Source organism: Pholcus phalangioides, unplaced genomic scaffold (genome assembly GCF_987345545.1).
Source record: "Pholcus phalangioides strain wild (caught in Gottingen) unplaced genomic scaffold, Ppha-v1.0 ptg000015l_1, whole genome shotgun sequence".
In the NCBI taxonomy this organism is placed as follows: domain Eukaryota; kingdom Metazoa; phylum Arthropoda; class Arachnida; order Araneae; family Pholcidae; genus Pholcus; species Pholcus phalangioides.
In genome coordinates, this window is record NW_028301608.1 from 96,296,318 (window position 1) to 96,421,758 (window position 125,441).

The 125,441-nt window shown below is 36.0% G+C and overlaps 1 protein-coding gene across 1 annotated transcript; it reads left to right on the top strand.

The window, feature by feature from the left end:
• Positions 1–19,654: 19,654 nt before the first annotated feature.
• Positions 19,655–102,537, top strand: Nup214 (nuclear pore complex protein Nup214). Its single transcript, XM_089244839.1, has 33 exons — positions 19,655–19,715; positions 23,006–23,067; positions 27,917–28,046; positions 34,116–34,333; positions 38,280–38,475; positions 38,618–38,746; positions 39,313–39,407; positions 42,683–42,780; positions 44,127–44,196; positions 47,937–48,060; positions 55,533–55,688; positions 56,872–56,962; positions 57,407–57,588; positions 59,188–59,498; positions 60,857–60,910; positions 62,575–62,724; positions 63,010–63,275; positions 63,659–63,829; positions 66,958–67,142; positions 67,403–67,542; positions 74,208–74,351; positions 77,178–77,361; positions 77,776–77,880; positions 78,630–78,710; positions 82,627–82,841; positions 85,178–86,883; positions 87,101–87,154; positions 89,810–89,952; positions 90,080–90,220; positions 91,367–91,520; positions 95,663–95,808; positions 95,937–95,991; positions 102,366–102,537. Exons 2-33 carry the CDS (start codon positions 23,032–23,034, stop codon positions 102,406–102,408), a joined length of 5,973 nt encoding a protein of 1,990 aa, XP_089100965.1. The 5' UTR covers positions 19,655–19,715; positions 23,006–23,031; the 3' UTR covers positions 102,409–102,537.
• Positions 102,538–125,441: the final 22,904 nt, after the last annotated feature.

The following is a 125,441-nucleotide window of genomic DNA, read 5'->3' on the forward strand; positions in this document are numbered from 1 at the left end:
GCAACTCGCTTGCGGTTTTACTTTATTATATAATAAGCGTTGTCTTTCTTTCTTTCTTTCAAACCGAGCACAACTCAGGTCTATCACCATCTATGGGCGATAAACTACCTAGTAAGTTGTGCCGGAAGTGTAACTCTGTGTGTGTACCTAACAGTCTGAGTGCATATGTAGTGTTGTGTTGTGTTTGATTTTTCAGTGCTGCCATCTATATTCCAGAAAGGAAGTGAGTGATGTGTTATGATTGAATTACATTCATACTGTTTGTTGTTGCTCTCTGTGGCGAGACTTTTAATAAGGGGAGATCAGCTCGCATTCTCGCCTTTAAGTTGGGAACCACAGAAAATCAACTTCAGCCGACCACCCACACTATGGCGATGGTGGGGTTCGCACCCGGGTTCTCGCGATGCGAGTCCGTCACTATGACAACTCGACCACCATACCGGCCGTCACTGAAATGTCCATCTCACCCATAGTCATACACTGCAAAAAAAGAAAAGAAAGCTTTTTCGCATATGCCAGATTGCTATATCCAATGGCTACAGGTGAAATAGACGACTTTAGTGACGTCAAAGCTTCCCACGGAAGTTTTCTGCTATAGAAGGTGTTGGCTATGGTTCACCTCCTATAAAAACGTATATTAAGTTGTTTTTTTACAAATACGGATTTAATTGGTGAAACAATACGTACATCAACACATCAATTTAATTAGTTAGAGGGTATTTTTTGATCGCTTTCAATTAAAGGTTTATTTTGTTGTAATCTATAAACAGATAAATTTTTGATTGGCATAGTTGAATAGTTGTTTCATTTTATTTCCAATAGCTTCAATTTGATGAGATTTTATAAATGTCTGAACACGTAAAATTTCAGCAGCTCTCAAACAATGGCACTGACGAGGTATAGATTCGTTCTAGATAAAGAAAGGATTATATATAATTAGCTGTATTTTGTGTACACAAATGAAACTGGAAAAGATGTGTGTACTTTCTGTAATACCAAAAAAATTTGGAAGAGAAATTCGTAAATTGTACCTGCAATTCAAGGTTTCAGTTTTCAAGTCAATAATGGATCATTATCGTGGTTTTTTTCACCATCTTCCATCGGTTCAGAACCTGAGAGAGAGCAGGCAGGTCGTCAACACGATATTACATGACACTAAAATTCGGGTATCGGTCAATTTCACCTCCAATATTAGCAGTACCGTTACACGCATAATCCTGACAACATAAATACATTGGGGCCATACATTATGAGAAAAACTCTCGTTTGCAATCATCTTTATTTTTTAAACAAAAGTTTTAATCAACAATCACACAGACTGGAAAAGAATCTTCCCCCCTTTTGTGTTGTTTTCCTTCACAAGGGAGTAGAGGGTGAGAGCAGCAGGTGACGCGAGAGAGATAGAGAGAGAGAGAAAGAAAGAAAACAGGTTTTTGTAGATATACGTCACAGCATACGCACACGCAACACGGTCCAGCATGCACCGAATCGTTAGAAGTTCCTCAGAGGGATGTTTACGATGTGCATGTACGGTTGAATAAAAATAGTTCAAAAACCTGTGATAAGATATTCTGAAGATGCCAACCGGAGCGTTGAGAACAGAATAACTGGAACAGAAGATCTCGCTTTTCAGTAGTAAAATGAAAAAAAAAAATTCATAAACTAGTTACGGTAATTTCTATAGTTGAAAACACTTTCATACGAACCGTGCGCTCAAGCTACAAAGTTGCAAATTCGTAGTGAACTTGCAGTTCCTACTAAAACACAAAAACCTATAATATTCTTGGTATACAACAATCTTTCCAGCTCCGAATAATGTCGCATGGAGGTAAATTGAAATTTCAACAGTGTTATTGTATGAAAGTAAGAATACACTTAAGAAACATGAAAAAAGTATTGAAAATACCTATGAGAGAGAAAGTTCTAAGATTATGCAATACTATATAAAATTTCTAAGTGTAAGAAGAATAAAGTTGGCAAAATATTCGCATTTGTAGAGCTTAAGTTTTGTTATTGTTTTTTTCCATCGTGAAGTAGAATGAAAAAAGTGAAGAAAGAATGAAAGCTGGGAAAGAAAAGAGGGCGGAAAAAAGATTAAATTGAGCTAAAACAGGAACGTGATCCGGAATGCAAAAACCAAGAAACGTGCACTGAATCTCGAAACGCACTGGGAACACTCCAGCCAATAAATTCTTACCTGAAACATGTCGTTAAGATGAATAGTATGGAATTCCTCCTTTTCCGAAGATGCTGCATAAAAATATTTGTACGCGGTATAAAAAAAAAACGTACAAAAACATCAACTGATCATAGGTTTACTATAAATGATGTACTAGCTCCAAAAATTTCAGAACCTGAAAAGAAAAAATTCCCAAGAACCATTAATGCATTACAAAAACAAATACAAAGGATTTGAAAGAGAGAGAAATACGTAATTATTTTGTATTTTTTCGATTTCCAACTCTAAATTTCCGAAATACGGCTGCATAATACGTTTTGAGAGAAACGAAGAGAACAGAAGATTTCTTCTGAGAATTGAAGAGATTCTTTTTAACATTATATTTTTGTTTTGATTCACATTATTCAATCCATCTTATATTTGTTTTTAATTATTTCTAACATTTATTTGCATTTCCCTTTTTCCATGTGAGTGATATCCAGGATTGCAAGCACAGTGACATTGTGTTAAAAATCAATCAGTACATTTAATGTACTGAAACTTTAAATGTGTGGCACGTTCGTAAAAACTGTTGTGACGCATTTCCGAGATGATATTTGCCTTCTTTTTTTGTTGTGTTTCAGGAACAAATATTTCTTAGAGAACAATGTTCATTATATGTTCACAATTAAATCCAAATAGGTGAAATAAATGGTATTTGAAATGCCATTTATTTTGCATCGAAATACCTCGTATCGCATATAAATCCAATGAGAGATTTTTCTTTGCTATTTCCTGCCTTTTTTTTATTAAATTTCTTTTTAAATAACTTGCATCAATGTATGCCATGGATATACATAACCTGGCCTGGGTCATTTCAAACTTTTATGCAGCTCAAAAATCAATTTAAAAAGATATTTGTTATTAATCATACAAAATTTTAAATACGAGATAAATTCAGTTGAAACTATGTATCTCACTGTCAAAGCCCGAAGTTGGCCAATTCCCGAACTGGCCACACGAACTGGATTTCAGGCTTCGGCCAGCCATTGGGCATTATGTATAATTGACGGTAAAAGTGATAAATTCAGGGAAATTTATAAAACTTACCAAAATGGTCGGCGATTATGCATAATAACCGGTGATTTTGCATAACCCTCAAGATTTATATACTTACAGAAAGTATGTAAAGTACGAGTACAGTGGAAAAAATTCATCCATGAAATTAATAAAACATTTCCCAGTGTGAATATCACTTAGGCCGGGATTACACTATAAAAGTTTTATAAAAGTTCGTTTATAAAACTTAAAAAATGCAACCAATAGGCGGATCAGTTACGTTCACCCGAATGTAACAGATGTGTTTACTGGTTACATTTCTCAAGTTTTATAAAATAATTTTTATCAAAATTTTATAGTGTAATACCAGCCTTAAGCCGGTATTACACTGTAATAGTTTGATGAAAGATCTTTTACATAACTTGGAAAAAACAACCAACCAATATGCCTATTGGTTGCATTCGCTCGAATGTAACTGATACGCTTATTGGTTGCATGTTTCTACGCTTTTTGATTGCAACTTTTCATAGGTCGGGGTACACTATAAAGGTTTGATAAAATCCCTTTTATAAAACTTGAAAAATACAGCGAATAAAGTTAATAAGTTACGTTCGAGCAAATGAAACCCATAATCTTACTGGTTGAAATTTTCAAATTTTATTAAGGAACTTTTAGTAAACTTTTATAGTGTAATCCCGGCCATACGCTTATTAGTTCCGAACGTTTATATACAGTGTGTAAATTTAAATAGTGTATATCTATCCTAAGGCTGGGATTACGCTATTGCATTCGCTGGAATATAACCAATTTGTTGTTTTTTCTTTGAAGTTTTATGAAAGGACTTTTAAAAGACTTTTCTACTGTAATCAAAGCCTTAAAGACAGACGTACACAAACGTCTATGTGCGTACACTTTAAGTGGCTTCTTTCATTCTAACATTCTGAATAGCATGTAAAATAATATCAAAATACGGTTGAGAGAGATCGCAAACGTTTTACGAAATTTATTGGGCATTTTTTCGCATTCGAAAATTCCGTGGAAAATCATCTTCATTCACTTTGAATGCGGGTTCCGTCCGATATGTTTCGCAGGCTAACTGTAAATTCGTGGTTGAAGCCATAAAAGCTTGAATTTATGATCTCATTATAAAGCATTTTGACAGCGGCATTAATAACTGAATAGCAAAATGTATCGGGATGAGAGGGAAAATTTATTTATAGCATAATAAAACAATTCGTTTCCCTCTCACATATTACCCGCTTTGTGAACCGATGTTACTGATTCCCAAATTTTAATAGCCGGTTTTATGTAAGGGAAGGGAGGTGGAGAGAGAGAGAATAGCGTATATAGATATATGCATATTTTCAATATGCGAGTGACGTTGCCGCGATAACGTACCAACAAATTTAATACGTTGTGAGCGCTCGTTGCTAATATCAAGCAATTTTTACGTGATTTGTTGGTATCATTCAAAGCCTTTAATGAAAACGGAACTTATAAATGTATATAGCGTATGTGCGATTTGAAATTTGCGTAACTTGATTTCTATATCAAAATATGTTCTCGATTCTCTCGTTACACGTACAGTCAAACTCGGTTATAACACATTGAAGATTTCGTTATATTTTGTCGTTATAATCACAGGCGTATTTACGGTTTCGCCGCTTGTGGGGCCACACGAATTTTTTCCTGCCCTTTTTCTCATTCTAGTTTAATTTTCTTGGCCACTCATTCCTCGAATGCGCCGCCTTGTGCTACAACCCGCTTGCCCCCCCCCCCCATAAATATGTCTGTGTCTCTAAGCCCTTCTTTGGTCACTCACGCGATCACACGATTGCGTACTGTTTTGCTCACTCACGTGCTTGCGGATTTTTTTGGTCACTTACATGCTCACACACTCTCAATGTCACTCTTTGGTCATTCACATGCTTGAACCGTTTTGGTATCTCACATGTTTACACACTGTTTTGGTCATTCACCTGCTTGCAAACACTCTAGGTCACTGTTTCATACATTCCCATGCTTGCACACGCTTTGCGTCACTGTTTCATACATTCCCATGCTTGCACACGCTTTGCGTCACTCTTTCCGCCATTCACATGCTTGCACACACGCTCTACGTTATTTCACTCTTTTTGTCATTCACGTGCTTAGGCACGCTCTAGGTCAATCTTTTGCACACTGAAGTGCTTGCACACTTTTCTGTTTACTCACATGCTTGCAAACTCTCTAAGTCATTCACCGATCTGCTGTCTGAGCAGAAGCGGATTTGTGGTTATAAAATTTTGCCACCCTTCTCCCACATTATGTACTAATTTTTCTTGGTCACTTATGCCTAAAACTTGCTGTACCACCAAATTGCCTACCCGAGTGCAGCAAGTAGTATTAATATATAGTTGCCGGTAAATACGCCTCTGGTTTTACTCGAGGGGTTGTTACGAGACACAACAACCAACGTTGTCGATCACGACCGTTACGTACAAAGACCTTTTGAGCATGAAAAACGCAATCAAATATAACCAAATAGTATTGATGAAGTTGTTGTTTCATTTAACTAGGAAAAATGTGGGAAATCTTGTTTATAAATACGCAACATCGCCAATTTTCGCTAAAAATGTTGCCAATTGTTAGCCAAATCACCAGTTATACACCATGAATAACTCTTGGCAAGAAATGCAGTCTAAAATTTATTTCAAGGGAAAAAAAAGGTTGAACATATCCAGGGCTAGAAACCACAGGCCTTTTAGGGGGGGGGGGGGGCTACCAGGCTAGAAATACCCGCTACTTAAGTTACATACTCATAGAAAATTTGACAAGATCTCATTTTTATGAGGCCCTTCCTGCACTTAGAACCCCCGGGTGGGCTCATGCGTCAAATCGGATTTGAAACACGGCAAATATGTGAGATTAATATTGATACTTATAGTCATAATACCATAATATAATCTATAAACTATATGAAATATCTTCATCTCCGATTTTAGCAATTCTTATGAATTAAAGTAAGGAGCACTATAGCAAAGACACCTACGAAACAAGGAGCACTTATAAATATTTAAAAAAAGGGAAGGGAAAAAATTACGAAATGTTCTGTATACATATATCATAGTCTACTTGGCGTACCTGGTAAATTTGATAAATACAGATATATTATCGCCCTATTTATGATGAATAATATGGCCTAACGACGAAAATGTGTCGTTGCGTTTTCATTGACGTTATAAGCAAGATTGGTGAACATCTTTTTCTACGGGAATTAGAACCAATTATTGACGTTATAATTGACGAATTATTGACGTTATAATTGACGAATTATTGACGTTATAATTGACGAATTATTGACGTTATAATTGACGAATTATTGACGTTATAATTGACGAATTATTGACGTTATAATTGACGAATTATTGACGTTATAATTGACGTTATAATTGACGTTATAATTGACGTTATAATTGACGTTATAATTGACGTTATAATTGACGTTATAATTGACGTTATAATTGACGAATTATTGACGTTATAATTGACGAATTATTGACGTTATAATTGACGAATTATTGACGTTATACCATGGTGTCGTTATGACTGTGGTCGTTATAACCGAGCTCAACTAAATGTGTTACGGTAAATGAGATAAATTGGTTATTGTGCATAATAACCTGTCATTATTATTTTCACATGAGCATTTTTTTTGTGTGACTCGTAGGGCATTTTGCCTGTTGTGGTCTTGCATTTGTATTATGCATAACAGGAAATCGTCTCAGTCGGTAAGTGTTAAAAATATATCACTTTTACTGGAGGTTTTACGTAACACCCAAGCATCATTGGTAAATTTGATAAATACTGAAAAAATTATCACTTTTACGCATAATACCCAAGCGTACCTGGTAAATTAGATAAATACAGAGTGGTTATAAATAAACTTACACTACTCAGAAGTATGTAGAGCCCATTCGAATGAAGGTATTCTGATAAAACTTGGTATATACGTCATTTCGTGTACGAGGTGCATGTACGATTGGGGAGGAAGGGGTTTATACGTCATTTGGATCATGGGGGGGAAAAGAAAGTTTCAACAGAAAAAGTTAGATTTCTGACCACCAGGTTAAAAACCAGCGCTTTTTTATCGCAGTTATGCCTTTTCTTCATGGTCCAAATAACGTATATACCAAGTTTCGATGAAATACGTCCACCACAAGGGTTGCTACATGTTTCAGAGTAGTGTAAGTAAAATTACGAATGGCGATTTGAATTCAAACCGTCTACTACTTACCGCTCATCAGCTCTGGCCATATATCGCCATACGGCAATTTTCAACCAGTGGAGTTGGGTGGAAAATAAAGGTTCCATCTATATCGGTGGTCGCCCTAGGTTCGGTACGTAAAGTAGTCGTTTCTGATGATTTTGCTTGGATTCGAACCCGTAGACCTTGACGATGACCTTCATAGTGGAAGAACATCTTACCATTGTACCACTCGGGAGAATTCAAACTGTCTGCGCCATTTATCAATCAAGAAGATGATTCTCGTTGACGATCGATATTGAATTTTAAAAACGTTTCCTTTTTTCCATCCACAAACCAGAGGGATGTGAAGTCACAGCATGTAACTGAATGGGTGAAATTTTACAAGAACTCACGGATGATCTAAAATTCCATTTAATATACTGCTCAACAAAAAAAATTCTGTACTCAAGGAAATTTTAACTGTTTTAGGGTATATTGAGGCTGCTGATTTCAAAACTGGTGTTGGTTTTTGCTGAATTATCTCTAATTTTTCAGATAATGCATACTCTCAATAATGTGATTTGCATGCTGCTTATGTATTGCCATTGAAATTTAATTTTCACTTTATCTTAAAAACTAGAGCCAATCTAACAAAACCGATATCAGATTCGGAATCAGCGTCCCAAAATCATTTTATAATCACTGGAATATATCTTTAATAGCAAAATCAGTGTTGAGCAGTGTCATCGGTCTGACATTTTAAATACTGTGCCTGTAATCCTACGTTTTACGGCATTCCTCAGTGTGAATCCTCTTGCAGATTAAAATATTTTCTAACCACAACATTCGATCATTTTATTCCGCTTCTCATTTTATAAATATTCAATTTCCCCTTCAGATTTTTCCGTTGTTAAGTGTTCCCTCCCCCCCCCCCCCTCATGTGATTTTCACCTTGTGGATTTTGATTTCATCTCGAATTGGATCTCAGGCGTTCCAAGCTGGATCAGTTTTCGTTCTAATTTTTTCACGAATACGTGCGGAAATCCACTTAAATACCAAGAATGCGCGACAAATTATTTAAATATTCAATTTACTTTCTTTACGCCGCTTCTAGAAAAGTAAAAATACATGAGTTGAAGTTTTCCCAGTTTTACTTTTCCTATTAGAGGAAACCTTGATACTCTTTCTGGAATTATCTTGAATGACTATCTGAATACCAAATAGGAATATTTTGAAAATTAACGGTAAAGAGATGCCATACAATATTTCCAGCTAGAGCTCATCTCAGGGCTCGGAATATCTTTTAAAAGTAGCAATTACCCGATACGCATATTGTCATAAGTTCCAGTGTTTTCGGTCGTATCCTAAGCTTCTGGTACTTTAAAATAATTATCTATTAACTTGTTGTTGTATTTTACCTAATTACTGATATGAAAATTCCATTCCACATAGCCTTATATATATTCACGTAATCATCTCTTTCAAAACTTCCTCATAAAGTTACCGCGTCTAAAAGTATAATTTAATACCGCGTCTAATGTTAATTTTACTGTTTCTTTTCATCGACTACATGCAGCTAATCGAGTTTTGTTAATTAATTCGAAAAACCGCCTCTTACAGTCTTGTCTTCCTCTTACCTTCATAGCTCCATGCACACGATGACATCGTTCCCTCCGTTGAAAAGCCATTCCCTGCACGTGCTTTCGCTTAATTCGTGTGGGATAAAAGATGAAAGACGCGTTTAATTGAATTAATTAGAATCGACCATATTATGGTATTGAATTCTCCCCCGCACACCCTTCCATCGAAAGAACTAGAAACTGTGTGATCACCGTTGACACGTTGAGACACTCTGCGGGGATGTTTTCGAATGCAAACGATTGGCCGTGTATTTCGAGTGCATCTCTCTCCAAGGGATTAGAAGGAACGAAACGAATACGTTTATGTCTAACGATTTGAACAGCTAAGAAAACTTCGTGTTGGTGTTGTGGTAGAATATAATAGTTCTTATTGATTGACTCCAAAGAGAGGTCTTTTTCCCCCTAAAAGAGATGTGATAAAATGTTTAATACATGGATAGTATATTTCTATTTTATTATTTCATCGTTTTGTGCAGAGCCGGTCCGAAAGAAAATATTTTCACTCGTGAGAGAAACATCTTTTAATATCCCTTCGGTTCCCAGCCCTACTACACACGAATCAGTCAGTTTCCTTTAAGTAGAAAATCTCTCCTTCCCATATAAAATGCCTTGTCTACTGCCACAGCTTCAACTAATGCCAATGATCTTTCAACCAATAATCTCAATGACATTCAAAGATTTTAATGGGCCAATTAACACCCATGGACTCTAATTGGCTATAAATGTTAATTGCCCTATTAATGTCTCAACATATATCAGATTCTTAAATAGAAATACCCTTCTTTCTTCCCATGTAAAGATAATGCCAAATCTATAGTAATGAATAGGATTTAGTTAAGCATAAGAAAAGGCGTGAAGCAAAAGGATTTCCGGAAATTCGATATTCGGCTTCAGGAAATCAAGTCTAAGCTGTTGTCTTCTTGGGAGAATAAAAGCGTAACCGTTTCAGGCTATTCTCCGAATATACTTACAGACAAAGCGCTAGAAGAAACTTTAAGTGCGTTTGCTTACAGATAAGAGAAGAAATAACACAAAACAATAACATTCTTTTAGCCTAAAAAACCGATAGGCAATTGCTTTGCCTCAACTTTCATCTCAATTGCACCAATCATGAATAAATTTGGCTTAAAGTCACGCTTATATTAGCCGCATGTGTCCTTCCTTGAATAATTGAAAATATAGTGAACTTAAGGTTTGAAGAAATGGTACATGCGATGGAGGAAAATGAAAATTCATGGAATATAGTCGGTATTTTGACATGATCATCTGCGAATGATTTCAGCATGGACAAGTGGAACAGTTGCTCAAGCTTTCCACTAAATAGAGCCCCCCACCCCCGCCCCGCCCAGACAAGAACGTACGCAGGTTCGTCTTTTCGGGAGAGGGCAAAAGAAATTTTTTCCACAGACATTTTGAGTTACCAAATTTCAAAAGCATTAAAGTTAAGAAAAATTATTGCCCAGGCTATCCACCGAATTGGACCCCCCCCCCTTCCAAAGACAAGGCTGTACGCCTGGTTCTTCCTTTGGGGAGGGGCACAAAATACGTGGGGTTCAAGGAACATTTTTCACCTTGATGAAACGGGATGCTTTTCCCAGGACCTTATCCAGTCAAAATTGGGCCCCTGATGGTCTCTGTCTAGGTAATAATAAAGTTCTAATGCAGTAATATCTAGGTTATAAGCTTGTTGAATGAAATCGATCACAGTTGCAAATTGACAAGATGGAGTCCAGTTCAAAATTTTTACATCATCTCATTTATGTCATGAGTGTGTGTATATGAAACAATATTCAAAACCATATTTAAAAGAACAAACAGTAAAGAGATGTCTCATTTTTGAACATTGAGGGCCAGGGAAGAAGAGCAGGACTTTTTGGGGAAAAAAATTAAGAAATTAAATATAAGAGCATCTCAATGAGTGCCTACGACGTTCGTCTCTGCTAAGAGAGGCCCGGGGCAACCACTCCCTTCTAAATACTTCCCCGAATGAAAATTTATTTGAAAAACTAACCAAGTTCTATACGAATCAGTAGACTGGAATATATTTCAAAGTCGTCAAAGTCATTTTTCTAAAAAGGTAAAGTAAATTTATTGAATGAAAAATCTCCATTGTAACACGTGGAATTATGTATGAAAATGTGACTGGATTATAGAAGACTGTATACTGAATAAATAGAGAAAATCTGAAACCATACACACTAATTATTTTGAATATGGCAATTCATAAGATAATTATTTTGATTAAAAGTTTCTGGCTAAATCGTTGTTATTATTTTACTGTTTTCACCAGTCACCTTCTTGTCAAGCTATCATATTTTCATCAGTCATTGAAGATTTTTATGCGTAACAGTTTCGATGAAATTTTAAAATAACTAAAATTTTATTGCCCTGTTTTTTTTTTAACCAACATGTGATCTTATTCGAAACGCATAGTAAAAAAAAAGAAAACGATCGCACAGTAAACACTATGCACTGTATGCACTATCCCTCAAAAGATTTCCTTTAACAATAAAGGAGAGAAAATTACCTCTTTCGGCAAAAACATGTTGATTTTGGGAAAAAAAAAATTTCATTTGTCCAATACTTTCTAAATCTGGAGATAAATTTGACAATTTTGGCAATATGGTGGGCGGATATGTGACGTAATAACAAGGATACACGTCTTTCAACACGAAGAGGAAATCGCCAACCATGTAAAAAGATAATCAAACTTGGCTCTTTTCTGATGGGATCGGATTTTTCAATTCATTTTCGAAAGGCGGCAATCCGCCTTCTGGGAAAAAAATATACTTTCGTTAGGTGGGTACTTGGAGCGTAACTAAGACCGTTACAAAACTGACACGTCACAAAAATCCAAAACATTACAACTCCCTATAAATATTCGTTCGATCCTAAAACGGCAAACACTTTTCGGTATTAGTTTTTCGCAAGGAATCACGTGCGTAGTTATTAAGCGATCGATAGTATCCACCTTGTATATGTAATTAATGTATAGGCATATTAGTATTTATTTTATCCACAAGAAATGAACCGTCGAAAGCAAAAATCCCTCCCAAGCTGCTGATTCATTACGCCCTCATCTAGGGAGCGTCTCGCTGCAGTGTTGTGCAGGATGAGCATTGTAAGAACGCGCATGCGCGTGATTGGCGCGTGCTTCTCTGGCGACTGTTGATTGACGCCAACATATTTCCTGCGACGTTTAATATAATGTACATACCTAATTTTACAATTGCTCCGCATCCGCTATTGATACAGTGGTCAGAACAAGCGGCGTACATGGCGATGGTTGTGGGTTCGAGTCCCACAAACTCAGCTGATGTTTTTCTTTTCCTCATTACCATCTTCATTTCTTAATGTGTGATCTTAAATTCATTTTGTATTTCAATAAAATTTAGTTTTTAAAACTGTTGGACAGGTTAGATGTGACTCATTTACATCACCAATCGCCACATGCATTCTGGTTGTGGTGAAAACGGAGTTGATATTTTCAGTCCGGGGCAAAGCTGGTTAGACTCTTTAACCAGCTTACTGGCGACGTTTAACAAGAGATACGTTAAACTGTGCTTGAATCCGACATCCACCGTTGGAGTCATGGTTATAGTACGAGCCTCGAGTACCGAAGGTTGTATGTTTGATTCCCTCTAAAACCCATTCAACGTTTTTCCCATCTTTGCTGTTATTTACTGATTTACTAAAAAAAATTTCTATTTTTGTTTCTGATTTAATCAAATACGGTTCACGTGCATCAAGAAGTCAATAATAACGACTCGCAAAGCGAGCGTACAGCAAAGCTGGGCCCAGCTATCATTTACTGATTCAATAAAAAATGCTTTCATATTTCGTTAATAAACTTTGAAATTCAGTTTCGCCCAAAACTCCGCCTCTCGTGACGTCTTACTAGTTTTTTTACTCGCAGTAGCCAATCACCGGCGTGCTAATACTTCCTGTGTAACTAAGAAAGTAGGGATTGTTATTACGCCCACCTGAGAGACCGGGTGTGTAGTGGTTTGCCGAAATGTGCATTTATAGTGCGTGTGACGCAGCGTCTTGTCTCTACCTTGAATAACGTCAACGTGTGAGTCTCGCAGCTCCGTACAAATCGCCAGAGGGCACTCATATCTTACCGAGAGAGATGGGACGTCTTCCTTCCTACATATATGTACCAGTTTTGTGGTAACGTATTGGCAACAACGAACTAGTGCGGACTCGGAAATTCGCGTGCTGCTCGCTTTCAGTCGATTCTGTTTCCGGTGGTCATTAAAGTCGGTTGTATTTCTCTATCGCTGTATTGTTTAATATAGTTCCGGAATAAAGCTCATAATGATAATTGGTGTGAGTTCCGGTTCTCCTTCAGTCCGACTTGTATAAATGTCCAGAAACATATCAATCGTCATTTAATATATGAATATAGTGTATCCATTTAAAGATCCTTGGGTACTGATATGCCATATTTTGATGTTTCTGTTTCTTCGTTGATAAGAATGAATCTTAATAAGATATACATACAACGCTCAGTGCAATTTTTTTAATTAATTGATCAGCCATATCTTAAATCTCTTCCAAAGCTCTCAATAAGTATTAATGGAGTTTCTTTCGTTAATATCTTCGTTTCTTGCGGTTCACTCTTGTCCGTTTTATTAATCACGTTACATTAATCCGTTATGCGGTTGCTCTTCAAGCAAAAGCCATAGGAAAAATTCAATACTTCGACAGAAATTTTATTTTTACGGGGGTTCTTATACTCCTCTTATTCGAGAAAAGAGATTCAGGAAACACAAATCGCTCGAAGTAATAACCATAACGCTCGAGTGCTCGAAAGCTGCGTGATTGCCAGAGGATTAATATTGTTATTATTTTTATCATACGCAGATAGGCTTTCCGAGAGCTGCAGGTGAGATCATTTCTCCTTCTTACTCCTATAAGAAATTACCAAGAAGTATAGGAAAGAGGAGGAAATCTTCAATAGCATCAATCAATTCTCAACTACCTCGTACCCCGCTTAAGAGCACAACCGAAATCTTGAATAATGCTACTAATTGGAGCATGAGGAAATGAGCATCCATCGGTAATGGAAGGCTGAAAGAAGTAGATCATTTCTTTCTTCAAAGAAAACTCAAATAAGCTAGAAAAAAAAAGGTCTTTATTTTCGGTTATAATCAGTGTGACCATATCATATACATTACGGGACATTCTCGTATTTTCTTCTTTTTTTTGTGGTGCTCCTCCCTTGACTAATTCAGATCTTTCACTTTTGTGGACTGGAATTATTATATTTTGTTTCCACAAATATAGATCTGATATCTGCATGTATCGGCAAAAAATTAGTCTTTGCGTAAAATAAGCTACAATTTAAAAAAATTGTTTATTACAAATTGTTTCCCAGGGGGTTCGAAAAACGTTTCGAAAAAAAGTTTTACTTTTTTATTTTGTACTCTGAATTTGTGAAAAAAATAAATTTGTTCCTCAAATTGGAATCTATTACAGAGCCTCGCTTATTTAACTTCAGTAAAATATAGAGAATTGTTAGAACTTCAACCAATTCATTGAGTGAGAGTAAAAACAGTTGAAATACTTGCACCAGTAATTTTAAAAAAGAGGGTCCGTGGACTCCCCGCCCCACAAAAAAGATGATGATGATGATGAAGTGAATAGTATGACCAGGTCCAAAACTAGAAACAACTACCCCTGAGGCAAGCATCCATTCTTATGCGCCCACCTTTTCCGTAATTTTTTATGAACCAAAAGTCAATTTCGTGCCCTCTGACCAAGTGCCTGGGGCAGCAGATATGCTTGCCCTCTTCTGTTTGCGTCTCTGGACTTAGCGCAGGGGACCCTTGCGTTCGAACAAACCGATCCTCGGATGAATGCTATTTTGGAAATACAGTAGACTTCCCTCCCCCTGCCCCCCCCCTAAATGACCACAAAAAATGGTATATATATATATATATATACACAAATATATACATACATTGAGTACATGCGCTTTGCCCCCCCCCCCACAGGAAAAAGTTGAAATGACGGCCCTGCACGCAGGGTCGTAGCCAGAAATTTCGTTCACGGGGGGGGGGGGTGGCACTTTCATTTCGGAGGGACACCAAAGTGATAGAACAATAGATTTGGCAATCTTTTTCCTTTTTTTCGGTCCTTTTCTCACATTTCGGTGGGGACCAGCCCCCCTCAAGTCCCCCCCCCCCGAGCTACGCCATTGGGCTCACGTAAAATGTAGTAATGTTGCAGTTAACATTGCAAATTCATGTGAGCTTCTTTTGGAAACACGGGACTAATGTGAAACACTTTTATGAAAGATGATGGGATGGCCAAAAATCAGGTAGAAATGAAGTATATACTCTATCCCTTTTAATTCCATGACCAAGAATGAAGAAAAATTCCATTCTTACAACCATGTTAATTATCCAGGGGAGGGGTAATACATGCATTTATCTGCCAACGACTACTTTGAGAAGTGACAGAGTTGTCAGATTGGCGGTATTCCCGCAGATTGGGCTAGTTTGCAAAAGTTTCGGCGGAATTTTTTTTTCCTTGGCGGATAGCGGTATTCGCCAACAGTCTTGGTGGCGAATTTTTCGCTATCTTTTACTTTTTTTTCTTTGTTTGAGATCAAAAAAAATTTTTTTTTCATTCTCTTCAGTCCTCACCTGTTTGATATTTTCAAGAGTCCTCACCTGTTTGATTTTTGACAAGAACTGTGAAAGAAACCATAGGTCTACCACAAGGGTGATGCTTCCGAAACAAGTCCCCCCCCCCACCACAAGGTGTTAGTCTCCATAGGGCTACTACTACTACTACTACTAAACCACACATGTACATCGTCCATATTCCTGACTTACCTAAATTCCTATACTTCTCCGTAGGGCTGCGACCCAAGATAATTTTTATCTTTTTTCGTTTATAACTATAATTCAAAGGACCAAGCTTTAAACTCGGCTACAACGATATGTGTTATATTTTGCTTGGTCCGCTTCCTTTTTCAACTAGTCACATATTTTTGTTCTTCCCAGGACGTCTAATAATATCGGTATTTGCAGAGACGAATCTAACGGAGGGAGCGCGCCCTGGGCCCTAACTTCTAAAGGGGCCTCCACAAAACCATAACTTTTTACTTTTTTTTAATTTCAGGAACCCAATATTTTCTTCTCTACACGAGGCCTCAACCAACCTTAATCCTGCTCTGACTCTGGAGTGTTTTGTACCACTGGTCACCGTTTGTGCTGATGATGCTTTTTTTGTATGATACGCAAAAAGCATGGTCCCACGGATGCCAGAACCTTGGGGCTGAGACCATTTGAGTCTCCCTCCTTCATACATTTCGCAAGGGAACTGAGCACTACACCCAATGATTTCTGAAAAAAACAATGCAATGCAACCCCCCCCCCCACCTGCATACGCACTTGAGTCGTGTACATACGGGACGACCAACAACTTTCAGCCCCCGTGTTTTCTTCATGTCGGCACCTCTGCATGCCCCCCCCCCCCCACATCGGATAGATTGACTCCAGCTCGGGACGATTCTTGTCTTTTTTCTTTTTTTTTTCATTTTTCACGTTGTAAATTTACTATGTAGGGGGCCCGAGAAAAGGCCCGCCCGCGGATATCCTAACCTAGGTTGCCTGCTGCAGGATGTGGCATCCAGCGCACCACAGGGTATTGCGATTAACCTATTTACAGGGGCAATGCATCAACTGAATTTTATTAATTAATTAAAATTTTTTGCGGTGAATAAATACTCAAAAGGCATGTGATCATAATGTTGCCTCTCGATATAACGATATAATCTCTCTAGTCTCTACACAACGATATTTTTTCTTGGTCCGCAATCGTTACATCAAAGTTTCGTTGTATTTCATTTACAGTGATTGAATTTTCATATTGTTTATTTGTTTCAGTGTTATTAGTCATATAGTATTTGGTCAAAAATGTTTCGGACCCGAACTCAATAAAGTAAATATGGCTCACAGTTTGCTTATTTCTGTTTCAATCACTACTATGTTTTAACCTTTTTTTTCCCTTCTGCATGGTCTGGGCGCCTCCTTCCCCAAGTGTCAGGTTCGAACAAAAGAAGAGATACTTTTGAGTTTTCTGACAGCGCCAACAAGAAAGGACCTCCACCCCAAGGTTTCTAGCATATTATAGCCTAGCTATAGGATGGGCAATCCACCCCATATCGTCTCCAGGTCCAGGTGTCACCCAGAGATGCCTTCGGGCAGCAACGATTTGCACCGAGGCAGAATGAAATTGGAGATCGAGCGTTGGGATTGATCGTGAAAAAAATACTACTAATTGTCCCTAAAAAAGAAAGCCAAGAAGAAGTTTATTGCGATTTGGAAAACAAAAAGTATTGAAATTAAAATTTTTAGGATTGTTTTTACTAAGCTATTTTTTGGGGCAATTTTTTTTTATCATAAAAATTGTTTTCCCGAGCCAAATATGCGAAATGTATCCCGATCATTTTTCAGGGGGGGGGGGGCTGAACGGGCTCTTCAAAATCATTGAGGCTTTTTGGATTTCCCTCTTTCTTGAGGGACATACATGGTGACCAATATGCCAACTTCCTGCTCGACTCATGACAGAAACAAATATAAATTAAAGAAACATAAAAATGAATCGTTTTTGTCTTCTTTTTAATGGGAGCTAGAAATTTCGAATTTTTTTTTTTTAAATCAAGTTATCGATCTTTCTGTTTTTGCTTAAAAAAAATGCTTGATTAAAGCTGCGGAATTTCTTCAATGTAATTTATATTGGCCCATTATTAATTTCAAAACATCCTAAACTATATGGATTGGTGCAATTGGATATTATAAGACAATAGGGAGACATTAATTTTGATTTTCGTGCCTGAGAAGATATAAATAAAAAGTTTTGAAATCAACGTTATTGCATGGATATCCACCTCAAAAGTGGGTCTGACTCATTATTTTATATTTAATTTTCTGGGCTTCCTATCTCTAAACCAACTTAATGTTTCGAAAATCAAAAATTCAATCCAATTTCTAAAATTATTGATGTGGTGGGAAAACTCCACTAAATTTCCACATTTCTATAGTACAACCGGCAATTTTAACACTGATCTCTATGGGGAATCATCCCGTGTTTGTCCCTCAGAGTGATGCTGATCATGATTATGACGTCCATTCGAAAAAGTCTCATTTGGGATTTGGGGGGGGGGGGACTCGTGCCCATAGGCTGGATATAAGTTTACGCCTATGAGGGTCAGGTGTTCCGGGCGCCGTGCGTAAGTTCGCCTTTAAACCTCTCCTTCAAAATCACAAGGGAGTGTCGAAATGTGTGTTTGCTCTCATCAGTTGCTGACCAATCATCTAGTTGGGTCAAGTGTAAAATGACCTTTAAGGCCAATGAAAATATTTTTTCCGCAAAGAAAGCATATGAGGCCCCCTTCCGTGTGATCAGAGGGAAGGCATGGAGTGGGAGTATCCCCCGACAGACCAGACACGACCCAGGCTCTGTCCCTCCCGGGATATAAGCCTTTTACCCTTGCGGGTTGGGTCGCGCTGGGGAGGGAGTATCCCCCGGCACAAAAGATATGTACGATTACTCAATATATATAATATACATATGAATCGACATCATCATCCCCCAGACTCTCAAGCTTGTTTCCGCTTTTTACCTCTAACTCTATAAAATGTAAGATGCTTATTTATTTTCCCTTGAAATTTTTGCTGTTCAAATTTGAGGACATTACATTTTGGGGGCTCTACACCAATAGTTTCTTTCCACTCATTTTTTGAACGTGAGTAACGTAGTAAGGACGTTTGGTGCCATCTATCGCCAGACAGTAAAACGCCATCAGAATAATAAAACCGATTATGCAACAGGCTGCTGTCATCTGATATTTATGAAAGAGAAAATAAAACTTGCATTTAGTGTCATCCTTAAAAACTAGATGGCGGTGAATAACTCTTTATCGAAGAAATGTTTTTTTGATACTATGAAATCATGTAGTACAGAGCCGTACATCTTTCCGGTAAACCCCGGGTCAGAACTTATCATATTTACATCGGTAATATATGTTGTTTATAGATTACGTTTTATTTGGGTGGGTTAGTTGGACAACCATTGGCGCATTTTTTTTCTTCTTCATCCAGCTTTCGTTAGGGAGAATTTGTTACATCGGTAATAGCCTGTATCAGCAATATCGTCAAAACATTCCATTTGGGCATGGCTGAGAATTCAAAAGCGGGCCGCCATGTTTGTTGACATAAATATCCGGACGGCTTTGACTTATCATGGAAAAAATTCATAATTGGCTGCCATCTATAATTTAAAAACAATACTACTGGGCTATTTTTCTGTTTACTTTTCGAATAATAGATAGCAGAACGAGTCCTATTTCTTTTCCGCTGGTGATTCATCAATGGAGTTCTTAATTTACTAAATAGATAGCAGCAAAACTGTTCTTGGCTTTCAAATTCATTAGTACATAACTGACAATATTAAATTCCAATCTTTCGGGCTACTTCTTCCTCACTTTTGAAAATGATTTTTGACTGGACATTTTTTAAGGATCTGGCAACTCTAATGTGGGATCTGATTCAGTCAAGTCAAGCCAAGCATCCAATCCATGATATAAACATTGAAGCTGTGAATTCTCAACGTTCGTATGACACAATAATTATAATTATTTGATTTGTTTATTTACTTTTCTGAATTTATATGCGAGTGAGGAGAGCGATGCGTGTTTGAATAATTAAAACTCAATTTTTTACTTAACTAATGTTATATCTTTGACGTTGAGTTTGAATTCAAGAATCAACACAGCCATGGAAAATAATAATATATCCGCAATTTAATTTTGATTTATTTTTTGTCATTGTTATTTATTTACTTTAAGCGTCATGCAAATTTCTTTCAAAATAACCTTTGTTTATAATCATTATTTGATGTTATTGGTTATAATCGAATGGTCTTCACATTGTTAGAAGAATTGGTTTGAATTTTATGGCCTAGTATCCCATGATACCTATAATATGTTTGGTTGGAGCCCTCCCCACCTCAATGTTTCCAACTTTAGGGCTATGGATATGGCTTGAAAAAGTTTTGCTAATCAAGAATAGTTTGGCCGCCGAATTTCTAAGTATGATCAAACCCTGCTATAGCGCCCCCTCCCATTGAAATGCTTACCTCACTTAACGCCACAAATCTTCCATATAATACAAATACAACGGCACAACAGGCAAAATGTCCAATGAGGTGGCTGATAAAAAGATGCCCATAAAAATATGGATGTCATATATTTAAAAAATACAGCAACCCAATTAAAAATGCAATTAACACAAATTATAAACAATATATACACATGATAAAATATTATGCCGCTGTGGTGGTCGAGTGGTTATAGTGACGAACTCGCGATGCGAGGATCCGGGTTCGAACACCACAGTGGTGGTCGGCTGAAGTTGGTTTTCTGTGGTTCCCAACTTCAAGGCGCAAATGCGAGCCGATCTCCCCGTTAAAAGTCTCACCACAGAGAGCAACAGTCCTACAACGATAAATCATTCAATCATAACACTTCACTCATAGTTAGAAAAACTGGTGGCAGATGGCAGCACTACACATAACAAGCATTACAGAGAAACAAAAAACTTCACGTCAGGTTTCACTACACGTACACGCACATTCCCGCATGTACCGAATCGTTGGGGGGTTCCGAGGGTGTGTGTGGTGTAGCAGTAGTAGGTAGGGCCTCCAAAAAATGACTCGGGGATCCATGATGTTCTTAAGTCAGCCACCTCGTTGGGCAATTTGCCTGTTGTGGCGTTGTATTTGTATTGTATTGTATTGTATTGTATTATACAACGCCCATAAAGAATACTTATGGTTTTCTTATTCTAAGAATGGATAGCTTCTCGATTTACCCCAACATGTCTATTGTATTTCTTTTTGAACGTGTCAATTGTGTTACAATTTACTACCTACGGAGGTAAGCTATTCCATTTATTAACAACTCTTTTAGAGAAAAATTCCCTGCGACACCATAACCTTGCATTGTCCCTCACCAATCGATACTGGTGTCCCCTTGTAAAAGCAGTCGATTGGCGGTGTACTAAAGGTTCATGGTCCATCCCATTGAAAATTTTGAACACTTCGATCATATCTCCTCGACACCTGCGTTCATCCAATGTAAACATATTCAAAAAATGAAGTCTCTCTTCCTAACTCAAGCCCTGTGTGCCAATAAGGACACGCGTAGCTCTTCTCTGCAACCCTTCAACTAAGTCTATGTAATGTAAAAACCCATGTAAATGGGTATAATGTAAAAACTCATTTTAGCGCAAACTATTGTTTGGGTGTGAGCAAAGTCTACGTGCAGGGTTGGGAACTCTGCGCCAAAATTGACATCTCGTGCTATCCTGCTCCAATAGCTTATTTTCGTATTTTTCTGTGCCAAACAGCGAATTTTGTGTCAGTATGCCCAGAATTTTGGAAAGGACAGCAAAAAATTTTTGTTCCTGTGTGCCGTGAAACAATTCTTTCTGAGAAGAGCATGTTTTATGCCACTGTACTTACCTATCTGCCCCTCATCTGGCTTTTCATTGGGAAACCCTGATAGTATCTGTGATCGGGCAACTGAAGATGGTTTGCAATGGTCTTTTAGCTTTAATGTGCAAATGTGAATCAGTTTCCGTTTAAAAAAAAAAAGAAAGTTGTCACTAGAAGCAGCAGAAATTACTGTAGTTGATCATCATTGCGTCAAATCTCAATGTTTCGTGAAAAAATTTTACAACAATTTTTTAAAAAAATTGAAAACTTATAGGAAATTTTTAGTTCAGAATTTGAAGTGCTGCTATTCTAAACAGCAAATAGTGCTCTCAAAAATCATCTTAAATAGACGTGTGAAAAATTTTATGACAGCTGCTCTTTCAAACAAGGTGTCAAAAGCCTGAAACACCAAAAACAATATGAAAAGATGCTCGATAACAAAAGACAATGTAGTTTTATTTTAAAAAGAGATGAGGATTTACAAAAAATATTAAAGTTAATTTTGCTGCTTCAATTTATAAATATCTGCTCAGAATCCTGAATTTGCTGCTCTGAAATGGACTTCGGTGTTGCAGAGTGGCGCCAATGTTGCCGAATAACGAGCGTTAAATCGCCAATCTCGCCAGATAATGAGTGCTGAATTGCCAAACATTGAGTTGATTCTTCCGAAATTCTCTCCCATTTTGTAGCAATTTCTTTCCAAGTATAAAAAATTAAAAACTTATAAAAATTTTTAGCTCATTTGAAGTGCTGCTGTTCAAGGCAGCAAATAGTGCCCTTAGTAAGTAAAAATCATCTTAAATAGACGGGTGCCAAAAATTTTATGACAGCCGCTCTTTCAAACAAGGTGTCAAAAGCCTAAAACACCAAAAACAAAAATCAAGCTAACGAAAAGATGTTTGATACCAAAAGACAGTGCAGTTTTATTTTGAAAAGGGTTGAGGGTTAATGAAAATATTCTCGTTAATTTCACTGCTCCAATTTATAAATATCTGCTCCGAATCCCATATTTTGCTGCTCCAAAATTGCTCCAAATCCCGAATTTGCTGCTCCAAATCCCGAATTTGCTGCTCCAAGTCCTGAATTTTGCTGCTCCGAAATGGACTTAGTCACTTCCCACCCCTGATATATATAAAATTGATTTTCTGTCTGTGTGTGTGTGTGTGTGTTCTCTATACAAATCTACAATTTTAGATGGATCATTGTCCAATTTTGCATTTATACCAAATGGGACCTGACTTGAACGATAGGCTACTTTAAAATTTCGTCAGAGCAGGGCAAATGTCCCGACGGGCGAAAAACTGTCTGGCAACAATGGTTGTCTTTTTTTTGCTAAAGGAACTTTTTATGTAGCTTAAAGTGTGTTGCGTATGACTAATTATGTATGTTTGTTTCATCTAGCAGATCTGCAACCTTTTTTCGGAAACAAAATGGCTGAGGATGCACCAGATCCTATCGAAGTGAATGTAAGTTAACTTAAATTTTAGTTATTTTTCGCAATTTTAGTCTACAGAGTTTAGTTACTGGACTCTGTCTTGAAGCCAGGCTGGAAGAGATCTCTGCAACTATGCTGCTGGCCACCGTAAATGCAACACCCTGAAGGAAGCATGCAAATAATATGAAATTTACAACATGCATTAGCGGAGGTGAGATATGCAAATGATTAGAATTTCGGCGCAGACTCACATCACGCGTGCCTGTGGCGCCACTTCAAAGCACTATTTAAGGCTTGGAGATTTCGACGATTTGAAGTACGGCAATTGTGTTTTTCTTGTGGTGGTTTCAAAAAAACGATCAATTATGCCTCATAGAAAACAGCGATCATCTTTTGATCAAGTATCCGAGTTCGACAGAGGAAGGATAGTGGCCTACCGAGATTGTGGATTATCTTTCAGGGAAATCGGTAGTCGTGTTGGGCTAAACCGAACAACTGTATTGCGGATATGTGATCTTTGGATGCAGGAGGGTACGACGGACCGACGTGTTCGATCGCATCCACCTCAGTGCACCACTTCACGTGATGACAGGCGTATGGCAGTGACGGATCGCTCAGCCACATCACGAACCATAGCACAGCACATTCAGTCTGTACCGCATCATCCAGTGTCTGCGCGTACCATTTAACGCCGTTTACAGCAGAGTGGTCTGTCCGCAAGACGTCCATTGCTTCGTCTACCCTTGGCGCAGAACCACCGACGTCTCCGCCGCCAATGGTGCGATGAAAGAAGGATGTGGACGGCACAATGGAATGAAATTGTCTTTACTGACGAGTCACGCTTCTGTCTGCAACACCACGATGGTCGGATTCGAGTCTGGAGACACCGTGGAGAGAGGATGCTGAACAGCTGCTTTATGCACCGCCACACTGGTCCTGCACCAGGTATTATGGTATGGGGCGGTATTGGATATCACTCTCGCACTCCTCTAGTACGCATTGCCGGTACTTTAAAAAGCCAGCTCTACATCTCCGAGGTGTTGGAGCCAGTTGTCCTTCCTTACCTTCAGAGCTTGCCCACAGCCATATTTCAACAGGATAATGTGCGACCACACGTGGCACGCATTGTCCAAAGGTTCTTCGTCAATCGTCAGATTGAATTGCTTCCCTGGCCAGCTCGCTCTCCGGATCTTTCGCCGATAGAAAACATGTGGTCCATGGTTGCTCAACGATTGACCCAGATTACATCCCCAGCTGCCACACCAGATCAACTTTGGCAACGCGTGGAAGCTGCTTGGTCTGCTGTATCCCAAGAACACATCCAAAGTATCTTTGAATCAATGTAGAGGTGTGTGGCAGCGGTGATCTCCAACAATGGTGGCTACTCTTACTACTGATTTTGGCAGGAACCACACTTCACAGAAGTCTATAAATTTTATCATTTGATGCTTGGTCAACATGTTATCTACAAAATAAATATTGTTGCGATATCTCTTGTCTTTCTTGGTTTTGCAATTTGGGTGGCCAGCAGTGTAGATAAGTTCGGTAGCAGCGGTTTTGGCGTTCATTTAAAGCAGGGGGTTGAACAACCTCTGATCCACCAAAAGGTTCCATCCAGCCCACAAAAGTTTTTCTGGTAGGAATGTATCAATACTGGACACATACAATGCAATAAGTAACTAGGCTGATCATATTTATTTCGTAAAAATATGAGAAATCAAGTTCTATACAGGATAGCGTCAATTATCACCAAACCATTGTCAAATTCAAGTGAGGTTTCCCAACTGGGGCGAAAAAATGTCAAAAGAAAGTAAAGTTGCCAATAACAGCAAAAAATTATCAAAGGCAAGAGTAAAGTTGCCAAGGACTTGTTAAATACGGGACATATGGCCACAGCCTATCTATTCAATGCTTCTGGACCTTGAGCTGCAGAAATACTACATATCTGGCCTGGGATTGAAAAGGTTGTGCACTTCTAATTAAGAGTAAAACACATTTCTGGTCTAGAATGATGAGACACTCATGAAACAGGTTTGCAACATTTTAGTTTGTAAGGAGTTTTGTAAAAATTTCAGACCTTTCGATACCATGGATCACCCATATTTAATTTAAAATCTCTCGTTTAAAAATTAATTTTAAAATCTCTCTTTTAGTTCTGGGGGATAAACAATGGTTCTATGAGAAACGCACTGAAAACATATTGTTGACATTTTTTTTCTCTATTTCTATGTCTCATATAATATAAGAATAGGATGCGAGTGATATTCTATTTACACACTTTTTGAGGATGACTATAGTGGCAAAAAATAACAATGGCAGAACATGCATATATGCAGCATTGACTTTGTGTGTGTGGGGGGGGGGGACAGATTTTCTTCTCCAGAGAAATTTTGGGTCATCAACCTTCAAAAAACGTTTAAATTTATAAAAATTGATTCATAAAGCGTATAAAAACGATTTTCTTTTGATATTTAAATTTTTTTGAAAATATTAAAAAAAAATTAATTTTTGGTCAGTTTAAAGGTGGGAAGAAAGAGCCTGCTCTACAGTGATACCTCGGCTAACGAATGTCCTGAATTACAAATTTTTTAGCGAGCTTTTTTTTCCATGATTTTTCTGCCTTGGCTAATGAATGTGGATTTGGTTAACAGACATTTTTGCTGATGTGGATGTACCTGCTAACATAAAATAGCTGCATCATGAGCAGAATTTTCGCACCAATCATCATCAAAATTACTCTCGCTTGAGTGTAACTCGTGTCCATTTCAGAATTCTTTCCCACATGTAGCCTACCTTTCTTTCTGTTTCTAAAAATTTTGAACCATTTCATACAAAATAAAGGTTTCAGCTAATAGGGAATGCATAAAAAAGCTTGTTTTATGAGCATATTTTTTTTCAGTGCAAGGATCTTTAGCATCAAACTTAACAGTCTAGACATTATCTTTTCCATCTACATGTACCAGACACCGAAATGTGATGACCAAATCACAAATGGATGGGGTCACTACTAGGTTGGGTCACTGCTAACTTTAGTTTATTTGGTTGGGTACATTGCTGTAAAATTAAAAGATCTTCAGTATCTTTCATCCCCAAAGCAGAATGCTTTGCATTGTTCTGCAACGATCCCTCAGCTGACTGAAAGTGTTCTGCGGTAAAAATTCCCATAATATCGTTTTTTACACTTTTCTTAAAATTCTTCCAGATTGTTCTGCGACGCATGTTACACATTTCAGCATATTCTCCTTGGGGCCTTTCATGTTCCTGTAGATTCCCATTTATCCAATTTTGAAGTTCATTCTATTCTTCAATCAGTTTTTGTCTTTTTTTTTTTTTTTGCAGCATTCTTTTTTTCCCTTGCTGTTTTTAAAACGTATCTTTTTTTATTTTGGGCGGAACCTGGAACGGATCAAAAATTTCCCATAGAAACCAGTGGAAAATTACATTTCGGCTTACGAACATTTTGGCTAATAAATGTGATTCCAGAAAAAAGCATTTCTGTTAGCTGAAGTATTACTGTATTGAGTTTTAACCAGTGTTTGCCAACTGTACATGTCTAGATGTGATTCATGCATCAAAATTCTATTTTACTTCTCCAAATTTTGCTGAGGAGTGAAACTACTCCTTCAAATTTTAGGCAATTTTTTTCAAAATAGATTTATTTCTCATGAAATAAAGAAAAAAGTGCCCCTCTTTTTATAAAAACACCCCTTAACCTTTTGGAGAGGAGTGGAATTATTCTTCCAAGTTATATTTTCACATAACACTAGGTTTGACTGTACATAGGATGACATGACCAAGTGGGAAAAAAATACAGTATAACCTTGATGAGTCATCATCACATTATCTATAAGTTATGATAAATGATTTAAACGAAGTGCCGATTTGTTGCAATTGTCGTTCCTGTATAGCAATTTTTCTTCCCCATATAATATATCTCTGCTATATAAAAGAGAAAAAGAACACGTGAGGGAAACCTACTGCACTGATCTTTTTCTCCCCTTCTATTTCTAATGTCTGTAAGTGAAGTGGTCAAAGAAACTGCAATTGCTACAACGACAACAAACATGATCATAACCCTGCTCTCTCCCTCCATAGGGGGTACAAGCTGGTTACCCAGAGGGTTTGGGCCATGATACCACAATTGGTACAAATGAAGGAACTTACTGGTGGTGACTACTGCAAAAATCTCAGTCTCCACTCTCAAATGTCTTGTTGCCACCTGGGGAGTGGCAACCGTTAATTTTCACCTTTATTAAAAGGCCTCAACTTGAGAAAGAAAAATTCTTTTTTAAACCAAGATATTTTGTTTGAATTTGAAACCCAAAATTAGTGGGACCCACGTAGAAATCAGGTTCAGCTAAAACAGACCCTAACATTTTAAAAACTTTTAAGTCAGCAAATTAACTTCCTCAGCATAACTTTCGTTATTTTAGCTGTTCCATTTTGGTACATAAGGCTTTCATAGTCACTTTTGAACATATGGGAATGCTGTTATCAAGCTGTTTAAAGAGAGTCATGAAAATGTGGATTGCTTTCTCAAACTTTTCCATTGTGACAAGTAAACACGAGCTTATGAACATTGTTATCTATGAGGGCTGGAAGAGACCAAAGAAAAACAACTGCTTAACCGGAGTGACGACTTATTGGGGTGGGGACTCAACAAGGTTGTACTGTATTTTATTTTCCTTATTGATCAATTTTAGCATTCATTCTGGGAAAAATTGATGGAAAACATATTTTTGGAGACAACATTCTTGCAAAACATCTGTGCACCTTTCCTTTCGATTGACATTGTTATTGAAGATGTGAATCTCATAAATTTTATGATGTAACTTTGTTTCCTCTTCTGAGAATTATGATTGTTACTTCTCGTATTCTAGGATTTCAGGTTTGTGCAGCTTCGGAAGTTTCATCTGTTCAATGAAGAAGATGGTTCTCAACTGACACAAGCAATAAATTTGATTGCAGCATCTAGTCGCTTTGGATTACTCTTCGTTGGAACAAATGAAGGTAGGTGATTTTCAAGTTGTTTTTGCAAAAATGTATAGGCCTAGTAGAGCATTGATTGAGAAATCCCAGGTGTCTGGTCTACATGGCAAATAAACAATTGGTATCAGCATCAAAACATTTTCTGTGTGTGACTGCTAAATTAGAGTCTGAGGGGGAATACAATTTTTTTTGAATTCATATCGCCATATATACAGGGCTCGGCATGGGTCACTTTTTTCACTAAAAGTCACTTTTTTATAAACTAGTCACTTTTATTACGTATTTTCAGGCCCAGGTCACTTTTTCCACTTTTATTTAGCAAAAAACCTCGGTCTCGCGCGCTTTTATGCTGTCAGTGTTTTTCTTTTCTTCAAGGAAGAACTTTAAGGGTCAAGGTCGCTAATTTTCTCTCTCCCTTCATTGAACTACGATCGTTAGCTCCCTTCCGGTAGAACCCCTACACATGAAGGCGTCTTAATCTTCCCGGGAGCATACCGTGTGACGGCAGCATAACTTGATTTCAAGGCGCTTGGAAAGAAAGTTCCTTGATTAAAGAGTCCTCATTTTATCTAAAAGCCTTCGGAAAAAAATAGCGTAAAAGGCGTACTTACAACTAAGAATTTTTTTGCCCCCTCTACTGCCATTCTTTCTTATTTCCCCACACGTGCTCACTCGTTTTTTCATTTTCATCTTATTTTAAAATTGATCCCTTATTTGTTTTAAAAAGTTTTAGTCCTAAGGGCCAAATTCCTTTCTTAGAGCATCGAGCAAGTTACATTTGTTGTTTGTTCTATCGTTACTTTTGTTAATTTTTTTTAATATTTGAAATGACGATTTAAGAGAGCCCATGCAGAAACTAACTTACGCGCAGCGGGAGAATACCAAAGCACGTGTGTTAAAGATGCATACTATTAATTTGTATTAAGCGTATTGTTAATACGCTTGTAGGTGGCCAAGGTTAAAGAAGCTCGCAAGTATTTTGAATTTACTTAAAATAAAAAAAATCATCCGACTGAAAATCGCGATCTATCTAGAAATAAAATCCGTACTATTTTTCTAACTGGATTTAAATCTCAGCAAGAAACCGTAACCCCAAATTTGATCGAAAGGAGAACTGTTTATGAAAGATCACAGAATCCTGCAATTCAACATTTAGTTTAACACAAAGGTTTCTAAATCAGATGAAAATTGGTCATCAGGCTGATAGAAACTCAGTTAACGTGCATGCGAGCCGTAAATAGAGGCAGATTTAACGGTGGGCACGCCTCTGACCCCTACTTTACACTTTTTTCCTAATTTAAGGGGCCTAATATTAATTTTTTTTTTTATGCCCGGGGCTGTCAACAACCGACCTTTATCCGCTTCTGGCCGTAACTTAATTTAGAGCATCTTCACGATACCGATTGTTGACTTAATATCGGTGTTGTGTAAAACAATCCCCTTTTTAGACCTCGAAAGTTATTAAAACGTTTTTGTCTCGAGTCGCTGGTATGACCGCAATAGGAGAGAGCAGGGTCTGGTTCCACGGGTGTTGAACGAGGAAGGGTGCCAGGGTGCCGAGTTTACTGTTTTTCCATTTAAAAAAACAAAAATGGATACCGCCCCGGGCGATAGTAAATTTTCGTTGTGCCCGAGTGGCATGGTGGTAAGATGCTCGTCTACCATTGTGAAGGTCGTTGTCAGGGTCCCGGGTTCGAACCCAAGGGAGGAGGATATGGATAAGGTATTTTCCTTAACGAACTCGAGGCGACCACTGATAGACAGCACCTTCACTTCCAACCCATCTCACTAATGGCGGTAAATTGCACTATATCGATATGGCCAGAGTTGGCGTTTGGTGAAGTAGTAAATTTTCGTTCATACTTGCGGCCGGGTTGCTACATACCTTGATCAGATCCAAAACTGGGGGGGGGGGGGCAATGCCTCGAACGGCATTTTTGATGGAATGGTATATTTAAGAAAAGGCAATTAAATTTATTTGCAAAATTATCGAATTTCACAGTCAAGGGGCAGTAAAATTATGTTTCCCCTCCAGAAAAAAATATCGTATTACGGCCATGGTGAATCGGGAGCCTCGGGTGGGGGCGGCAAATTCACTGTTTTTGTTCGTTGAAAATTACGGGAGGAGTCGGAGCTAACTTGGCGAGTAGTAACCCTGACAGCAGCATCCATAAACTCTGTATCAACCACATTTATAAACCTGTATGTCATTGACAGGGCCGTCTTAAGAGTATCATGGGCCCCCGGGCCAATTGATTTTTGGGAGGCCCTACCAAACATTCTCGAAAATTTCAACCAGATCTCATTTTTGTGAGATCCCTCTTCATAGGCGGAGATTGACTTGGAAGTCTGGGGGGGGGGCAAGGTCATTATTGCTGGGGGGGGGGAACGATGATGATGATGTCAGCTCATATATACATTAGATCAGTCGACTCCACCTGTGACACTGGGGGGCAATGCCCCCCCCCCCTGTATCTCCGCCCATGCCCCTCTTCACTTGAGGCCCCCCGGACGGGCCCATGCCTTGAAATGGCACTGGTTGTTGGTTCGATTTTTGTGTTCATTTTATCCTAATTTTCCATATTTCCCGATATATTTCTATCGATTTTCGCATATTAGGTTGATTCATATTATAAATTATATATTTTTTTGTAATTTTATGTGCCCTTTGCCAGCCGTCTTGAATTGACCGCCGCAAAACGGCGATTGATTGGCGCGGAAAAAAACCGTCACGTTGGTGCTTACAAGGTTCATGGGGAATTTACCGGGGAAGGCCGCGGAGTCTTTTTCTGTTAAAAATTATGGGTGGAGGGACCAAAATTATACTGTTTCTGGGTAAAGGAGTAAATGTTTTTTTTGCAGGGGTGTATGTTGTGTGCAAAAAAAAAAGAAAAATACATATTTACAAATTTTTCTCTCAAACCAAACAATTTCAAAACTGGTTTATTTTCTCCCTCACAAAGGGCAATATTATTTTGGTGTCCCACCCTTCCCAGTCCAGCCATAGGTGGAGATAGACTTGAAGGTCTTAGGGGTGCAGCAGATGACAATTGATATACATCATGTATGCATCAGTAGGCTCTGCCATTGACGCTGGGGGGGGGGGGGTTGGATTGCCCTCCCTCAACGTATAAGAATTAAAATAATTTAGTTAATTTAATAATTAAAATCTAGTTAATAAATAATTAAAATAATTTAGTTAATTTAATAATTTAAATACTTTATTTAATTTAATAATTTATTTAATTCAGTAATTTCATAATTTATATAATTCAGTAATTTAAGTAATATTTTAATTTAATAATTTAAAATAATATTGTAAAAATGTAATTTTATAGGTTTTTTTTTAAAATCATTATAGTAAATTTCTTAAAATTTGTTGGAATGTATTATACAAACCTAGGTATGTAAATAAAATTTGTACTAGTTAAAAAAAGTTTGAGTACATTTTGTATACTGTCATTCATAGCATAACATGAATGAAAAATCCACTGGAATGTAGATGGGACAAATTCTCTCATCAAATCTTGTGTTATTTCTTTTTTTTTTCCTTCTTTGAAGGTGAAAATTTTTTCCTGTTTTTGAAGTTTTTCCTGCTTAAATTGATTTTAAGATGGGTTGTGGAAAGCAACATGGGGGAAAGGTATTGCTACTGTTACTTAAAAAGGATGTAATGTTACTCTCTCACACATAGTTGTTGATAAATTTGATAAGCTATTCAAAACTTTTTTGGTTAGCAGAATGTGTTTGAGTTTGATTTATTTCACACTATTGTGTAAAAAAAGTAATTTCAATGAGTTCCATTGAAATACGAAGTTTAGTAAAAACTAAATTCAATTTCAATTCATTTAATTTGGTAATAATCAAAATTCAATGTCCATTTGGTCTCTGTCTAAATTTATTTTGGCCACTATTTGGTCTCTTTTTTTAAACATTTTGGTCACTATTTTCACTAGTTTTGAGGCCATGATCCGTGCTGAGCCCTGTATATACCAACATGTGAAGGTAGGGGGTCATTATGTCCTGGAAATGTTGGAAGAACCATGTGAAAAAGTGTCTCCACAGAGCCGGCAGACGTTCAACATGATACTTACATAACATGATAATTCAAGTATTTACCATCTTTAATTTAAAATATGGGAAATATATGGCAACACAAGCAAATATGTTAGGGGCTACACATACTACTCAGAACACGCATTCTGGCATGTATCAATTCACATTAGAAATTCCAGAGGAATTCGTACTAGCTTCATCATTCAAACTTGCAGACCGCATGTGCCCCTGAGGGAACTAGGGTGCCTGCAATGTCTCAACAAGATCCAAAATTATTTTGGATCTTCTTTGATCGTTTTTCCTAAGTAAAATAAACTTAATAACCTTCTTATTCAGTGTCAAGAATATATCTAGAAAAAATTACAATGAGGAGCCACTACATATTAAAAAAACATTCCGAGCCTTATAGTTTCAGTTCGTTGGTTAAAGAATACATGATATAAATGCCACAGAAAATGTCTGTCATAAATATGTGCAAGCATTTTATGATGTTTTTCTACCAAGACATATTGGGGTCGAAGAACTAATAGCAATAGGTGATAATTCTTTTTATCAGTTAAAAGGAATATCCTCAAATAAACAGGGTTTTTTTTTCAATAGTGTTCAACAAAATTTTGGGTACTGAAGATGTGGCTCAAATAACTGCTTCTTCAAGCTTGCAATATGAACATAGCTAGCAGAAATATTATAATTTTGCTTCAAGGCTTACAGAAAAATTTCAGAAAACGTATTTAGACATTCTTAAACTCCAATCTTTCCACTGCATCATTTATCAGCAGGCTCTTCACTGCAGAGTTTAAAATAAGCAGCAGCATTTTCAGGCCTTTGACGAACATTTTGAACTTCATCCGAACCAGAGTCCTTCAGCCACAGCAATTCCAACAATTACTTGGAGATTTGTAGAGCAAATTCAAGAGACAACCTCATTACTCAGAAATATATTAGTTGTCACAAAGTTCTGAAAAACATTTTTGTTTTCACTTTTAAACAAGGCAAAACTGTTTCTGAAAATGAAATATCAAGATGTTTCATTTCTTAATGATAAGAAACTGGTGAATACCATTCTTAATTGATATTACGGGACATTCAAATGACTTAAATACCCAACATTAAGGGAAGGTGCATCTAACAACACATATTTTTCATGCATGGGGCAAGTTGTTGGTGTAAATTGGATTTGCTAAAAAAAAAAATAGCTGTGTATATATATATTTATTTATTTATTTATTTAAAAGAAAATATTGTCAATTATATTTTTCTATGTGTCAACAGCTGATTATTAAAAATCTTGATAGGTAGGTAGAATTAATTTTGTGGTGTATTTTCATTCTTATTTCACTTCTCTTTGATTCCTAAAATTTTAAATGTGTATAATTATTAATTATTTAATTATTTATTATTATTATGATTAAAAAGTTTTAATTAGTAAGTAACATATTTTTTTGTTATAAATTAATAGATTTTTTTATAATTGGTGACCTCTTGAAAGATAATTTTGAAGCAAATGGCCCAGGAAGCAACTGACACCCCTGGTTTAAAACATAATGAAAGTATAAGATGGTAAAAGTATTTACCATATTATACTTGAATTATGAATTATGGATATACAATATGCACATATATATATATTCATCCATATTTTGAAGTGAAAGGGAAGATGGTGAATACTTTTACCATTTTCGCTTTAAAATATGAAAGCCAGGTGGTAGCACCAACAAGAAAACAAAACAAGTCCAACAACCTTGAAAACCACATATTGCTGTATTTACAGATTTGTTAGAAATTCTGCAGAGGACTATGTACTAGGTGCATATAGGGTTAAATAGTAGTAGTGGTAAATAATAAAAAAAGGTGGCTAACCGAGCAGTATGTTCCCCTATAAAAGACACTCATCTCCTGCATTTGAACGTCTTTGTTCTTCCAGTAGTAGATTTCGAGGTCTTTTTTTCCCAGTGGCTGAAAGAAATATGTTTGTTAAGATAGATTTATTAAAAGATATGCAACCGTTGAAACCAGATTTTTATCAATTCCTAGGTTTTAAGATTCTCAAGCTGGAAAACATATTAGACCTGGACGAAGACAAGGACAAGTCTCGTCAGGTTGTGGAGAACTATGTTTGTCAAACTGTAAAGACTCCAACTTCACCTGTTCTCCTTGCCTTGAGTTCTGATGATATGACTCTTTCAGTTTGTGCTGTTAGAAATAATCAGTGTGTTGCGGATATGTACGATATTCGAGCTTTTGCTGATCCTGTAAGTTTTTATTTTCCGATTTTTTTTCAGTTTTTCTACCTGGTATATGTAAGTGAAAGTAGTGCCCATTAGCAAAACTAGAGATTTCTAGTTAAAATTTAGACCCTGTGTGTTTATGTTCTGATTAAACAATGCAGGGGAAAGTAGCCAAATCTGGACCACCTCTTGTTCTCAGAAATAGGAATTGATTAGTAATTTACTTGATACCAGAGGGCAGAAAACTGAAGAAGTGTGCATAGCACATTTTTGATATTTCCAGTTGAATTTTGTCTTGGTATGATTGCACGTTGTCTTTATTACAGCTATTTGTTATTATTTTTCATCACTTTTTCTTAAAAAAACTTGATTCAAAGGAAAATGCTTTTTTGTTATTTACTGTATATTTCCTGACCCTTTGATTGTATTTTTAGTAATAAGCAATTAGAATATATCTTTATGGTCATTTGTAATGAGCTGCTATTTGCAAAATGATGTTTCTTAAATTGGACCAGTCAATGTGTCCCTATTTGGACCGGTCCAATTTAGGGATCTAAACAGAGCAGTCATTTCATTTTAATACACACTATTTTAACTATATCTAATGCGAATGAGAGGTTTCAATGGAGAAAGGGTGGCAAAATTTTTTGATCTTTTAGAAAAATTAGTGAACAAACACATGCTAAACGATTCACAAGTATTCAACATAGATGAGAGTGGCTACACCACAGTCCAAAAGGAATCCCAGAGGATAATGGGCACAAATGGGAAGCACCAGATTGTCTCAACCACCAGTGGGGTGTGAATGCCACAATTGTATAACAGGATAAGAACAGAAGCCCAGGAATCTTTTTTTTGTGGAACTGCGAATTGTTTCACTGCTACCTCTGGCTCCTTTTTGAAGCCACAAAGAAGAAGTTAACAAAATGCCATAGGGCTAACAAACACTTCATACAAAGAACAGCTGCAGCAAAACAAGTGCAAAATAAGTAAATGTAAGAAGCTGATTTTTAAAAACAACAGGAACATTAATGCCAGGAAAAATAAAAAGACAATCATTGATCACAATCGTTCTTCTAGTTCAGAAGAGTTTAAAGCTAATGGTTCGTCTTCAAGAGATGAAGATTGCTTCAGAATGAAAGACTTGATAAGAGCGAATTAAAAGTACATGACTATATCCTAGTTGGCTTGAAAGATGGAAAAAGAAAAAATATTTTCTATATTGGACAAGTCATCACAGGTAAGAGTTTGGGAGGTAATACAGAATCTCCTACATGAGAAAATCAAATAAAGTGATGAACTCGTTCATTTTCCCTGCTGTGCTTGACATTTCGGCAGTAGAAGATGATGACATAAAGATGAAATTGAAAAACCCCTGAAAACGTGGGCAGACAAAGTGACAACGTTTTTTGGAATTAATTTTAATTATGAAATTCATTGAAATAATCAATCTAGAAATTCTCTCGCAAAATTCTTACATTTGAAATTTTTGTTTTTTAATGTTTTTCTTTTCTTTTTTTAGTATTTCTCATGTTCAATTTCCCAATGTTTCTCGTCTTAAATATTTTTTCTCATAAATTTTTCATAGTTTTAGTTGTATTTTTTGTGGTAATAAAATTTTTAGAAAAATCTAACTGGATTTCATAATTTCTTCACGATAAATATTTCTTTTACTTTACGGTTATTTTTTTTCCCTAAAATATTTCTCATTATTCATGAACTTAGTGAAAATAATCTATTTTTGTCAAAGCAAAGTTTAAAGATATTGATTTTAAGCTTTTTAAACAACTGGTTCAATTTGAGAAACTAGTTTCTTAAGTTGAACCAATTTACCTTTTTTTGGTTTTCATGGTACCATTCAAATGTGAAATGAGATATAAAGTTTTAATAACCATATCTCTTTAAACATAAATATAGTACCTAACATCCTATTCTGTTTGGAGATTTTTTGACTAATAGTATGACAGTAATTTACCAAAGTGTGCAAAGTGGTTCAATTTAGGCTACTTTCCCCTATATTTCAGTGTGAAATGTTAAATTACTTTTACGGAACACTTCTCCAAAGATTAGAAAGAGTGAAACCAAAAACACTAATGATACCTGTGAAGTTAAATAATTTGCATAATTAAACATTCAACCTATCTTTGATAATGAAAAATTCAAATGTTCATTCAGAGTGGTAGCTATTATACCATGCTGAAAGAAATCCCATTAGACAGTTCACATAGATAATATAAATTGAAAATTTTGCTTGATAAGTGCTGTTGCCATATGACAGTAGCATCATGTCAGTCTGAAGGAAGAGATACAAGCTGGTGGTCAAAAACCTGAGCCATCTAAAGACTTTATCTAAGACCAGATTCGTTCCTGGCAGATCATTATAAACATTTCTATGACAAGGACGGGATATAAACATTGAAAGCGTCAGATGTATTTTACACAGGGTGGTTATAAATAAACTGGTACTGCTCAGGCACGTGTAGCGCCCATTCTGATAGAGGTATTTTGATGAAACTTGGTACAGTCGACACTCGTTAAAGCGACCATTCCATTTCAACAACTGGTAGGATAAGTTCTAAATGTTTTCATAGAACAACTATCACATGTTTTATTTTTGATATAATGACCCCTCCCAATATGATGTCCATTTTTGATGAGACAAGGGGAGAAGGGCTATATCAAGCGTCGTCTGTATATAGAATATATGGACCATGGGGAAAAGATTCAATAAAAATATTTCAATTTTTGACTACCAACTGAAAAAGTGGCACTTTTATCTCAGTTGTCATTTTCCCATGGTCCAAATAACAAAAATACCAAGTTTCAATGAGATATGTCAGCACAGTAGGCACTACATAGGTTGGATTAGTGTCAGCATAATTAAGCTGAGTGATATCCAGTTTAATTATGCTGACACTATTCCGACTTATGTAGCACCCGTTACATGTTATGTTCTGACAAGAAAAGGAGACTCAGATAAGGAGCACATTCGGAACAAATTAAGTTTGCTAACCAAAGTTCCACTGTGTATGAAAACATTCTCATGACATAAAGTCATCACGTCATAACATGTCTTGTTTTTAAAAAAAATATCTCTTGCATCAGAAAAGACAGACATTTACGCTTATTGAATCACTACCCCTATGTTCAAGATGCAAAACACTTTTTGATTTATTGGTTTTTTTTAACTTTGAACCTATCATAAGTGTGGCTCTATCTCGAAGCTCTTTTGTCCAACTAATCGGATTGGTTGTTCGCCCGAACCAAAATTTAACTCTCGATTCCGTGTGAGAGGGAGAACTCACACACTCTCTTCAGGGGACATGATCTTATCAGGTTATAGTGAGAGCACACTAATGCACTTAAAGGATGGTTGGTCTTTTTGTGTCAATGAGCATTTTATTTCCTTAAAGCGCTAAAGGCGCTGAGTGTGAGTTACACGAACGTTAAGATGTAACCTAACTCAGAGAATTAGAGGGATGCTGGTGAGTGATCCGAACTTTATTATTTCTGTTATTTTATTTTATTTTTCAAGTGCAGGGTGAGTCGAGAAATGTCTGAGTTCAATATTAGTTATGTTTGTTTAAAGAATAATTTTCAATGTCTGATAAATTTATATGATTAAAGTGTCTAAATAATTAAATAATAAAAATAAAAATTGCTGCACTCTAACCATGTTTTTTTTTTTGGAGCATTTAATTTAGTATTGGTCACTTATTTTTCTATATGTTGTGTAATACAGCGAGTGACAGTCCCAATTAGACCAGATAAGAGGGGTCCATTGTAATTTGATTTCTTTTTCTATAAGTTATTGTAATTTAGCAGTTTATCGCAAGTTTTTTTGAGTAATATGAGAATCATTTTCGATAGTCTTAATAGAGGCTTGTGAAATTTTTTTCATAGAAATTAATACAGCGAGTCATTCTGGTGACTATTTCTGATTGTTTTTATCTTACCTTCAAATTACCAGGATACTGCTCCAGCACCATTTTTAACAGTCCAGTTATCCTCGCATCCTACAGAGTTGAAAGATTTCATGTGGAACCCTGTGGTCGTTGAAATGTATGCGTATTGCCTTGCTGATGGATCTGCTCATGTCCATGAAGTATCAGAAACAAACTTGAAAATCTGTGCTGGCTTACCTGCACAAACTGGAGCTAGTGCTGGTTAATATGATTTTCTTCATCATTTGTTCTTGATTGTGAAACTTTCACTCATTCAGTTAAGAAAGATTTTTACTTATTGCATTGTTGGTTGCTTTATTTTTTTCCTTTAGTATGTTTTCTCACAATACTTTTACATTTCTAGTGTGCTGGAGCCCAAAGGGTAAACAACTTGTGATTGGTAAGAAAGATGGATCTTTCAGCCAATATAAGCCAACCTTACAAGAAGTTAAAAAAGTTCCTGCACCGAAGCTTGAAGATGGAAATATCGAAGGTAGTGTTTTAGGTTTTATTTTTCATATAAAATTGTCGTTCTATTAAAAGGTTTTTGTAGAGATTATGTTTACTGTTATCTGTTGTTCTACAAAGTATCAGTTTGTTTAACCCTAATTTTTGGGGGACTTAATGGAACTCATATTTCTTATAACAGTAGTGTATATGTGAGTTTGTGCGCACCAAATCATTTTCCCCATTTGCTCAAAGCTTAGGAAAACATTGTATTTCGTAAAAATAAATAAAATTTCCCATATTCTAGCTTTAAAGTGAATAAATTAATGTCCAAAAGAAATTTTTTGAAAATCGTCAAATGTTCATGATTCATATCATTCATGTTCTGGATGAATATCGTTATGTTGTGAATTTTCTACAATGACTTTTGCTTGAAAAATTAATAAAATTTTGTATACATTTGAGATTTTTTTTAATGAATTACATGCTAATTTTGAAATTCATGAAATTCAACCATGGATTTTGCATAAGGTTTATACCATCCTATTTGCTATTAATTCAGCTTTCATTTTTTCTTATTATCAAAGTTCTTGATTTTTTTCTCTGTTTAAGTGCTGAATATGCATTGGTTGTCAACCACCCAATTTGCTGTTGTGTATTTGCCAAACGGAGGTGATACACCCTCCCTTGTCATAGTATCTACTCCAGTAAGTACAATTATATAGTATTTTCCAACTTACATTTATATTAGTGGTGCAATTAGATCTGTAAATACATATATAATGTACCAATATTTCAATATGGGTATTGTTACACAATAATAACCTGTAACTATGCTTCAAAGAATGCTATATTGGAGGGGAGGGATGAAGGATAAGTGATGATGGCTATGCAAATTAAGTGCTGTTTTAGGGATTAAATTACCAGTTATATGTAGCTGGATGGGGTTTTTGTTTTTTTTTTTGGAATATTTTCCAGATTCCAATTAAAAAATTATATATTTTCCAATTTACTGAATACTATTTCAGTAGATGGAACCTTCTGTTGAATGTTTATTTTCAGTCTGAAATCTTGAACCACAATATAACACTTCCTGAGTAATGTTAAACTTTCTATCGCATGTTTGCGAAACACTATAGAAATCATATTTTTTGTCAAAATTTACATGTAAGAAGCTATAGAGGCATTTTGCAATACGCTAGGATCTTCTAAATCTGGACAGCAACTAAATTTTCCCCCCTCAAAAAGTGACTTCGATGTTCTTTCTTCAACAGAATACAGTTTCGGCTTTTTCTATTACATTGGACATTTTCTTTCTCTTTTGTAGCACTTTCTCTCTCCCCCCCCCCTCCCTCCGATGTACTGTGTCCACTGGGACTGTTGTGCTTCTGGGAAAATGGAAAGAAATAGTAGCATCACTGCACAACTCTGATTGGTCAGAAAATCAGCTTTGATAAAACCAATGAATTATGAAAATCGCAACATGACTTTGAATCCAGAAGAGACTGATTCAGAAAGTAATGAAAACTGGGGTTATAAAGGAACAACATTAGTTCCAGTAAATCAGGTGATTCATTAGATAGTGTAATTGAAATCCTGGAACATGCAACCGTGGAAGAGATTATCAATGTCTGTAAAATTCAAGCACAGCTAGAAGAAAAATTGAAGTCATTAAACAGCAGAAAATTATGGATATGCTTCGAGCAATGCCTACAAAAAAATTGTTTAAATAATTAGAGAATTTTTTTTCTATGTATAACTGTTAACGTTATTTAAATTAGAAATTATGGTTTAAAATAAAATTATCTGTCATTATTTGCATATAGCTTTATCACTGAGCTATAAGGAAAGTGTAGTGAGGACTATGCGAGCCATCCCTATGCGATCGCAGCACACCCTTTCGGAGTGAAGTAGGTGAAACATTCCCTGAACGTGTTAATGCAATGGAACATTGCAAAATATGAGACCTATACATTCTGTTCTTTTTCACATTTCGACCAACAATTATGCATTCTTCGTCTTAAAAATTTTTTTTAAAATGAATACTTACTTTCGTGCAAGAAAAATACCCTTCTTATAAAAAGTTTAAGAGGACCTATTTTTTTTTTTATAAAAAACAACATACATTTCTAACATTGTTTTGCATTTTGGTGAAAACTTTCACTTCAAAAATTTGCAGCAGTGAATATTTCCGCAAATTACCTGCTGAAAAAAACTTTCAATGCAAGAAATGAAATAAAAATTAGAGAAAAAAAAAGTTTTTTAATGACATTTTTTTTCTCACGTTATGTATACATACAATTTTGTCAATAAACAATTTACAAACAGGTCCAGAGAGCATAATTTGAAATATTACAATCACAATTCACTTATATGTTTGCTATCAAATAATTACTTAGTTACAATGCGAACTTCTGTCTAGTATTTTATACAGAAAAACTCTGTAAATTTGAAGGGATTTTTTCCCTTTAACATATGCAATTATTCACGGTATATAAGAATTTCTTTAACAATTTCATTATGACTCTACAGCTGTTATGTTTTCTCACATTTCAAGGGTTCCAGAACCTAAAGAATTTCCTGTGTGTGTTTAAGACTTTGTATTATTACATACATAGCTCAGCAGTAATCAACACATTAAGGAAGATGACCAGGTGGTAGCCCAAAATTTCAATAAATTATATTTCACAGACAATACATTAGAACTTATACATTAGATTAATACTTTGAAACTAAAGTAACTTTGTATTAAACAGGCATTTTCATAATTATGCAGTTGAAGCTGAAGGAAGGCCATAGGTGCCAACAAGATTTTTTTCTCACGGCTTCCATCCATTTTTTAAGAACTTCAGGGTTTCAAAAACTTCGAGACTTTTGTTTAAAAACAAAAAGTGATTCTTTACCAGGCTTCAAGAAGGCAATAAAATCAGTCAACTATTGTTCATAATAATAGCCTATGGTAATTGTTTGATAATTATAACACTGTGATGATTACGATACATTGTTTGCTTTATGATTTTTCATATTTTATTTTTCATACTTAAACAAAAACTGATGTAAATAATATTAATTGCATTTTATTACTCATTCAGCATCCCCCCCCCCCGCTATAGATTAAATCATGGTCAGTCCCATCCACATTCTCACATTATTTTTCCAAAATTAATTTCACCAGAAATATAAATGTTAGGTTGTTTTTTATTTATACGGCATAATTATAGTTATTTAAAGCATTTTCAATTTTTTTAGGTCATAAATTCATTTTTTATGAAGCATATTTTGACAGTTAGTCAGTCATACAAATTCTAACCCAGATAGTTATAAGCAATTTCTATACGATTTCAAAAAAGCATTTATGACGTTTAAAATTCTTACAAAATTAATTTGTTATTTTGAATTATGCTCATTAAACAAAAATGTAATGAGAAATAAAAACTATGTGCATCTAATTTTATATTTGTATTATAAAAATCAATGCATCTTTTAATATAAAACCTTGTGCGCTTACCTATGAAACCAAAGTTTATTTCTATGTTCCTTTAATTTTCCCCATCGGTTGGTGCAATTATAGGCAGAACATGACATCCCCATTTGTGTATGTGCAGATGGACAGCTATTCTAATGAAATAATATGAAAACAACGGGAAGAAATACTGAAGATGGAAGTTCTCCCATAGTTTATATGCTGATAAATGTTTTGCCTACTTCGCTCCGTCACGCCTACTTATGTATTCCTTCACATCAGCTCGCACACATCCTTCTTATTGTATAGGGAGTCTTCACTCTAGTTGCTGTATTACTCAGTGAGCTTTATTGACTGTCTTTACAATGAAAATATGAATCAAAGTGCTCAAAGAGGTTATATATTACTGCTTTATAAATATGAAAAGTTGGGGGGAAGAGATTCCAGAATCCAGAAGAGTCTGGATTTGAATGTGTGCTGCAGTAAATTTTTTCTTCTTTTTTTTTTTTTTTTTTGCAGAAAGGAGCATCACCCACTTATATTAATTTTGGTGACATTTGTCTTGGAAGCAGCTCTGGGCGTAAATCAAGATATCTGATGCATCATCAACCAGAATGGTAGTGATTTGATTTGTATATATTTCACAATGTTTTCATTGAAGTAAAGGTATTACGAATCTAATATGGTTATGGTCACATTTCTTTATAGTACCATGAAGAAATGTGAAAAAAAATCATCATAGATGATGTAGCATAATGTAAAATGTGTTACTGATGTAACCATTTTTTTTATAAAAAGTGAACCATTTCCTTATATAAAATAGATTTCTCTTGCAATTCTGTAAAATAGTCAAATTTATCTTCAAGTAATTATGATCTCTTGTGTTATACTAATATATTTTCTATAAATTTATATTCCAAAAAGTATTGTTGATCTGCATTGACAATTCAAAATACAGTGGAACCTTGATAACTTGACACCCCAAAATTCTTGATGAACTTGTTGACTTAAGCATATGTCAAATGTCAAGTTAGTGAGGTTTCATTTATGTCGTGTACATGTAATTAATTATATATATATATATATATAAGCATAAGTATATCAAAATATATGTTATTTGTGAATGAGCAGTGAGATTGCCACAAGCTGCAAAAACTTTCATTTTTTAACTAAAAAATTTCAATCTAAAAAAATTTTATTTTTTAGCTTATTCAATCATCTCGTGCTCAAAAATTTCAGTTATCATCTGCTCTTATCTGTGACTTTCGTAGTCCACATGATCGACTTCCCAGGCTCCAAAAAGTGGAAAATTACCTTATCCTCATGAGGAAGTATTTTCGACCAACAAAGAGAGAGAGAGAGAGAATTGTTGAAATATACGATAGAAATATAATGAAAATATATCAACTGGTAAATCCACAGGCAATTTCAAAAAATTTGTTGGGGTAACCCAGTGCGAATCATAGTTGTCTTAAGCAGGTTTAAGTATCTTGTGTCAAGAGTTAAAGAGGTTTCTCCCCATTGAATTTAGTATTATGCCAACCATGAAAATCATAAATGTTGAGTTATCCAGGTAGTCGAGCTATCCACATGTCGAGTTATCAAAATTCTACTGTGTCGATATTTGATGGTACAATCATCCCAGAATTGCTGTTTAATTATATAAACTACTTTCAAAAAACAAATCTTCAGAAATAAGAATGAATTATAAAACATTGAAAATTCTGTTAGTAAACATGTTATAACTCTTATGTGAATTGTAAAATTTTTCAATGCACAATGAATAACTTTATTATATGAGAAAAAACCAAAACCATATTTCATAAAACTTGTGCATATTCATAAAAATACTCACTAAAACTATAATTGTGATTGAGTTGCAACCTATTAATTTTGAGTTTTGTCTGTGAAACTGTTCTTTTCAATTGATCCACTTTATTTATTATACTATTTTTTGTTGTAGGAATATGCTCATATCTGCATCTGCAAATGCTGTTGAAACTGCTGTCATTGGCTGTTCAAATGATGAGAAGGTTTGTATTATGAAATATTGAAGTAACTTATAGTATTTTTTCATGTTGATGACCATTAGATCTTACTGATTAGTTTGAAATATCCATAAGTATTGAAATAAAAGGCTGCATGTTTTTTGCAGAAAAAAAAAATGACTAGATATACTTTATTTACTGAATCTATGTCCCCTAAATCAAACATTCACCTTATGTCTCAGCAGAAAAAAATTAGTTGCAAATAAATGCTTTATTTATCATTTATATTGTCATTGGCATGGTTCGTATGGTCCTTGAAAACCTTGAAAAGTCCTTGGAAAAAAAAAATTTTTCAAGGCCTTGAAAATCCATAAGAGTCCTTGAAAAAGAAATTTTTTTTAAGAATTCTTTGAGAGTCCTTGAAAAAAAATTTTCCGAAATAGTTTTCGCCACTTTTTTTTTTACTCCATAAGTGACGTCCTTAAAGTGCAAAGCACAGGGAAAAAAGCCTTGGCAGCCAATAACCCTGGATAATTGGATTTAAATCAAGTTTTTTCCCATTATTCTTAAGCCGGGTTTTCGTAGGAGCAGGTTTTCTGTGCGGCATGCAAAGTGAATCGCCCAGCGTGACATGCCGCCACTCACCATTAATAAGAAAACAAGTTCGACTGTTTCCCTACAAGCCTCACGGCAGTGTTTTACATCGGGCGTGATTGGCCGACTGCTTCTGGAGGAGTCAAATGCATTGTGCTCCACTAGTTTTACCGATCTTCTCTTCATTTTTGTTTTCTTTCACTTCCCTTCATCGAGCTCGATGCTTCCCTTCAAACCGGAGCATGCAGATGACAGAGTAGCTAATGCCAGGGCCGTGAGAGAGCTGATGCGCCACGGTAGGAATACACAAACGCGTAGTGTGATTATGTAACATGTTTCTGTCGACGCGAAATGATCCAGTTCAGTTCATGCGGCACCAAAAACCTATGTTGGAATGTTTTTTCCCTTTTTATTCTCTGTGCACGTGGAACCGCTCGGCCCGACGCAATATGTAAATCGCCGGCGGCGTGCTCTCACCCTCACGGGAGCTCGGCTTTATACTGTAGGCTGGTTTTTTTCCGCATGTGTATGTCGGGATTGTTTTTTTTCTCCCTGAGATTGCCGGTTGTTGTTTGTCGGTCGTTTTATTTATTTATTTTTATATGATCGTAAATGATCTTGTTTTTTTTTCTTGCAACTTTTATGGAATAAAAGCTAGAGTTCAAAATGAACTTCCGATCATTGTTTTTTTTTCTTCAGCTCAATCGGCACGCTCTGGCCCCCAACAAGCAATACCTCCTCCTAGAGTAGAAGTCCTTCTGCTCCAGAAGGTATTGCAACAACCCACTTCTCTAGGAAAACCCGGCTTTATGGTAGCATGTATCCTGTGATCGTGTGTAGACGTATTTGGAGTCGTTGGAAGTCATTAAACTTTTGTACTAGATATTTTTTCTGGAGGACTTGAGAAATCAATATCTTAGAAAAAAAAGTTTCACAATTTTTGCCGAAATAATTTCAGCCTTTTGGTCCGTAAGTGAGCGAAGCTTCCTCTGATTACTGTCAACCATAGGCGGAGATTGACTTGGCAGTCTGTGGGGGCATGGTCATTATTTCTGGGGGCACGATGATGATGCCAATTCATATATGCATATATACATTAGATCAGTCAACTTCACCTTTCACGCTGCCCCCCCCCCCCCGTATCTCTACGCTTGTACAAGGTTCTTTAAAGAAAGAAAACAAAAAATGAGTAGCAAGTGTGTACTTTTGATTGCTTCTAAGAAATCCCTTCTATCAAGATTGGTTGCTGAGTGTGCCAGACAAAAATGCTAGCTGTGCTTCAATGGGTGAATCGGCGCTGAAATAAATTGAGCTTATATTACTGGAGGGAGTATGACAAAGGGCCATAACTAGAATTTTTGTATTGTCTTGCCGCCCCCACCAATTCGGTATTCGATAATTTTATAACAGTGTTCACCTAAAAATTGCCACCCGGGGCAGCTGCCCCCCCCCCTTGCCGGGCGCTGGTATGACGTCTGTGGTCTGCATAATTCCTTGGAAGATCACGTGACGCGTTGAATGTTGGCGCATCTACGTTATTCTCTAATGGCATCCATAGTTGTTTAAAGGAGTTTAAAACAATAAATGAAAGAAATAATGTCTGTATCGATGATATGATTCCTAAATTAATGAGAGATAATTCCTTCCAGAATTAATGAAAGAAAAAATTACAGAATTAATGAAAGAAAAAATTACAGAATTAATGAAAGAAAAAATTACAGAATTAATGAAAGAAAAAATTACAGAATTAATGAAAGAAAAAATTACAGAATTAATGAAAGAAAAAATTACAGAATTAATGAAAGAAATAATTACAGAATTAATGAAAGAAAAAATTACAGAATTAATGTAGAAATGTAATCTCTCTGAAAGTTTTAATAAAAATTAAATATGCGCCTATTCATGTGAAAAATATGCGTTTGTAAAAAAAGTCCTTGAGTTTTTAAGTTTTACTTTGAAAAGTGCTTGAATAGTCCTTGAATTTTTTTTCGTTGGGAGAGTACGAACCATGATTGATTCTAACATATATATGAACAGTTTCAGTTCTGGATAAAAAAGTAGCAGGGAGGGGAGTGGGGTGAACATTTTCTCATCCCATGCAAGATCAGAAATCCACCTGCGTTCTACCCGCCAACATACTCGGTCTAACCCTGTTTGGCATGCAAACATGCTTATTGTCATAAATCAAATTATCCGTAAACAAATCTTCCATATGTAGGGGTTTATTCGTGTTTCAATATAACACCAAACTTATCAAAGCACCAGAATCAAATGGGGGGGGGGGGTCAACTATATCCTTACAAAAATTGCTTCTTTTTTGTCATTGATATTGCTCCTGTAATAATATTGAAAATTTCTCTGGCAGAGATTCACTGAACCCCCCCCCCCACTTTCTCTCCAACCTATCATAATCTTTTCTTCCTCCACAAAGATAAGTCCTGCATTCTCACTTATGTTTTTACCACTATGGTTTAGTGTCTTTAATTTGTTTTCCTGCTTATGCCATTTTTCTGCCCCTTGAGGATTTTTACTTTATGCAGTTACATAATCCTTAACCTTTAAACTGCTCCCATCACAAATAGATGGTAAGCATAGTAGACTACTGAATGGTTTTTCATTTCAAACCGAGTACAAGTCCAGTTTATTGCCACGGGTAATTTACTGAAAAATGAGTTGTGCCAGAAGTGTACATGTGTATCTAACAATTTGGATGTGTGCATTTTTTTTAGTTCTGCTATCGATTTTTCAAACTGAGAGTGAAGTGTAATGATTGAATATTTGTATTGCTTCAGGTCTGTTGCTCTCTGTGGTCAGACTTTTTGATGGGAAGATCAGCTCGCATTCACACCTTAAAGTTGGGAACCACAAGAAAACATTTTTTGCAGACTATAACTGTAACGCTTGTGGGTTGCTAACCCAGGTCCTTATGATGTGAGTCCGTCACTGACCATGTTACAGTGTAGAGCACAGTAGTGTAAATTACACTGCTATCATTCAATGACTTTCAATACTAGATTGGGGGCAGTACTCCTTGCATATACAGAAAGGTATGTCTATTTGCACACTTCGAGGGTCGGGCTGGTGCTGCTCCTAAATATGAACAAGATCAATGTAGTTATCGGGTGTGTTTTCAATATTTATTTGTTGGAGTTATTTGCAAATTTTCAACTTTTTTTTTTAATATTTTCCAGAGTATGTGGAAATCATGGGCTTTGGAAGGTGGTGGAAGAGCAGAGCTTCCTATGATAAAATACAAAGAAACTTATCCATTAGGAATGGGTGTTATGTTTTGTGCTCAGAGGAAAGTAATCATCAGTAAGTTTTCATGTTTAATTAATAGATTTGATTTTTATTGTTGAAAATTTGTTTGGATCTCATATAAGGTTATTTTTTGTGTATATCCACTGCCCTCCTCTTTTTCAAATTTAATTTGCTATTGTAGCTTTTTCAGCTATTGTAGCATCTAGAAGTGCTGCATTGACATGCTTCAAAGTTTCATTTCAAGCAGGGTTGGCAGGTTTTTGACGCATGTCAGTTTTTGGCGGTTTAAACTGTCACGTCAAAAACCTCTGTCAAAAACTCAAATACCTCAAATACTGCTTTTCAACATATAAATTCCCATTGAAAATACGCACATTGATTGCATGTAAGGCTTAAAGTGACTATGCTGCAATACATAATGTGTGATTTTAAAATAATCTCCCCCCCCCCACATAATTATTTTGGACAATTATATACATGTATATATACTTGTAAAATATAGAATTTGAGTAGAGCATAGCATAAATCTACGGAAGGATATGTAATGTATTCAAGATAGTTTCAACCTTCTAAAATTTCTTCAACTGTTTATTTATATATGAATATATATATATTTGCATATCATCATCTGCTCTACTTTTTTTTTACCACAGATACATGTTTAAAAAGTTCTTTCATGCTTGCTATATATAATGTTGATTTCTGTTATTTATATTATCTAGACAATCCCAGATATTTAAAACAATATTCTTATTGTACATAACATTAGAATATATATATCCAGCAATCAAAATACTAAATTATCCTAAAATAATTTTTCCCCTGAAAAATTAATTAGTTCATTATTAGTCAAAATTTTTCATTGTTACCACAGTTTCTATTCTTGGGTTACATTTGGTGGTATATTTTTAAATGATAAGTGTTTTTTCTCCTTCAAAAAGACCTTATAAAAGTAGCCTGAATATACATATTTTTTATATAAAGTATCTTAGTTACTTAAGTTATATTACAATATCGAAATGGCTAATTTTTACCACATTTTCTAACCTTGGGCTATGCATTCTGACGTTCTATTTTTAGAAAATTCATGAATGGGGATTGCATCACAGATCTAAATGTAGTGGTATATTATCTCACAGGGTTTTGTTTTTCTTTTTCCTTCACCAAGAAGCAGCAACAGTAGTGACTGCATTATCATGCTAGGGGCAGATGGTCTTATAATCCAATAAAGACACCAGCTGCCCTTAAAGGACAAAGACCAGTGTACTAGAGAAAAGTCCAACTTTGCTATTTATTGTTTGAATTGTAAAGTAGTGAGAATTAATATGGAAACCAATTTCAGAAATTTCATTTGATATTTTTTTATGTTTAGTGAAACCAATTTCTAAGAAATCATAAATATTTAGTCTATTATTAGTTTAAAATATAATGAATCGTGGTGGAAGGCCACAGCATATAGCCTGGCAAAATTTTGATAAAGTAGAGAAAAATGGAAAGATATATGCAAAATGCATTAATTGTGGAGTTATGCGATGTAATCGTGTGGACAGGATGAAGAGCCATATAGCTCAGTGTATTGGAAGGGGCAATGATGTTGAACAAATACCTGATGTACAAAAAGCAACTACATCAACATCTACAGAGTCCACTGCTTCACAGCCTATTATTTTGTTGGAATCAACAGAACCTGAAATTTTCACTAAAAAAAAAAGCAAAAAATTGATGACTTCATTGTGAAATCAAATTCTGCTACAACTAAAAAAATTGAATTATTAGTGGCAAAGTTTTTTTATGCCAATAATATCCCATTCAGTGTTGTTGAACATTCAAGTTTCAAAGATCTAGTTTCTGCTTTGCGACCTGGTTATAATACCCCAAGTAGAAAAGCTTTGGCTCAGTCATTGCTTGATGAAGTTACAAGAGAGGTTGAGAAAACTGCAAAAGACAATCTCAGTGGAAAAGCTGTAACTTTAATTGAAGATGGATGGAGCAATATTCATAACGATCCAGTCATAGCTACATGTATATATTCTGAAGGTAAATCCTATTTTCTTGAAGCTGTTGAGTGTGGTGGTATTATGAAAAATGCAGATTACCACAAGCAAATAATTGACAATTCCAAACGTTTGGCCCACGATAAATATTCTTGTGAAGTAAAGGCAGTTGTAACTGATAATGTGAATGTAATGGAGAAAGCCAGGCAACTTTTGCTTAATGAGATTGAAATAGTTTATTAAGAAAAAAAAAACAATATATATAAATATAGTATTCTACTCAAGGGATCGCTTGATCCGTCCAGAGTATACAAACATAAATTTTTCTGTGGTGGCAAACACTTTCATATAGGCTACTAACAAGTGTACTAAGCAAAATACAAGTATAGAGATAGACAAATATTTCAAAGGCCTAGGTGACACAACACTATACTGGGGGCCGAGAAGTACCTTCCTATTGTAGTAAAATATTAATATAATTGATAATTAATTTTTTGAAAGCTCTTAATTCATTTTCATATTTTATTTCATTTGGCAGGTTATTAAAATATAATGGAGCCAAATATATGAATTGCTTTTGGGTTAATGTTTTTTTAGGTTGTATAATATTATATTGAAAACCTCGACGGAGACGTGTGTTTGTTGGGCATTGCTTGATTTCAAACCAAGTAGGATTTTTATAAATAAACATTAGACTTCGGTATATCATAGCTGCCAAGTCTCCCGAATTTTTCGGGAATCTCCCGAATTTTATCTTCATCGCTCGATTTCCCGAAAAGTTCTTAAATCTCCCGAATTTTTACAAATATCACGAAAATCCCTAATTGTCCCTAAAAGTTCCCTACTTCATTAAAAAAATCCCCGCTTATGAAAACAATCTTTAAGGAATTTCTTGTGGGGCATGAAGCCTCTTTTTTTTCCCTTTCGAAATGACGTCACACGTCGTAAATGGGGAAATTCCCTTTTTAAGGTAGTTTTACAAACCCTCCTGATGGTAACAAGAAAGTTGTTTGTCTTATCGTGCAGGGAAATGGCTTAGCAGCCAATAGTCCTGGATAATAATTGAATATTATGGTGATGCACATGTGGTCAAAATTTCTTTTGTTGAAGTTACGTACGTGCGATATAACAAAGCATGAGTAATGATAAGCAAAAACATATTTAATCAATTTTAAAGATACTTATTCCGTTGAATTTCCTTTCATCAAACGTTCCAGAAGAGGGCCGACTTTTCCTTTTTGTACAAGTTGTGTTACGGACATAAACATCGGTCATGGAAAGACTGCCATCATCACTCGTGAAATGAAAAAAAAACATCAAGCGTCACAAAAAGTCAGTGTTCTTCAAAAATTGACGGTGTTTTCCTTCATCTTCCGATGATTTTGGGGTCATTCGCGGAGAATGTTTGTTCACAGCATTTCTGATTGAACACAATATTTTGTTTTAGATCAGCATTGAAGTTTTGGCCTCCAATTTCACTTGTTTTTTGCGTAGGAATTTTATTCCCAAGGGTTTAACTTCCATGTGTGTAAAATCTCTATTTTAATTTGACTTCAGTTTTTGAGTAGGGATTTTATTCCCTACGCTTCAACTTTTATGTTTGGAAAATCCCTATTTTATTTGGAAAAATCCCTATTGTATTTATTAGGGAGTGGTTTTAGCATAAAATACGGGTGTGCGCGAAAATCTCCCGAATTTTCATTTTCAAAAGTTGGCAGCTATGGTATATATACAATTTTTCAATATTAAATCTATAGTCTGATTTATAATTATAGGCAGATGGTGTAGGGTTACAAGAGGAAATAATACTTATAGTTTTTTTCAGAGCACTTATTAAAACATTTAAATTGGACTCATAATCACCTCCCCAAACACATATAGCATACTGAATAAGTGAGTAGAACCAAGCAAAATAAAGTGTATGAATAAATTGAGGAGATATAATATTTTTTAAGCAATATAAACGAACATTCATGTATTTTATTTTGTTACTAAGCGCAGTTGCATGAGAGTTCCATTTCAAATTTTTGTTTATAGTGACTCCTAAATATTTATACTCTTCAGTTTTTAGACAATCGGACAAAAACATTGGTCATCAGAACATCCCAACTGATGGCATCGAATTATAAGTGTTTCAATATCTCTATTGTATAATTGAAAATTTATGTATTTAGTTTTGTTGAGATTCAAGGTTAACTTATTATGCCTCAACCAAGTGTTAATTTTTGTTAAATCTTCTTCAGTATCAGATTTCAGCATGGTATACGTTTGTTCTGACAAAACAATAGCTGTGTCATTGGCATAGCTAATCAAATCACCATGTAGATCCAGGTTATTGATATCATTAACAAAGATTAGAAATAAAATCGGTCCAAGAACAGAACCCTGTGGGACGCCAGTTTTAATAATCCTGTATGTACCTATTGTATCATATATTTTAACTGCTTGCATTCTATTTGACAGAAGTTTTAAACCAGTGATACGTGTTGCCTCTCAGACCTGAACAATATAACTTATGCATAAGAATTGGATGATCGACACTATCAAAGGCTTTTTTTAAATCTAAGAAATAGCAAGGGTTCTTTTGCTCTCGTTAATACTTTCATATACTTTTGCTGAAAATGTCAAAATTGCCATCTCAGTATTCTTATTTTCAAGAAAACCGAACTGATTGCTCGAAAAAAAATTAAATTGATTTAGAAAATTTATAATTTTGTGTTTCATTATCTTTGACCAAAATTTAATAGAATATGGGTGCTCTTCTCATTGGCTCAACTTACTCGGACAAGATCTAACACCTGAAGCTGTGCTCAAACAGGTGGTTAAAATACAAAAATACTTTAGAAACCATCATTTGCCTTCGGGATGACTTAATGAACATATGGGGTCAATAAAACCCCAATTACCTAGTAATACTCGATGGAAGAGTACACTTACTTGTCTTGAAACATTTTTACACAATAGGCCATTTTTTCAGAAAATAGTAGAAGATCGTGAAAATGACATTGACAAAGGAATTGTTATTTTAATCAACAATTATAATTTATACAAACAGTGTAAAGATCTTTCATTCCAACTCAAGCCAATAAGGGTTGCATTGGATATTCTTCAAACAGATACAGCTGCAATAGCTGACTCATGCCGTGATTGGCTAAGCCTTCTCAAAGAAAGTGCTCTTCTGCCTCATATTGAAAAGATACAAAACAGGATGAACCAGATTCTGAGACCATTTCATTATTTGGCATATGATTTGCACCCAAAATATAAAGGTGAAGGACTGACTGACGTGCAAAGTGATTTGACTTGCACATGGGCAACAGAGAAAATTAACGGTTGTCTGCCATTGCTAATTTGATATGAAGCGGAAGAAACTCCTTTTCCACCTTCTTATTTCAGTGCAGCAGGAAGAATGACAAACCCTGTGATTTGGTGGAAAGGACTTTCTAAATGTAATGCTTTTTCAGCTGAGCCTGCATCTGAACTCATAAAACTAGCAATGCTTTTGCTGTCCAGTCCTGCCAGCTCAGCCTCCATTGAAAGAGTATTTTCTAACTTTGGATTTGTCCATTCAAAACTTAGAAATCGTTTAGGTGTAGAAAAATGCACAAAATTAGTTACATGTTATCGGATGCTACGGGGTGAAAATGAACCATACTATTAATTATATATCTATTCTAGACATTTTGTACCTCAAATTCAAAATCGCAAATTATAATTAATATTTTGTTTCAATTTTAATAAATTAGTGTTTGAAAATGAAACATTGTAATATCAAAGTGCCTCATCATTAAGTTATATACCTATTCTATTCGAAACATTACAGTAAAACCTCTAACGGTTTTACTGTATACTTAAACTTTATGTATACTGTTGTTTAAACCTAACAACAGCCACGGGGGGGGGGGGGGGAGGAATATTGCCCACTTTGGGGAACACTGGTCTAGTTGAAGGTCCAGTGTGAAGAAAGAACTATTTGGTGTTGCTGATACACAGTCTTGGTCCATATCAGTTTTTCCTGCTTGCTGTGCACTACCTGAGCACTGCAAGCTTGAATTTCAGAATGTCATAATAGTGTTATAGATCGATTAAGCAGTTATTATAATATTATAAAAATATTATCATATACAGTGTGATCAGCGAATAAGCCCTTATTTCAAAATTAAATATATCTACAACAAAGATTAATAGAATTATGCGGTAAACGGTACGTTTATTAGCAAAACTGTAAGAATGTTGTACAGAAATTTCGAAAATTTAGTTGTTTTTTTTAATTTTTTAAAATTAAAAAAAAAAACGGGAGATTTTGGGGTTCCGAAAATTCTCATTTGTGTGAAGAGAAACTGCTGCATTCGCCTAAAGTTCCTGCATGGGCTGCGGTATGCGCCATGTGTGCTGACAAATTGTTCCAAAATTGTAACATAACGTTCAGTAGTAATCGTTTCTCACACGAAGAAGGGGGGGGGGGCGATAATGCCTCTGGCGCATACCACAGCCCATGCACTAACTTTAGGCAAATGCAGTGGTTTCTCTTCACACAAATGAGGATTTTCGGAACCCCAAAATCTCCAGTTTTGTTTTTTTTTTTTTTTAATTTTGAAAAATTTAAAAAAAAATTAATTTTCAAAATTTCTGTACAACATTCTTACAGTTTTTCTAATAAACGTACCATTTACTGCATAATTCTATTGATCTTTGTTGTAGAGATATTTAATTTTGAAATAAGAGCTTATTTGCTGATCACCCTGTATTTTAATATAATCCATTATATACAGTAACTATTGTAATCAGTTACAGAATGAAATGTTATTTCACATTCTATGTACGTGGATTGCAAATTTAAGTTGTTATTTTTCTTATAGAAATAAAACTACCTCTCCCAATAGCAGCCACATTTTCACGTTCCCATTAGGGCCATTGTTAGGAGATTTTATTGTAATTATACAACCCCTTGGAACAATAATGACATATCTGAAAAGTACTTGTTATTTGGATGCTTTTTCTAATTGGAAGTATGCCTTTGTTTAGGACCAACATAGTTCGCCAGTAAAATGCCATAGGCCCTGTTACCTATGCACCCTGCATGGAAAATGTTTGATAAAAAATGTATGATTAATCAACTGATTAATCTATTAAATTGAGTTATGGATTAACCAGTTAAAAATTTTCATAAATTTCCCAGGCATCGTTCGAAAAACTTTTTCAACCTCAAAAACATGCATGCTCTTATTGTGTGCAATAGAATAGCAAATAATCATAGTTGAAGAGTTGTTTCTTGTGTAGTGAATTTCCTCGATTAAATGTTTTAGTAGCACAGAAGTTACAAATATTTTTTGTAAAATATTTGTAAAAAAAAAAAAATTTCATTGAACATCAGTCATCATAATAGGTGAAGACAATATTTCAATTCAATGAAAATGTATGTGAATGCATTGAATGAAGTAATGAAGTGTATTATGAAATTCCATATTTCATGACTCAAATGGTTTGTTACATTTTCTATTAATTCAGAAGGTTCATTATTTTTTTCTATAGGTGAAACCGAGTCGCATCCTCCAATGCCAATATTTTTCATCCTGTCAACCTGTGGACTTCTCTGCCCTTTTCACATGCTCAATACCTTTCCAGGAACAGCGAATATTGTGTATCCATCAGAGCCAATCAGTAGAGATGGAGAAAGAAAGCCCAAAGGTATGTGAAAACCGTAAGGTATATCTTTACCATCTCATATTTTGAATGACTGTTAAAAAAATGTCACTGTGACATTTTTAGCATCAACTAAATCAACCACAACTAAGTCATTAGCAATTTTATATAAAGTTGTGCATCGATTTATATAGCATTACACGAGCACTGTCGATAGCATACACCCTATATAGTATAGACCATATATGTTACACAGCCAAAACCTTGGAGTCTAGTCAGTTTGCAAATGTTCCAAGAGGTGTGGCAGAAGTCTGATCACTCGAAATGACTATAGTGGGTTTTTTCTACTTTGGCTATTTATTCCATGAAGTGACCGGAGATCCCTAGCCAAAATTTGATTGCTAATGTAAGATAGTCCAGTAGGTGGCACACCTATTTCTTCTGTTTGATGGTGATGTGCACTTGGTAAGAAAAATTTTTCTATATTGTGACAATAATATTCCATTTGTCGTCTTCTTATCAGTGAAGGTCATTATCCTTCTGTAACATTCTTCTGATTCGGTAGGCGCCAAATCTACTTGTTGCTACAAGTTCACCTTGTTGCAACAAAGTGATGATAATAAATGTAATATCATGGCTTTTTCTTCTGACTTTGGCTGATTATCCTATGTAATTTCACGAGCTGGCTGGCCAAGATCAGAAAATCAAGAAAAGATCAGACATTCTCTGGTCAATTGACAGCAAAATTGCCTAATACATGAAATAGCCAACCAATTCACAAAAATAGCCTATTTCAGGCTTTGGCCATAATATGTCAATTCCCCCTCCAAATTTTTGCCACTAAATGAGATAGATGAAAAATCGGGAGGGGGGGGGGCAAAGTTTTAACAGGGTTAGATTATATTTTATTTTATTCTATGAAAGTTACTGTTCAATATTGTTTATATTTTCACTGTTTTTTCTGTTGGCATTTTTGATAATGTTACAGTAGTGATCTTCCAAAATCCAGTAGAAGGATATAGGATGAACAAAAGTGAAAGATGGTTAAATAAAGTGAAAGAAAATACAACTATGCAGCTTATTGTAGAATAGATTTGCTTCCTTAAATTTCTGTTAAATTTTATGATAGACTATCATTTTATTTCCCCATTCGTCATAAGTGAATTCTGTTTGAAGTTAGGCTTAATTCTATACTATTTTTCCAAAAATTATTTATTTTTTTGCGAAGGAGCTAATCTTGGTGTAACTGCAAGACAGAGTGGGCCTACTCAGATTCAGCCAATTCAGATGCAACAAATGGCACCTGCAACTCCTCCTAGGTAAAGAAAAATTATTTTATGCATATGATTTCAAGTTATTGATATTGTGACAAGACTCAGAAACAGTACTGAGAATTGATTATCATCAACTCCATACTCTCTAAGATTAACAAGGAATATTTTGTTTTCATTATTGTTTTCTGAAATATTCCTCTGAATGTTCGTGATGTTCAGGTTAGAGTTCAAGTGAATTGTTGCTGTTGCTCAATAGCAAATAAAGGAAACTACACGACAATATAATTTCGTAAAAAAAAATCATTCTTGAGATTGGTTTTGCTCAATGTTATTTCATTTCAAATCTATGTTGGAAAAATTAATGAGAACTTTATAATGGTAATTATTTTAGTGAAGCATGCTGAAGAAATGACACTTCATTGAAATTGACATATGCACTTTGTAGTTAAGAATATGTTTATATGAAAAATATTATTACGGGTCTTCCAGCTTACTGAAGCCATCTTCAGGGCCAGTTTTTCCATCCTTCCAAGTATCAGCACCTGGTCTACAAAAACAATCGCCTGTGCCACCAATTGCAATGAAGTCAAATACTTCATTACCACCATTTTCATCCATAAGTTTTCAGCAAACACCACAAAATGTTGTGGTGCAACAATCAGGTGTATTCGGTGAGTTTTTATTGCTCTTTATATGGGTTTTGGTATTTTACCATAACTCTACTATTTTCTTTTGTGAAATATTATGATCTAATTCAAATATGTTTTTTTTTCCATGATTAACATGCAGAATTTTATTTGAAATTTACCAATCATTTATTTTATATAAATAAACATAGCATAAAACAATACATATAACATTCAAGGTCAGGGTTGAGTTTTTGAAGTCAAAAACTGGTTTAAACTAACTGGTTAACTAAACATTAATTTTTACATAATTAAAACAATATATATATATAAATTTGCAATTTTGAATTTTTCACATACAAAAAGTCTAGAACAGAAAAAATAATATATAATTTTACAGTTTCATTCCATCTAAACTACCTGTGTTCAATTTACTAAGACCAGGATTACATGTAAAAAATTGATAAAAGGTCTTGTCAAAACTTGAAGAAACAACCAATAAGCGTATTGTTTGCATTCTCTCGAATGTAACCGATACTCTTACTGACCTAAGTGAAAGAGAACTGTTTATTCAAAATATGTGTGATAGGGGATCATGGTTAGGTTCTTCACTTTAGTATTGTGATTATATAGATGATCAAATAATAACAGGAATCAACATTACATACATGGGATAAAAGAACTTTGTTAATACCTATCTATTATGAAAAGAATGCAGCAGATGTTTATACCTACGCACATATATAAGCAGTTAAAGAAATTCTGGAAGATTGAGAATCCTCTTGAATTGAGCAACATCAAATCAGTCTATAGTTTTCCCTTCAGCTTTTATGTTATGCGCTATTCAAATTGTATATTTAAAAAAAAAAACAAAAAAAAACGTACAGTCAAGGCTAGTTATAATGACCCCATGTTATAGTGACCATTCCACTATACCAGTTGGTAGGATAAGTCCCAAATGTTTTCAGACAATGACTTTTGTATCTGTTTCTCTTTTGATATAACGACCCTCCCAATATAATGTCTGTTTTCAATGGAAAGAAGACGGTCGTTATATTGAGCATCGATTGTATATTGTCCAAAATAATTCTCCAGAGAGTAGAAAATTATTTTACAATCATATTAAGTATTTATTTTTTGTATAACATTACCACTTTAAATATTACATACAATCAATGTGTGTATTTCAATGGGAACTTTTATATTCAAAAGCAATATTTGAGGTTTTTGACTTGACAGTCATTCGTCAAAAACTTGCCAACCCTGTTCAAAGGAAATAGACGTGGATAACTTACGCAGATCCTGGTACATATTCTGATATTCTTTGGATACTTTTATCTAAATAAAAATAAAATGTCTAATCAATTTAAATGCAAAATCAGTCATTTTTCAATACAGCAATGTTGTGTTATTTTGCAATGCGAGTTCAATTCCTTCATGCAGGCATGCACAAAATATTGTCATTTATGTTCATAAGGTAGAAGTAATGCAATATGTAATAATCACAAATTTTTACATATTTAAGAGAGAAATAAATTTTAAAGAAAAAGTTGTGAGAACTTCATCGTAGTATTTGATGCTGAACAATTTCTTAAACTTTTTATTCAGTTTTGTATTTAATTAACAATGGTATTTTTTATTCAGTTCCAGTAGTCACTCAAGCTGTTGTGCAGAGTAGTTCTCCTTCATTACCTGTATTTCAACCATTTACAAACTCTCCCAAGCAACCAGGCTCGTTTCTTTCTGGCCAGCAACCTGCATTCATGAACAAAGATATTGGTCAAGTTGCTCCTCAAAATTTAGTTGCATCTACATCGGTTGTTCAACAGCCTCTGCCAGCATCCAAAACTGATGGAATGTCTGATGCAATGGTCAACAAAAATGACTTGATACTTTCAAAGTCTTTACAGGAGATACAATCTAGAGACTCTCCTTCAAATCCATCTAGGATTGAGGTAAAACTATCTCACCTGATTCATATTCATTTGTTTTTTCTAGTCAGAGAAGGCATAAAATTTACAGATGATCATTTTTATTGTGTAAAAAAAATGCAGCAATTATTTAATAGTGACTGCTGTGTCCACCAGGTACTTGTGAACCTGGTAAAATTTATAACATGCATTCTTGTGTTTTGATTTAGTATCGAACTTGCATATTATCCTAAATCGCAGGTAAGACTGTGCTCATTCACAAAATTTCACAAGCCTTGATTTTATTTTGTTGTCTTTGAGATTGAGACTTTTCTGTTGCAGGTTTTCATCTAGTATTAATCAAAGTGTAACTGTGAATTTATTTTTAATTTTATGATCATGGTATGTAAAGGGTCTCATACCTTTTAACAGTGAAGAACTATGCTGTAGTAGAAATATATTAAAATTACTACTTAACCATTGACATGTTTCAATTTTTTTACACATTTTTGATTGTATATGCTATTCTATGTCAGTATAAAGTTTTACATATTTCTTATATTTTTAATTTTTTACCATGTTAAAAGGACCCTTTAATAGTAAACAATAATTAATTATTGGCAGTACTATTTAAAACATGAAAGTTTTGCCCATTATCAAAGGTAGACTTTCAAAATGCGAGACATGCCACCTATGAAGGCAGCAAACTTTCTTGGGCTTCAAGAGAACTTCAGAATCATTTAAAATATGCAGTGATAACATCTCTGAATAATGATGTGGGAATCATACAAGAGTCTGTTGTTTGACTGATAGTCCATATATCAATTTGAAAAAAACAAAATTACAGTATGCTCTTGATAATCCAGGACGTATCAGACAAGGATGTGCCAGATTACCAAAATCATGAATTACGGGAATTCAATTGAAAAAGTTTATGTAGATAATATGAACTGCATAAAGACATGCATTTCTCTTCTGTGCTCCAAGAAAATCCACCTATAAAATGCTGAATTACTGGATGGGCTGGACTGGTGCACGGACAGATTATTGAGAGTCTACTGTCATATTCATAATATAAGAATATAAAAATCTGGTGTAGTATGACTTTTCAGGTTCTTGCACCAATGTAAAAACCAAGTTGATGTTACTCAAAGTGCTATACTAATTGTGTCATATAAAGCTGGACCCTAATTTAATAAATTAAATAAAACAGACATTTTTCTATTAAAAAATTCAAGGATCAGGGTTGCAATTACTACAAATATACACACAAGAACTTCTTAAAAATTATTTAAATCTGAGTTATGTCAGGGTTCATACTGGTGTGTGATCCATGTTTTGTTATGAAAAAAAAAAAACCAACATATTTATGTTTTATTTAAAATTTATATTTCAATTACTAGGAAGGTGCAGAGGATGTAGAGCAGGAGGCTTGTCTATTGGCGGTTTCAGTAGAGGTATTTTAGTAGATACTTTGATATTTTCTATAATTATTTCATGATAATAATTATAAGTTTATAAGCCTACTATTCATGACGTTATTCTTCTCACCTTATTGAGAGTAGGGTTTCCAAATTCCCAACATTTTGAAGCCATCGGAAACAGGAAATCATATTTTTCGAAAATTCTTGACATCACTTATTTGCAGTGGAACCCTGTTTATTCTACCTTTTTTCCAGTCTCAATTACTCCTTATTCTTTTTTGAAGTTAAAATATTCCATTTATGCGCTACACAACTTTAATTACATGTAATTACTATATTGTTATTAACATTATATTGTTATTTTATCCGTGTATATATCCCAAGTATAATAATTCATGCAGTAAATGTAAAACTTTTGAAAATCCTTGTGTTAAAGGGTGAATTGGGAATTTTTTGTGTAATATTCCAGACACTCTTGGTGCCGGCACTGCCACCAGGTCCTAAATTTAATTGCAGTTTGGCCAGGCTCCAAAAAACACATACAACTTCACATTTTTCTGGTTGCAGATTTAATTAAATTTACATAGCATGAAACTTTTTTCTCTAATTTTTCAGTCATCAAATAATATTTTACACTTTTTAAAATTTTTCTTATATTAATTATTCCTAATTCAGACTGAACGAAGTGAAAAAAAAAAAAAGATGTCTACCAAAGCTGGAGAATTCCCAGGCACCAGTTTGCTATGACACTTAAAAAATTGATATTGGTGCCTAAATTTTTCTTTGTGTAGTTATACGAAATTGCAGGCTGAGTGCAGCACAAAATGTATGTAATTTATAGCAGTATATCTGTCAACATGAAAGAGTCAAAAGAAGCATAGTTTTGGACCTTTTTCTTTGGGTAAAATTTTTTGGTGCCTGAAATTTTTTTCTCGCACCTAGATTTTTTTGTGTTTTTTCCGGCCCTGGTCTTACCCTTTCTATGGCTTGAATTCAACTTGCCTACGTTTACACACTATGATAGCCTCATTCCAATTCTGCTGATCCAATTGCTTTCACATCACTCCCAATCATTTTTGATAAAAAATAATGATTCTTACAAACACACTAGCAGACACTAAACATTCAAGAATTTCTCCAGTTTTTGTTTTCATATCTTCCATCATATTCACTCTTGGACCACTCAACCCTTTCCCAAAGAGGTTGATTGTGTTATGATAGAGCATGCATCCATATCAACTAAAATGTTCATTAGCTGAATCCATATTCGTTAACCAGGGTAGAAAAATGTTGGAACAAAAATCTTTATTAGCAGAGTTCAAATAAATTTATTACTGATTATAAATTCATATCTACAGTATTGATGATGTTAAGAAAAGTGATTCCCATCTTCTGTCAGAAATATGGTTGAATAATGAACAAAATATTTAGTTTCAATTTTTTTTGCCACAAAAAAATAAGAAAAATAAACCTCTTGATAGAAATAGAATTAATCTGTAAAGATATATATACATTTCTATGATTAAGGAGAGATTTCAACAATTTTTATGAGCGGAAACTATTTTTGTAAATTGGGGAATTTTTAGTAGCCATGGAGTATTTTTGCTTTGTTTTAAATACAAAACATGCATTGCATATACATATAAATACTACATTCAATATAAAAATGGTTTTATTATTGCTTTTATATATTGTAGATCCAGAAATTTGAGGTCGAAATTCAGAAACTTAAAAATCTTTCAATGAACTCACATGTGTCGATTGGTAGCAAAGAGGAAATGGCAGACATAAAAAGAAAGACTCTGTTGCTCACAGATTACCAGAAAGATATGACAGAAACAATGATGGTATTTTCTTTTGTCAAACACTATTTTTAATATTTTATTTGATGTCACTAATATTATCTGTTTTTATCAGTTTTCTCACCATTCATATATATTTGTAATTAGCAATATTAATTTCATTGAACATGTCTCAAAGTTAAGATTAACAAAAAACATTAAAATATTCTCATGAATTGTTAAGTGCAATCTGTCATACCTATGGCTCGATTCCAATAGCACTACCATTAAATATGATGAGTTATTTCATTTACATTATGAGTAAAAAATATGAAAATTTCTTTTTTTCAGTCTCTTGGCATGGACATTCAAGCATTGAAAACAGGTTCCCTGGAGTGTTTTGCAATGATCGGAGATGCTGATTCAAAAAATCAACGACGAAATGATCCTGCCTACGTCTGCATGCTCAAAGATAGGGTTCTCGATCCGGTCACAGCAAAAAAAATGCAGAAAATCCAACAACTGTACCAATACATTCACACACAGCTCCAAGAATTACATAAAAAAATGGACCAGGATTATTTAGAAATTGTGGAGCGAAAGAATGAAGTTAAAAAGTGTGTATATTGATGAGAATTAGAAAGGGTTTTTTTTTCAATAGTTATTAAAATTAAAAATTAATTGAAGAGTGAAGGAATCAAAATCTTTGGTGGCCCATGTCTGCTTCCATAATCAAATTGATCAATTTATTATAAACTAATTAATATATAATTGTATTAAAGTATTCTTTGATTTTTGTTTGCTCCAAACTAATTTATTTTCTTTGTTAATTAAAGACATGCATTAAGTCATTTATCAAAGTTACAGCACAATGTACAATATTTCCATTTGTGCATACACAAAACCTGATATAAATTGTTGTTAATGCTAATAATAAAAATTATGATGAGGATTCTAAGTTTTTCATTAAGTTTATGCTAATTTTTATTTTTCCCCATAGAATATCACAGAGAATTCCATCAACTCAAGCGATATACCAAACAATAGTTAATCACCAGAAAGTCATCCATAATTTCCAAGGACGTTTAAATAATCTTACTGAAAAATTTCAGAGTATGAAACTGAACAATTTATCCAGAAACCGACTTCTGCTTTCATCGAGTGGAAATATGTAAGTCAATTATTACAATTTTTAAGTACCGTAATTTCATACAACTATGGTCTAAACGCCAATGCTCACTAAAGCATCGATAATCTAAATGCTAATTTCATCTAATGTACTATTTAATTACTAAAGCAAAGAGAGCATGGATATTGTAATATGGAGATGTGGTTAGGACACCCTCTCTCTCTCTCTAATACTTTTCCATCCCAACTTTGAGGTGCAAATGCAAACCGATCTCCCCATTGGAAAGTCTCACCACAGAGAGCAACAGGCCTATAATGATACAACTATTCAATCATTACACTTCACTCATAGTTACAAAAAACTGGTGGCAGATGGCAGCACTACAAATTACAAGCATTACACAGAAACAAACTTCACGACAGGTTTCACTACACATACACGCGCATTCCAACATGTACCAATTTGTTAGAGGTTCCGCAGAGGAATATGGACGATGTACATGTATGGTTTAGTGGTAATACTTTCTCGCAAATCAGCTGTTAGTTGGGGGTTATGTTTTTCAAGTAATTGGATGTAATCAGTTGTTTCACATGAACCAGCCTAAGTTAGAAAAGCGGGGGGAAATTACAAATTTTTGATAATGATTATTATAGAAATAATGGTTATTTCAAATATAATGTAAAAAAAATAAAAATAAACCATAATTATTTCCCAGCTCAAGGGAGCCCCACAGACATTTTCTCTACCGGCTTCACGTCTGGTAATGGTGTCCCTGGAATTGACCTAATCCTGAGGTCTACTAACATTTTATCTTGAGCTTGAAATAAATCTAACTTGGATAACAATGCAGTTATTATAAACTATAATGAAAACAATGGACGAATTAAGTGGAACCAATTTTAAAGCTAGTTTTTGGACCCTATATTTGTTTTTAGTTATTTTTTCCTCCTTCCAAAAATAATAAATGCCTTTTTTAGTATATATTTTAGGCATTTTTAGTGCCTTTTTGCCTGCCTATTTCAACCATTTTTAGTGCCTAAACTTATGGGCTCTAGTAATTATACTGGAATCTTCTCTCACCATCTTTTGTTGCTGTGTACAGTTGTGTAGTTATGTTGATCAGCCAGGTTTCTGACATAATGATGACTTACCATTTTCATGAATTGGGAGTTGTTTTTCAGGAAAGTGTCGCCATAGTGAATGGAAGTATTGTAATTTGAATAAATAAAATAAAAATTGTGTACTCATTACAAGAACGCAACACTGACGAAATAAATTATAATATTTGATACGCTTCGAACTTACATCACACGCATCTGCAGAGATCTGGGCCTGAAGGCGTAGGTAGCTACTAGGATCATGCTATGCTTGCAGTAGTAAACTGAAGAGCCGAAAATACTGGTGAAGGCATGCGTATGCAAATAAAGAGATATGGAACCAATCAGAATACAGCGCTGCGGTCGGCAACACCTATATAACACAACTAGTGTCTGGCATAGTTGTTAGATCGGTTACTGCTGCTACAATGGCAGGTTATCGAGATTTAAGTGAGTTTGAACTTGGTGTTATAGTCAGCGCACGAGAGATGGGACATAGCATCTCCGAGGTAGCGATGAAATTTGGATTTTCACGTACGACCATTTCACGAGTGTACCGTGAATATCAGCAATCCGGTAAAAAATTAAATCTACGACATCGCTGCGGCCGGAAAAAGATCGTGCAAGAACGGGACGACTGACGAGAATCATTAAACGTGACAGACGTGCAACCCTTCCGTAAATTACTGCAGATTTCAATGATGGGCCATCAACAAGTGTCAGCACGCGAACCATTCAACGAAACATCATCGATATGGGCTTTCGGAGCCGAAGGCCCACTCGTGTACCCTCGATGACTGCACGACACAAAGCTTTACGCCTAGCCTGGGCCCGATAACACAGACATTGGACTGTTGAGGACTGGAAACACGTTGCCTGATCTGATGAGTCTCAGTTCCAATTGCTTCGAGCTGATGGACATGTATGGGTATGGAGACAACCTCATGAATCCATGGACCCTACATGTCAACAGGGGACTGTTTAAGCTGGTGGAGGCTCTGTGATGGTATGGGGCATGTGCAGTTGGCGCGATATGAAACCCCTGATATGTCTAGATATGACTCTGACAGGTACGTAAGCATCCTGTCTGATCACCTGCACCCATTCATGTCCATTGTGCATTCCGACGGACTTGGACAATTTCAGCAGGACAATGGGACACCCCACACGTACAGAATTGCTACAAAGTGGCTCCAGGAACACTCTTCTGACTTTAGACACTTCCGCTGGCCACCAAAATCCCCAGACATGAACATTATTGAACATATCTGGGATGCCTTGCAACGTGCTGTTCAGAAGAGATCTCCACCCACTCTTACTCCTACGGATTTATGGACAGCCCTGCAGGATACATGGTGTCAATTACCTCCAGCACTACTTCAGACATTAGTCGAGTCCATGTCACGTCGTGTTGCGGCACTTCTGCGGGCTCGCGGGGGCCCTACACGATATTAGGCAGGTTACCAGTTTTTTTGGCTCTTCAGTGTATTATTACCTGAATTTCTTGCATATTATCCGCAAGATCACAATCTGCTCATACAAATTTCTCTACTAAAAGAGGAAATGGCATCTCATATTCTACATGTGCAAATTCTACTTGCAAAAATGTATCATCTATTGTTTTTCTTTTTAAAAAAATTTTATATTTATTGTTATTCCAGTCTCAAAAATATAATATTTTCTAGTGATGGTATTCAACGGCTTATAATTGCATTTAAAAATTCTGATGTTTTTAATGTATAATCGATAGATTAGGGCTATGGACAGTTTGGAAAAAAAAGTTATCTGCAGATTATACTCAGGATATTATTGTAGTTGTTCTTTTTGTGTTATTCTAAAATAACGTACTTGTGTAAAATACTATATTTCCAGCTTATATTGCTCTGAAGTTCAGAAATATTCAGAGTCATAGAAAATGTTCTGTGCAATAGATGGTCATAGAAAAATATACTTAACATAAAGTTGAATATCTAAAGGAGAATTTTTCACTTTCATGTATATAGCATTCTTGTATTTATTATTGTAAAATTTTCATTCATTTACCAACAGATCTTTTTTTCCCTTCATTTTTAGAGCATCTGAAAATGATCTCGAGAAGCTAGCAGATGTGCTACTACAGGATAAATCACCCAATGCATCTGCTCTAAACATTTCTCAAGTTCAACCAGAGAGGAAAAAGTTATCAGTGTCAGTACAATCTGCTCTTAGAGATGCTCTTGCAAACCACAAAGTCACATGTGTTAGGCCAACTGTGATAAGTAAGTTATGTTAACTTCAAATATATGCATCATCACCACATCCTCTTTCATTCATTGGTTTTGTCAATCACTTTTCATTCATATTCATCATATATCATTGCTTGTCATATTCCCCCTTCTCATTAAGCCAGTTTTGTATTTTTCTGTCGTTTATTGTGCTTTATCCCAGAATTTTACAATTTCAATATATTTCTATGACTCTTCAATATCATTTTATATCATTCCTATCAAAATTCTAAAAAAAAAATTCTATCGAGCAGGTGATCCTTCACAATCACGCTTGCTGTCGATGTCCTCACTGAGAAATCGGAAAAAATCAGGCGAAATTCATAAAGTTGTTGAAGGAGGAGGTGATGCATCAAAAGTACCAGCATTTTCTGCCATTACAAAAATCCCTGAGGTAGAGTCAACTCATTTTGCCTTTTTTCATTTTGCCAGATTTTCTATCCCTTAATTAGTTCAGGATTACACCATAAAAGTTTGATAAAAGATCTTTTACAAAAATTGAAAAAAAGAAATCAACTAATAAACCCATTGGTTACAATTGCTCGAATGTAACCGATATGCTTATTGGGGGGCATTTTTCTGGTTCTTTTCTGTAAAAGAACTTTTCCCAAACATTTTATAGTATATTTATTAGTAAATTTATTATATAGCCAGACTTTTTTTCTAATGCATTCTAAAATACATAATCAAGATTACTTCTGCATTAGGTATTTTAAAAGTTTTGCAAATCAAAACTTTCTTGCATATATCATTTTACAATGTAAGGAATCCCCTGATTTTTGGGCTTACAATTTGGAAACAGTTGAAAAGATATATCTATAATACTATATGTGTATAATTTGTGGGGCCTAATTTCTGGCAAAAAATAATTTCTTATGCACGTTAAAATACATTAGATATAATAATTTTCCAGAGTGAGTACATCATAATTGTGAATGTTTCTAAAGTGTAAAATTAACTTCAGACTTGTTATAAATATTAATTATTATTTGTTATAAATCTTGTCTTGTAAAACAAGCTTATTTTCTACTGCTGATATTCTTACACTAAGGAAATATAAATTTTATGTATTAAATCTGTCTGGTCGCTGTGCATCAGCAACTTTAAAGGTTTGCAAGGTATGTTGTATTAGATTGTTCATTAATATTATTCAGCTTTGGTGAATGTACAATCTTCCAAAACTTGAAGGTATGTGCGCGCAGGATAATTTTTTTTTTCTTTCTCCCCTCCCCATTCTTCTAAAATATATTTTTCTTGACTTTGATTTCAGATTAAATGTTTTTTCTCTATTTCTTTCCTATCATTATCTCTCCCATCTATCAGTGAATAGCTTATTCACTTACCTAGATTATATTTCACTTTTAAAGCATGGAGATTTAAGTTCAATTGTAAAGTTATGCATTAAATTTCTTTGATATGTCTTATGTTACTCACATGCAAATTGCACTTGTAAATTTACTAAAAGAAATTGAGATATATTTTTCATCTCGATGGAGCATGTTTCGACTACTTTTGGAAAAAATTTTGCAGATTTGTGGCTATATCTCATCTGGGGGATTCTAGCTTCCCCCCCCCCCCCCGAATATTGCAGTTGAAATGCAGTTTCTCAGTAAATTTTACTGTTTTCAGTTGATAATGAATAAAAGTTTTTTTTGCATGTATGGACTGAGCATAACACGTGAATGATTTACTTACCCATTAACTGAAGGCATTTATAATAATAATGAGTTACCGATTAATTTTTTTTTTCAAATTTTTAACCTCCCATCTACATGTAAAGAAGTCTGTTATAATGAAAATCTTGCTATCTCGCTTTAAAGAGTGTTTATCTAAGATCTAATGTTAAATATACAAATACATATTGCTGCTGTGGTGGTCGAGTGGTTATAGTGACGGACTCGCGATGCGAGGATCCGGGTTCGAACCCCACAGTGGTGGTCGGCTGAAGTTGGTTTTCTGTGGTTCCCAACTTCAAGGCGCAAATGCGAGCCGATCTCCCCGTTAGAAAGTCTCGCCACAGAGAGCAACAGTCCTACAAACGATAAATCATTCAATCATAACACTTCACTCATAGTTAGAAAAACTGGTGGCAGATGGCAGCACTACACGTAACAAGCATTACAGAGAAACAGAAAAAAACCACCTCAGGTTTCTTTACACGTACACGCACATTCCTGCATGTACCGATTCGTCGGGGGTTCCGTGGGGGGTGTGTGGGCAGGGTGCATGTGTGGTGTAGCAGTAGTAGGTAGGGCCTCCAAAAAATGGCTCAGGGATCCATGATGTTCTTAAGTTAGCCACCTCGTTGGGCAGTTTCCTGTTGTGGCGTTGTATTTGTATTTGAAAGCTTTCTCTGATGTGTCGCCAATATTCTCAAAAATGCTCTCTTTTCAAAAATTAAATGTATTTCTAATGAGGGATTACTTCCACTTATATTTGCACATGCTTCATTATAAACATTACTCTCAGAGGTATTGCTATCTAATAATGCATGCGGAAAAGTCAAATTTTAACCCCCACTTTGCTAGCTTTCTTAATTTTGGGCATCATCGGTATAGATGGTTTGTTGATGGTTTTATTAACTTTTGTCTCTCCCAGTGACTTAGATGTTAGTCCCTGCCAGGGTTTATTTGACCAGAACATGCAGTTTAAGGTACTTAGCACAATTAGTTATCTATTTTGATCTAAGAAAACTTTCCAACTAGCAGAGAAATGTTAACTAGTCCATGAAGCTAACTCATTAAGCGTGCAGTGAGATTTTAATTGGTCAGTCAGTTATTTAAATTGGTCAGTCAGTTATTTAAATTATTTTGAATATATATATATGTTACTTCTAACTCATTAAGTATGCAGTGAGAATTTTAATTGGTCAGTCAGTTATTTAAATTATTTTGAATACATAGAATTATGTGCAAAAAGTTTTAGAGTGAATCAACTGTTTTTAGCGTGAAAATCAATTTTATGACAATCCTATTTGATCACACATATTAGAACAAAAAAAAAGTCTAAAAGACAATAATAATACTGACAAATAGGAATTAATATAATTTATAATCTGACAGAGCAAAAATGAAATTTGTTTTTAACCAAAAGTTTGTTATTATGATCTTCCCCATGACTGTAACCATGACCCTTGTAAAAACGAACTTTTGCTGTACTTACGCTAGACATTTTGTGACATCCATAACAGTTTTTGTCAAGTTGGAATTAAATACAGGGTGTTCTGTTAATGAACTGACAAACTCTGAGTGTTAGTAGACATCCAGAAAAACAAAAATTGCAATGGAACGTGGTCACAAACCACAGATTGTCGTCTCTGCGGCAGACATCGAAAGCATATCTGGCATCTTGGAGCTTGTCCAGGAATTGTTTTTATATCATTGGTGGACTGTGCAATTACGTCAGTGGCCAACATTTCCAACAACTCTTGTAATAATTAATCTAATAAACCTTTTTGTAGTTATTATTGTACTTTTTGTCGTTCCAGCACTACATCAATACCTGCTTGCATTTTTTGAGATTTTCATCCTCTCAACGGGGTTTGTGACACCATGTTCCGTTACAATTTTTGTTCCTTTTGATGCCTACTAACAACCCTCTGAGTTTGTCTGTCCATTAACAGTACATTGATGTGTATATATGTTATGACCAAAGCCCCAAATCGGCCAGCCAGTTGCCCAAAGGCATCAAAGTTGTCTGGAGATCCCTGGCCAAAGAAAAGGCATGATTGGGGGTCATCAAGCTAGAGTATTTTTTGTGATAATTATGGCCATTTATAACTAGAGTTAGATACGGAAACCCTAACAATTAAAAGAATATGTGTGTGTGAATATCAATATCTCTTAAAGTTTGGGAAGTGGTTCCCAAACTTTAAAGTCACTGAGCACTTTTTAGGCAAAAAGTTCATCATGGAGCACTAACGTTAACTTTGGAAGTCACACTGACCTGTGTGTTTCAATGCATGCCATGACTATACATCCAGATTTCAACTGGAAAATGAACAAGAATTTCTAAATAATTTTTTTATTTAATAAACTTGACCAACTCCTGAACTGATAACTCTTTTGTGCTAATTTTTATTTGATCATAGTTATCCTACCAACAGGTAGAATGACAGATAATTCTACTTGTTCTTTCTGCTAGAGTTGCTTCGCATCTGATGGTTTCTGCAACTTTTTGTGGAAGGATGTGGTTAAATTGACAGAGATTCTGGGATAACTTGGAAACGAAGGATAGGGCCATTGACTTAGTGCTGCCCAGGGTTATTCTCAATGCAGTGGAACACCATTTCACTGGCTCTCACACCATCACCATTTCTTGACATACCTGGAGCAGTTGCTTAAAAAGATGTCACTACAAATGCCTATGCAGAGCAATGGACAACACTGCTCTATTACACAACTCTCTGCCCCCACACAAGATGATTCCGCATGGTGAAACTGAGGTTAGGATTAATCTAGGAGTGGTGGCAAGGGGCCTATGATCATCCAAGACTGTGAGGATCTCACAAGATTTCTTGAGGACAACCTGGAGTAAGTTCATGACAAATGACTTCCAGCTGCCGGGAGAACAGATCGACCCCCCCCCCCCCATCAAACCGAATACGGGAGCAACTGGTACCACCGTCCCAAGAAATGTTGCCAAAGCATAGGCATAGGGATGCAGAAGATTTCACAACAGTGATGACTCAGACTTTCTCCCACAGTCACTGATGTCACCAAGATGCCACACAAGGGCATGGTATAGAGAGTGAACAAAGTTATTTAGCATATTCTTGAACGTACGTGGGCGTTTTTAAACTTGTGTTTTTATAGCTATATTTTTCTGTCCCCCATGCATTTGTTATACACCGTCAATGGGACTACTTTGTTTTTTCGTGTGTCTGCATCGTGTTTAGATATTGAATTTTTTGTTGCCTCATTAATTTGTTTTGCACTGTTCACTGTTCGGCTTTGCACACACTTCTCTGCCTACCATTGTGCCACAAACAGGGTTCGAACCTGGATCCTCACAATGAGATTCCAGCACAATGCTGACACATTTCAATTGCCAGTTAGTACAGTAAAACCTATCTTCAACGGAATCGTGAGGGACTGAGTTTTTTCTGTTGAACATGTTTCCACTAAACAGGTTCAATTGATATAATGGTAACAGGTTCAATTGATATAATGGTAACAGGTTCAATTGATATAATGGTAACAGGTTCAATTGATATAATGTATAAAATTATGTAACAATCTTGTGTGCGATTGAAATAAAAAAATTAATTAATTGAAGATAAAATAACTAATTTAAAAATAGATAAAATAAATAAATAATTATTGTCTATAATTACTAAATACTCTATTTAGGTTCTGACAGCATCTATATAAAATTCTGATCTACACTGTTTTTCTTCTAAAATAATGACTAAATAACTAACATAACTAAATAATAATTTATGTTATGTTCATTATGTTTCAACTTCCTCAAAAATTTTCAATTAGGGTGTCAATATCTCATGTGTCAGGTTCAGTTTGTACATTACCGTCTATGTTTATCTAATCCTCAGAATCAGGGCTGTAATTATAAATTTTGTGAGAGAAAGCAACATGTTTTGGCTGCCCCTACCACTGTAAAATCCGATGATTTTATAATGGTGTTTTTGTTCCCACCTGAAATTTTCTTCCCTGGCAGTTTTCCCTTCCCTCACCTTGCTCTAATTTTCCAGCCCTGCTTAGACTTGCAATCACGGAATGCATGCAGTTTGCATACGATTTTGTTAGTTTTGCATATCATTTGGAAAATCAACCCTTACACTTATTTCGCTCATGGAAATGTTTGCTTTTTCAAAAAATTTTGTTACAATTTCAGAAAGCAACTGCTTTACTACACGATTCTTATCAAAACCACAGCATCATGTATAGAAACTGGTTTTCGCTAATCTAAGGGCGGATGATGTAGGATTCATATTTGCAAGCATAGATTGCATAAAAATTTTGGTGGACCACTTTAAAATTCTGTATGATTCTTTGGTCTATTTTGGTCACCAAATACTCAGTGTTTGTATGATGAAATTTTCCGTTAAAGGGTACAATTTTTCTTTCCAATTAATCCAGGTTTTTTATTTATTTATTTATTTTTTTCATTAAAATCACTAGGCCAAGATTTTTTTCCATTGAAAACAGGTTTCTGCTTAATGCATGTTCTACTGTATCTAGAACTGGGCTTTTAGCGTGCAACAGTGGCAAGTGTGTAGTGAGAGTAGATGAGAAATGAGTGAGAAAAACACAGAAAGGCACAATTGGCCTTGATCAATTGCTATCAGAGACCACTCAGCGGGATCATATGTTATCTAGGTCAAATATTCAAATCAAATTACCGCACAGCTGAATGAGGAATACAGTGGGATAGTCTGTATATGGACCCTGCAATACACATTACACCATATTTGGGCTTCAAGAGCCATAAACTCATAAGGGTACCTTTACTGAAAGCAAGTCATTGCACTGAACATTTTTCTGAGCTCTAGTAATGTGCTTATGATGGGAATTTTTCTAGGAGCTATAGGCTTTAAAACACAGTGGTATTGTATATTGACTATATTGACTATCAGCAAAAAGAAGAAAGCTTCCAGGTTTAACTGGTGCATATGAATTTTCGAAACACTTGGGAAAACCATTTATTTCCCAATCTCTTCTCAGAACCCCCAGAAATCCTTGGCGGAACACAGTTTAGTAACCCCAGTTTTAGGGGGATTGATATCAATATTGGAGGAATCTCTGGTCACTTTTGGTCATTGGCCAAGAATTCCACAGAATGTTTGACTTGGTTGGGTCAATTGGCTGGCCAGTCTTCTTAATTTCAGGCTTTTTTTAACATTACATATATATGCAAAGATTTGTGATTATATGAATTTATATGGAATAAAACTGTGATAATGAGATGTAAAGTTAAAATTCATTAGATTGATTAATGATTTAGAATAATACTGAAACACACATAGCATCAAATTCTTCAGATTCAGAAAAGAATTTGGAAGTTCACATGTCAGGCTCTGCATTTTTTTTTTCCCCCTAGAAACAAAACAAAGATCTTGCTGTGGGTTTGAGGCCCATATCAGCTTTTACTTCAAAATCAGTTTTGCAAACACCTGCTGGAATAACTCAAGGAGTTCCCACATCTGGGTATGTAACAAAGCCGAAGCAAGTTCCTGTGATGCAGGTACGTTGGAGTATTTATTTATTTTTGTTCACTTTTGAATCCATAATGATGTCCAGCTTAACATTATATTCTATTTAAATATTTTTGTGTAGTTATGCTAAACGTAATCAAGTAGTAATAATTAATTGTTTTTTTCTCCAATTTTTTTCTTTGGAAATGTTATTTATTTTCCATATGTTTATCAGATCATCAGAAGAATATCGTTCTTGTTTGTGATTAGTGAATTTCAGTTAAAGCTTAGGCTTACATGTATGCATGTGAAATGGTATAGTCTGTCTCGAAAGTTCAAAGCAAAGAATAAAATGCCAATAAAATCAAAAACACAGAATCAAAAATACAGAATATTCAGAGGTATATAATTGAAAAGCAATCCAAATCCAATAAAGCAAATATTTTTTATTAAATACATTTACTAAATATAATAAATTTACTACACTAATGGTAAGTTTAGAAATCCAGTGATTTCTCACTCCAGAGACTTCTCCTAGACCGTCTCAAAGTACTTTGTGTAAATTTTGAAGACATGTTGTGTCGACTGAAATGTGTTTTCATACTGGAATAAAATGGAATGTTTTTACTAGTGAATCAGAAAGTGGGGAGAGAGAGAGATCAAAGTCATCACAATTCACGAGAAAATGATTCCTACAATCTCGGAGGGCAAATTCAAAGTTTAGATTTTAGCACAAGTGTATATTCTTGTTAATAAATTTATATTCTTGACTGATCAAATCAACTGGTATATATTGAGTTCTTCCAAAGAAAATTTTTTTGATGAAAAATCGAGATCTGGAGGTCACACGCAATTCCCAAAGCAGAATATGACTAAATCTGTGACATACGTGGCAGAACAATCTGGAATAATTTCAAGAAAAGTGTAGAAAATGCTATTATGAGGATTTTTACTACTAGTAGACCCACACATGCACCTCATCCATATTCCTCTGTGAAACTTCTATGGCATTGATATATTGGTTGTGTATAGGTGTTGTGAACCTACTATGAAGTTTGTTTCTGTGTAATGCTTGTTATGTGTAATTCTGCCATCTACTATATATTTTTCTAACTGTGGGTGAAGTGTAATGATTGAATATGTGTACCATTGTAGGCCTTTTGCTCTCTGTGGCAAGACTTTTTATTGGGCAGATTGGCTTGCATTTGTGCATCAAATACAAATACAATGCAGAAACAGGCAAAATGCCCAATGAGGTGGCTGATAAAAAGATGCCCATAACGGATATGGATGTTATATACTTCAAAAATGCAGCAACCCAATTAAAAATGCAATTGCAAACAATATATATGATGGAATATTTTACAATGCCCATAAAGAATACTTATGGTTGTGCTGGAAATGTGAATGTGTGTTCCTAGTGATCTGAGTGTATATATAGTGTTGTCTGATTTTCAGTGCTGCCATATATATGTCAGAAGTGAGGTGAGTGAACTGTAATGATTGAATATTTGTACCATTGTAGGCATGTTGCTCTCTGCAGCGAGACTTTTTAATAGGGAGATTGGCTTGCATTCTATCCTGAAAGTTGGGAACCACAGAAAATCAACTTCAGCCTACCACTTTTTAACAGGCAGATCGGCTTGCATTTGTGACTCAAAGTGGAGTTCAAACCTGAGTCCTCTCCATGCAAGTCTGTTACTATGACCACTCGACCACCACAGAAATTTTTACTGCTGAACATTCCCAGTGAGCCGAGGGCTCATTGCACAACAATGCAAAACATTGTGCTTTGGGGCTTGCAATGTGTATCCATATGAACAGACTGGTCCAGAGAATGACGTCAACTCAAAACATGTCTTTTTGCAAAGTGAAAAATGTAAAACAATCTTTGGCTAAACATACTAAAAGATTCAGTATATAAACATATGATGGGCTGCAACCACATTAAACAGAAAAAGAAATGGTATGTATACCATGTCTAAAACATTGTCACAAAAGATGACAATAGAGTGAGACAAGAAAGCTTTTTATAAAAAGAAATATCTGAAAGTAATATTCATTGAGGAGAAAAAGTGAAATTTAGATGGCCATGATGACTGGTTCACTTACTGGCAAGACTTTACGGAAGAGCCAAGGACTGCCTTTGGCCCCCAAAGCAGAACAAATCAACAGGCCAAAATCAGAACAATTAGTACTACTGCAGAACAATTCGGAAGAATTTTAAGAAAAAATGCAAAAAAACACTATTACATGTATGGGGATTCTTACCGCAGAACATTTCCAGTCAGCCAAGGGCTCGTTGCAGAACAGTGCTAAACATTCTGCTTTGGGGCCTTTGGCCAATGAAAGGGTGGCAAATTATCATTGATTTGGAAAGGATTTGGTTTGAATGATTAGTGAGGGAAGTTGAGATTCTTGGGGGAAGACAAGACTTAAAAAAGAATCGGGAAACACTTAAGCAACATTTGCTACTATTTGACGAGCTCCTTAAGAATCTGAGTGGGAGTTTAGGCATAAAATACTACCTTTCCTACTTCAACATGCATAAAACAGTAGCTCTTACAATGAATTTTCTTAAATTTGGAATGACTAGCATTGAGCCCAGGTCTGAACCTGATAAAGAATCCTTATGGCATGCTTATCCGTGAGGTTTATAATCATGAAGAGTAGTAAAAGTCTCTAGAAGGGCTCTGCACTGCTATCAAGGTTGCTGGCACTCTGAAGCCAGAAATACTAAAAGATTTGATTCTGTCAGTGGGAACACATTTCTTACCCTTTGGGAGAATCTTCAGATTTCTCTATTCCAAAAGTTAAATTTTTTTTCTTTTTCCATGATAGGAAATTATTATATTAATGCTTTTGTGTATTTCTAGGTTGTGTCAAATAAAAATGCAGAAAATCAAAAAGAGGCAAGCATTTCTTTCACAAATGTAGGCAGTCACTCACCCACTGTCCATTCATTCCTGTATAGGATGCAGCCAATAAGCAATCCTGAGGGAAAGGCTCCTTCTTTGCATACAGTCTCATCAATCATATCAAGTGCATGGCCACAGCCAGGTATTCAACATGCAAAAAAAGCTGTTGCAATCTTGTACTTCTTTATTTTTGCCAATTTTTTTTTAGTTTAAAAAAAAGACAAAAACAAAAAGCTTTTAATGAGTGAAATTCAAAACAAATAGATATCAAAATAACCTCATGCATATCAAAATACTTGACATATCATATTCAGGTACTTTGTTTCTTTTATTTGTTTGTAAAAATGTGATACAGTATGTATCACTTTTGATTATACACTCAATGCTTGTTTTTACGAAAGCAAATAGACTTTAACAATGTGTTCGTAAATGAGCATGGCATTCAAGAAATTTTATATTATTCTGGACTAGAGGACTGGCTTTTAAAATATTTCATTAAAATGAGCAGCAACTGTATATGAAACTTATGAGATTTTTTTCTCACTTGATTATTTAGATTCACAACACTCACCTGAACTGGAATCAGCTGTTGCAACTGAAGTTTCAAGGACTGCCAATGGAGTCAAGCAAGTTTCATCAACTTCATTCTTTCAGCCTCAAAGTATGTGGTTTTGTTTTTCATATGCAGTAGTACACCAGTAGTAGCTGCAGCCTACACTGGCAGTAGGTAGGCTGCACTCACAAAAAAGGGGTCTCAAGGTGATTACTTCAAACTTTGAAAAAAATTGTCAACCCATTTAAATAAGCACAAAAATAAAATAAAATCAAGTGGAATTATTATAGGTCACTCAAAAAAATTCTAAGTGTTAATATTTGGAATGCAATAAAGGTAAAAAATGATTTCAAAAATACAGCAACACTAGAATCTTAGAGTGACATCATTCAAACAGCACATGATCAGGAACAGCACAGACAAAGGAAAAGGGAAAAAAAAAGAAATAACTAATTTCTGCAAGAGAGAAGCTGGGGGAAAGAAAAGAAAGTGAAAACATTTTTTTTAATAGATATCTGTTAATTGTTGTCATTTTTAATAAGTTTCTGCAACATTGATAATTACACTCTACTGCTAATTTTTTGGTTTTTATGTGTTTCTAGATGAGATGAATGTACTTTTTTTTTTTCTTTTTTTTTTTTGAGAATGACACCCTGGGTTATTTTCTTTTGAGAAAAATTTCTAGAGAAGAACTATAACTCTGCAATTTTTTTTTTTTTTTACATGCCATATCTCTATTGTATATGCTGCACTATTTTTTACTAAAAAACTTGTACACCTGTATAACATGATATTTTATATATGTTTTTTGTTGATTCTTCCATGAAGGTTTTCTAATACTATCTTATTATTTTTAGAACCTGTTTTATATGAAGACATAACTCCTCCATCAACGCCGGTCGGATTGAACATTCATGTAGTAACTCCATCCCCTCCAAGTTAGTTCTTATGATTTCCCACATTTTTTTTTGAAATGAAGTTTTGTTTTCAAATCACAGTTTATGGGATTTTCATCTTAATAGAAAAAAATTAATGGGAGGATATGTCAGATTTCTATACTTGTAAACCAGTAGTTCTCAAACTCGAGGCTCTCTTGTTGTGATCTTTATTTATCTGTGGCTCCACATAAAAGATCATAGAAAAGAACTACATCAAAGCACTGAATAGGCACAGCTCAAGGTGGCTTCCCAAAGAACCGCAGTGCATACTTTGAAACACCCTGCAGTGTGCATTAAGGTGAAGAATTTATTGTGAAGAATGAAATTAATGTTCCCAAAAGGATTCGACAGTGGGGGTGGTTTCTTGTGGGAATTTAATCATGTTTGATTTGCTTAATTGGCAGTGGAATTTTACAACTCGCATGCACATACATGACACAAACATGGACTTTTAGTCACTCTTTCAATGAATCAATGATATATCACTTTAGTTTAATGTGTAATTAAATGCTTTTGTTAATTAAATTTTCATCTGGATTTATGTCAATCCCTTACAGATATTATAAGTTTAGCTATGATATATACATCACCCTACATAACTTATAACTTTTACCTTTTTTTTTCATGTCTGGCCATCGAAAGAGTATTTTAACTCTTGTACTGTTCATGAAAGTAATCTTGGGTAGAATATTGCCAGCATACTAAAAAAGTTTTTTGGCTCATAATTTTTTTACTGTATTCTTCTGCATTAGCCAGTATGCCGGAAAACACTTAGCAGCGGTCGCAGAGCTCTTATTTCCCCTACTTTTCCCCCATTTTTTAGAAATGTTCTTTTTTTTTTACTGCCACAATCTTTTTTACCCCCAATTCCCTCTTACTATTCCTATTTTATCCCTCCCTTTTTTTGTTTACAGCCAACATGTCAGTACGAAAATTCTGAGACACCACAAAATATCACTTTCCCACTCACTCCCCTTTTGACATGTTTTATTCACAGCTCACTACTGAGAGAGGAAAAAAATGTTCAGTTCCACTGGAGTTGGAGACAACAGCAAGTGTATCGTTCTGGCTGCACTCATTCAAAGTGCTAAAAATAAGCTTGAACACCAGTGGGGGGAAAGTGAATCTGTTTTGCACATCAAGTAGTCGTTTGCCATAAAATAAGGAAGACAAAAGAAAAGAGGAGGGGAAGGTTAGGTAGTGTCTGCAAAAGAGATTCAAGGAGAGACTAACGTTTCTCTCTCGGGATCCCGCACTACTCTACCAAACACCAACTCTGGCCATATCACTTTATTGCAATTTACTGCCATTAATGAGATGGGTTGGAAATGAAGGCGCTGTCTATCGGTGGTCACCTCAAGTTTGTTAGGGAAAATATCTTATATATATATCCTTCCTCGGGTTGGAACCCAAGACCGTGACAGCAACCTTCATGGTGGTAGACGAGCATCTTACCACCACGTCACTCCACTCTGGCGGGATCCTGCACTGTTGCCTTCTCCGCAAAAGAGATTCAGGGAGAGACTAGGGTTTCTCTCCCGGGATCCCGCACTGTTGCCTTCTCCTGGATCCTGTAACAAACGTTCACTCCTAACTGGATAGAGCCCAGGTCACATCTGGTTTTACCAGGTTTGGAAAAAGATGAGCCAAGTAGTCCCTAGCTGAACCCAGTTTTTTTAACCTTCAGAAAATAACATTTGGTTGTCTTTATGTTATTTTAAGGCAGGAGTTTTCAAGCGTTTTCCACCCATGGTGCCCCCTTCCTTAACCAATACTTATCTGTGGCTCCCCATAGCTGTTTAACAAAGAATTTCTTCAAAAACTTTTGTAAAAGCCGCTACTCAGTGGTGCCTCTGACAAAGATTGGCAGCACACATTTTGAGAGCCCCATGATTTAAGGCATATACATGTGCTCATCCTGTAGCCTGCAGGCCAAACTCGACCCTCAAAGTCATCAAATGTGGCCACCACAAACTTAACTTTTAAAAATAAACTAAACGGCTCATAACCAAATCCTCTTAAGTTTCCTGCAGTGCAATTACAGATAATTTGAGTGGCTCACAGCACATTTTTACTTCAATTAAGTGGCCTGGGGTAAATTTCCAGATCATTTAAGTGGCCTGCGTCACATTTCCAGAACACTTGAGTGACCCACAGCACATTTAAAAAGCACACAAATGACCTGCTGTGCTCTTCTATATCAATTAAGTGAGCCACAACATATTTTCAAATCAATTAAGTGAGCCACAACATATTTTCAAATCAATTAAGTGGCCCCACACTCTTCAAAACTGTGAGCACCCTTGTTTTAAGGCATATGCATTAAGGTTCGTTTTTATGACATTGCCTTTGAAAAAAATAGACATTCATGAACATATGCAGGCTACTCATTAATAATCATTATATTCTTCAGGTGTAATGTAACTCCAGGAGGTGTTATATGAAGGATCTTCAACCTTCAGTAGAATGTGGGACTTTTCATTGATTTGTAATGTGTCACAGGCCACTTTAGTGAGTGATCTGGGACAGTGCTGTGGGTCACTTAAGATGATCTGTAAATGTGTCTGTGTCAATTTAGTGACCTGTACATGTGACACAAATCACCTAAATTGTGTGTCGTGGCACCTTCAAGGAATGTGAAACTGTGGAGCAGGTCATTTGAGTGATCAGTAAATGTTCCATGAGTCGATTGAGTGCTCTAGAACTGTGCTGGTATGATCTGTGAATAGGCCACGAGTCATTTTAGTGATCTGGGAATGTACCATGGGCAGGCCCGTCATTTGGTGGCAGGGGGTGGTTGCCCTCCTCCCCAGCTGTAAAAAATACAATAGAAATGGACAAAGAAGGTGAAATATATATGTATTGAGTATGTTCTTTGCCCTCGCCCCGTAGAAAAAGATGAAATGATGAGCCTGACTGTGGGTCACTTGAATGATATGGAAATGTGCCGCAGGTCACTTGGGTGGCCTGGAACTCAGCCTTGAGTCACTTAAATGTTCTTGAACAGTGCCTTGGATCACAAGGAATCTAGGAATGTCCCACAGGTCACTCAGTTGATCTAGGAATGTGGTACAAGTCACTGAAGTGAAATGGCATGGCAAGTAATTCAAGTGATTTGGAACTGATTGCTCAGTGATATGTAAATATGCTGCAGGTGACTTAAGTGATAGAGGAATGTGCCACGGGTCTCTTAAGTAATCTGGAAATGTGTTGCTTAGTTGATTTTTACAAAATTAGATTTGAGGTCGCTGCCATACCAGATGATACTGGGGCCACATTTTGCTTGCAGTCTGTGGGTTGAGCATGCATGCGTTACATTTCTATGGTGCTTAGACAGGGTCTTTTTTTTTTTTTAAAAGCACAAGGGGGGGAAGAATAGATCGTGATCATTAATTTAATTTTTTTATTTAACTATAGAAATTTGGTTAATTTGGTTTTAGTTTTCCTGTTATTCATTGTGTTTGATATTACATTCTGTTAAAAGGAAAGATTTTTAAATTCATTAAAACTTGAATTTCTTGAAATATTAATACAATGATTAAAATATATAAGGTGTGAATCTGAACAACAGAACATTTTTAAATGGTATGATAATTTGGGAATTCCATTTTTCTCCTTCCTTTTGTCAATGGTGTTTCGAGATGTTTATCAGCCACCTTGTTGGGCATTTTGCCTGTTGTGGCGTATTTGTATTCTTACTTTTTTTTCTCCAATTTTTTGCTTCTAGGCCTGATTGAAATAGATTTATTTTTATTCTTTGTTACATAAATTATTGTATAAACAATATTTTATCTGTATCATATTGTCACACTGTTACAATATATTTCCACTGTTATATTATTTACTCATAGAATTCGGGGGGGGGGAGCGTTTCTGTCATAACTTGTGATTTTCTTACTGTCACCTCTTTTTCCAGCAGGTGGCCAAGTTATGTTCCTGGAAAAAGAACTAATGGATGCTATTAAAAGACAGAGTTCACCTACATCAGCATTCACCTTCAGTCCTCCTCTCATGCCAGGTGATTCATCGAAAACAATGCACAAAGACACAGAACCATCTGGTGAGGTTTTCGTCATCTCTACCGAAGGTGGCAAACCTGTTGCAGTTCGAGTTCAGCCAAGTACAGATGAGGTAAATACACATAGAAATTCTTTCTAGTGCAAGAAATGGACGAAAAAACTATCGAAGATTTCTTGTTATCCATGTTATCCTTAAAAAAATATGTTATGTTCACAATTGCTTTCATTTTCTATCCTAAAATCTTCCCTCCACTCTATGTCAGTGTTAAGAAATTTGTTTATTTTTTTGCATTTGGCAGTACAGTCTGTAAGTAAAAGTATAGACACTATAGATTTTTAACTGTGCCATGGATACTGTTTCAAATTTAGATTTTTTTTCTTTTTTGCTTGTGATCAGAATGCAAAAACCTACTTTTTTAAACTTCGGTCTTTATCGAGGAGAATAAGTTTTGGATTTTTTTAAACTCAATTTTGAAAAATAGCTGTCTCAAAAGTTAGAAAATCTTCCTATTATATACAAATTTCGAAAATTGCAGCTATCTGACACATCAGAGAGGTTGATAGTATCAAAGTGGAAAGTTATTGGATTATTAATACAATTAAACGATCGACGTAGTTGAACCCAAAATTGCAAAATAACCAAACTTCATATAGTTCTGAAACGCCTATAGCCGTGGTTCTTTTGCAATTTTGGGTTCAACTACGTCGGTCGTTCAATTGTATTATCTAACCCAAAAGGTAATTCATTGCTATCGGATTGGTTTTCGTTTAAAAAAAAATTGCCAAAGTCTGCATGTTTTGTACGATGAAATCCTTCGATTACAGCATGGAACATTACAGCATTGGTATTGCTTTAAGCAAGTCCAAATTAAGTGTCGGATGTGTATTGACCCAACGTGTGCCAAAACCTGGTTATGGTAGGCAACAGTACAAGTTTGCGCCAAAAGAAAACCATTGGAATATTAGCTTACATGCAAAAAATTGCCTTGCTTGAAGTTATGAAAGATCTTGAAAATCTTAACAGATACAGATCAGAGAAGCTTGTATTTGATTCATAAAAGAGTGGTTAGGAAATCGCCTGTCACAAGGAAGTACCAAAGAAAGGTGGAGAAGAAGACTGGAATGGGCATGAAACCATGCTTTATGGTGACAAATAGCTTGGCATTATATTTAGTGGTGCAAAAAAAATGGAACTCATATGTTCCAGATGGATGTTTTCAGCAGACAGTGAGGTGGAGCTTCAATAATGGTATGGGCAGCATTTGCTTCTAATGGTCAAGTTTAAATTTGGTCTTCAAAACTCTGATGCTTAAAGGAGATCCTTGGGAACAATTTGCTATTGATTGGAGAAGATTTAGGAGGACCAAACTCGACATTTCAACATTATGACATGCCTATTTAAAGATCTGCTGCCACAAAAAAAGTTCTTTAATTGTGAAAGTGTGTTGGTTTTAGACTGGCCATTGATAATTCCTGACTTGAATCCTATTAGGAATGTATGAGCACACTTATGATAAATGTGTTTGCAAATGAAGTACAGTATTTTCGACTGTTGATGACTTAAATAGCTCTATCGAGGAAGCAAGGTAAAATTTTTATGTTGAAACCCTACACAATTTAATTAGATCCATGGAGGATAGGGTGTTTGAAGTTGTTAGAAAAAAAAAAAGAGAAGTCTATTTTTTTTTTTCAGATTTACAAACTATCAGATTTACAAAAACTACAGCTATGAAAATGCTGTAGTTTTTGTAAATCTGAATTTTCTCTAAACTTTTGAGAGGACCATTTTTTGCATTTTCGATATTATAAATATTGTATGTGTTCCTTCATAGAATTTTTTCCTTCTACAAATGTAGAAATGCTTCAGGTATTATCCATTAAAAGGTGCTAATTATACTCACCATATATTTCTTGTTATTTTAAGAAAAGTATGTTACCTAAACTTTTTAGATAGAATTTGTCTCACTACTATAAACCTACTTAAAATGAAAATGATTTTAAAGAGAAGCAAGTTTTCTAAGTTTAATATTATAATTAATATTATTGCTGGTATCAATGCTGAGTTATGAGGATAGTGCAGGGGTTCTCAAACTTTTTCACTCACAGTGCCCTTTACCTTAATCAAAGCTCATCTGCTGCTCTCCAGAGCAGTTTAACTAATAATCTCTTCGAAAACCTGTGTTGGGCCACCATTGCACGGTGCCCCTGACAAAAGTTGGTGCTGCACAGTTTGAGAATCCCTGGGATAGTGGATTTATGTACATTTTGAGTTATCATGGCTATTTATTATTTACCTACTAATTTACTCTTGCACTGGTTACATTAAATGGCTATTAATGTCTCTTCAAACTCATTCATCAGCTGTGTAAAAATTTCATTTTTTTCCCTTACCTCTTCATCTTTATTTGAGAATCACTCTTTCTAATAGTGATGTATCTTTTTTTATAGAATAAAGAAAATGCTGCCATGACCACTCCAAATGAATCTATACTTCCTACAAGATCACCCTTTTCAATGAAAGCTCCATTTACAAACCAGTCTATTTTCTCTCAACCAACTGCTCATCTTTTTATTCCTCCTGCAAGTGATAAACAAAGTATTACTCCTTCCGAAAAAACAAAGCAGTTATCTGACAAAGAAAAGATTTTTACCTCGTCTCAGGAATCAAATAAAAATGATGCTGCAAAGGGATTCACGGTTACATCGCCTATAATGCAAGCTTCTTCAAAAACTGGCTTTGCTCCAATGCCTGAATCAAAAAGTAGTGATACAACATTAGTGCAAGGTGTAACATCATCACCAGGCCCACAACCCTCAAATACAACCCTCAATACATCCCAATTCAGTGTTTTATCTTCACCACAAGAGACAGGTGATGCAACTTCATTTTTCTTCACCCAAAAAACAACACCCAATAGTTTCTTTGGCTCTCTGCCTTCAGTGTCTAGCACTTCTGCAACTACTACTTTTTTTAATCGACCCACGGACGGCATCCAAACATCAATTTTTGGTAAAACTGGTTTAGTCTTTACTGAAGCTTCTTTGGGCACAGCAATGACGACTGGTCGACCCATTGTGTCTTCCCAAAGTAACTTAACCAACCGAACAGACACATCTGTGAAGGAGCAAGTAGCAATGTCATCACCAATGCTCACTGCTCAAACTATTGCAGCAGAAGCAGTTAGCTCTGGAGCACAGCCATTGCCAAGTGCCCTGTGTTCTCTCTCAAAAGGTGCTATAGCTACCAGTGCAAGAAGTGTGGTGTCAAGTTCTTCAAACACTGAGGATTCTGTTACAAATAGTTCTTTCAGTCAATCGTCTATGAACATAGGTAACTTTGGACAGGGAGTGACCACTGCTGCTTCTAGTTTGTTTGGAAAACCATCTTCAGTAGCAGTTACACCCACTATTGCTAGCAATGCAACCACAACTACTTCGAGTCTTTTTGGGCAAACTGTATCTGCATCAACTGCTTTTGAAAAAGTTGACGGTTCAAAAGTCATTCCAGAAAAAAATAAACAAGACACACCGGACAGTAGTACACTTGCCCAAGTCAGTTCTACTCCATCCAGTCCATATGAGCAGGCTCAAACAACGCCTTCATCCAGTCCGTTTGTACAAGCTGTAACAACAACTGTTTCAAGCCAATTTGGACAAGCTGTAACAGCAACAACTGTTTCGAGCCAATTTGGACAAGCTGCCACCACAACAACAACAGTTTCTAGTCCTTTAGGACAAGTTGCTTCAACAACAGTGGCCAGTCCATTTGGGCAAGCTACCACAACAGCGTTTGGACAAGTTTCTTCAACAACTACAGTTTCAAGTTTGTTTGGACAATCTACAACTACAACAACTGCTGGTTCAAGTTTATTTGGTCAACAACCACAACAGACATCTGCTTTTGGTTTACCTGCTACAACTTCAGCTTCCAGTTCATTTGGTTCTCCAACTAGCGTCTTTGGACAAGCTGGATCTGCGGTGCCTGCTTTCGGTCAAACTACGACAACTGCTTCTAGCTCCGTATTCAGTCAATCTGGTTTTTTCGATTCTTCCAACACCCAGTCAGCATTTGGGCAGAAAGATCAAAATAGTTCATCACCTTTTGGAGGTGGGCAGAGTTCTCCAGCATTTGGATTCGGTCAGAATCAAAGTGGGTATGTTGAATCAATTTGACAATAATTTTATGTGTTTGTGAATGCTACTGTTTTTCACTTCATTATGTAATGAAAAAATTGTATACATTTCTCTTGTGTTTGTGTTTTATACTTGAGCTTTGTATCTGATGACCAGCAATAATTTTCCCTCTACATCTTACAATTATTTTTCATGACATCATCCATTCATGTGAATTATTTTTTTAATTATTCACAGAGGTTCATTTGGATTAACAAAAGCAGTTTTTGGGCAACCTCAGAGCACAACAAGGTCAGTGAAATTTATATTTTTTTAAATTTTCTTGTCCATATTCTCAGATTAAAAAAAAATCTTTTTATTTTCTTTCCTTTATCAACTTCTCCTGCATCATAATACAGTTGGACCCACTTATAACAGAGTCGAAAAAAATGACAAATTTGTTATTCGTGAATTTGTTCATTATATGCAAACTTCGTTACATCCATACTGTCTTGGAAAATGGTACAATTAAGCAAAATGAAACACAATTTACAAGCACATGCCTATTTTTCAATAATTTAAGTATTTTAAAAGTAGATTGTTATAAAAATTAATTCATTTAAAAACGATGAAATTTTACATAAGTAAATATGTAAACAAAAACATGTTACTCATTAACTAGTTTATTTTTCCTTTATATGATTTTGAATGTTTGTGTTACAAACTTATTTGCCTAATAAGCATGCCAAATGTGAAGTCTTTTCTTGTAGTAGGGTCCTGATCAGTGAAACATACAAACAGTATTTCCTTCTCACTTTTTTCGAACAATACAAGAGCTGCTTCCATATTGGTGTGAACTCCTCCTCTGAATCTCTTCTTACAGATATTCAAATCATCACATTGGATTCTTCTCTCTCTCAATTGGAATTTCTTTTCAATTCCTTTTTTCTCTTCAAAATCGTGAATCACAAACTTTGAGCAATCCTGGATCTCTTTCATACTTCACTTTTTGTCCATTTTTGGCTTTAAACCAACTGTATAACTTCAATTTTGAAAGCAATTGAAAGGCACTTTGCACTTAGGCATTCTTTAAATTTACTTGCATGGGATAACACTAACACAACCAATGTCCAAATCTAGCAAAAGAAAAGTGGCAAATATGGGCATCTGAAGTGTTTTAGACCTGTGGGTGCTTGAATCGAGTCTTACATGAGAAACTTTGATTTCTGAATCAGTTCTGAGGCTGCTCTGACACATGATAAAAAATAATGTGGGGGAAGCAGTCACAGCACTGGTGGCAAATGTAACAAAGGTGTTTTGGAGGTTATTGTCTTAAGAATAAAATAACCTTTCTCTTACTTCTAAGACTTTCTTCAAGTAAAATAGGACTCTATGGAATAGAATAAAAAAAGTAAGCTAAGAAGATTCTACAATAATTACCAAAAAACGCGCCAATAGAATGTCTTCCAGGAAAATAAAGAACATTTTAAGCTGTAACTAAGCATTATAGAAAGGGAAATTTTCAAATAAGATGATTTAGATAAGAATAAGAAGAAATTCTCAAAAAGTACCTATTGAAAATATGTCATAAGCATACTTTGCTGAAATCAGTGTTCGATAAAAGTAATCAAAATAACACAGATAAGCAATACAAAATTCATGGGGCATGGAAAAACTTTGTTATATGTGAAAATTAGTATTATATGTGTCCATTATAACCGGGTCGGACTGTATTTTCTGTTTTGTATGTTTGTACTGTTTACTGAACCAATATCTACATTTTTTAAACATTCTAGAATTTCTAATGACCATGCGTTGTGTATGTGTTCTTGCATGGCCCTAACGCAGTGCTTGATGAAAGAAAAAACCATTCAGGTGTCAGATACATTTTTTTAGCCAATCTTTTCTTTTTCAAAAAAAAGAAAGTTCAAAATTATTTTCATGTGAAATTTCTGGGACTTATGACCAATGTGTCTTCTCTAACTTTTTTTTTACCTGTACGCATCATAGAGGGAAGTGCTGCTTATGACCTCTTTCTATATTATTATTAAATACACTGATGTAAATTTCAAAAGTTTCACGTTGTGCTCTCAGATATCCATTCAGCAGTAATGAGGTCAGTTAGTGTCATAGAACTCCCTCTCTGTTCCCATGTATTTTTTGGGCATTCATGAATTCCATTGGTTGTTCTGGTTAACTTATTTCCATGTTGTTCAGATGTGTGGTTGCAGCATTCTCTGTCTAGGACAGAGCCAAATCTTGATTACTTCAAATCACACTTTTGTTTTTTATAAATAAATCTGTGTTGTATGATCACTATCATCTGATCTTTGGGGAGAAACTGTTAATAATATCAATGAGTATGCAGAAGCTACCTTCATTTTGGATTGAACCTACGGCACAGTCTTTTCTTTTGCCAAGAGCATCAGTAATTATGACCATGCAGCCATTCCTGACATCTGGTGATAAAATATTTATTTTATATGAAATTACTTTGTATTTTTGTTCAATGTTATCCTTTCTTTTAAACTGGGCATGACTCTGGTCTATCGCCATTAGCAATTTACTACTGAATGAATTGTGTGGGAAGTGTGTACATGTACATAAATCTAATGTTGTGCATGAAATTTTAATGCTACCATCTATTTTTCTATGAGTGAAATGTAACGATTGGATATTTGTAATGTTGTGGGGGGGGGGGCTGTTTCTTTCTGTGGCGAGACTTTTTAGTGGGAAGATTAGCTCACATTCATGCCTCAAAGTTGGGAAACACAGTAAACCAACTTCAAACCAACCTGGCTTCAAACTCTACCATGGCACAAACCCAGGTTCTTGTGATGTGGGTCTGTCGCTATGACCACACTACTGCATAGCAGCGCTTCAACGTTATCCGGTAACATATAATTCAGTTTATATTCAATTTATTATAATCAGCTTAGAAATGATTTATATTATTTATTATTATAGTCCATTTGGCCAATCACCTGATCAGTCTGGAGGATTTGGTTTGAGCAGTTTCTTCGGTGGTCTCGGAGGAAAACCAAGTGAGCAGAATGCGTCAAAAAATGTGTTTGGCAGTATTACTGCTTCTGGAGGCGGTACATCTTCCAGTATGTATTCTTTGGTCCAATTATATTTTTATTCATCTGTTGGTAGAACTTCAGAGTAGGGTACATATCTAATTTCAATGAAAATTTCTGTTCAAACTATAATCATTCTACTATTTTTTCATTCAAGATATATTTGGAAATCAGGGTGCAATGGCTTTCGGTACGAAGCCTGCTGCTACAGGCTTTGCTGGAGGAAATTTCTCTAACCCTGGAGGTTCAGTTGCTCATTCAGGATTCGGTGCTTTTCAACAAACTCCTCAGAAATCTGGTAATCAGTTTATTTGTTCTACTGTGTTCATGATGTCTTTTCATTCTATGCATGATTTATGTATATTATACAGACCTGCCAACTTTCCGGATTTATCCTGGTAATGCCAGATTTCGTAATGTTTTACAGGGCTTCCGGATTATGAATTTGTATTGCCAGGTTTCAATTATTGTCATTAACATGAAAAAAAATGAACACTTGGGAAAATTAACAGAACCATTAAGTTTGCAGTTTTCTGCTGCCACTCTGTTGTTTCTTTAGAAAGTGAATCTTCCCTCCTCATTTATATGGAGAGATTTTACACATCACCTGAATGGTATGCTCTACAAATTTATTTATTTTATAATACAATATTGTTTGGCCGAGGCCTACACAAGAGGATGCGGAATTATGATAGTCAAGCCACCCAAATCTATGAATGTATACAAACATGGTAGCCCATTCACATTAAAAGTGTTTTTTATATGTATTTTATTGTAATACAGCTGGTAGATAATTCAATAGGTAAATTACTATGCTGGCCATATTTCATAGTGAAAGTTACGGAAAGTCAGGATATGTATACTGGAAAATATGAAGCATCATTAGTTGTAGACAAAATTCCTAAATGCAGATGAGAGGGAAATGGGTTGCTTCTATAAATGTGTTAATTAGAATGATTCCATAAAAAAAAAATTATTAAAACAACGAAAATATCCAGTAAGTATCATTCAAGAAAGTATTGTGTTGAAAAAAGAACATTTCTTTAGATTAGTCGGATGAGAAATGATGACGTAAGATATAGGAATGTCCTGCAAGATAGGGTAACATGGTCAATATTACTTATGTTAATTCCCATTATGGCCATCAAAAAATTAAGCATACAAAAGTATGTTTAGCTGCTTTTTAAGTTAATTGCAGGATTTTTATAAAGTTACAAGATTTTCTTTTTTACTTTCTGAAGGTTGACAGGTCTGATTATAGTTGTTGTTTTTTTGCATATATTATTTTCAATTATCTGTATCAATGTTTGCTTTTCTACCATCGTCAAAGATTTCATACTTTTGCCATTTCAAGTAGATTTTTTTCCCTATCCGACCAAGTGTAGATTTTAGCTTATTTTAGATTCCGTCTGAAAACCATTTCATAAAAATTATGTATTTTTAGGGTTTGGTGGTGCACCATCATTTGGTAGTAGCCCTACTTTTGGAGGTTCGCCAGCATTTGGTAGCCCACCAACATTTGGATCAAGTCCTGTGCAACCTACAAATGTTGTCGGTTCGACTTCACCTTTTGGATCTGCTCAAGCAACCTTTTCAAAGTAATTATTACCTCTTTAGTCATGTTTGTTTGTTTGTTATGTTTTGTTTTGTTTTTTGGGAGGGGTGTTTCAAGTAATTACATAACAATCAGCTGTGGTATCAGTTATATGCATTATTTGATCATCATAATCACACAGAGCGCAAAATCATTGTTATGCTCATATTGCATGAAGTTACAGGGCTGTACTGGTTCACTTTGCTATCCAAATCCAGTGGCTCATGAGTCAAGTCTGTAAGCCAAGATTTTAAGGTAGAATCAAAATTGTGAACCATAATATTTGAAGCATTAAGTGAGCCAACTGGGTTACCTGTCCAGTCTTGCCCTGTATGGTCATAATTATAATAGTGAACACACACAAAAATACAATAGAGACTCTCTAATCTGACACATATTAGAACAGGGTGTGCCAGATTACTGGAAGTTAGCTGGGAAAGCCCATTTCAATAATATAAACTTTTGCAAACAGATATGCAGTGGCATGTTTTCTTTTCTGTATTTAAAGAAAACCTGCTGGAAAACGCTGGATTACTGAATGGGCTGGATTAGCATATGGGCAGAGTATACTATATTTATGTGACTTCAAGGGACATTTGTCCTACCAGAAGGCCTAAAAGAGTGATATCTTATGCATCAGATGGGCAAAAAATAAAGAGTAAAACCTGTTTTTTATGGAACCTGTATCTATATTAAGCATAAATCTGTCTTCAACAGGAAAAAGTAGTGGTCCTGTGATTTCAATGCCAAAATACACATTAAAATACCTGTATTAAACTGAACCTGTGTAACACAAAAACGGAAAAGAAAATTGTACCCTTTAACAGAAAATTTCACAAATGCTGTGAGTGTTTGGTGACCAATAGACCAAAGAATGATACAAAATATTAAAGTGCTCTACCGAAATGTTTTACTCAATTTGTGCTTGCTAACATAAGTTCTACATCATCCACCCCTTAGATTAGCAAAAACTGTTTCTGTACTTGATGGCTTTGATAAGCCATACATAGTCAAGTAGTTGTTTTCTTAAATTGTAACAAAATTTTTTGGGAAAGGGGATTTTCCATGGGCAAAATCAGAATAAGGGTTGAATTTCCAAATGTTATGTAAGGCTTACAAAATTGTATGCAAGCTGTGTGCATTCCATTATTGCAAGGCTAGAATTAATTAGATGGGCAGCTGCCCTACCAGCAAAATTTAGGGATGGCAAATTTTAGGTGGGAACAAAAACAGTTATAAAATGATCAAATTTTACAGTGGTAAGAGGGTGGCAAAATCATGTTGTTCTTTCCCTCACAAAATTCTTAGTTACGGAACTGATGTTGAAGATTACATAAACATAGGTGATAATGTACAAATTGAACCTGACATGAGAGATATTGACACCCTAATTGAATTTTTGAAGAAGTTAAAAAGAACGTAAATGCTGTTATTTTAGAAGAAAAACAGTGTAGGTCGAAATTTTATACAGATACTGTCAAAACCCAAATACAGTATTTAGTAATTATAGACTGTTGATTTATTTATTTTATCTATTTTTAATTAGTTATTTTATCTTCAATTAATTTATTTTTATTTCAATCACACAAGAGATCATCACATAATTTTACACATCATATCAATTGAACCTTTTTTAAGCAGGAACTGGTGTTCAACAGAAAATAATCTCGGCCCCTTGCACTTCCATTGAAGACATTTTACTGTATATCTTTTTTTTTATTACTGTGAACATAGGCTACTTTGGTCCACTATTTTAAATTTACAAATTCACTTTCCAATAAACCTAATATCACAGTCCAACCTGGATAATTCAAAGCTCAAGATAATAGTGGAAAGGTTTGAATTATCCAGTTCATCAATATAGGATAACTATACACTCACAAAAAAAATCTCAATACTTATAATGTATTGAATGTATTTACTTTGACTGCATGAAACGTAAATGATCACAATAAATATATTTCTTTGTAAATATTTCATTGTAATTTTTTTTCCTGGATGCACTTAAACACTAAAAAATCTTCAAATTGATTTAAAGAACGAAAGATGCAATTTTCGAGCTTCAATAGCCTGACTTTTTCTAACATATCTGTAGCTTCCACAAGTAATAGTCATTTTAGTTTTTTTCATGAGAAGATCCAATATATATATATGTGTGTGTGTGTTAAAAAATATTTTTCCCGTCTTCCAGATAACTTTGAAATAATATGAATAAATATTTTTAAAAAATAAAAATTATGAGGTATTTTATAGTGTGAGGGACAAAGGACTATATTTTTGGCGGTGTTCCACAGTGAGAAAAGGTGAAATGTTCTTCAACCAATCATTTTGGACATCGCACACATGCTTTTATTTACATCAGGACCCAAGTTAGAATGAACAGAGATTACATGGATACATAGTTAGCATGAAAGTAACGTTAAAGAGACACAGATTTTTCGAACATATTTTACCAGACGTGACTTGGATTTCAGCACTCCATCTTTTAAATGTTCTGTCTGCATAGAGGTTACCACACACACACACATTTTGTATATCCTGAGAAGTGACTTTTGCACCTGCTCTTGGCAGCTGTTAATGAAGTCACTTAAGAGCTGGTAAAACTTCAGCTCTGCCCATGCAAAAACAAAAGCTAGTGTATGGAAACTAGTACAGAAAACAATGTTTCTTAAATATTGCTCAATAGCCACAACAAAAAGATTAGATTTTATTGATTGTAATTTTTTCAATGTTGGCTACATGTTAAATTCTGGAAAAGATCAGTAAACCACAGAATGAAGATAGGGATGACCAAAATTTACCCAGAAGTTCTGAGAAAACAGACATTTTGCAAATGGCACATCTAAATCAGACTTCAAATTATCCAAAACATGAAGGGAAAATATAAAATTAAGCTTATAAAATTACGGCCAAAAACCCTTTAAAAAGAAAAAAATTAAGCTAGTGGTATTAAAATGATTAGTAAACTCTAATGGAATGCTTAAAATTTGAATTAGCCAAGTTGGTCTGCATTATTCCAGTTCCAGTATTCTTTTTTATATTGATAGGCCATCTTATATGATGTGTATGTAAATACAAAAGGGAGGGGGTAACATTAGTCAAAATACAAAAGGGTATTAGTCATTAAAATAGCAATATTTATGTTTTGTGTTTGTTTTTTATTTTTTATTTTAAGACATCTTTTAACAGGCTTAATTATTAGGAACCAATAAACACATATTTTATCACTTGACCAGCACATGCTAGTTCTTCCTCGGCACTGAAAATCCTAAGATCACTTAGTTTGCTATAAAATGCATTTTTAAGTTTGTTTTTAATGGTTCTCCAAGGCATTTTAAAGTTATCTGCTGCTTGCCTTTGGTTTATTTCAATAGATCTAACTGCATCTAAACAGTTTTGTGTGTGAAGGTGGTCATATTGCTGTAGTCTTCGTAACTTTGACTTTCAGGCTAAAGCTTGAATTTATATACCATCTATCCAGTCTGGAAACAAACACTTCAAACAGAATAGACATTTAAAAAGTAAACACAATTATCCAATGCATAGTTATGTTTTAAGTGTACTTACAAACAAAATAACCAAGGGTTTCAAAATATGACCTGCTTTGGCTGATCAAAATGTTCGCCAAAGTGTGGCATATTGCTGAAGTTACCAGAGCTTAAATGTTCAATTAATGTTTTCAGAAAAAATGGGTGATTTAAATGAAATTTTTTAACTATAATGCAGTTGAAAGCATGAAATTGTGTCTCTAATTATGCACCTACCTAACTTGACACAGCTGGATTACAACCCTCTACTGCTGAAAGTTTTGAGAGATGAAAAAACCATGTGCAATCACAACATACAAAACCCCTACTGTTGCTTCCTAGCCAGCCATTTGTGAACTAGCTTAGTGCTGCTGCTTATCAAAAATTAGTACCAAAATTTTTTTTCTACGGTATGTTTTATTATTTTGGGCCAAAGTAGTCCACTCATATTGTATTAGTATTTTTTGTTTATCTGTGCACATGCCAATTGAACAAGGTATAGTATAACATTAGATTTTATATTTACATGAACACATAATGAAAAGGAAGTTGAATGATTAATTTATGATAGGCAATTGATATGGTTTTACATATTTGGCGGAATTTTTTTTTTTCATAGCTTTGCTAATAACAGTTTCCCGTCATTTGGAGCCTTGGCTTCCCAGCAGCCAAGCTTCGGACAGCAGCAGCCACAGCAAACTGAGCAGCCATTGTTCGGAGGTGGTGGTTCTTTATTTGGTGGTAGCAGTCCGCCATCTTTTGGAGGTATAATAAAATATACTTTGTTTTTTCACCTCAGTTTATCATGAAGTCATGCCTAACTGTACACCAATACTTTGACTTAGTGTTATGTTAATTTCAATCAATATATGTTTTTAATTCTTTTTTTTTAGTTCAGCAACCACAACAGCAACAACAACAACAGCCAACTGGTTTTGGGAGCCCTAGGTATTTGATATTATTATTTCTTTTCTTTTTCTTTGATACCTCTAATAGGTTTAAAAAGAACATTCATACTTCTTTCACTCAAGTTAACTCTTTAATCATCATTGACATGCCTAGATATTTTATGTTGATTTGTCAATGAAACAATCTTTCCTATGCTCTTTACCTTGTACCTGCTGAAAATTGGAAGAAAGATTACTTATATATAATAAAAGAGAGATGTCATATATATTTTATGGGGGGGGGGGGTTAATGATTCATGCTATGGTGCTTAAAAGGGTTGAACTCACTATATAAATGACAATCAATGCATCTGAAGATGACAGAACACAGCATTGGTATGGTTCTTTGGACCTGAAATTATCAGAAAATTGTTACAGCTTGAACTCACAAAATTTTCGGGTGATGCCTTAGATGACGATGATGACATTCATACTAGTGAAAGAAATTGCATAAAAAATCAGCTGGAAAAAATGAGGTTTGCTCAAAAATGTATCGGACCATAATTTTTCGTGCTTAAACTAATGAAGCTAGGGAGAAATGGTTTTGGTGTACATATGTAGGAGATTCTAGTGTGTGCCTGATTGAATTTTTTCCTGCATGTAGAAGCTGGCAGTCACTGCAGGGATGTAAGAGCTGTTCCAAAATGGTTCTCTTTGTGGGTTCTCTTTTCAAGGTGTGGCAAAGTGCGGAATCGCGCATTTGAATCAATTCTGGTTTGTGGTATGGATAATTTTGAAAGTGCAGGCAGGTTTTGTGATTCTGACAGCTGGCGTTGATCCAGAGGAGTGTGATCATCTCTCCCAAGAACCTATTAATATGGGGAAAACTGGTCTGGCTTGTAAAATACAGGGCAATTGATTGAACCTACACAAAATAGATCACCCCACTTGACACATTATCCTGAATCCACACATGTTTGATAGTTTGTGCCAATCAGAATGTGAAAATGATTGCTTCTGAAAATCTGCTTGCAGTGTACACACAATATACTGAGTTATTTCCTGTGTGCAGGTAAATGGTGCTCTGGGTGTCAGAATTGAAAAATCTCACATGATGGTTTCAGCTCTCATAAGCAGCATTCCCTCTAATTTTTTTTTTACCTGCTTCGATAGTTTTTGTATGTTCGTGGTTTAGAAAATGATGCAGTCTGTAAAGAAATTGGCTCATTCATGTGCATTCTATTTAGACAGCCTTTTTTTTTTCTGGCGCAGATCTCTGATTGGCATGATGATCTGTCAGGTACTAGTGTGCACTCCACATGGAACAAAGTGCACGATCACTCACACCTCTTTCCGTTTGACCTTGTTCTAGGTTGGACGTTGTTTTTCTGCTCGGATTTGAGCCACTTTTGTTACGCATTTTACTGCTTCGCAATGCAACTGGGCTTGTGGACCCAGTTAATACAGATCAATACTGTGTTTAGTAGTTTTTCCATGTGCAGGACGCATTTTCAGTGGGCTTGCCTTGTCATTAGTGCTGTGGAAGGATAATTCTCTGATACAACAAAAACATTATCAGGGTCTAGGGTTTCCACCAGATGACCATATATACAACCCGCAAGGGCATATGCAGGGATGGATTGCATTGACTGTTCAGGAATTATTTGAGAGCCTCAGCTTTCTCTTAAAGTTGCTTGGGCGGGGTCATACATGGCCTGAGCTCCTACTTTCCAGTGCCTATAGTGTTGAATTTGAATGAATTTTTAAATTTTTGGAAATTCAAAAATTTTTTTTAATTGTGCTATATGTTGGGGGGGGGGGGGAGATTACTTTTCTTTCAGTGTGCATGTGTATGTTTTATGTTTTGAAAAAAAAAGTCAAACAATTGATATTGTCATTTCAGTATTGCATGCTTTAGCAGTGGCAAGTACTTCAGAAAAATTTTAAATGGACTTTAATTTGTGGAAGAAATTTATTTAAAATTATCTGTTCTAACCATTTTTGGCAAAATTTTCAGCATTTTAGGGAAACATTACCCCTTATATTGCAGATAGTCTGTTTTTACTCCTGCTGCATTTTCAAAATTTCTGCTCCAAAGATGAAAGCTTGGTGCTCCAAAATGGATGAGTGGCACTTGCATCCCTGTAGTCACTGGCAGACCATCGATGAATGAAGAAGTGTGAGTGAGTGAGGCTGTTGTATTTTTTTTAAATGGCAGGAAAAACTTTAAGCTATGCTACTGCATTAAATTTGTGTGAAGCTTGAGGATTCGCAAGTTGAAACAATCCGCAAGATTTGAAAGTCAATTCCGGAGACAAAAAAATAGGCACCACACAGATGGAGTACAATGCAACTGTTCAAAGATGACCCCACATCAGTGGAGAGTGGAACACGTTCTGGTAGGCTCTCAGCATCCAGAAATGGGATTGTTATTCATCAAATGATGACTCTGGTGATAGAGGCTTTTTGAATCAAGATCAGAGATCTTGCGGACGAAAGGGAGCATTAGCATTAGATTCAGTCACTCTATTTTGACTGATGATTTAGGCTTCAGGAGAATTGCAACGAAGTTTGCATCAAAGCTGCTAACAATTGAGCAGAATCCTACTCGTTTGGTGATTGCATAGGACATGCTAAAGTATGCACCACACAGCACAACCATCCCCTATGAGTATTACCAAGAGTTTCGGCATCACAATTGGCAGCTCTATCACAATTATGTAGCATTGTTAAATTTTTTCTGCAATTATGTCAAAACTGAAAATGTGACATTGCTTATGTACATTTCCTCACTCATCAGTAGTCTGCCGGAGATTGGCAGTTTCTACAGGCAGGGAAACTTCAGGAATGTGCACCAAGATCAGGGTTAAAGCGAGATAAAATGTGTCTCTACCAAAAACGCGAAGATAGGAAAGAAAGCTTTAGCAAAATGCTATAATGCTAATGATTGATAGATCGATGTCTACTCATACGCCTTGCCTCCTGCACACATTTTTGCGAAAGCGGCTACTTCTTTTGCATTCTAAGATTTTCTTTCACATTTTGCAAAAAATGTGACCTTAGCTTAAATTCTGACCAAGATCACCCACACATATGTGCACTAAATCACGCTTCATTGGATTACACACAAAAAAGTATGGTCTAATACTGTTCGAACAACCCTTATAATTTGTTGGATGTAGAAATGCTCTTGCCAACATAAAAAGTGAGATCAAGACAGATTTTAATCATTAAATCAGTGTTTTTGTTATTGTAAAATCAATTTCATGTTTTTATATCTCGTTATGTTCAGTATTTTCATTTTATGGAGGGATCTGTCCAGACTTTTTGCAGGTTTCTACTTTTGTGAAAGTTTTTATTATTTTTTTTGAAAAGGGTCATTAATTTTGTAAAAAATAATTTTTGGAAAAGCAAAATATGATCTACTTAATTTTTGTATTTTGTGAAGGGTTTGTTTTTCACACCCAGAATTTTTTTAAGGATCTGGAAAGCGGACACAAATTTGTAGCTGCACAAAAAAAGGGGTAGCAGAGACCCCTGATATAATGTTTGTTCTGGTTATTATCAAAGCATTGAAAATATTCACATAATCTGCCTATGAAAGAGGGAATATAAATTTTGTAGGATCTCGATTATCCAAGAGAATGTGGAGTAGACTTTACGTGGCTAACGAAAAAATTGGATAATGCACAACTTACAGAGTTTTTGTATTAACTGAAATTAGAAAGTAGTATAAATTGGGAAAATTAAGTGTCAAAAATGTTATTTGTAATTACTGTATATTGCAATAAAGAAATCATATGGACATAATATAAAGTTTCATAAAATATTGCAACATTTCTAAGATTACCTGCAGTACTTTGAAAAAAAGAGTATTACTGTCAGTACTCCTGAATGATTCAGGAAAACACCATAGTGCTTGGGGAACTAATTTAAGATTTGTCCGTTCAAGAATGTTCTAAATTTATTTTTATATTCAACATCCTAGTGAAGAAAATAAATTTCTGTCCCTCTGTGTCTAAGACAGCCGTCTGTTTCAACGATTTCTTTCAAAGGGTGATATCTGGTCTGAACTCAGAGCTCTTTCACATGCTGCAGCATTCTGTAATTGAGTTCATTGCAATGTTAGGCATTGACCATGTGTGTTTTGCTACTCCTATTTTTTTATAATTAATTTATGGAAAGTTCCTTGGATAATCAAAACGGGAATAATATTTACTGTAATACACACTTGATAGAAAAACGAATGAAATGCTATGTTGCATTTTTTCAGGATTCGTGGTCCTTGAAGAAGCAAAGTTTATTTTCACCTCTTTTAAAAGGGCGCGGTAGCCCAGGTCGATAAGATGCTCGCCTAAAGTACCAAAGGATGTTTAGAGGTGTCGCGAGTTCGATACCCGGTTCGTCCTTGTCAGAAAACTTTCCTGACAGGGGTACGACAAAAAACGGCGACTTCACCGCAGCAAAAAATTGCTACTGCAGGGAGTCCCCCATCGAGGGGTTAGCGTACCAACCTCTCGGTGAGTATAAAAAACAAGCCTGCCGTTCGGAACCGGCAATAAGTTGTAGGTCCCGGTCTAATTAGCCCTCGTGTGAAGAAAATGACCGTGGTGCGACAAAAATGATCAATGATCAACCTCTTTTAAAAGTCCTTGAAAAATCATTGCATTCCTTGGAAAAAAATAATCATGTTCAAGTGCTTAATTTTTTTTTTTTTTTTTTTTGTGAATTTCCATCTACTTTTGTTTCTTCCCCCCCCCCCCCCCCCAACTAAATTGCCTCTAAACCATGTTCCACTCGTTCAAAAATGAATAGAGCAATAACAATGAGTTTCGAGACGATGTTCAAAACAGGACTTGATCAGGCATACCTGAGGTATTTCTGTACTTAAGAAGATGTTGCCTAAAATCAAGCAGCAAAACACTGTTCTCAAAATATTGAAAACTATTTGAATTTTATATATATATATATATATATATGTACATACAAAAATAAAATGAATGTCAGCTGCATATATGTAGGCTTACCATATTTACTCTATAAAACTACTGGAAAATCACCATTTGTCATCAAAAAATGATGGTGAAGGTAAGAAAAATTGTCAGTTTTTATTAAAATTGCCAGAAAATCACAGAAGGCAGAAAATGCAGCACCCTTGCATTGTATCTGTAGCTTTAATTCTGTGGAAAAGAACATTAACGTAAAATATAGGGTTGGGGAAAATATCTTTAATTCTTAATTTCAGTAAAGAATAAAAATTCAAATCGGCTTTGTTGTAAATACGGAAAATAAGATGTTTTTGTGAGAGTCGGGATGACCAAATTTTATATGAAAATAGGTAACATCCCAGAAAATACCGGTCATATGATCACCCTACTTATACAGGGTGTCCTGTAAGTGCTAATGCAGCCTTTATCTCATCAACAGTCCATAGTAGAGGTATGATTCCAATTTTGAAAATACTGGAAAGCTATTCAAAAATTACCCTGTACCTGTTTTGAGAGTAAAAATACAGTATGTCACAAAATAAAAAATATTAATTTTTATATACACCCCATGCTCCAACTTCCAATTAGGAAATTGTTTCCCTTTTGATCCCAAAAAAAAAAAATCTGTTTCTATGTGCAATATTCACTAAGGTATTCAAATTCAAACATCTGAGCAAAGTTATGAAAAAACAGCTAAAACTTACCGACAATGTTGCTTTCCCTCATTCACGCTGTCCTTTCCCAACTTTTCTTCGATTTGTGAATTTGAATATCACTCGAATATTGCACTGACAAACTTGGAATTTACTTTTTTATTTATTTATTTATTTTTTTTGGTGGCCTCAAAAAAGACATGACAACAACTTTCTAATTTGAAGTTATAGGAAAAGATGACCACATACCAATTTTTAGATTTTTTATTTTGTGACATACTGTACTTTCAAAACTGTTAAAGGATAACTTTTGAATGCCTTTTGAGCAGCATTTTTTGAATTAGACTCGTACCTCTACGACCGATGGTTGATGAGGCATTACCGAAGGTATTTCAGTATTGTTTGATACAAAATGATTTCTACTTAAATGTCATTTGTATACTAAACTATATAATGTTTTTTTTTGTTTTTTAACCAAGACCTGTTGAACATTGTGTTGTCTTCAAGTTGAAATGCAAACTATAATTCTTTTTCTTTTTTTTAATTCTATGGATTGTATTTCAAAGTCGAAATTAAAAATGTGAGTAAAGGTTGAATATAAACTTTAAAAATTGAACTAATTTCATTTTTTGAGAAAAATTTATTTTTTATTAACCACGATATTATTGTCCTTGAATATTTAAATTTTGTCTGGAAAAGTGCTTGAATAGTTCTTGAATTGTTTTTACACTTTTAAAGCATATGAACCGTGTGTGAATATCGGTAATGTTTGGTTTTTCTTTTTTCACTTTCAGCAATACAGGTGGTTCATCAGCATTCACTCAGTGGCGAAATTGAGAAGATATTTTTATCTATATCGAAGTTTGATGGTGTAAAATATATTAGGGACTCTGATTCACACAGATGAATTTTTTCATAATATGTGATGTTATTTTATCAATAAAAAATAAATAAATTTCGGTGTGATTTGAGATTTTCCTAGAGCTTAATTTGCGCTTATTTTATGTTTGAGATGTTTCATGAAGTGAGTCTGGAAGGAACTTGAATTTTACAGTTGATTCTAAAATAAAATTATGAAAAATGATCCACAAAAAAAGAAAAAAAAATTGCCTGTTATACCGGAACCTCTTGTCAGATAGTAGTGTGCCATTTTGATGAAAATGTAGGATCTGGAAATTTTGCCTGCCCTGAATGTATGAATGTCCAAGTGAGGTGAGTAACCAATTCAGTGAGTGAGTGACCGTTCATGTGATTAACTATATGAGTGAGTGACTATGAGCGAGTTAACTACCTGCTTCTTGCTCACCTACTCACTTGGATAATACTCACACACATTTGATCATTCATGATCATTCACTTGCTGTAGTTGCTCACCTGTGTGGTCACTCAGTTTCCGGGGGGGGGGGGGGGGAAGAATGTTAAAATCAATTTCTTTACCTACCGAGCCTGAGGCAACCACTGATAGATGGCACCTTCATTTCCCACCCAACTCTAATGGTTTGAAATTACTGAATGTGATATGACCAGAGTTGGTGTGCAGTAAAGTAGTATGATTAAGCATGTAAAGTGACTATGAGTGCATCATTGTATGAATGACCATTTACTTGGCCTTGCATTCTCCCTCTCTCTCATACAGTCACTTACACATTCACTTGGTCACTCATACAGTCATTTAGTTGATTGGAAGTAAATGTGCTCACACAGTCAGGGCAGGCAAAATGTCGTATGAAATGCAGGACGTAATAGAAATTTCTGTAAACTGTTGAAAATTCTCTGATAGAAACTCTACTACTGGTTAAGTGTTGGAAGTTTGCAACACTTTTTTGAATTTTAAAAAGAAGCAAAAAAATTCAGTTTTAACATCAGATATCTCATCAGATATTTGGCAAAATTTCTAGGTTGTTTCTCTCTGCATGAAGCAGGCAGACTTTCAACATAGTAGGGTGACCATGCGTCCCGTATTTTCCGGGACGGTCCCGGTTTTCTTTCTTTTTCTAGCCGTCCCGACTTTTTGGCAAAATTGTCCCGGTTTTTCCCCTTTACGTGACGCCTACTTGGATTTTTATTCTTCATTGAAGTCAAAGATCGAAATTATTTTTCAGCTCATAAATTATATTATGACAATTACAACTATAAATAAGAACATTAATTTCCAACATTTGTCTTGTTGAACGTTTTATTTCGTGGAATTCATTTTAATCCACTGAATTTGCAGTAACGCTTCTTTTCCCGCCATTGCGATTTTTTTGTAATTTCAGCAATATTTGGCAACTCTGTGCATTTTCAGCGTCATTCTTGGCGATAATTGGCGATGTCCCGTATTTGGAATCCTAATTTCTCTCGAGAAAATATGGTCAGCCTATGGTATAGTTGCATAACATGAAAATGGCAAGCACTCCATTTTCACTTCCAAATATAGAATATGTGATAACGGTATTTTCCCTTACGAGCTTGAGGCGACCACCGACAGATGGCGCCTCAAAACCAACTCATTGACGGCAGTAAATTGCGTATAGGGATATGGCTGGTGTGTTGAAGTAAATTGGAATGACCAACTATTGGTGGTGCGGCTGGACTCTCCGCGATGTGTGTAAGAGTGCCTTATGATTACAAGATGTAATTTTCTAGAAAAAGTATATGGCTTACAAGTCAGAACTACTGCCAGTCCTCCGTCTGAGTTTCCTCTAGCTTCGACCGGTATGCAGGCTAGTTATCACAAGGGCCTATGAACCAAAAGTCGGCTCTACAGTTATGTACCTTTTCGAGAATGCAATCTACTTCATTGGTTTGAAAACGTGTCGCTGGTGACTTAATTGAAGTGAGAATGTGCCGCGGGCCACTCAAGCGATCAGTAAATCAGCCTTAGGTTACTTAAGTGATCTGGAGTAACTCCCATGGTTACTTGAGTGATCTCTGTAAATGTGCCATGGTTCACTTGAGTGATGTCACAGATCCCCTTAATTGAAGGGAGAATGTGCCACGGCCACTTAAGTGATCTGTAAATGTGCCCACAGGGTCGCCTTGAGTGATGAGTCTATGTGCTCGAGGTCACTTAAATGATCAGTAAGTCAACCCCAGGTGACTTGAGTGATTTGGAAATGTGCCACGGACCCTCATATTGTTGAATACCCCTGTTTATATTGAAGCAAGAATGTGTCATGGCCACTTAAGTTATCTGTAAATGTGCCACGATCCACTTAATTGAAGAAAGAATGTGCCCGAGGTCACTTAAGTTATCTGTAAATGTGCCACGTGGGTAACAAGTAATTTGGGAAAAAATATGCCGCTTAGTTCATTTTTACTAAGTTCGCTTTGAGGTCGCGGGCCACATCAGACGACTGTGAGAGCCGCATTTGGCCTATGGGCCATGGGTTAAGTATATATGCTGAGTGGATGTTCGCATGCATTCGCATGAATATCATTTTAGTATTTGAAGGTAGTTTATATCACTGTTACATTTGGCAGCCATACAGCAAGTCGGAGAAACCCGGTATTCCATATTTACCCGACTATATTCTATAATCCTCATACTTCATATATAACCTCGCTGTTTTGGAATTTACATACTTAAGTTTTAGAAAGCGGTTTAAGCGGAGAATTAGCATTCTGCTGAATGCTCTATCCACATACCCGATTTTTCTATTTCTATAAATTTAGAAATTTAATGAGACAAAAAAAAAAGCTCTTTCCTTATAACCAGTTAATCCTCTTATCCGGAATTTACTGAACAAAAGTTTGTAAATTGGATCTACTTTAAAATTAACACAACACGGTGACGTTTCTAGGTTATAAAATGGAGAACATGAGCTCAAAGCGCAATATTCAGGAAATTTCTCAACTAAAAAATGTCTTTTATTCTTCAGCGTGAAAAAAAAAAAACTTACATTTTTTTACGAGTAAACCCTTTGTAATTTAAGACATTTTGTTTTTACCGCAATACCTCCCATGAACATATCAATGTTTAGTTTACTTTTGTTCATTTTGTGCATTCCCCAAGGTGTAATTTCGAGAAGAAAAAAGAAACTTGTACATAATGACTTAACAAAAAACGGGACAAAAGTCCACAATTCCATCGACTTTTCCTTCAGAATTCCTTTAAAGAATTCTTTTTTTTTTTGGAATAATTTTGTAAAAGCTACTTTTACGAACAATGAGGAAAATGGAGAGAGATTCGAAACTCCATCTGAACGAACAATGGTAATGATAATCGATATTTCAAAGGCTGTCGTGAGAAACAAAACATAAATTGGCAACGTGTGTTATTTACGGCGCCTCGGAAATAATGCGGATTGATCTCGAACAACAATAAAAAATAATAATAATAAATAAATAAAAGTATATAAAATGCTCTTCAAGCTGTTAAGATATATTACAGTTGAGGCAGAAAAATATATAACACATGAAATTCCATTATTCTCCTTAATTTTCTTTTCTTTTTTGTGGAAACTGTTATTTAATGTCTTTACGGACAAAAGTTGCGGCTTATAAAGCACAAAAAAAATTAAGGATGAAGCAAAATGAAAACCGATTTTATTCCTTTGTTTTTTCATCAGTTGATGTAGAAATAATGGGATGTGTTTGTTTATCGTTTTTGTCCAATTTATCTGGGAATTGATGAGGCTTTCATGGCCGTCGTCAGTTGAAAGAGTGTCTTTCCAGTAGGTATACCGTCGCGTCGGTACGAAATGATTTTCCTTCTCGGCGTATATCCAACTTAACACATCCAATGCGGAAACAGATCTCAGTCCAACCTCGGCTGACTGGAATTAGAAAATTTGTGCTTCGGCTTCAGAAAGTTTCCGAGTGTGGAATCCTTTGTCAAATTTTCAAAACGTGGGCCGGAAAAGAAATGGTGTTTAAGGCCGCTTCTCACTATGACTGGGTCCTGACACAGGGTCAGATAATTAAGGTAAAAGATAACAAAAGGTTGGACGTAAACCGCTAAATGCTATCGGCAACCACAACCGGCGTCACTTTTTCCTGTACTTTTGCGGAAATTTCAAAGGAAGACGCTTGGTGAGGGAAGGAAACCTCTCGTCCAGTCATTATTTTATTGCCTTTGTATTGAAAGACATAAATTATTGCTTTCCCGAGGCACGAGGAGAATGACTGGACCCAGTCACAGTGAGTAGGGGGCCTTTAGGCTGAACACATAATAAGGCTTTAAATTGGTATTATTAGCATAGGCGGGAGGGTAGAAGTGGAAAACACGTTGCCTGGTCTGACGCGTCTCGGTTCCAATTGCTTCGAGCTGATGGACGTGTACGGGTATGGAGACAACCTCATGAATCCATGGACCCTACATGTCAACACGGGACTGTTCAAGCTGGTGGAGGCTCTGTGATGGTATGGGGCGTGTGCAGTTGGCGTGATATGGGACCCCTGATACGTCTAGATACGACTCTGACAGGTGACAGGTACGTAAGCATCCTGTCTGATCACCTGCACCCATTCATGTCCATTGTGCATTCCGACGGACTTGGACAATTTCAGCAGGACAATGCGACACCCCACACGTCCAGAATTGCTACAAAGTGGCTCCAGGAACACTCCTCTGACTTTAGACACTTCCGCTGGCCACCAAAATCCCCAGACACGAACATTATTGAACATATCTGGGATGCCTTGCAACGTGCTGTTCAGAAGAGATCTCCACTCACTCTTACTCCTACGGATTTATGGACAGCCCTGCAGGATTCATGGTGTCAGTTACCTCCAGCACTACTTCAGACATTAGTCGAGTCCATGCCACGTCGTGTTGCGGCACTTCTGCGGGCTCGCGGGGGCCCTTACACGATATTAGGCAGGTTTACCAGCTTTTTTGGCTCTTCAGTGTATAAGTACGGTGTATAATATATGAAGATTTGAGAGGGGGGAGGGGAAAAAGCAATGAGATGAGGAAGTGTTGCAAGGAATAATCTTGGCCTGGACAAGGTTGCAATCCCACGGCAGCGTTGCTCCTAGAGCAGCGTATATCAGCCTTTGAGCCCAAGGACCAGTGAAAAGTCAGATACAAATTGATGGACCACATGTGTCCCGTATTACGGGACATTCCTGTAATTTTGGTTGTTTCGTTTTTTTACACATTTGTCTAATTTTTCAAGTTTATTTGAATTTCTAATATTTACTGAAGTCGTGAATACAAAGCGTTTTCATACGTACTATATAAATCATATAATGATAAATTGTGGCAAAAAATATATTCATTTCAGATATTTGCCAGTTTCAACGATTTTTCAGCAATTTTACAGTAATTTCAGCAAAAAATGTTGATTAGTGCGCCTACTTCTGGCAACATATTTGATCCTTTCCCGGTAATGTAATGTCCCCTCTTTTATGCTATTTAAGATCCCAATTCACCGTATTTTTATCAATGAAATATGGTCATCGGATTATTTGAATATATTTTTCGTGAAAAACATTTTTTTCAATTCCAATATTGGTGGCAGTCCTATATTTTACCACCCTTTTCAGGTGGTAATGGTAATTAGCGAATTGTATTTAAGGCAATGAATAGCTTTTTTTGGTAATCTTCAGTGATATCCCGTATTTGGGATCGCGTTTCCCTCTTGATGATGTAAGTCAATTTAGCGATCTCTGAATGTTTCGCGGGTCCAAGTGATCGTGATATAGAAAATGACCGAGCCGCTTAACTGCTCTGGAACAGTGTCACGCATCACTCACGTGATCCGTAATTATGCCACGGATCACTTCAGTAATCTGGGAATGAGCCGCGTGTAACTTGAGTGATGTAGAACCGCACTGGGGCTTGCTTAAGTGCTCTAAAACTGTGTCACTTTCACTCACTGAATGTGCCACGGACCACTTAGATGTTTTGAAACTGTGCCGCGGGTCATTCAAGTGATTCGTGAATGTGTCATGGGCCTACTCGAGTGATTTGGAAATGTGTCACGGCTCGCTTAAATGCTCTGGAATTGTGCGACGAGCCACTCAAGCGATCTGTAAATGTGCCGCTTGGTTCATTTTTGCAAAATTTGGTTTGAGGTGGCGGGCAATTGTTCACTTGAGTGATGTCACAGATCCCCTTAATTGAAGGGAGAATGTGCCTCGGCCACTTAAGTGATCTGTAAATGTGCCCACAGGGTTGCCTTGAGTGGTGTGTAAATGTGCTCGAGGTCACTTAAATGATCAGTAAGTCAGCCCCAGGGGACTTGAGTGATTTGGAAATGTGCCACGGACCCTCATATTGCTGAATACCCCTGTTTATATTGAAGCAAGAATGTGCCATGGCCACTTAAGTGATCTGTAATGTGCCACGTGGGTAACAAGTAATTTGGGAAAAAATATGCCGCTTAGTTCGCCTTGAGGTCGCGGGCCACATCAAACGACTTCGAGAGCCGCATTTGGCCCACGAGCCATGGGTTGATGGTCCCCGCGTACCCACCAATACGTGTTGGGAAATAGGGTACATAACTGATGACGAGATTTTGTGGTGTTTGGTCAGAACATGATATCCCCAAAAAATGACTTTTTCATCTAGCAGTAAGTCTTGCTAACTATAACTAATTACAAGTGAGATAAATGCACGAATACATGCGTACGGCTAAACAACATGCTGATGTATGATATTGTCATTTGTATTTGTGTGTGTGTGCTTTATTTTTGATTTTTCAATGGCAATGAAAATGTTTATATCCAGGCCCGTAGCCAGAAATGTCGTCCGCGGGGGACATCAAAGTGATAGAACAATAGATTTGGCCATCTTTTTCCCTTTTTTCGGTCATTTTCTCACATTTCGGGGGGGGGGACCAGACTTCCGAGGTCCCCCCCCTCCCTCCGCTACGGCTTTGCTTATATCTCAAAAATATGATTTTGGAGTCATCATGTTCTGACCAAAAACCACAGAATTTGCTGACGGGTGGGGGGAGGGGGGTGTTAGAGTTTCGCTGACTTTTGCTTACAGGGGGGGGGGGCATAAGCGTACGCAGGATTTTCTCGAGGGGGGGGGGTTTCAGATTTTTCTCCCTTCTGAGGGTGTTTTACGTTTTTTCTTTTGCAAAATAACACAACAATCATGGCTCAAGGGGTTAGGGTCAAAACTTTCTAAAAATTTGCTGACGTAATACTTGAAAACGGCCACTTTTACAAAAAAAAGTTATTCATTTTTCATCGGTTGTAACGAAACCAGATTTATAACAGAAAAGGTTCATAACGAGTGCGTATAAGTAGTTTTTTTTATTTCTCTCTCTCTCTCGTTTCTATGCGCCGTTTTCAAGAAATCATCCCTTTTTCGATGATGATTATAATAATAATAGAACAGTTTCCCGAATCGCAGCAGCGAAAGAAAACATAAACTACATTCCTGTTGAGGAGTTCGAATATCGCAGGATAAACACATAAATATGACACGAAAGTGCGATTTATGCGATCGACCGGAAACGTCCGCTCTCCAAAAAATGTGCGAAACTCTTTTTCTCTTTTTAATATTTTGTTTTTATTATCACTTTCACGTGTTCTCCCGAGAGGGCTGTTGGACGGATTCAATGACGACATTAAAAGAATGGCGATGATTTCTCAACGAATAAATACAATAAATCACTCGTTCGAACCACTTAGCTTACATTATAAAAATAATAACACCTCTGAAATTTCGGTGATGCGTATTCATTGCGCGTCGATTGACGAGCAACAGATTTTTTAGTTCGGTATTTTTATGTTTCTTTTAACTCTGTTTTTTTTTTTTTTTTTGACATTTCAATTATATTGTATGCCCATACTGAGGAATCAGACGTTGACGCGCGAAGGAAGGGTTCATTTTTTCCAAGTAGGGGATATGTAAGGGAAAAGGGGGAAAAAAGTCCCTAAAAAAAGCGCGAAAGACGCCAACGGAAAATACGAACCTGCTCCTTTTTCCAGCGACCTTTTTTTACCGAAAGAAGATGAATGGAATCGCCCATCGTGACGTTTCATGACGTAGCCAGAGGCCAACTTAGCGTGGGTGTATAATACACGCTCTTCTATCCACACAACTTCTCTTCGCTTATTCCTATTCAGTGAAGACAGGAATAAATCCCCCAAAAAAAACGCAATAGCCATTTGAGGTTGTCGTTTTATTTCCTTTTTATGCAAGGTAGCCCTTAGGGGCCGTTCAAGTACTACTTCAGCAGACTCTTCAAGCCTTTTTTTTTACTCCCCTTCCCCACCTTGTCAGCAGAATTTCGTCTGCTCTGCTATAGCTTAAAGCCTCCGCGCGAAGGTCGTGACGTCACTGAAGTCACCCATTTCACTTATAGTCATTGGACCAGACCAGAATGAAATTTCCCTTCCCGGACCATGTGCGGGCATACAAATTGTATCCACGGGGGACTACGTATGAAGGGAAAGACTAGGGAGTAGATGTTTGTGTTTGAGTGAGTGCGTGTGGGGGATTGTTACTGCAACAAAACATGTTCCACATGATGGCCATCATTTACAGATACCATGTGAAACCGCAAGATGGCATGCTTCACAACTAACCGAAGTGTGTGCGGGGAAATGTTCAGCACGTGGTGTGAAATGCTGCCTTTAAGGCAGCTTAAAGTTCTTGGATTGTCACGACTTACCAGCCGTTTCAAATGCCCCTAAAGCCGAAAATCGCATGAAGTAAGGTCCGGAAGCGGTAAGGCCATAGAATATGGAAGTGCCGGCTGATGACAGGTTCTTCTGTAAAATGTGTTTTAAGAACATTTTCGTAACACACACTGCAATGTGTGGAGGAGCTCCGTCTTGCATAAAGATTGTGTCTGCAAGGCAGTGACGTGCTTCCAGAGCCGGAACAATTTCGTTCTGTAACAGCAATGCATATTGTTTCCCGGGAATCGAACATGTCACTGGACCTGTAGAACGAAACTCCTCGTAGAAGTAGGGACCGAAAATAAACGATGCAGTAAATGCACACCATACCGTCACTTTTGGTGAATGTAACGGAACCTTTGAGATAGCGTGAGGATTTTCTGGTTCACAAATTCGGCAGTTGCGAGTATTGACTGCACCATCCAAGTGAAAATGAGCTTCGTCTGTCCAGAGGATATTCCAAGGCCATTCTGAATCGACCTCAACGCCAGCTAGAAACTGCAGTGAGAACCGGAGTCGAGCGTGACATCACATAATCATGTGCAAGCAACAGCTGCAAGTGAAAGTTTGTACGGGCAATATCGGAGGATATTCCGCATGATCTCATGGACATGAGATCGTGTGATCAGATCACAGCTGAACGTGTCCTATCCAACGCCTGTGCTACACGCCTGACACAAGTGCAGCCACGAGAATTTGATGCTCTGTCCTCTTCCACCCGAAGCGAAACCTCCTGTACTGCGCCTATAGAAACGGGTTTTCCTGCTGTTCCAGGGCGAACAGCCAACGATCGTGTGGTTTCAAATTTCGTTGCCATGCTCCGAAGGTTTTTAACATTCATTGGACCCTTCCGAACTTTCTCTTCCAAGTCCGATATTTTCGTAGAGTAGTTAGGGGCCATTCAAGTATTACGTCAGCAGATTTTTAGCCATTTTTGACTCCCCCCCCCCCCCTGTCAGCAAAATTTCGTCAGCAGCTTAGAATATTTCATATCTTCAAATGGGTTGTTGATGACGTAAGCAACCTGCAAATCGTCCTCCCCCCCCACCCTTGTCATCAAAAGTCAGCAAATCCGAAACCCCCCCCTCGATGCTGACGTAATACTTGAATGACCCCTTACTGCGGAATTGCTGGTTTGGTAAAACAATTTGACCAAGAAAGCGCTATCTCGTAAACTTATCGTCGTTGTGAGCAGCAAACACATTGAGAAACAAGATCTCCGCGAATGTTTCAAGGTTTTATAACAGCTGCTGCGTGACATCACATAAATTTACATGCTTACTACAGGTATTCAAAGTGAAACGCGCTCTGGTGGGGACATGTGCAATTATTTTCCCCCCGAAACAAATTTCCATCACTACATGAAGTCGTCCACAAAATTTCACACTTTTCTGATGACTGGTTTCGCCTGTAGGCTACTTTTAATTACGGACGCCCTGTATATAAAATTAATTTTCTGTGTGTGTATGCATGTTCTCTGTACAAATCTACAATTTTAGACCTATCGTAGCCAAATTTTTTATATATATATAGCAAACAGGGCCCGGACTGAATGCTAGGCTACATTTAATATTCGTCAGAGCTGGGCAAATGCCCGAAATGGGCAAAAAAATCTGTCGGGCAACAGTGGTTTCTGGGTCTCAACAATCACTTTCGGAATGTTTACTTTGGTTACCGTGGTTCCCTAGTAATGCGCTTCAGACATACATATTTTGATCCTTTACAATAGTTTTTGTCCTTTATTTCATTCCTCCCAGCAATCGAAGAGAACCCGGGCAGCACCGGGTATTATAGCTAGTCATACATGAAAAAATTGTGCGATTTGGTCACGAATTTTAAGAGCAGTCAAAAATTGGTTTTAAAGTATTGAGGCAAATAAAAAATTTCGCGATATTCTAAGTAGTCGCTTATCCTATTTATTTTACCCTCTTAGCGGCAATGACGAGATATCTCGCCTAACATGATGCTTTGTATTTCGGCAATTACGAGATATCTCGCCTCTTTAGAACTCTTCCATTTCGGCAATGAGGAGCTGTAATTGATACATGTAACATGTGCACCAATTACCGCCATTATTCTTCTTATTAATTCTTCAGAAAAGTAAAATCGCGAATGACTTAGCGGTGACTTTGGAAGTCCAGTAAAATGTGAAAGGGGAAAAAATACTTTTCTTTTCCTATTTCCAACCATTTGTTTTCGCCAAAGTTCACTCTCAGGAAGGGCAGAAACATGTTTCAAGGCCAAGTTAACGTTCCGGTTCCAACAGCAACACATGTTAAGAAAAAAAAGACATTAGCTCCAACGAATTGAGTCATACTCACACTCTAGCGGATTCAATAGCGACGAACAGGGTGAATGCGAGAATGATGCAAACATACTTTTTTTTACCACATTTTAACGCTTTTTTCTCAACATCTCAAGAATTAAATTAATATTCGGAATATTTCTTAATAATTTTTAAATAAATTCTTGAAGAAAATTGTAGTTTTTTTTCGATGAGTGAACGATTTTTATCTAGTTTTTTAATTATTTATTTTTCTCACATCGAGCACTGATTGGTCGCGCGACCCCGAAACATGGGCGACGTCAGAAGACATTGAATATTTTCTTAATTTATGTAGGGCTATATGCAGGGTGTCCCATCAATTCGCAAGCAGTTTAAAAAATGTATTAAAATTGGAGAGAAATTGATACATTTGAATGCACTTTGCGGGAAAAGTTATTTTCACGTAAAGGGGCCCTTCAAGTATTACGTAAGCAGATTTTCAGCCATTTTTGACCCCCATCCCTCCCCTTGTCAGCAAAAGTCCGCAAAACACTGAGCCCCCCCCCCCCTCTTCCCCCTGTCAGCAAAATTTCGTCAGCAGCTTAGAATATTTTATATCTTCAAAAAGCGTGGTTGATGACGTCAGTAATCTTCACACACCCCCTCCCCCCTCGTCATCAAAAGGCAGCAAATCCGAACCCCCCCCCCCCCCCCCATTGCTGACGTAATACTTGAATGACTCCAAAGGGGATTTTTTTGTTGCAGAAAAGGTTTAATTCAAATATTTGCCAAAAGAGCACGCTGCACAAAAGAATGAAAAGTGTGATTAGACCTGAACCTTTCTATACAATCTCTTTCGGGTCCGAAACGTTCGAAACGCTTCAGCCGGTGATCTGTGGCTGAGGTAAAGCAAATTCTCCAATAGTGCTTTATCCACTAATGTCAACATCACAATGAAAATTTTATGTAAGCACCAGTAAAAGCAAAATTCAGAAATCAGTCGTTAATCGTGCACCCTGCATTTTATAGGACTCACAAACCGCTTTCGTAACTATTCTTTCAATTTTTATGAATTTTAAACTACTCACGAATTTATGGGACACCCTGTACAGTGGAATTCCTCCCATGCGGACACTAGTGGGACAAAAGATTTGATTTGTCTTTAAAAACAAGGGGTGACCGTAGAAAACGGAGTTCCCATTTGAGTCTTTAAAATAATTATTCATTTGGAAATAAATGTGATTTTAATAACATAACTTGGGATTGTATAAAACTTATTTTTATGGATATATACCACCCCTCAAGCAAATTTTGAAATTTTAAGTAACTTCACGTCATTCGAAAACTTTTTGCAACTGAAAGATTGTTTCTAATGGCAACGGTTGCAGAGATATCTGCTGTGCAAATAATTTGGGACAGCCTGTATAGATCTGAAATTTATGATCAGGCATATTTCATAGTGCCAAATGATAAATGTGAGAGTAAATTTGATAGTGATCTACAACCTGTTAATTCTCAGAATCATAAACAATCGTTTTTTCACATGATTAAAGTCGGGAAACACCCGCCTTTTTAGTATTTTGCTTAAAGCCATTTAAAATTAATCTTCTGCAAACTAATTAACACAAACATATAGATATAATTGGCATTACTATCTTTGATAATGAATGTTCTTCCTATTCTTCGTGCAGCTTCATGCATGAGTTTTGAAGCAAATAAGCTATCAATAAAGATCTACAGTCCGAAGAAACTAATCGAAATTAATAATAATTTAAAGCGACTAAACACAAACGCTTAAAATGTTTTCAGGCTTTATTTCATTACGTAATTTCTGTAATACATCATAAAATACAGTTTTATTTTCTGTGTTTTCTTTTGTTCAGCTTGTGCGATATGTGGTGTCTCGAAATATTTGCACATCACCTTTCTAAGATAGTTCCATTATGTACGTACAAATACTGCAGTTCGTTAATAGAAAATGCCATTGATTCATGGAGGAAAGCAAGCATCATTGAGCAAGTCACTAACTTTATTAGTTCTTTCGCTTATCGTATTAGCCGCTGTTTTTCTGGTTCGATACGTTTATTTTCAGAGCGCTAAATAAATCTGTTATTGAATAGGCCACGGTTTTCATAGATTGGAAATAAATTTTTGGCTCACCGGGCTTTCCAAGAAAGCGTCACAATTTTCTTTTGAATTCACCCTCTCATCGATGCCGAGAAGATATCCCTCCTTTATTTCGTCGTCATTAACCATTTTCAATCTGAAGGTCTCCTCTAAATTTTTCCATTTCCCTCTGTCTGATGCTTTTGCCATCCAGTTGACTCCAGACACTTTTCGGATCTCGTCAATCCATCTTGTTTAGGGAAACCTTCTCGGACGTTTAACACTAAGGGAAAGGGGGAGGGGGGAGTACCAATCCAGAATACTTGTGGTCCATCCATCCCTCGTTGTCCTGTCTTCTTCCAATATGTCCAGTCCACATCCATTTCAAACGTTTAGTTCTTTCCATGATATCATATAGTGATAAGTGTGCCTTTTTTTATCCAAGTGATTCGTTTTCTGTTTCCTAACATACATCTTTCCACGCTCCTTTGTGTTGTCAGTATGAAGCTTTTGTATCGTATTGCTTGTGAATGTCCATGTTTCCGCTTCATAAGTCAGTGCTGGTCGCACACACTGGTTAAACACTTTTCTTTTTAGGCATGTGGCTCTTCAGAATTGCTTAGTTTTTGCCAAAAGTGCTCCATCCGACAGTGATGATCCTTCTGTCTATTTCATTAATGATTCCATTGTCCATGGTGATTTCTTGTCCCAGGTACACATAGCTTTTTACTTCTATCTCTGTGTTGTTGAGCAAGACCGTCTTCTTCAAAACAAAGGAGTTGAACATAACGGATTCATTTTCAAACCCACCCGAATACTTGGCTTCGCCAGTTCTTACATCATTTCTTCTAGTTCGTCTGGATTACTGCTGATAATTACAATGTCGTCGGCAAAACGCTAATGGTTGAGAAATTCTCCATTTATTTTATTTCCTTTCTCATCAAAATACAGTTTTCTGGATTGGGATGGTGTCTGGAAGGTTACGTTGAGAAAAAGAGGGGGGAAGGGGGTAATTTAATAAATTTCTTATCCTCTTTCGAGATTTTTAATGGTTTTAAATAGTTCTTTTATCATGTTAAGACCTGAGGTACACATATGTGTACCTTAACTCAAATGGTCCTAGTAAAGATAATGGCTACTATCTGTCGTAAAGATATAAACCCAAATTAATTTTTAAAAAAAACTTTCCTTTTTAAAAAGCAATTTGACGTACAATAAACACAAGACTCAAGTGTGAAAATTATATTATTGTTCACGCAATATATATGCACTAAGAATTCATTTAGTTACATTTTATATGTTGAAAACTCACTGAGGGGGAAAAATGGTGTTGTTTCCAAGGTGTAACAGGATTTCACCTACTTCATCCATATCTCGGTCCCAATTAAGTCGGATGAAAAAAGTTATACTGTATTAGGTGCGTTCAAAAATACCCGAGATTTACGTATTCCTAGTCATCGCTAAGCTTTATGTAACTCATGAACCGAAATTGTTTTTTTTTACCTCCGTGTTTTTTATACTCTTGTTAATTGATTGATCCCATACATATATAGCATGCATCATAAAAGAGTAACTGACAGAAACCTGATTTATTTGAAACACTTCAAACGTCAGAGTATAGCGCCAAAAAGGCAGCATTATACTCATAACTCGAAATTATAAAATTTGAGATGGAATGAAAAGACGTAAAGTACAAAATAAATTAGAAGAAAAATTGAAAAGAAATTGAAAAAAAGGAAAATAATATGGATCAATGAGGAGGTCGTTCTCAAGGGGCAACCCCCACATTGCTTCAAAACTGCAAAAATGTTTCTAATGATGGTAGGCCTAATAGGCATAAATTTACCATCAGTTCCGCCGACATTTTTGCGATAAACAAGCTTTGGAAGCCAAAAAGCAAATATGAGAAAATACAAAAATATAACCAAAAAAACATGAAAATCACATGAGTAGCAAAATATTATATAGATATTTACACAAAAGTGTGTTTAAAAGTAGAAAATATAAAAATTGAAGAATAAAATAAATTAAAATGAAACCTACCAAAAATTCGACATTTCAAATGCCGTCTTTAAACCACGTGGCATGAGCTAACAAGTTGAAAAACGTGGGTGAAGTGTGACATCCATAAAAGAAGACGGATAACCGTTGCCACTCAAGATATTTAAAAATTCAGAAAAAGCTTCTAAAACATCCTTAGCATTATTACAAGTTTTTTTAATTTTTTTAATAATATTTTTTTAATTATATATATATCATATATATAATTAATTATTAATTATATATATATATATATACAGGGTGGGCAAAAAAGTCCGTAAAAACTTTAAAAATGAATAAAAACTGGAAAAAATAACCGAAATAAAAAACGGTTTGCAGGGTTAGCATCGCTAGGCCACGGGAATATTTTTGACAGGGGAAAAATAACTCAAAAAACAGTCGATAGGTGGTGCTGACGTACACAAGTTAAAGTAAAGATACGCAAATAACGAACAGAATAGCTGAAAATCGTTTATTACAGCATTATGTGTTCCACACGACCACCACCACCACCACCACAGGGGATAACACATTACAGGCGACTCACAAGTCCAGCAACGGCAGAGTGCAGCAGGTGCACATACACGGTGTACAACAGTTAACTGATTGTAGATTAGGAGCGTAAGTTCTTATAACCTTATCTCCTTTTTATATTTCCACCGAAGTCACTTGTACCAGCGCCACTTATCGGCTGTTTTTTGAGTTATTTTTTTTCCTGTCTTAAAAAAATTCCCGTGATCTAGTCCCTGACCATGCAAACCGTTTTTTCTTTCAGTTTTTATTCATTTTTAAAGTTACTATGCACTTTTCGCCCACCCTGGATATCTTTCTACTAGATAAGACAACTGTAATCTTTTTCATGGTCAGTGATGTGTATATATATACTAGCTGATACCCGGCGACGTTGCCCGCCCCGTAAAAAAATTATATATGTATACCTTAATAATTATTTAACGACTGGCAGCTGGAGTTGAACATTTTTATTCTCAGTTTTGTCACCGTAGTTGTTGTTCTCTGCTATTACTGACGTCCCATGTCCAGCGAATATTATTCAAACGCGTTTTAAGCATTTTCTAAATTGAAACTATACCTATACGGTTGATGAGCGGTATAGCGGTTGATGAGATAAAGGCCGCATTAGCACTTACAGGATACCCTGTATATAGGCTAGCAGAAATACCCGGCGCTCTTCCCGTGTTTTCTTCAATTACTGGGAGGATTGGAAAAGTGACAAACCGTTATAAAGGAGTAAACTGCTATAATAACAGAATTAAAGGTGTGACAAACCATTGTAAAGGCATATATTCACGTCTGAAACGCATTGTTGGAAACCACGGTAACCAAAGTAAACGTTCCGAAAGTGATTGTTGAGGCCCCAAAACCATTGTTGCCCGACAGTTTTTTGCCCATTTCGGGCATTTGCCCAGCTCTGACGAACTTTTAAAGTAGCCTACGGTTCAATCCCGCACCTGTTTGGTATATATGCAAAATCTGGCGACGATCGGTCTAAAACTGTAGATTTGTATAAAGAGCATACATACATACATACATACATACATACATACATACATACATACATACTTTCACATTTATATATAAGATTTATAACAATAGTAGTTTCTTTTTGGTGATGTATGCTTTTATATTGCAATACATTTTTTTGAGTTTCTGTATTTTGCTTACATTTTTTTTACATTTCACATCCATATTTTTTCATGGGCATAATTTTTCAGCCACCTCTACCGCCACCTTGTTAGGCAATATGATTTTTTTGGGGGGGGGGGCTTTGTATTTGTGTATAGTCAAACCTCTCTTTTGTTCCGTTAAGGACATCCTTTTGTTTACAACAGTGATTGGGCGCGGTAGCCCGGTCGATAAGATGCTCGCCTAAAGTACCAAAGGATGTTTAGAGGTGTCGCGAGTTCGATACCCAGTTCGTCCTTGTCAGAAAACTTTCCTGACACAGGGGTACAACAAAAAACGGCGACTTGACCACACCAAAAATTGCTACCGCAGGGAGTCCCCCATCGAGGGGTTAGCGCACCAACCCCTCGACGAGTATAAAAAAACAAGCCTGCCGTTCGGAATCGGCAATAAATTGTAGGTCCCGGTCTAATTAGCCCTCGTGTGCAGAAAATGACCGTGGTGCGACAAAAATGATAAAAAAAATGATCAAATGAACAACAGTGAATGAAGTCATTAGGGGCCATTCAAGTACTACGTAAGCAGATTTTCAGCCATTTTTGACCCCCCCCCCTCCCTGTCAGCAAAACTTCGTCAGCAGCTTAGAATATTTCATATCTTCAAAAAAGGGTGGTTGATGACGTAAGTAACATTCAAACCCCCCTCCCCCCCTTGTCATCAAAAGTCAGCAAATCCGAACCCCCCCCCCTCGTTGTTGACGTAATACTTGAATGACCCCTTATGATTAAGCGTTACAGCATAATTTCTCCTCATGCTTGTCTATTTTAGAGTTTTCTTCGAAGTCCTGGAAAAACGACAGATCAGGACAAATTGGATGGGCGGTGAAGAAAAGCCTCATATGTCATTTTTGTGCTAAAGCTCTATTTTTGCAACATAATAGCATGCATCGTCGTACAGCAAAACCCCTCCTTGGAAAAGCAAGCTGCCACCTAATCAACACGGTTTTATCCACCTTGTCGTCATGGCATTCCGGGACTATAGCTGCTGTGCTGGTCGATTGGTCATAGTGATGGACTCACATCGTGAGGTCCCGAGTTAGAACCCCACCATCGTCTCAGTGGTGGTCGGCTGAAGTTGGTTATCTGTGCTCCCCAACTTCGAGGAACGAATACGAGCCGGAAAAAAAAAGTCTCACCACGGAGAGTAACGGGCCTACAAACGATATTAAGTATTCAATAATTACACTTCACTCCCTTCAAAAATATAGATGTCAGCACTGAAAAATCAGACTCAACACAAGATACGCATTCAGACTATTGGGTTCACACATTTACACTTCCGGTACAACTCACTAGGTAGTAAACTTGCCCTTGGCGATACACCTTAAGGGGACATTCAAGTATTACGTAAGCAGATTTTCAGCCATTTTTGACCCCCCTCGCCCCCCTTGTCAGCAAAATTTCGTCAGCAGCTTAGAGTATTTCATATCTTCAAAAAGGGGTGGTTGATGACGTAAGCAACCTTTAAACCGTCCTCCCCCCCCCCCCGTGTCATCAAAAGTCAGTAAATCCGAAACCCCCTCCCCCCTCAATGCTGACGCAATACTTGAATGACCCCCTTAGTTGCGCGGTTTGAAAGAAGTAAAGTCCGAGTCTACAGTGTTTAATCACGGGTGGTGTGGCCCCTCCCCTTGCAAGAAGTTTAATGCTTACAGTAACACTTTAAATGAACACAAGTGCACGTTGGAAAAAAATTCTGACTTTTTCCACATTAATACAGTCAAACGGCTTCATTCACTGGGGCGCACTAAATTCCAGGGCGGACAGTGTCCGTAGAAGAGGGCAAAACAACATCAGAAAATCCTTGGTTATTTTTATCGATATTGTGGCCAAATATGTATGGACAGAGAGAGAAAAATATAATTTTTAGCCCTGTTATCTCATCTGGGGGACTATCAACGAGTTAACACCTTAACGATCACGGACGATATATCTCGTTCAAACGCAAATGGAAGAAATTATTCATTGTTTAGCTCTCCCTGATTTTTTCACCTCTTTTCATATTATTGCTCTTTGCAACTCTATAAATGGAAGATGTTTTATTTTCCCCTATATTCTTTCTATACCCATGCTTATTGATTCCTCCCCTCCCTACATTGTATCTTCCTACTGTACAAATAATTGAGAGGAAAAGAACATATGGGGGCGAGTGAGGGTGAAAGAGAAATCCTCTGAGCTCTCTCTTTCTTTCTCTCTCTCTCTCATGTATATATCTACTTCACTATTTTTCTTTTATATTTATTGTTTTTTCCTTCTTTCTTTCGATCATTTTTTCTGTTTCCCCTTCTTTCTTTTTGTAAAATTTGAGCAATGCGAAACCAGTTTGATATCTGATACTTCAAATAAAGATCGTCCAACGTTTTTGCCAAAAGCCTGTAAGTGAAAGGATTATGGAAGACTGCTGTCCCTACTCAGCTGATCACGCTACTGCTGTGCGGGTTATAAGGAACGAAATAGCAGTGGCTCTGTGGTATATTGGTTAGCACGCTTGCCCAGATTGCAAGAGCACCAAGGTTTGATTCTCGGCGAAGACAACAATTTTTTTTTCCCAAAGTTCACCTCAGCATTAATGTCCAGAAAATCTGTTTCGGTGATAGCCTGTGCATGGATGCACTTTTCCACTAGCCACTTTCCTAGTTTAAAGAAAATTTTGAAATTTGAGTGCTTTGCAGAAACCTCACTTTCTCCACTAATTGCGTAACTTCTGAAATTTCTTGAAACATAACGAATGCATAACGAAAGACTTTGGGTCTCCCCGTTACCCCTCTTAACCCCTTGACGATCACGGAAGAAATGATTTGCTCAAATTGCAGTGAAAGAAATTCAATCCCCTCTGGATTGAAGTTTGAGAAGTTTTATTATAACCCTATGAACCACGATGTTTTTTAATTTCCGTTCTTTCTATACTCCTGTTTGTGATTTTTTCCCCACATATAACGTATCTTTCTACTACATACATGTTAGAGCGACAGATAACACGTAGGACGAGGGGGTGAAAGAGAAATCGACCGTGATCTCTCTTTTTCTCTCTTATCTACTCTATTCTATACTGCTTTTTCTCTCTTGTATTTTTTTTCCTTTTCCTTTCTTTCTTTTTCAAAATACGTACGAACAAGGCTACCAATTTTATCGCCGATACGTCAAAAATAGATCATCCAAATCTGGCCAAAAGCCTGTACGTTAAAGGGTTAATGTAAAAAGACTACTGTGTGTATAAGAGATCATCAGATATTTTCCTCCTTTTATCAGGATACTCATTTTACAACACCACGTTTCCAAGTATTTAACAGGAGTAATTATTTCTGATAGCGCATCGCATGGAATTACAAGTTAACGTATAAATATTTCTTATTTTTGAAAAAGCTGTTCCGTCTTAATGTATGCGTTTAACCCGTAGAAATCCCGGAACCTCAGGTGCGTAGGAGGTCCCGTAGATATTAAGTGTGGTTGTTTCTTTCAAACCAAACACGTCCCAGGCTCTAACGACTTCAGTCAATTTTAGTCATAGCACCTGTTAAGGGACAGGACGGCGAGAATGATTTTTGAGATTAAGTAAGCAAGTTGGGAAGCGACTTTACCGCACACCAACTCCGGTCATATATCGCCGTGCGGCAATTTCCAACCAGTGGAGTTGGGTGGGAAATGAAGGCGCCATCTATCGATGGTTCATTAGGTGAAGAAGTTATTTCTGATGTTCTTTGCACGGATTCGAACCGGTGGATCTTGACGGTAACCTTCATAGTTCATAGTGGAGACGTTCTTACCATTGCGCCACTCGGGTGCTTAATTCACTGTTTAAAGCACCACTCGGACGCTTAATTAAGTTGGGAGGCTTTGACCTTTGAAGACCGGACACAGCCCGCTTCCCATCTCTGAGAGATATCGAAGCGTTCTCGAAGGATGGGTGTAGCCATAGAGTTTTATTATAAACAGCAAAACATTTTCGCCTCAGACGAAAGCAACAAAAAATATATATATAAACAATCGACAATCTGAAATCGTTTAACAGATAATTAAAATCGAAACAACAAACACCGATGGGCAATCAAAATTATCAACAGGAATTATAACAAAATTATATAAGTCCGTCACATAAGGAATCTAGCAATCGAATGCATGTCAATAATCTTGGAATATAAAATTTCGAATCGCAGTGAATCAGCTAATCACAGTCATGTATGCTTTTATATTGTCCACCTTCCACATGTCAGTTCGATTGTCCTTCAGTGGTCATAGGTCCCGTTAAAAAGTCTCGCCTCAGCAACAGGTTTACACAACAGTATAATTATTCATTTATTACACTTCACTCACTATGAGTTGAGAAAAAAACTCATAGTTTAAAAAATGATTGCAGATGGCAGCACTGAAAATAACAAGCATTACACAGAAACAAACTTCAAGGAATGTTCACCATACATACAGATTCCAACATGTACCAATTCGACAGAAGTTCCGCAGAGGAATATGGACGAGGTGAATGTCTGGTTTAGTAGTAGTAGTCATAGGTCCGCAATCATCTAGGCCACAAATTCTATATCCTCGTCTGACTGCTGCACTCTCGCGAGGGCGGGAATGTGGCATCTGTAATTCTTCTCAGTCTTGGCCGCAAGTCGTTCTCCTTCACTTGACTACTACTACACCCACACATGTACCTCGTCCATATTCCTTTGCGGATTTTCTAACGAATTGGTACATGTTGGAATGTGTGTGTCCGTGTTGTGAACCTAACGTGAAGCCTGTTTCTGTGTAATGCTTGTAATAGTGCCGCCATCTGCCACATATTTTTCGAACTATGAGTGAAGTGTAATGTTTGAAGGTTTGACCGTTTAAGGCCTGTTGCTCTCTGCGGCGAGACTTTTTAATGGGGAGATCGGCTTACATTCGCACCTCGAAGTTGGGAACCGCAGAAAACCAACTTCAGTCGACCACGACTGCGGCGACGGTGGGGTTCGAACCCGGGACCTCGTGATGCGAGTCCGTCACTATGACAACTCGACCACCACAGCGGCCCTTCACTTGACTGCAGCACTCCCGTGATGAAGTTGGTAGGTTGGCGATTCCAGCCAGCACCTCCTAGAGATAGAAGACCTCTGCACTGTTTGCCATAAACGTCATTCTGACTGCCTCGCAAGTTTGCCACATTTTGAAACACAGCATCCTACATCGTTTCTTCTTATTTTGGCGTAGAATCTTCCTGATCGGCTCACAAATACCGCATAGTGATTGGATGTGGGGCATAGAAATAGCAAATTCTGAGCCAGATCATTTCTTTTCCCTACAATGATGATACTGGCATGAGCAGGGAATTTTTTTCCCTGAGTAATCTGAGAAAAAATGGAATACTTACTGACGTCACAAGCAGAGTGCGGAGGCCTTCTATCTCTAGGAGGTGCTGTTCCAGGCTTGGGGTGGGGGCGAAAGAATGTCACGATGCTCTTGAGACGTAAATATTCAAATAAAAAATGGCATGTACTGACTGATTTATTGACTGATTCATCGCTGAGTTGAAACCACTGAAGCTTATGAAATTTTGTCGGCAGTTCCATTTTATAATCCAAAGACTCACTAAGAAAGGGTCTTCCGAAATTCGACACCTCAGGGGTGTTCAAATGTTATGTAGCGAAATTGTGCCTAGCGAAAATCGCTGAAGCTATATATATAAGAAATTTGGTGAGTAGTTTTATTTCATGACGTTAAGATTCACTAAGAAGGGGTTTTCCAAAACTCAACCCCTAAGAGGACCCCATAAGGAGGTTTAATGGTTACATACAGAGAGAAATCACGCCGAGCCGAAAATACTGAAGCTGTAACTATGAAATTCGTCAGTAGTTTTATTTCATGACGTAAAAGTTTATTTAAGAAGGCATTTTCATTTTTCAATTCTACCCCCCCCCCAACCCTAAATGTAATAAAAGGCAGTTTGAAGGGTATATGGGGCAATCATGGCCGAACCGAAACCACTGAAGCTCTAAATATGAAAGGTTTTTTTTTTCACATCCACAGACAAACTCCCGCAAGGAAATAGATTTTCTGGATAGAGATGAACTCTGAAAGAAAAGTCATCTGATCGCTGCCGGAAATCGAAACCAGGCCTTTTTGTAAACTAGGCAAGTGTCAACTCAGACCCTGCATGCACAAATATGGTGCTTGCATTTTGTTACTACAGATTTTTTTTAACCTAA

What these genes read in the sequence shown, in the direction of transcription:
- Nup214 (XM_089244839.1), top strand. Translation starts at nt 23,032, where the DNA reads ATGGCTGAGGATGCACCAGATCCTATCGAAGTGAAT. An exon ending in GCTGTTCAAATGATGAGAAG is followed by an intron (nt 44,197 to 47,936) that starts GTTTGTATTATG and finishes AATATTTTCCAG; the next exon opens with AGTATGTGGAAATCATGGGC. An exon ending in ACAAACTCCTCAGAAATCTG is followed by an intron (nt 90,221 to 91,366) that starts GTAATCAGTTTA and finishes ATGTATTTTTAG; the next exon opens with GGTTTGGTGGTGCACCATCA.